The sequence below is a fragment of the Staurois parvus genome, unplaced genomic scaffold, assembly GCF_062004578.1.
Source record: "Staurois parvus isolate SC_StPar_1 unplaced genomic scaffold, SC_StPar_1.0 ptg000693l, whole genome shotgun sequence".
Taxonomy (NCBI): Eukaryota; Metazoa; Chordata; class Amphibia; order Anura; family Ranidae; genus Staurois; species Staurois parvus.
The window spans coordinates 100459-244637 of record NW_028318489.1 but is presented as its reverse complement, the minus strand read 5'-3'; the positions used below and the strand labels follow the sequence as shown (position 1 = coordinate 244637).

Genomic DNA, 144179 nt, shown 5'->3' with positions numbered 1-144179 from the left:
TGCTCATGTTCCTACATGTATGAGCACACGCGCCTGCACACATGCTCGAGCATGGACATACAAACATGCGTGTACTGCTGACACGCGGCCTTTTTAAACTTGGATCCTGCTCTGGCCCTTTCCTGTATAGTTTTCGGCCTTGTCCCCGTGATCCAGTCTTGATGTGCATCTGTAACCCTGTTACTTCCACTCTGACCTTGCCCTGGTATTATCCCTACCTGCTCATGTCTGTTGTTAGCCTCTGCTACCGACCCCAGCCTGGACTTCTGCCTCGTAATTCTGTACCTGATTGTTGCCGACCACGGAACTTTGTGCTATCACAGTGCATGACCAGCTGTATCTCTGCTCATCAGATACCAGCGCTCTCACGTTCCTGTGCTCACCTTGGCATTTGTGCCTTTCTTTCACCCCTGCAGTCCCTGTCTCAACATCCAGGGTCGGGAACTGTGCAAGAGGCCACCCTCGTCATCTCAGGCTCTGCATACAGGTACGCGACACTCTTCCTTCACCTCCCTACATAACCTTTTCTGTAGCTGCTGGAGAAAGAGAAAATGGAAATACTATAAAGCAGCCTTTCTCAACCTTTGAACTAATTTTCATGTCTCAGGGAACCCATGCTAAGATTAGTTTACCGGGGGTCCATTGGGAAAATGCCCCTTACATTGGTGGTGGTCATTGGGAAAAATGCCCCTTAAATTGGTGTTGGTCATTGGGAAAAATACCCCTTACATTGGTGTTGGTCATTGGGAAAAATACCCCTTACATTCATGGTGGTCACTGGGAAAAATTCCCCTTACATTGGTGGTGGTCATTGGGAAAATGCCCCTTACATTGGTGGTGGTCATTGGGAACAATGCCCCGTACATTGGTGGTGGTCATTGGGAAAAATGTCCCTTACATTGCTGGTGGTCACTAGGAAAATGCTCCTTACATTGGTGGTGGTCATTGGGAACAATGCCCCTTACATTGGTGGTGGTCATTGGGGAAAATGCCCCTTACATTGGTGGTGGTCATTAGGAAAAATGCCCCTTACATTGGTGGTGGTCATTGGGAACAATGCCCCTTACATTGGTGGTGGTCACTGGGAAAATGCTCCTTACATTGGTGGCGGTCATTGGGGAAAAATGCCCCTTACATTGGTGGTGGTCATTGGGAACAATGCCCCCTACATTGGTGGTGGTCATTGGGAAAAATGCCCCTTACATTAGTGGTGGTCATTGGGAAAATGCCCCTTACATTAGTAGTAGTCACTGGGAACAATGCCCCTTACATGGGGGGTGGTCATTGGAAAAAATGCCCCTTACATCAGTGGTGGTCATTGGGAAAAAGTTCCTTACATTGGTGGTGGTCACTGGGAACAATGCCCCTTACATAGGTGGTGGTCATTGAGAAAATTTCCCCTTAGATTGGTGGTGGTCATTGGAAAAATGCCCCTTGCATTGGTGGTGGTCATTGGCAAAATGCCCCTTACATTGGTGGTGGTCATTGGGAACAATGCCCCTGACATTGGTGGTGGTCATTGGGAAAAATGCCCCTTACATTGGCGGTGGTCATTGGGAACAATGCCCCTTACATTGGTGCTGGTCATTGGGAAAATGCCCCTTAAATTGGTGCTGGTCATTGGGAACAATGCCCCTTACATTGGTGGTGGTCACTGGGAACAATGCCCCTTACATTGGTGGTGGTCACTGGGAAAAATGCCCCTTACATTGGTGGTGGACTTTGGGAACAATGCCCCCTTACAGTGGTAGTCAGAATGCCACTCAATAGGAGTTGAGTCTGGAACTATGAAGGTACCACCAAGTGGGAGATCAGCTAGCTTCATCTTAAGGAACCCCTAGCTACCTCTGGAGGAACCCTCCATGGATCTCAGGTTGAGAATAACTGCTATAGAGTGTCATTTGAGTCTGCTGGGGCTGCTGACATCACATCCAAGATGGCTGTGCCCAGCAGCAGTCTTGGGGCTTTTTGGATATCTACAGAAGGTTTTCAAAGAGGAAAAAACATGTATAAAATATGTTAAAGCTGGACTCTGGGGAAAACAAAATCCCTACCTTGCAGTGGGGCTGCCCTTCTGCAGGGATTAAATTATAATTTAAGTCTAGGGGACCAGAAAAAAAGCACATTTACTTACCCGATCCCCCACTCTTGCAGGCCTTTTCAGTACTTACAGCAGGGTTTCCCAACTAGAGTTCCTCCAGAGGCTGCCCGGGGTTCCTTGAGCAATGAGCAATTTCTGCCTCTCAGATAAATACCCACTAACTCCATTGATCATTTTAGCTATCTGTAAGGGGGTAATTCTTCCTAATGACCAAGAGTGTAAGGAACATTCTTCCCACTGACCATCACACTAAGGTATCATGAGTTGTAGATATAATAATTCTTGACAGGGGTTCCCTTGGACTGGAAAGTTATTTCAAGGGTTGAAAAGGTGGAGAAAGGCTGACTTACAGCAAAGATTAAGCGCTTACTACGTTACGACCAGGGGTGGACTGACCATTTGGAAACTCGGCACTGTCCGAGGGCCCAGGGTCAGTAGGGGGCCCCATGAGATTCCCCTGGTACCTTTTCCATAGGCTTTTTTGAGCATGGGGAAGGAAACAGGGGCCCCATGATCCCCTATTGAGGGCCTGGGGTCAGTAGGGGGCTCCATGAGATGCCCCTGGTACCTTTTTCATAGGCTTTTTTGAGCTTGGGCAAGGACACAGAGGCCCCATGATCCCCTATTGAGGGCCTGGGGTCAGTAGGGGGCTCCATGAGATGCCCCTGGTACCTTTTTCATAGGCTTTTTTGAGTTTGGGCAAGGACACAGGGGCCCCATGATCCCCTATTGCCCGGGGGCCCCATGAGTTGTCAGCCCGCCCCTGGTTACGACTGAAGTCCACGCCAATGGAGCTGTTTGATGGAAGCTCATTTTTTACAGTATGGAGTCACGCTGTATTTTAAGGACGTTATTTTATGAAATATTATGTTTTTATGAATCTATCAATATTATCTTTTGGCCAATTAAGATATCGCACTAGTTCCATAAGTGGTATAGACATCTTATTTTCTTTTTGATTAAAGCCCATTTGTATAGAAAAGTCTGACCAATATCAGTCATATGATGAAACAATCATCTCATTCTAGGGCTTCATTCACATTATACATAGACAACGAAAACGAAAAAAAAAAAAAAAAAAAAATTCCATTTCAAATCGATTTGTTAAGTTACTGATTTCCTTTAGTTGCATTTGTAACGAAAGTTGTTTAGTTTTGGTTAGTTTTCGACCGGATTCAAATTTTTCCAGTGAATTCCCATTATTCGAATTGAAAATATCAAATCCATCCAAATTTATTTTGAAGAATAGCTGGTTCTATTCTACTCTAGTTTTGGAAGACAGTTATATTCTTTCTATTTTATTATATTCCTTTTTTTTCTATTCTATTTTATTCTTTTATCTATTTATTTCAAGTACTTATATAGTGCCATCAATTTTCACAGCGCTTTCCATATATATTGTACATTCACATCAGTTCCTAACCCTCAAGGGGCGTACAATCTAAGGTCCCTAACTCACATTTTCACATGCAAACTCCAGGCATGTGGTGCTGTGGTTGGGATTTGAACAAATGACGCTAGTGCTGCCAGGCATATGTGCTAACCATTTAGCCACTGTGCTTCTTTTATACGCTATTCTGTTGCATTTTTACTCTATTCTTTTCTATTATATTCACGTTTATTCTATTCTATTCTTTTTCGCTATTTGAATTTTGGAAGACCAATATAATTTTTTACTTTATTCTCTTTTATTCTATTCTTTTATTTTCTATTCTTCTCTATTCTATCCTTTGTTTTCTATTCTATATTATTCTCTTCTTTTATTTTCTATTCTGTTCTGTTTTACTTTATTCTTTTCTATCCTATTCTGTTCTATTATATTCTGTTTTATTCTATTCTTTTAGAAATTTGAATTTCGGAAAATGGCAATATTCTAACACTAATACACATAAAGGTTTATTTACTAAAGCTGGGGAGTGCAAAATGAGGTTCACTTCTGTATAGAAACCAATCAGCTTCCAGGTTTTATTGCCAAAGCTTAATTGTACAAGCTGAGGGTAGAAGCTGATTGGCTACCATGCACAGCTGCACCAGATCCTGTGTGAACTAGCTTTACTAAATCTCCTCCATAGTCTTTGAAGGAAATCAGCAATAGCAGTATTTTTATATTTCAAATTTGTTTCCTATTCTGTTCTTCTATTTTCTATTATTTTATTTTCTATTCTATCTTTTGTTTTCTATTCTATATTATTCTGTTCTTTTATTTTCTATTCTGTTCTGTTTTACTCTATTCATTTCTATCCTATTCCATTCTATGTTATTCTGTTTTTTTTTACTCTATTCTTTTAGAAATTCGAATTTCGGAAGATGGCAATATTCTAACACTACCACACATAGAGGTTTATTTACTAAAGCTGAGGAGTGCAAAATGAGGTTCACTTCTGCATAGAAACCAATCAGCTTCCAGGTTTTATTGCCAAAGCTTATTGTACAAGCTGAGGTTAGAAGCTGATTGGCTACCATGCACAGCTGCACCAAATTCTGAGTGAACCAGCTTTATTAAGGCTGGCCACACACTATACAATTTTCTTACAATTTTCTGCCCAATTTCCTTTAGATTTACCTTCAACTGTGTAGTGCAAGGGCCTACCTAATTGGATACAACTGAAAGTGTTGTTTGGGTTTGACCTCCTATTATATGTTTTTTTGGAAAATCCAAAGCAAAAATCTCAAGAAAATTGTATAATGTATGGCCAGTCTAAATCTCCTCCATAGTCTTTGAAGGAAATCAGCAATAGTCAGCAGCAATATTTTTATATTTCAGATTTGTTTTCTATTCTATTCTTTTATTTTCTCTTCTATCCAATTTCTTCTATTCTATTATTTAGTTTTCTGTTTTTTTTTCTATTCTATTCTTTTGTTTTCTATTCTATTCTTTTATTTTCCATTCTATTCTGTTCTGTTTTACTTTATTCTTTTCTATTCTATTTTATTCTATTCTTGTACAAATTGGAATTTCAGAAGATGGCAATATTCTAACACTACTACACATAGTCTTTGAAATAAATGAGCACTAGTCAGCGGCAATATTTTTATATTTCAAATTTGTTTTCTATTCTATTCTTTTATTTTCTCTTCTATCCAATTTCTTCTATTCTATTATTTAGTTTTCTGTTTTTTTTTCTGTTCTATCCTTTTGTTTTCTATTCTATTCTATTCTTTTATTTTCTATTCTATTCTGTTATGTTTTACTTTATTCTTTTCTATTCTATTTTATTCTATTCTTGTAGAAATTGGAATTTCAGAAGATGGCAATATTCTAACACTACTACACATAGTCTTTGAAATAAATGAGCACTAGTCAGCAGCAATATATTTATATTTCAAATTTGTTTTCTATTCTATTCTTTTATTTTCTCTTCTATCCAATTTCTTCTATTCTATTCTATTATTTAGTTTTCTGTTTTTTTTCTGTTCTACCCTTTTGTTTTCTATTCTATTCTATTCTTTTATTTTCTATTCTATTCTGTTCTGTTTTACTTTATTCTTTTCTATTCTATTTTATTCTATTCTTGTAGAAATTGGAATTTCAGAAGATGGCAATATTCTAACACTACTACACATAGTCTTTGAAATAAATGAGCACTAGTCAGCAGCAATATATTTATATTTCAAATTTGTTTTCAAATTCAATTCGAATTCCATTTGAATTTCAGACAAATTTTGTTTCATTATTTTGGATTCGTTTCAATTCTTTTCCAGTGTAATTCAGAAATTCTGACACATCCAGATCTCTAAATAACCAAAATTTCACTCGAATTTTGATTCGGAATGAAACGAACCGCACATGTCTAATCATAACCCCAAAGACACAGATGCTCAGGCTGAACAGGCTTTACATAGGAAGACAAGTAAAAAACCTACAGAAATGAAAAGTACAATGACCGCGGTTTTCTACTTCAGGATCCGGTGAAATCTGAGCTGTACAGTATATTGTATTTGTATATATCAGACATTTTCTGCTTGAAGTCTAACTCTACATTTGCATAAGAGATGACAGAAGCGACTTCTGCAAATATTGACTCTTTGTCTGACTTGAAACCTTTCTGTGAAATCCAGACAGAAATCTGGTCAGTGACACCCAGCTCAGCAATATGCAAGTGTCTAACTTTCTGACTGATAAGTGGTATACACACAGAGGCATTACCACCAAACAGGGGGCCCCATTGATAAATTTTGGTGGGGCCCCCTAAGCCACATCAATTTGTAGAATGTTCAGTGCCAAAGTAAACTCTGTGGAGGCCCCCAGGCGGTCTTGGGCCCTTGGGGCCCCCCTTGCAGGTTCCTGAAGGTTTCTCATGCATGTGCTCTAGTGAGATAACATTGAACTAAGCAGCATGCACATTGGCCGCTAGATCAGTGGTTCTCAACCTTCCTAATGCCGTGACCCTTTAATACAGTTCCTCATGTTGTGGTGACCCCCAACCATAAAATTATTTACCCAGTAATTATAATTCATGAGTGTCTTTTTACCTCCAATACAGCTGCTTTCAACACAGTAGCTGCTTTTAACAGAGTAGCTGCTTTCAACACAGCAGCTGCTTTCTACACAGTAGCTACTCTTTACACATTTTCTGATGGTCTTAGGGGACCCCTGTGAAAGGGTCGTTCGACCCCCAAAGGGGTCGCGACCCACAGGTTGAGAACCACTGCGCTAGATGGAGATGACCATCACTACTGTACATTACACATACATACAGTGGGGATCGAAAGTTTGGGCACCCCAGCTAAAAATTTGCATTAATGTGCATAAAGAAGCCAAGGAAAGATGGAAAAATCTCCAAAAGGCATCAAATTACAGATTAGACATTCTTATAATATGTCAACAAAAGTTAGATTTTATTTCCATCATTTGCACTTTCAAAATAACAGAAAACAAAAAATGGTGTCTGCAAAAGTTTGGGCACCCTGCAGAATTTATAGCATGCACTGCCCCCTTTGCAAAGCTGAGACCTGCCAGTGTCATGGATTGTTCTCAATCATCGTCTGGGAAGACCAGGTGATGTCAATCTCAAAGGTTTTAAATGCCCAGACTAATCTGACCTTGCCCCAACAATCAGCACCATGAGTTCTTCTAAGCAGTTGTCTAGAAAACTGAAAGTGAAAATAGTTGACGCTCACAAAGCTGGAGAAGGCTATAAGAAGATAGCAAAGCGTTTTCAGATGTCAATATCCTCTGTTCGGAATGTAATTAAGAAATGGCAGTCATCAGGAACAGTGGAAGTTAAAGCAACATCTGGAAGACCAAGAAAAATATCAGACAGAACAGCTCGCAGGATTGTGAGAAAAACAATTCAAAACCCACGTTTGACTGCACGATCCCTCCAGAAAGATCTGGCAGACACTGGAGTTGTGGTACACTATTCCACTATAAAGAGATACTTGTACAAATATGGTCTTCATGGAAGAGTCATCAGAAGAAAACCTCTTCTACGTCCTCACCACAAAAATCATCGTTTGAACTTTGCAAATGAACATATAGACAAGCCTGATGCATTTTGGAAACAAGTTCTGTGGACCGATGAGGTTAAAATTGAACTTTTTGGCCGGAATGAGCAAAGGTACGTTTGGAGAAGAAGGGGCACAGAATTTAATGAAAAGAACCTCTGTCCAACTGTTAAGCATGGGGTTGGATCAATCATGCTTTGGGGTTGTGTTGCAGCCAGTGGCACAGGGAACATCTCACGAGTAGAAGGAAAAATGGATTCAATAAAATTTCAGCTAATTTTGGATGGTAACTTGATGCCATCTGTGAAAAAGCTGAAGTTAAAGAGAGGATGGTTTCTACAAATGGATAATGATCCTAAACACACCTCGAAATCCACAGGGTTTACATCAAGAGGCGTAAACTGAAGGTTTTGCCATGGCCTTCACAATCTCCTGACCTCAACATAATTGAAAATCTATGGATAGACCTTAAAAGAGCAGTGCGTGACAGACAGCCCAGAAATCTCAAAGAACTGGAAGACTTTTGTAAGGAAGAATGGGCAAAGATACCTCAAACAAGAATTGAAAGACTCTTGGCTGCCTACAAAAAGCGTTTACAAGCTGTGATACTTGCCAAAGGGGGCAGTACAAGATATTAACTCTGCAGGGTGCCCAAACTTTTGCAGACGCCATTTTTTTGTTTTCTGTTATATTGAAAGTGTAAATGATGGAAATAAAATCTAACTTTTGTTGACATATTATAAGAATGTCTAATCTGTAATTTTATGCCTTTTGGAGATTTTTCCATCTTTCCTTGGCTTCTTTATGCACATTAATACAAATTTTTAGCTGGGGTGCCCAAACTTTCGATCCCCACTGTAGGTGGCACCTGAAGTGTTTACTAACTAAAAGAAGATGAGCTTATAAGAGACAGATTGTAATGAGAACCTAAAGTAAACAGGGTTCAGCGAGCGCTTACAAGAAAACAGCAGCTAGTACACTAAAAAGGGAACCATAAAACCTTCCAAGATAATCATAAAATATGTAGTGCAGCGCTATAGACAATCATAAAATTGAAAAACACCTCTACTAAAATGCATATAAATGGTCAAAGATATCTGAATAACCAATATTACGTATAATAAGGTGCATAAATGGTGACAAGTAGTGTCCTTAACGGCTGTAAGGTAATTAATTATACAAAACACATCCACTGAGTCCATGGTAAGCAGTCCTATTGAAAGTCCAATAAGTAATAAGGGTGATGGAGACACAAATCGACTGAGAGAAGGTGACTTGATTAATCCCAGTGACACATGCGATCTGGTGTCGTGCAGGAATAACGGATAAATTGCACACTCACCAGAGGCGCAATATAAATGCACATTTACATCATATGTATCAGAGGTTCCCTCAATCCTGGGTAGGGTGTAGCCTGGAATGGATAACTCCTCAGTAGATAATGGTGATGGAACTTCTAGAGGTCCCCTTTAAGGTCTGGCTACGGACGGGGTCTGCTGGATACAGCTTTCCTCTGGGCCCTGGGATGGTCACCTGGGGGTCCTGGGGGGTTAAATGCTCGATGTGGAGCAGAAAATAGTACCCATGGTGTAGTAGTTTGATCAAAAATTGGATTAGTTTATTAGGTAGTATAAAATCCAGGTAATATGAAAAAAACTCACATGTGTTGGTAAATTGGATCAAACAACGTGCGGGTGCACAAAACGCATCGGGACAGAGTCCACCGGAGTGATGTCACACCGCGCGCGGCCACGAGGAAGGCCGGCGGCCATATTTGTTTTTCATTTAACCATCACATGTGAGTTTTTTTCATATTACCTGGATTTTATACTACCTAATAAACGTACTACACTATTGGCACATACCTACCTTTTTTCTAATTTTACTATTTATTACAAAGCGCTGCATAATATTATTCTATATACTTTCTTTTTGAGGTGCAGAGGTTTGCCTTTTTTATGCTAGCTGCTTATTATCCCGTGTGCGCTCGCAACTACCTCCATTTACATGTTACTTGCAACAGAGCCGGTACACAGATCTGTCATTGGCTGTGTCCGAGATACACAGCCGGTGACAGATCGCGCTACAGCATGGCCCTTCGGGCATGTGCAATGCATGCTCCGGAAAGGACGCCATATGTCGTCCACCCGGAGGGACAAGCTGTTCGCCTGGCCACCATTTGGCTATAGGCCAGCCCCTGACTCTCTGTCTGGACAGTGCTGATTGGCCCTGTGCTGATCACATGCACTCTCCCAAGAAAGAAAAAAAAACCTCTCTAGCAATAGACACCAAACTGAGCATGTGCAAAGTGACTCCACATGATATGTCTTATCAGAAGATAATAGGAAGACACTGGAAGAAATGGAAGATCAGAGAAGACAGAATCAAACAGTATTTTTACAAAATGCAGAGGTTTAACCCCTTAGGTTCCACAGTGAGTATAACAAGCATGCTTTACCGCATATACAGACTGATTTCACTGTTGTGGGTTTAGTAACACTTTAATACAGTATTTTTTCTATAGAGCCTTTATTGTAAAGTTTTAATTTCTTTGAGTTGATTCCTTTTTCTATCGTTTTGTAAAGAATCTTCACTGTAATTTTCTTTCAAAACCAAATCAATATTATTTTGATCTATTTTTTCGGGTGCCTAAGCTGCCTATTTGGTAATCGGCACTGAGCAAGTGGCAGGGTCAACTATGACATGTATAGGGCTACCCTCTTGAGAGCCGTTTGGTTTCTAGATCCCCCTAAGCTCTGCACAGCCAGGCAACATGCATTTTCCACACCTGCATCCACAGTCAGTGAACAGTCCATGAGCTTGGTTTTTGTTATTTTATTAGGGGAAATAACTTGGATAGGGCAGGGGATTATGGGATGCCCAGCTTGACTGAATCAATGCATGGGGGCAACTTTCTTCCTATTTGCATGTATCACCCCCTAGTGTACATAGGATTTTTTGTGTTTAGTTACAGGCTTGCTAGAAGTTTGGGTATGAGTCAGCCTGGGAGTGAGTCAGCAGCCTTCCACCTCATGGTACACTTGATACAGGGCTCTTACACGGCTTCCCTAGCGCTCTGGCTGTGTGGCTGCACCCTATCAAGTTTGGGTGCACGCAAGCACAGGCTCCTTGAAACTCAGGAGGGCAGCCAGTAAGAGGACAGCCAAGATATGACGTCACTTATGTCATATCGACATATTCCTGCCACTCCTGCCGCCAGCATGAAGCCCATGATGCTCTTAATCCGGCCTCTGCACTGTCCATTGAAGTAAGCGTTCTCTAACGTGTGCTACATTTGTCCACTGCTTGATCTAGAAGTACAGGAGAGGATGGGCAAAAGCTGGTTGGTGATCTCAGTGAGACATCTGCCTACTCACGGTTGGCCTGAGACCAGGGGTGGACTGACAACTCATGGGGCCCCCTGGTAATAGGGGATTATGGGGCCCCTGTGTCCTCGCCCACACCCAAAAATGCCAATGAAATGTGCCAGGGGAATCTCATGGTTTTTTTAGGTTTTATTAAGGTGTATTGAACTTGGATGGGGTTGAGGGGTGTATGGGATACCCAAGGAACAGCAAACTCAGGATAACTTCTTAATAACTATATACAGGTCTAAAGACAGAAAATTCACTTCTTGGAGAGCACTCCAGCCTCTCCTGGTGTATCACCCCAGACCCCAGATGAATCCTCTTCTTTGCCTAGCTGCCTGAGGGAATCCCTGGGCAAGGGGATCCAGATGCTGCTACTTTACAGTTAAATGGCCCAGGGTAAGGAGCAAGTCAGGTTTCCCACCAGAATGCCCTCTCCCCTCATCTGGCCCATAGGGTGTAGGATTACTCACTCAGTCCTCTCCTGTAAGCTGGTGGGTTGGTGACTGCCTTCAGGCTTTCTGCTGGGCTGACTCCTTCCGTGGCTCCACAGGTGGTTCTCTTTCTGGGGATTGGTGAAGCTAAGTGATCCTGCCTTCCAGCCTGTAGATAGGCCCTTTTCCACTGGGCCCCCTCCCAGACTCATGCACCTCAGCCTCTCATTCCATTTTCCACCTGAATGCTCCTGCTGCTGAGCAGGCTCAATTACACTTAAGGGCTGCCAAGCCTCCTGCTTGGGGATTGGCCAGAGTCCCCTGAGTGTGCAGATCAGCCCCTCCTCATCCCCACCCACTGCCTTCTAGAAACTTCTCAAGTCTCTAGAGCAGGGGGAGGTATCAGGGAACTAATCTGCAGAGTCCGCAGCCATGACCTAAAGTGGCCTGGCTGACTCACACCCAGAATGACTCAAACCCCAGACTGCTGCTCAGCCTTCCTTTCTAAAAAAAACTATCTCACTCCCCCTAGCTAACTAGAGGAGCACTACACTAATACATCATTTTGAGTCAGTAGTGAATACTCTTCTGTGCTCCATATGCTCTTCTGCCGCTTATTTTTGTGATGGCAAAGAGGGGTATTAACCTGCACATATGAACAGCCAAGACTTTTGTGATGAGAATTCACTTACTGTGCGCTCCCAGGACAGCAACTGAGCTGTCATAGATAGCTCCCAGTCTCTTGTAACGATTGAGAGGTAGTGAGACCAGCTCCCAATCATGTGACAACAGGGGGTCAGGGGACAGGGGTCACATGATTGGGTAGTCCTTCCTGCCCCTGGGTCTAAAGACCCAATTAAAGCGGCACTCGGGTTGAGATTAGTGTAGCAAATGTAACTTTAATTGGTCATACCCGGTTAGATTTTTATTCAAACATTCGTAGAAAAATTGTCAACTACTTGAAGCTTCTAAACTCATGCAGAACAGCTATTTGAACGGAATTGCAGATATATTAAACAGAGTTCATTACAACATATTGTATGATTTTTCCCAAAAATAAATTCATGAAAATTGTTTGATTAAACAATTCCAACCTACTCCTTCAAATTTCTTTGGCACTATGGCTAAATAGGATTGCCAATTTGACCCTACTAACCATTACAAAATGTATAGAATATCTTGAAAAGGAACATTTTTGAACTAAAGTCCTCTGGCTTGTGGCCAGCGTAAGGGACTCTATTGGTGAGTTCCCACCTCTGCACACCTGCTATGAGGGGTTCTCATTCTCCATGTTAGAATGTTATTTTGTATTATGAAAAATGTAACAGGAGAAGATGGAATGCACAAAGGTGAATGGGAACACCAAAACCATCCAGATGGACAGAAACAGAGCTGGGAATTATGGCTGACAGATCTCACTGTTGGAGCATCCAAGATATATGAGAAGGCATGTGCTTACTCAACCCCCCCGGCATCACCCATAACCAAAATATCATTTTTTGAGCGGAATGGTCCTTTCAACTTCATCAACCTTGAAAATCTTTGTAGATCCATAAAACGACATTATTTTGTGTTGTCACTGACAGTAAAAGTTAAACGGTTACTTACAATGAAGATGTCATCATTGATTTTTCTCTAGAGCTGAGCACCCTGCCAATGTTTTTCTTTCCAGACATAGACAAGAGAATTCATATTGCAAATTTACACAGTGCTGACAAGTTGTGCAGTGCAAGCTCTACAGAATACATAGATGATTCCCATTAGTTGCTTCCCACCTATCAAGCATGCAGTGTAACTTTGGGGACACTAGAAACAATGCATAAGAAGTGTCTCAATAAGAAGTATGTGAAGGCAAAGCACATGGAGAGCAAAACAATGTGCAGGAGAGGAGTGTAGGGAGTATTACGGTGAGCAGTACCTGCAGGAGAGGAGTGTAGGCAGTATTACGGTGAGCAGCATGGACAGTGGAGGAGTGTAGGGAGTATTACGGTGAGCAGTATGTGCAGGAGAGGAGTGTAGGCAGTATTACGGTGAGCAGTATGTGCAGGAGAGGAGTGTAGGCAGTATTACGGTGAGCAGTACGTGCAGGAGAGGCGTGTAGGCAGTATTACGGTGAGCAGCATGGACAGTGGAGGAGTGTAGGGAGTATTACGGTGAGCACTATGTGCAGGAGAGGAGTGTAGGGAGTATTACGGTGAGCAGTATGTGCAGGAGAGGAGTGTAGGGAGTATTACGGTGAGCAGTATGTGCAGGAGAGGAGTGTAGGGAGTATTACGGTGAGCAGTATGTGCAGGAGAGGAGTGTAGTGAGTATTACGGTGAGCAGTATGTGCAGGAGAGGAGTGTAGGGAATATTATGGTGAGCAGCATGCACAGTGGAGGAGTGTAGGGAGTATTATGGTCAGGGGTGTATTTACCAAAAGGCAAACAAGGCAGTTGCCTAGGGCGGCATTTTTCAGGGGGGCAGTGCCGTCCCCTGAAAGAAGGGTTGGAAGAAGGGACACACGCAACACAGGGACCAGGTGGGATCTGAGAGAGGCTGCGGGCTGCTTAATGGGTGTATGGAGAGCCTGACTCTTGTTCCCGGGGAGCTGTGAAGGTGGGTGTCTTATCTCTTGCCAGGGCGGGGGGGTTTGCCAGTGTATGGGGGGAAGGTGGTAGTGGAAGGCTCTCTCCGGTGGGACTGGGGTGTTGGTGGTCAATGTCAGGCTCTCTTCATGAGAAAGGGGGGTGTCGGCTGGTGTCAGGGTCTCTCCATGGGGGGGAGCCCATTTTTGTGTTGCCTAGGGCAGCACAAAACCTAAATACACCACTGATTACGATGAGCAGCATGTGCAGTGGAGGAGTGTAGGGAGTATTACGGTGAGCAGCATGCACACTGGAGGAGTGTAGGGAGTATTGCAGTGAGCAGCATGCACAGTGGAGGAGTGGAGGGAGTATAACGGTGAGCAGCATGCACACTGGAGGAGTGTAGGGAGTATTACATTGAGCAGCATGCACATTGGTGGAGTGTAGGGAGTATTACATTGAGCAGCATGCACATTGGTGGAGTGTAGGGAGTATTACAGTGAGCAGCATGCACAGTAGAGGAGTGTAGAGAGTATTACAGTGAGCAGCATGTGCAGTAGGGGAGTGTAGGGAGTATTACGGTGAGCAGCACGCACAGTGGAGGAGTGTAGGGAGTATTACGGTGATCACCATGCACATTGAAGGAGTGTAGGGAGTATTACGGTGAGCAGCATGCACAGTGGAGGAGTGTAGGGAGTATTACAGTGAGCAGCATGCACAGTGGAGGAGTGTAGGGAGTATTACAGTGAGTAGCATGTGCAGTAGGGGAGTGTATGGAATATTATGGTGATCAGAATGTTCAGTGAAGGCTTGTAGGGGGTTCGATGGGGAGCAGCATGTGCAGGGGAAAAGAGTAGAGGATTTGATCGTGGACAGTACATTTAGGGGAAGGAAAGTACATGTGAACAAGCCCTCAATTACGTTTTTTCTGTTTTTTTTCAAATGTATTTTTTTCACATATTTTATCAGCCCTATTAAGGGGGGGTGGGGCTTTGGTGAAGTCTCAAGGGTCCAAACAGACCACACAGAGAAAGAGACTGAGACCCAGGGGCGGACTGACAACTCATGGGGCCCCCGGGCCATAGGGGATCATGGGGCCCCTGTGTCCTTGCCCAAACTCAAAAAGCCTATGAAAAAGGTACCAGGGGCATCTCATGGGGCCTCCTACTGACCCCGGGCCCGAGTTTCCAAATGGTCAGTCCGCCCCTGTTGAGAACACAGATTGTTCGGTCTCTTTCAAGCAGCCTCAGCTGTGTTGCAGATAAATGAACATCAAGCACTCTGTATGGAGGCCCCCCCCTCCCGGCACAGAGAGAGTCTCACATCGACCAACACCAGATCCCCCCACCATGGATAGAGCCTGACAGTGACCAACAACACCCATGCCCCACCCCCACCCCACCCTTACACTATCACCCCCCCCACACCCCCATGGTGACAGAGAGAGAGAAAGACACTCACCTTCTCAGCTCTGGACATCCCCAGGAGTGACAGTTAGGCTCTGCATGCACATCAGGCAGCCCCTCTCAGATTCCCCCTGGTCACCATGCCGCATATGTCCCTTCTTCCAGGGGCCAGTGCTGCCCCCCTAAAAAAAATGCTGCCCTAGGCAAATGCCTTGTTTGCCTCGTGGTAAATATGCCCCTGCTCTAGGGCCATAGTTCATGATTTTCTCTAAACTGATAACTTGCAAAGAATTTTAAAACATCACCTATTGAGAATTTGGGGTATCATAGTTTTTGCAGATTCAACGGGCATGCATGATTTTAACCACTTCCCATCCGGCCCATGTATATAAACGGCCGGACAGGAGCAGTGCAGGAGCAGGTTGCCGTTCATAAACGGTGCCCACATTTTCAGGCTGTGTGCGCTCCTCTGTGTGAGGTCCAGATCATGTGATCACTGATTGGCCAATCAGTGATCACATGAATAGTAGTACGCAAGATGTCACTTCTGATATCATTGCTTACTACTAGTGAAATCTGTGAATGATCACAGAGGTCACATGGTACAAGGCTATTGACAACAGCCTTGTACCATGTGACAAGCTGTGACCAATCACAGCTCTCACAGTATTTCTTAATGGCTGTAAGAATGCAGAGAGAGAAGGAGAAATGATTGCTTTTACAGCCTTTATGGGTGTAAGGCAGAGTTCACACTAGCTTTGTCAGCAGGCGTCAAACAGGTGTTTGGGAAGCGTTTTTAATGCTTCTCAAATGCCTATGAAAATTTGGCATTGGCAGCACACAGTGCTGTTCACACTGAAGCGTTAGCATCGTGGCAAAACTGACGCCTCGTGTCCAGTCAGGAGTAGCTGAAGCCTCCCGTTCAAGTCTATGGTGCCGCTCCGCAAACGCCTGGCGGTTGTGACGCGGTTGCGAGGCAGTTGCGGAGCGTTAATACCATTTAACTTCATTATAGACATTTATGGTGCGATTTTAACGCTTGGCAAATGCCTATCAACTGCCCCAAAACCACGCATACAGCGTTTGGGGAGTGTTCAAAATGCTTCCCAAACGCCTGTCTAACGCTATAGGGGCAATTGGCAAGAGTTAGAAGTAAAGTCAAGTGTGAACGAGCCCTAAAAGCAATCAGTGTAAAAAAAAGAAAAAAAAAGAAATCTTTATCACCCCCCACAAGTAGTACAGTGTCACTATGGTGACACTGTACTGCTAGGGTGACAGTATATTAAAAAAACATAAATAATTATATATATATATAAAAATTAGATTTAGAAAAATTATAATTTTTGGTTATAAACTAATTTGGGTAATTTTTTGTTTGGTAAAAAGATAACTGAATAAATTTTGGCCAAGATTTAAGATGAAATATTATTTATTTGCAAAATTTTATAAGAAAAACACTTTTTTTCAAAATTTGTGGACTTTTTTATAAAGCAAAAAAAAAAAAATACAAATCCCAGCGGTGAATAAATACCACCAAAATAAAGTTTTATCTCTCTAAAAAAAATGCTAAAAAACTCATATGGGTACAGTGTTGCATGACTGCGCAATTGTCATTCAAAGTGTGATAGCACTGAAAGCTGAAAATTGGCCTGGACTGGCAGGGGGTGAAAGTGTCCGGACATGAAGGGGTTAAGACACGTTTTGTATGTATTTACTTGACACAATCAGTGTTGGATTAAGCTCTGTGGAGGCTCCTAGGCAGTCCAAACCTTGGGACCCCCTTTACAGGTTTCTGGAGGTTCCTCATGTGCGCGCTGTAGTGGGATAACATTGAGCTAAGTAGTGTGCATGTCAGCTGCTAGATGAAGATGACCATCACTGCTGTACAATACACGGACATAGGCTGCACCAAAATTTTGTACAAACTGACAGCTGGAAAATGAACTTTTAGGAGACAAACTGTAATGTGAACCTGATGTCTATAGTTTATGTATTTTATGTTATTGGCAACAGTACACTAATCATTTCCCGACCGCCCTATAGCAGAAGTACTGCTACAGGGCAGCAGGGATGCGCAAAATCACATATATATATATACATGGTTTTGTAATTCTGAGTAGGGGGTCCATGACCACGTGCTTCCCTACCTGCGCTGCTATTGGCTCCATGGCATGTCAGTCACCAGGTCCTGGTCGACGATTCTTGGCCAGGACTCAGTGTTCATCGGCAAAGCTGACAGGGGAGAAGTCTGTTAGTAAACAATACAGATCTCCCCCCTGTCAGCACGAACAGCTTGTTTTGTAAAATACACACAGCACACAGCACAGTGTGTTTCAGTAAAACACACACAGCACACAGTAAACCCTGGTTCACACTGATGTGGTGCGTAATTTGCAGCGTTTTCTGTGTGGATTCCGCACCGCATCACAATCATACCCCATCCATGCGAACTGCTGCGGGTGTGTATGTTAACAACACCCCGAAAGCGGTACGCAAAACACGGTGCGATGTGCAGAATCAGATCGCTTAGATGTGAATACCCATGCGATCCGATTCTAGTATGGACCAAAAAAAGGGTCCTGCACCTTTATGGTGCGGGTGCAGTGCGATTAGAGTCATACAAAATGTATGGCTCTAATCGCACCGCACACAAATCACATGTGATTTGTACAGGAATGCGGTGAGGTTCCTGTGGGAATCACATGTGACATACCGCACCGCATATATGTGAACCCAGGCTAAAACACACACAGCACACAGTTAACTTTTTGATCGCCCCAGATGTTAACCCCTTCCTTCCTAGTGCCATTAATACAGTGTGAGTACTTTTTATTAGCACTGATCACTGTATTAGTGTCACTGGTGATGTCGTGGCAGTTATTCAGTTCCCCCCAGTGTCAGAATGCCTGCCACAGTCCCGTTATAAGTCGCTGATCGCCTCCATTGCTACTAAGAAAAAGAAAACATTCCAGTTTCTATACGGCCATTTCTGGACACTAAAACTTTCACATAAACCAATTAATTTACACATAGTGGAATTTTTTTTTTTGTAGCAAAGACATGTAGCAGAATACATTTTGGCCTAAATTTATGAAATTTAATTTTTAAAACTTTTTTATTGGACATGTTTAATAGCAAAAAAGTAAAAAATATTGTTTTTTTTTCACAATTGCAGGCTTTTTTTTGTTTATAGCGCAAAAAAAAAATGCACAGGTGATCAAATACCACCAAAAGAAAGCTCTATTTGTGGGAAAAAAAGGACATGTACAATGTTGCACGACCGTGGAATTTCCATTTGAAGTAACACAGCAGCGTATCGCACAAAACGGCCTGTTAAGGAAGGGGGGTAAATCCTCTGGAGGACAAGTGGTTAATAAGCTGGAAAGAGCAGGGCCCTCGAACCCCTCGTGTATTGTATTGTTACTGTCTTGTCTCATGTTCTGTCCCCCTTACTATTGTACAGCGCTGAGCAAACCCTTTGGCGCTATATAAACACTATAATAATAATAATACAGTATTTTCTGAATAGAATCTTTAATGTAAAGTTTTGTGTCTTTGAGTTGTTTCATTTTTATTATCTTTTGTAAACAATTTAAGAAAGCTTTATTGTAATTTTCTTTCAAGCTCAAATACAGCGTGGGGCAAATAGGCCAATGCCTACTCTGTCTATCTGGTAATTGGGCACTGGATTCAACCCACTCTTTTATAGGGGTATAATATTGTGTGTGTTTGCACTAAAATTCATTTAAGTGTATTTTTTTCCTTTAAAATATGCGTTTGATAAATAACTACGCAAATATCGTGCAACATAAAAAATTGCAACTTTTATAAATGTGATGCTTGTGAGCTGCTATGGTGTATTTAAATTTACTGATAATTTTTATTAGGTGAGTAAATAAATTAAATATAAATAATTAAGCGACTAAATTAATTAAGTAAATAAATATAAAAATTGAATAAGTGGGTCGCCTACACTACACACATACTCATACCAATGTGTCTATATCACTATGTCACTATCAATATACATACAAATCAATTAGTGCAAAACAATAAACTGAGTCCAGGTACATTTTCATAACGTGATATTATCAATTGCAACTGCTGCCATTTTATTCTCTAGCCTTTGCTTTTAGAAAACGTATACTTTTTTGGGGTGGGGGTTTACAATAATTTCTAGCAAAAAGTGCTGATATTAACATGGGTGCAAAAAATTTAAATAATTGTCCTGGTAGAAAAGTGGTTAAAAACATAAAAAAAAAGTGTAAAAAAAAAACTATATAGAATAAATATAATAAGAATAATCTTAAAAGTTTATAAAACCCCGGCAGGTTTTTAACCCTTTCACCTCCAAGTCCGTCGTACGGACCTGAGAGCAATGGGGGAGGGGGGGTTTATGCACAATCCGGTGGCCTCTGGAATTGTGTATAATATTGACAGGAGGACTCCTGCCTGTTCGGCTGTGCTGCCGCCTGATTGCTTCCACAGCCCCTAATACTGGCTCCACCCCGCGCATGCTTCCGCCACATATCCTGGGAGCGCCATGGCGGGTGTCGGCAAGTGGAGGGGAGAGTGGAGAGCAGACAAACGTCACGTTCCCCAGATAGAATAGCCAGAGATATATGTATTGCAATGCGGTCTGCAGTGCAATACATCTAGTGGAGACCAGAGAAGAAATGTCTCAATAAAGGGAACCTGTCACCTAAAAATCATCACTTCCCCTATGTGATGAAAAAAAAGTTAAGGAAAAAAGATTTTTTCTTTATTGCAATAAAATAAAGTTACACCCATGCACATAACATCCCCCCAGGGGCAGACTGACAACTCATGGGGCCCCGGGCAATAGGGGATCATGGGGCCCCTGTATCCTTGCCCAAACTCAAATAAGCCTATGAAAAAGGTACCAGGGGCATCTCATGGGGCCCCCTACTGACCCCGGGCCCTCGGGCAGTGCCCAAGTTTCCAAATGGTCAGTCCGCCCCTGCATCTCCCCCCAAAAATTTGAGCCCCCATCCTACTTTTGTATGTATGAATGTAAACACATGTCAAGGCGCCTACGCATGAAAACGCTGATTGCGATACACGTTACATATAAACGTGCTGCGCACACCAGAGTGAGAGCAATAATTCTAGCACCAGACCTCCTCCGTAATTCTAAACTGATGACCTGTAGGGGCTTTTGGAGCGTAGCCTATAGAAAATATAGGATGCTGAAGTTTGTTGCCATTTCATGGGCACACACAAATTTAAGGTTTGGCATGTTGGGTATCAATTTACTCAGCGCTACCTCATCTTTTATATTTACCAAAATGGGTTAATTTGTTGCATTTGTGTGCCCTAAAGTTCACTTTAATGTGTTTTTTACTGAAATTAGTTTCCTAGACCTTTGCGGTAACACCATGTGACATAAAAAATGGAAACTACCACTATTTTATTCTCTACGGTGTCTGCTTTTAGAAAATATATAATGTTTGGGGGGTTTGTGTAATCCTCAGGATCGTGTGCAAAAAATTCAAAAGGGCTCTGTCAGCAAAAAGGCTAAAGCGGCATCTATGGATAATTTTGGGTACTATAGTTTTTGGTGCAGTTTTAAGACATGGCACGTTTGGTATTTATTTTGCTCGATGCAACACACAAATTTAAGGTTTGGCATGTTGGGTATATATTTACTCGGTGCTACCTCATCTTTTATATTTTAAGATCAATAACACAATCATCAGTCCCTCCCCTCATGCCAGGGTACTAGGTGTAATCCTAGACTCCCATCTGTCCTTTCAGCCCCAAATCCAATCACTGTCCAAATCTTGTAGACTTCACCTCCGCAACATCTCCAAGATACGGCCGTTCCTAACCTCGGAAACCACTAAGTAACTTATTCATTCCCTTGTTATATCTCGCCTTGACTATCGTAACTCCCTCCTCATTGACCTACCTAATCGCAGACTATCCCCTCTTCAGTCTATCATGAATGCTGCTGCCAGACTCATCCACCTTACTAACTGTTCTGTATCTGCCACCCCTCTCTGCCAATCCCTCCACTGGCCTCCACTCAATGTCCTCCACCCCTCTCTGCCAATCCCTCCACTGGCTTCCCATTGCCTAACGGATAAAATTCAAAACATTAACAATAACATATAAAGCCATTTATAACTCCGCCCCAAATTACATCACAAATTTTGTCTCCAAATATTACCCAAACCGTACTCTCCGCTCCTTGCAGGACCTCCTACTCTCTAGCTCCCTTGTCGTCTCCTCCCATGCTTGTCTCCTGGACTTCTCCAGAGCTTCCCCCATCCTCTGGAACTCTCTACCCCAATTTATCAGACTATTGCCTACTCTGCCCACGTGTAGGCGATCTCTGAAAACCCATCTCTTCAGGGAAGCCTATCCTGCCCTCATCTAATAAAGGAATCTTCTATTCCTCCTACCAGTCCATCCCCCACAGTTACTACCTTTTGTACCACTAGCCCCTCCCTCTTACATTGTAAGCTCCCAGGATCAGGCCCTCCTAACCCTCTTGTATTGAACTGTATTGTTGCTGTATTGTCTCCCGTTATATTATAAAGTGCAGAGCAAACTGTTGACGCTATATAAATCCTGTATAATAATAATACTATTTTACTAAATTGAGTTAATTTATTGCGTTTGTTTGCCCTAAGATTTACTTTAGTGTGTTTTTTACTGAACCTTTTGCGTTTCTTAGATCTTTGCGGTAACATCATGTGACATAAAAAATTGGAACTACCACTCATTTATTCTACAGTGTGTCTTAGAAAATATATAATGTTTGGGGGTTTGTGTAATCTTCAGTCCTGTGTGCAAAAAATGCAAAAACGGTTCTGTCAGCGAAAGGGCTAAAGCAGCGGTTCTCAACCTGGGGGTCGCGACCCCTTTGGGGGTCGAACGACGCTTCCACAGGGGTCGCCTAAGACCATCGGAAAACACATATTTCCGATGGTCTTAGGAACCGAGACACCGCTCCTCGCCGCCGCCGCCGCCGCCACCGCCGTCTCCAGGTGTGGGCGGGATGACATGCCGCCCCTGTCATCTGGACACACCTCGAGATCAATCCTCGCCTGTGATTGGCCGCCGGCACTGTAGCTCAGGAGAGGCACACAGGCAGCCAATCACCGGCAAGGAGGTGGAGCTTGGAGAGGAGGAGCCGAGCGGCACCGCGAAGATCGAGCGAGTGAAGAGGAGGAGAGTGGCCGGAGAAGGAAGACATCTGACAGGTAAGTGTCGGTACCATGGGAGAGGGAGGGAGCGAGCGAGCCCAGGCTGGAGCACGGGTCTGCAAGGTAAGTATCATTGGTGTCAGTGGGAATAGTGCCCCATCATTGGTGTCACTAATACCAATGATGGGGCACTATTCCTCCCACTGACACCAACGATGGGACACTATTCCTCCCACTGACACCAATGATGGGGCACTATTCCTCCCACTGACACCAACGATGGGGCACTATTCCTCCCCCAAATGACACCAACGATGGGGCACTATTCCTCCCCCACTGACACCAAGGATGGGGCACGATTCCTCCCCCCACTGACACCAACGATGGGGCACAATTCCTCCCCCCACTGACACCAAGGATGGGGCACTATTCCTCCCCCCACTGACACCAAGGATGGGGCACTATTCCTCCCCCCACTGACACCAAGGATGGGGCACTATTCCTCCCCCCACTGACACCAAGGATGGGGCACTATTCCTCCCCCCACTGACACCTATGATGGGGCACTATTCCCCCCACTGACACCTATGATGGGGCACTATTCCCCCCACTGACACCTATGATGGGGCACTATTCCCCCCACTGACACCAATGATGGGGCACTATTCCTCCCACTGACACCTATGATGGGGCACTATTCCCCCCACTGACACCAATGATGGGGCACTATTCCTCCCCCCACTGACACCAATGATGGGGCACTATTCCTCCTCCCACTGACACCTATGATGGGGCACTATTCCTCCTCCCACTGACACCTATGATGGGGCACTATTCCTCCCACTGATACTGATGATGGGACACTATTCCTCCCACTGATACCGATGATGGGGCACTATTCCTCCCACTGACACCGATGATGGGGCACTATTCCTCCCACTGACACCGATGATGGGGCACTATTCCTCCCACTGACACCGATGATGGAGCACTATTCCTCCCACTGACACCAATGACGGGGCACTATTCCTCCCACTGACACCAATGACGGGGCACGATTCCTCCCACTGACACCAATGAAGGGGGCACTATTCCTCCCACTGACACCAATGACGGGGCACTATTCCTCCCACTGATACCAATGATGGGGCACTATTCCTCCCAATGACACCAATGACGTGGCACTATTCCTCCTACTGCAAAATTACAGTTATGAAGTAGCAACGAAAATAATTTTATGGTTGGGGGTCACCACAACATGAGGAACTGTATTAAGGGGTCGCGGCGCTAGAAAGGTTGAGAACCACTGGGCTAAAGCATCACCTATGGAGAATTTTGGGTACTATCGTTTTTGGCGATTCCATGGCTGTGCGTAGTTTTAAGACTTGACACGTTTGGTATTTATTTACTCGACGCAACCCAATTTTTTATATTTGACAAAAAATGGTCTACAGTATATTGTTACGTCTGTTTGCAGTAAAATTAATTTCAGTATAATTTTGTTCCTGAAGATATGCATTTGTCAAATAACTGCACAAATACCATGAGACATAAAAAAAAATAAGGAACTGCTGCCATTTTATTCTCGAGGGCCTCTGCTTTGAGAAAATACATACTTTTGGAGGGGTTTTTCAGTAATTTCTAGCAAAAAATGCAGATTAAAAAAAATGTCCTGGTAGACAAGGTTACATACATTTTATTTCTACCTAACTACTTTCCATAGAGTCTGTGCCACTTGCAGGTGCTGCCATCACCCAATCCCCTTCTCCTGACACCCAAGGCTCCCAGTCCATGTGGTATTCTAGGAAAGGCAGCAATTGCCGGCTCCCATAGACTTCCCATTGTCAGCCCTTCTGTAGTCCCAGCTGAGAAGAGGAGAGTCAGATCCCAGGCAGAGCAGAGGTGTCAGGACTCCCTCCACTGTTCTGGGTGGGAGGGGTCACGTGGAGCTCTGCTGCCTTTTCCCTGCACAACTTTCCCTGGAGTTGTCAGATCTGCACGGAGAGGGTTGGGGGACACCTGCACTGGGGGCTGCTGTATGGGGACTCCAATGCTGTGAAATCCCACCAGGGAGACATGATCCAGCCTGTCCTGCTGGGTTCCTCGCTCTGAGCTCCTTCTGCACACTTCTGGTAAGATCACATCTCCTGATTCATAGGTTCGGAACTCAGACATTTCTGCTCCAGGGATTCTGTGAATTAAAAAAAAATGGCAGTTGCAGCTCTTGTGCCATAGACACAGCATAAGCTGCTGGGGGACTACAAGTCTCAGGATATCCAGCCAGCTGTAACTGATGTGCAGTTTTTTATTGTTTAATCTATGTATAGCTTCTGGATGATAGAAGTTCTTGACATTCAATGACATCCTGTTGCTTAATATTAATGAATGACAGAGCTCATTTAAAGGGACTGTCCTTGTTTTGGGACCAAATCCTGCTGCTCCTTAGTTCACATCTATAAAAGTTTAATGCAGACTTTTTCTGCTCCGAGGATTCAATAAATTATTAAAAGTCAAGGTTACAGCTCTTTGTGTGCTATAGGCAGCCTTTATTTTTGAGGTACTACAAGTCCCAGGATGCCCTGACTTTAGCTTTAGTACCTGTTTTTTTTATTGTTTGTCCATGGATTTAATCTCATTAGACACTAAATTACTGAATTATGTAAATTCTGACATCTCGTTGACTAATATATTAATTAAGGACAGAGCTAATTTGGAAATATGGTCCCTTTTATGGGACAAAATCCCCTCTGTCCCTCAGTTCTGATGTATAGAAATCCAGAAAAGTTCATGATATGACCGTTTTTATTGATTGCCCCTGGATTTAATCTTGATGAGCACTATGTCTCCCTTCTGGATTACAGAGGTTTTGACATTTTATGACATCTCATTGACTAAAGGACAGAGCTCATTTAAAGGGATTGTCCTTTTTGGGGTGCCAACTCCCCTATGCTCCTGAGTTCTGATATACAGACATCTATAAAATTTTATTGCAGACTTTTTCTGCTCCAGGGATTCATTAAATTAAAAAAAAGTGATGGTTACAGCTCTTGTACTATAGGCAGCCTAAACTGTTGAGGAACTACAAGTCCCAGAATGTCCTGACAACTTTTGTAATTGTCAGGTGTACCTGATGTAAAGTTTTTTTTTTTTGTCTCTGGATTTAATTTTGGTGAGTCCTCTATATCCCTTCTGGACGATAAACATTCTTGGCATCTCTTTGGCCTCATATATTATACAGCTCATTTGGAGGGACTGTCCCTCTTTTGGGACAAAATCCCCTCTGTCCCTTAGTTCTGATGTATAAAGATCCAGAAAAATTGATGTGACAGTTTTAAATGATTGCCCCTGGATCAGGGGCGGACTGATCATTTGGAAACTCAGGCACTGCCCGAGGGCCCGGGGTCAGTAGGGGGCCCCATGAGATGTCCCTGGTACCTTTTTCATAGGCTTTTTTGAGTTTTGGCAAGGACACAGGGGCCCCATGATCCCCTATTGCCCGGGGGCCCCATGAGTTGCCAGTCCGCCTCTGCCCTGGATCAATCTTGATGAGCACTATGTATCCCTTCTGGATTATAGAAGTTTTGACATTTTATGACATCCCATTGACTAATATCTTAATAAAGGCAGAGCTCGCTTAAAGGGATTGTCCTTTTTTGAGGGCCAACTCCCCTCTGCTCCTCAGTTCCGATATACAGACATTTATAATCTTTTATTACAGACTTTTTCTGCTCCAGGGATTCAATAAATTTACAAAAATAGTCATGGTTACAGCTCTTGTTGTACTATAGACTGCATAAACTGCTGAGGAACTACAAGTCCCAGGAAATCCTGACAGCTTTTGTAATTGGCAGGTGTATCTGATGTAAAGTTTCTTTTTTTTATTGTTTATCTCTGGATTTCTTTTTGGTGAGTCCTCTATATCCCTTCTGGACTATAGAAATTCTTGGCGTCTCTTTGGTCTTATATATTACAGAGCTCATTTGAAGTTCCTTTTTTGGGGACAAATCCCCTCTGCCCCTTAGTTCTGATGTATGGAGATCTATAAATGTTCATTACAGAATTTTCTACTCCAAGGGTTCAATAAAAAAAAAAGGAAAGCATTTCTACTATAGGCAGTCCATACTAATCGGGGAACTACAAGTCCCAGGATATCCTGACAGCTTTTGATGTTGCCAGCTGTTCCGGATTTGAAGTTTTTTATTGTTTGCCTGTGGATTTAATCTTGTTGAACACTAAGTATCTGGATTATGTAAATTCGTAGCATTTACTGACGTCCCATTGACTAATATGTTAATAAAGGACAGAGCTTGTTTGGAGGTACAGTCCCTCCTTTGGGACAAAATCCCCTCTGTCCCTCAGTTCTGATGTATAGAAATCCAGAAATCCTTGATTGTTCCTGAATTTAATCTTGATTAACACTTGATTAATACTCTGTATCCCTAGATCATAGAAGCACTTGGCATTTAATGACATCTAATATGTTGCCTAATATATTAATAAAGGACAGGGCTCATTTGGAGGGACTGTCCTTATTTTGGGACACAATCCCGTTTGTCCCTCAGACCTGATGTATAGAGATCCAGAAAAGGTAATAATGTGAACTTTCTTAATCACCATCAGTGGATTTAATCTTGATGAGCACTATGTATCCCGTCTGGATTATAGAATTCTTGGAATTTATTGACATCACATTGACTAATATATTAAAAAGGACAGAGCTCATTTGGAGGGACTGTCCCACTTTTGGGACAAAAACCCCTCTGTCCCTCAATTCTGATGTATAGATATCTATAAAGGTGCATGATGTGACTTATACCTCATGTACGGTCTGATCGCTAGGCGATCAGAAACGGAAGGTGTCCTCCCTGTAGTCTTTTGGGACATGTGACAGGTCCCAGAAGACTACAGGACCATTCATGAAGCGCAGCGCTTCTCGCGCATGCAAAGTTGGTATTTGGCTGTGAAGCCGCAAGCAGTCTCAGCCAGGTCCCCACACTGAAGATGCCGGCCTCCTGGAATACAGGACGACCAGTGAAACGGGCTGAGGGGACACACCACGGGACCGAGGGGCAGGTAAGTGGCTGTTTTTTAAAAGTCAGCAGCTACAGTTTTTGTAGCTGCTGACTTTTGTTTTTTAACAGTGTGAGTGGAACTCCGCTTTAAGTGAATGGGGCCGCTCTGCAAGTGCTACGAGACCACGTGCAATGGATCAACGGGTTAAAGCAGATGGTGAGAAGGTGATATAAAACCTCCTCGCTGCCTGTCAAATGCTCTCTGAAGAGCGATGCTAACGCAGATTCTTCAGAGAGCAAAGCTGGTGTGAACGAGCCCTTAAAGGGGAGCTCCGGTCTCCTGTGAAAAAAATAAAAGTCAGGAGCTACAAAAACTGTAGCTGTTGACTTTTAAAAAATAGCTACTCACCTGTCCTATGATCGGATCCAGCGGTGTGCACACCCCAGCCGGGTACACCTGCCGTCTTCTGTCCCTGATGCCGGCATCTTAAGTGTGGGCACTCATCTGTGGCAACTTGCGGCTTCACAGTCGGGTGCCCACTGTGCATTGTGAATGATGTCACTTGTCCAGGGGCAGACTGACCATTTGGAAACTCGGGCATTGCCCGAGGGCCCAGGGTCAGTAGGGGGCCCCATGACATGCCCCTGGTACTTTTTTTTCATAGGCTTTTTTGAGTTTGGGCAAGGACACAGGGGCCCCATGATCCCCCTATTGCCCGGGGGCCCCATGAGTAGCCAGTCCGCCCCTGCACGTGTCCCAGAAGACTGTGGGGGGAGGGAACTAACGCTTCTGATTGCCTAGGCAGTCGGAAACAAAAGTGGGAGCGGGTACCTGTTAAAATCGGGTACACGCTCCCCAAAGGTGCCAATTCTTCATGGTAAGTGGTGGTCGAGTCCTTAAAGCGGAACTTCCCCTTTTGGGTGGAGCTCCGATTTAAAGTCCCAAATGGTTACTTTCTGCTTTGCGGTTGTTTGATTTATCATTTTTGCCTGGAATGACACTTTAAAACTGAACTCTGGGTAAAAACAATTCTTGCATTTACAGTGTAAGAATAGATTACCGCTGATAATGTGTGCCCTATGTGTGGCTGCTCCTGTGTTCCCTATAACTGTTCGTTGTATCACTCCCGTACTTCAGCATCTGATGCTGAAACTTAGAGGCTGGAGTATGTTTCTCATAGCGGGTCGCTCATTCCACACCTCACCCATTTTATTCAATCTTTTATATTCTTTCCACTGAATACAAGGTGCTCTGTGATTGGAGGAGGTGTGAATGAGCGTCATGACTTACCCTCCTCCAATCACAGAATGCCTTGTATATGTTGAAAGGAATGCAAGAGGTTTTATGAATGAAGGAGGCCTGGAGACTCACTAAGAGACCTGTACTCCAGATGGAAATGTACACTTTGGTGCTTAAAGTATTGTACAGCATTAATGAAACTAAAGCCTCATTTAGATGTGCGGTTGGAGGGCAGAAAAAATGCGCAGTTGCACGGTTGGGCCATAGTAGGCAGCAGGCGGAAATGTTTTCATGTGCTTCACACACATGGCAAAATTTGCCTGACATGTAGCGACCGTCATTTGTGAAGCTGACATGTAGGTAAATGAGGAAACACCACAAATACCCTGCAACTGTGTGCAATGCTAGCAGTTGCAGTAAATTTGTCAGCAAAAATGGGATCAAAACAGGTGATGAGGAGGCGTGACATCACCTTCTTACTGCCTGTCATTCACCTCTGAAAAGTGATCCAAACATGGATTGTGCTTTAGAGGAAAAGGTAGATTAAGATGCACATCTAAATCTACCCTAATAGTTTTCTGGAACTCAGCAGCTACCACACGAGACCCACTTTGTAAAACCTGTTCTTACATTGCAAGTGTTCAAAATAGGTGAAATTAAGGAATTATCTATTTTTGTAAACTAATATTGGGGCAGCTGGATTACAAGTAATTATCCATGTTAGATCCGGAGGGCTGCTGGGGATGCGCAACTTCACTATAACAGTCTGTGCTACATACAGCCATCGCTGGTCTCTTCCTGGTGCTGCAGGAGCGACTTCTCATCTGTACACTGAACACAGGGGGTTGCTTGCACCTATGCCTCCCCCATTCAGCAAATGTCTTGCATATTTTTTTAATGAATACAAGGTGCTTTCTGATTAGACAAGGTGGTTAACCATGAAATCATCTGCCTGGTGATTATGACAACTTTTCCCTTCGTCCAGGCAGAGAACGCCTTGTATTCATAGGTACCACAGCTAGCAATCCCCTGTGTTCATGTACCAGAGAAGACGAGATGACTCCCGGAGTTTAGCTTTAAAGCCCAACTCCGGGGAAAAGAATAGTCCCCCCTTCTATTGGGGCTTGAGCACTGCAAGGGTTAAAAGTGTGTTTAGGTCCAGGAGATGAGAAAGGTAGTTTAGGGCCCACACACCAGATGAAGTTGGATGCACTTTAGACTACATTCCAACTTCATAGACGTAAAACACAACTGCAAAAAAGCGCTCAAATTCATGTAAAGACATGCAAATGCACCGTGACGCATCGCAGTCCACATTAAAACCCAAAGAAAGAAAGAAGAAGGAAGTGACATCATATTTCCGTGTGGATGGAAAAATGCATGTAAACGTGCATAAAAATGTGCATCAAATGCCTGCAAATGTGCAAGAAAAAAACCGCACAGTAGATGGGCAGTTTCTGGTACCCAACTGATCCCTACTCCCCCAGCAGATGGCGCTCTGCTATGCATAGACAGTGGACTGTTCCTTGGCATCCTCATATTCATTGCGTGGCTAGGGGCTCTGCATTAGACTCAGTGATGTCAGAGGACTTGAGACCGTAGGAGCATAGGGGAGAAGAGGCTGCGAGGACCGGTCAAGTAGCATAAAGAAGCCTGAAGGGGCAGAGGATCGGGAAATGAAAGTGCTTTTTCCAGTCCCTTAAACCTAAGAGCCAGTTCACACTAGAACATGGTGCTGGAAACCAGCGTTCCATGCGCGTTTCCCTCACTGCGTTCAAAATGCACTGCCCTTGCGATCTGCAGTAGGTGTCAGTGCAATGCTAACAACATGGGGGGCAGGCTAACCACATGCATTTGCCTACACCAGATCCAGAAGTAGAGAAGTAGCTTGCCATCCAGTTGCTGTGCATACACTACTTTTGGTGCAGACCAGCACAATTTCAGCCCATTCAAGTGAATTGGCTGAAATGGAACTGCACGTGTATAGCATGTGAATCGCACAGGAACTCACTGCACGTTCCTGTGTGATTCATGGTGTGAACTGGCCCTAAATGGGCATCTAAACCTTGCAAAGGGGGACAGCACCTCTGCAAGGAATGACTTTTCATTTTCCCAAAGTTCAGTCTTAACTCTGCATTTATGTGGAGGCGGTGAGCATGAAACCACAGCTGAGAGAGTCTTAGAGGGGGAAGTCCCTCTCCGAATCAGGAATAAAGTTTTACAACTTATCATTTCACCTTTAGACTAAACAAACATTTATGCCCCATTCACACCTGTGCATTTTATGTACAGTTTAGGTGTGGTGTGCTAAAAAAAAGTCCTGCATGATGCGTCTTTAATGCACTTTCATCAAAAAATGTTCTATCGGGGTCTATAGTAATGCGCTTAAAATGCAAAAAAAGTGCCTAAAACACAACACACAGAAAACGCACCGCACAGATGCAAACCGGCTTTAGGGCTGGTTCTCTCCAGATGCAGTCTAGTGCGGTTTTTTTCTGCATCAAAAATGCATGCACAGCGTTTTCCATGTATTCCAATGGCCCTAGGTCACACTAGTGCAGTGTGACTGGAACTGACTTCCAGTCAGTTTCCGGTGCAGAAAAAAAAGTAGAACATGCTGCATTTGTCTGCGCAGAACTGTACTGGAACATAGCAAACTGCATCAAAACTGCACCCGAACGGAGTATGCTGTGAACCGTGAGCAAAAACATATCCGGAATGCATCTGGATGCGTTTTTGTGGTGTGAACTGGCCCTTTTGGTTGCTTCACACCAGAAGAAGTCCAGTGCGTTTTTTTCTGCATCAAAAACACATGGACAGTAGGTTATATGGGTTCCAATGGCATAGTTCACACCAGTGCAGTTAGTTCCAGTGCAGTTCCACTGCAGAAAAAGTAAGTAGATCATGCAGCATTTTTTATGCACAGCACTGCACTGGAATGTAGTGCAATGCATCAAAAATGCATCAGAATGTATCAAAAACGCTCTGGAACACACATGTCCCAATGTATGATAAAGAAAAAAAGAGGGGAAAAAATGCACCAGAGAGCACTAAAAATGCACTGGAATGCATCAATAATGCGCCAGAAACATACTTGCAGAAACGCATCTGAAATGCATCTGGACAAAATTTCTGTGGTCTGTGTGAACCAGCCCTTAACCGCTTCCCAACCGCCAGCATCCATGGATGTCATCCCAGAACGCACCCCCAGTGGCGCGCACTCGGACGCTGTCGGTGATAAGGTAAAAGACCAATCACAGCGGCCTTTTACTACGTGATCAGTTGTGTCCAATGACACAGCAGATCAAAATGTAAATACAGTTGCCGATTATCAGCTGCACTTTCCTCACTCTGTCACAGCGTGAGGAAAATACTGCTGATAACTGGCAAATTTGACGGGAAATCTGCAGTAATAATCAGGACACTGATTATTAGTGCCGCCCAGCAGTGCCCATCAATGCCGCTCATCAGTGCCCAGCAGTGTCGCCCATCAGTGCCCATCAGTGTCACCCATCAGTGCTGCCCAGCAGTGTTGCCCATCAGTGCCCAGCAGTGTCGCCCATCAGTGCCCAGCAGTGTCGCCCATCAGTGCTGCCCAGCAGTGTTGCCCATCAGTGCCCAGAAGTGTCGCGTATCAATGCCCAGAAGTGTCGCGTATCAGTGCTGCCCAGCAGTGTTGCCCATCAGTGCCCAGAAGTGTCGCGTATCAGTGCTGCCCAGAAGTGTTGCCCTTCAGTGCCCATCAGTGTCACCCATCAGTGCTGCCCAGCACTGCTGCCCGTCAGTGCTGTCTGTCAGTACCCATCAGTGCTGCCTATCTGTGCCCATCAGTGCCGCCTATCCGTTCCCATCATTTATGCATATCAATTCATCATCAGTGCCTGCTCATCAATGCCCAATAGTGCTGCCTCGTCAGTGCTGCCTCATCAGCGCCTCCTCACCAGTGCAGCCTATCAGTGCCCATCAGTGCTACCTATCAGTGCCACCTCATCAGTGCCCATCAGTGTGGCCTAGCAGTGCCATTCAGTGCTGCCTATCAGTGCAGCCACATCAATGCACATCAGTGAAGGAGAAAAATAATTATCTTTTTCCATTTACAGTGCAAAAAATAAAAACCACAGTGGCGATTAAATACCACCAAAAGAATGCTAAGAAAATAAATAAATAAAAAACCTGCAATCCCCCCCCCCTAAAAATTTAACATATTCTTTAACCCGCTTCCCCTCTGCCCTATAATAGAAATACTTCTACACAGAGGCAGGGGTGCGCAAAGTCACATGATTTTGCAGTTGTGGGTAGGGGGCGCGAGCGAGCCGTGTGCATGCCCTACCCGCGGCCTCAGCTAGCAATCACCGGGTCCCGAACAACCAGTGATCACCGAGTATTACCAACATGTATGTGAAAAAAATGCAAAAAATGTCATGTGGGTACAGTGTTGCATGACTGTGCAATTGTCATTCAAAGTGCGTCAGCGCTGAAAGCTGAAAATTGGTCTGGGCAGGAAGGGGGTAAAAGTGCCCGGTAGACAAGGGGTTAAACACTTCCAGTGCAGGATGAGTAGATTTTGGCAAATTTCTGGAGTTCAGCTTTAACTTCCTCTATTCTATCCATCAAAAAAAAATAGGGCTTTACATACATTTTATTTCTACCTAACTACTTTCCATAGAGTCTGTGCCACTTGCAGGTGCTGCCATCACCCAGTCCCCTTCTCCTGACACCCAAGGCTCCCAGTCCATGTGGTATTCTAGGAAAGGCAGCAATTGCCGGCTCCCATAGACTTCTCATTGTCAGTCCTTCTGTAGTCCCAGCTGAGAAGAGGAGAGTCAGATCCCAGGCAGAGCAGAGGTGTCAGGACTCCCTCCACTGTTCTGGGTGGGAGGGGTCACGTGGAGCTCTGCTGCCTTTTTCCTGCACAACTTTCCCTGGAGTTGTCAGATCTGCACGGAGAGGGTTGGGGGACACCTGCACTGGGGGCTGCTGTATGGGGACTCCAATGCTGTGAAATCCCACCAGGGAGACATGATCCAGCCTGTCCTGCTGGGATCCTCGCTCTGAGCTCCTTCTGCACACTTCTGGTAAGATCACATCTCCTGATTCATGGGTTCGGAACTCATTACAGACTTTTCTGCTCCAGGGATTCTGTGAATTAAAAAAATGGCAGTTGCAGCTTTTGTGCCATAGACACAGCCTAGGCTGCTGAGGAACTACAAGTCTCAGAATATTCTAACAGCCAGCTGTACCTGCCGGGAATTTGTTTTCATGTTTAATCTTTATGAGCACCTATGTATGCCTCCTGGACTACAGAAGTCCTTGACATTCAATGACATCCCCTTGCACTAATAATCAATGAAGGACAGAGCTCATTTAGAGGGACTTTCCTTCTTCTGGAACCAAATCCCTTCTGCTCCTCAGTTCTGATGTATAGACAGCTGTAAAATGTACTATTTTTTTGTCCAAAAGTGTTGCTTTAGACTAATCCTTTCATCCAGTTGCTATATTATTGCAGTTGTTGTTTTGAAAGTCCAGTATAAAGAAAAAGTTATGGTGGATAAAAGCGCATGAGGGGTTAGTCCAATGGATTGAGTACATATGAACCTTTCCAGATCCCTATAATTAGGGGGCATGGCGGGGGGGGGGGGGGGGGGTGCGTTGTCTGTATACTTTGTAGAAAGGTGTCCCTCTTGTGATCTTGGAGGGATTTCAGAAATGATTCATATTTTGCATTTTACATTTGCTATAATTATAGTGTATGTATAGCCAAACATTTCTCTTATGCAATTTTACATTGAGGAAGGAGGGGTTAAATTCAGGTTATTGTTTGCTGTGTCCTGCCGGGGAGATTTCCGTACTCTTTCTGTCTCGGAGATGCAGTGAGAAGCATTCTCCCCAAAGTGAGGGGAATTCCCATCTTAGACCATTTTCACTGGTATATTTGTCCCCACTGCATGGTTTCCCCCCACGTCTTGCTTTTTTTGACAACTCTAAAATGTAGGATTTCTCTTTACTCATCTTGTCATGAGAATGGTCACCAGGACAAATAGAGGGGTGAATCTTCTTGTGAAGATACAAGTTTGACAGAGGGTCTAACCCAGCCTTTCTCAAATAGGGTGTTGTGGAAGAGGGTACTGGGAGTTCCATGAGCAATCAGCAATTTTTACCTCTCTGATATGTAACCTCTGATACCAATTAGCATTTTAGCTATCTATAAGGGGGGATTCTTCCCAATGACCACACATGTAAGAAGTATCCTTCACACAAAATGACAGTGTAATGGGACCCTTCTGCTACTCAATACCAGTTTAAGTAGACCCTTCTCTCACTGACCACCAAAGTTAGAGGGTTCTTCTCCATTGTCCACCAAGCTAAGGACCCCCTCTTCACAGACCACAAGTGTAAGGGGGTAGCACGTTGACCACCAATGTTGGACCACCTTCTCCACCAAACACCAATCTAAGGACTCCTTCTCCACTGACCCCCAGTGTAAAGGAACACTATACTAACCAACAATGTAAGAAAGTCCTTCTCTACTGACTACCTATCTAATGAGCCTTTATCCACAGACCACCAGTGTAAGGGGGAACTACACTACCATCTATGTAGGAGGGTCCTTCTCCACTGACCAAAAATCAAAGGAGTCCTTCTCCACAGACCACCAGTGCTAGGGGGCACTACACTGACCATCAATGTAAGAGATTCATTCTCCACTGTCCACCAATCTAAGGGCCCCTTCTTCAAAGACCACATGTGCAAGGGTGCACTACACTGACCTCCAATGTAAAAAAGTCCTTCCCCACTGACCACCAATATAGGGACCCCTTATTCACAGAGCACCAGTGGAAGGGGGGCACTGCACTGACCACAAATGTAAGGGGGTCCTGCTCCACTGACCACCAATCTAAGGACCCCTTATCCACAGTGCACCAGTGTAAGGGGGGCACTGCACTGACCACAAATGTAAGGGGGTCCTGCTCCACTGACCACCAATCTAAGGATCCCTTATCAACAGACCACCAGCAAAAGGGACACTACACTGACCAACAAAGTAAAACAGTCCTTCGCTCACCACCAATCTAAGGGCCTCTTCTCCACCAACCACCAGTGTAAGGGAGCACTATACTAACAACTAGTGTAAGGGGGGTCCTTCTCCAGTGACTGCAATCTAAGGATACCTTATCCATAAACCACCAGTTTAAGGGGGCACTACACTGACCACCATTGTAAGAGGGTCCTTCTCCACTGACCACCAGTCTAAGGGTGGATCCGAATCCAATTACAAGTTACAAAAATACAAATTGATGGAAAATCAGTATATGTTTGGCCACTGGCCAGCATGACAGCTTTATGCCTTGGTTGTGGGAAGTGTCACATATAGATATTTCAGTGTGGTTTTATGTTAGTTTTTAGATGTTGGTATCACATTTGTTTTCATATATTAAAGGTTTTATTTATTTTTAATTTTTTTTTGGCAAACAAAACTAAATTTTTGTTGCAAAATAAATATTGATGCTAGGATTATAGTTTCTGATTAGAGATATGGTTAGGGAATAAGTCTTAGGCCTCGTTCACACTTTGCGTGTTGCCATGTGACACTAAATCAGGCATATTTGCAGATACTTGTTTTGCTGCGATTTTCATTCGGTTTTTCCATGCGACAATCATGGCAAAATTGCACCTCATTTAAGGTGCCATTAGGAAATAATGGCACTGCAAGAGCACATTTTGCCACAATTTTGGAATTGCGTTTTGGCCAAACCCCACCCCCCAAAAAAAACAGTGTGTACCGCGTTTACATGCGTCAATTGTTTGGGTGTTAATTAATGTCATTGGCCAAAATAAATATTTTTATTCTGGCCATTTAAATAAATTATCGCTCAAACGATAAACATGCCTAGCTTTAACATGCATTTAAACACTTTTAAGCGCGTCAAGCGTTTTTTACAGCCAAAACACTTCTGTTTCAGGATGCCCTGGCAGTGGGGTTTTTTCCTGCCACTAAAGTCTCCTGCTAAAATACTATGTGTGCATGAACACATAGGATAACAATCAAGGGGAGGACGTTAACAGAAAAACCGCCTGGAGCCTCTAGGAGCAGCTGTAAAAACACCCAGTGTGCAAAATCAAGTCTCAGGCCTGTACTTTGTGGCAGGGCTGTGTAGATCTTAGAACTGGATGAGCAAATATACACATCCTTGGGAAGGATATATTTTTTCATTTTTGTATTTAAAGTGATTGTAAAGTTAAAAATCTTTGTTTTCTTAAAATTACAAACATGGTATACTTAAAGTGGAGTTCCACCCAAAAGTGGAAGCTCTTTTTGTTTGCTTCCCCCCCCCCCTCCATTGGCGTATTTGGCACCTTTTGGTTGGGAGCAGATACTTGGTTCTAACAGGTACCCGCTTCCATTTCCGGCTCAGTTTGCCAGAAATGGAAGTTCGGCCACCCTCCTTCCTCCCGCACCCTTCTTCCTCCTTCACAGGTCCCAGAAGACTGCCAGACCAATCAGGATGTGCAGTGCGACTCGCACATGCGCAATGGGCACCCGGCTGTGAAACCACAAGCAGTTGAGATGCCGGCGCCAGGGAGAGAAGAAGGAGAGAAGGGACAGCGTGGGTGATCCCTGGACCCTGGGACAGGTGAGTGTGTGTTTATTAAAAGTCAGCAGCTACAGAATTTGGTTGAAGGATTAGGGGCCAAGTTCAGCTGAGGGTTTAAATTGAGAACTAGGTGTTAGTGATAGAGGTTATGTTGACATTTGGGGTTAGGCATTAAAGTTAAGACAAAACACTTGCAAGTGATTTACGTTAAAGCCTAACCCCAAGTGTCAACATAACCACTAACTTTAAAGCTGAAATGTAGTGCACACATATAATACCTTCTTTTCTTCCCCCCTTTCCAGAAATAAACATTAAAATAAAAATTTTCCATCAAATAATTTCATAATCAAGAAATTCCTTGTTTAAGACCCAGTGATGTCTTTAGTGGAAGGGGCCAGCAGATTCCTGTAAACATCTCAGTACTTATAGCACTTATACAGAAAAGCATTCTACGGAAGAACACATCCTTGACATCCCTTTACATGTGCATGCTTCTCTTTGCTTGACACTGGGTGTTGAAAACTTTAGCTATGCAATCTGTTAATCAGTTACTGCTTGATCATGCAGGTCTAAAGGGATGCTGGGGATGTGTTCTTTCATACAACACTTAGGAAAAAAAAAAATTGATGGCAGGGAAAGCTAATACCTGTGAGAAGGAGCCAGTGACAGTATAAATCAGGAGAAGAGGAGATTGATGAATGTTGGCAGTCATTCAGACAGGAAATAAAGGCGTGCTTAGGGTAGCTGCAGATTCACATGGTTTATGTTGTGTAAATGCAAATATGCAGGGAACTGAGAGAAATCAGTTTCTTTCAATTCTTTTTTATTAAGGTTTTTCAGGTCAATAACAGAAACATAAAGTAGTTGACTGTAACAGTAGCCATAGGAACATCACACATTGTCCAAATTATGCAGAGTACATTCAGCAGTTACAGAACATTATCTGATATATAAACCAGATCATAGCAGTACACACTTCCTTATTCAAGCGGGCACATGTGGGATGGGATAAAATGTTATCTATTACAGTCGAAAAAAAATAAAACAATGAAAAATAAAAAAAAAAATAAAGAAAAACAACAAAAGCAGGAGAAAGGAATAAAAAGAGGAAAATATCAAAAGATAAAGAGGTTCAACATATCCAACAAAATGCAACAAGAAGATTTCAAAATCTTTGTCCTGCGGACCCTTACTCTTATAAATCAGAGATTTTGAATAAAGCGTTCCAACGTTGCCATTTAACTTCCAATACCCATATAGTGTGATTTGAAAATGCGTAGGCTCTCTCATACAGATAGTAAGAGTGTGCTCTGTTAATCACCTCCCGAATAGGAAGGGATGTAGAAGATTTCCACGCTTTAGCAATAGTTAGCCAAGCAGCTACTAGAATATGAGCAATAAATGTCCGAAATTGAACAGAAAATAAATTCTTGTTCAAACTTTTTATTAACAGTAAAACCAATGTAACAGGGGCAGAGAGACATCATCAATATACAACAGAAATTGTACTGATAATGTTGGGAATAGACAACACAATGACAGTGTCATAATAATGAGAACGAAAAAATATATCGCAAAAACAATGCAAAGTTTCTAATGATAGTAAAAAGTTGGGGGTTGTCAATGATGGATTCATATTTTCGATCAGTTAGGATAATGACTCACTGGAATGTTGTGGAAGATTAAGGGGCTTTAGAGGAGGGTAGAAGAGGGGGTAGGTGAGGACAAGGGGGAGAAAGAGGATAACAGCAGTGACTCCATGAGCGGTTAGGAGGAGCATGGTAACAGACGGGCATCATATAGGGTGGGCCGATAACAATGTCCAAGGCACTCTGTACGAAAATCAAGGAAGAAGAAGGGATTCGTCAAAATTTGGTGGGAGAAAACATTCTACCCAGGGGCTCCAAACATTTAAGAATTTAGGGATCATGTCAAGAATCGTGGCTTCCACCTTTGCGTGTATCATAGCTTGCGTTATTCTAGATTTAACAGCTGTGATGTTTAAGGTGGGGGATTTCCAGGATTTCGCTATGACCTGCTTGGTCGCCGTAGTGACATGCAGAAGACGTTTGAATTCTGAATTGGTAATACCCAGAGGGCGTTGATTGAGTAGGGCTGTGGCTGGATTGGGTTGTAACTTGGTGGCACTGAGTGCGGATAATATATGGAAGATTTCAATCCAGAAAGCTTGAGTGACTGGACAATCCCACCAAATGTGGAAATGTGTACCTAGGTCTGTACAGCCTCTAAAACAATTGGGTAAGTAGTTAGGAGTATACTTTGCAATTCTCGCTGGGACCAAATATCATCGCGTTAAAACTTTATAATTGGTTTCCAGTGCAACAATGTTCTGAGATGACGATTTTGTATTGGCCCAAATGTTTTCCCACTCCAAAAGGTCTAATTGCCTACATAAGTCTGTTTCCCATCTATGGGTGTATGGAGGAAGGGGTGTTGTGACCGTAGTTGTGAGGTGGGAGTATAAGCACGAGATGAGGCCCCGTCTGTGTGGGTCTTTGCAACATGCCCGTTCGAAGGGAGACATGGTGTTGGGTTGGCTTATTGTAGGAACAGAAAAAAAATTCTATGTAATATTTAGTAATGCTAGATGAGGATTAGGATTGGTCTGTACTCCTGACCCCCGAGAGATCAAATCAAAAACATCACTCCAAAATTCCCGTATATTTGCACATTCCCACAAAACATGCAGTAAGTTTCCCACCTCACCACAAGCCCTCCAACAGACGGGTGATGCTTCGGGGTGTATTTTTGCGATTTTATATGGAGTGAGATAGCTGTGTTATAGGATCTTAAGAGAGCTATCCCAGTGGTTAGTACACTTTGAAAGACTGATATTGCAAGACCAAGCTGCTTGCCACTCTTCCGGAGTAAAGGTTCTCCCCAGCTCCCTTTCCCATTTCTCAACGCATGCTATCCCGGAAGTGTCAGAATCATACTGCAAAAATCTATAGAACCATGAGATGCCCTTTTTTAGTCCAGCAGGATTCGATAATGAATGCCAAATCTTAGCACCAACCTCTACATCCAAGTTAAAATTGGTGTCCCTGTAGGCCCTAATCTGAAGAAATGGGTATATATTGCGCAGCTTGAGCAGCATTGATGTCGGTAAACTTGAAATAGCCCGCATCTCTCAGGGATTTTACAGTAAGATTGGGAATAAGGTGTTCATAAATTGTTAACGGTATAGCTTCACCCTAGGGGTAGAAGGGGCAGATTTAGATAAGCCCATCACCCATGCACCCAGTGATGCAGAGATAGAAGGGAGATACGTATGAATCAATTTTGGAGAAATAATTTTTGCAAGTAATAGAGCTTGAAAATCTCCAGCCGGGACCAAACTTTTCTCTATTTGTACCCATAACTTATCCGATGGGGTCAACCAGCACTGAAGTTGATCTAGTAGTGCAGCATAATAGTAGGTAGATGCAACATGGAGACCTACCCCCCCCCCCCAGATTTATGCTTAATGAGAGCTGAAAACTGGGAGAGAAATCAGTTTCAATACAGGAGAAGATTTGCTACAAATGGGGGGGGAAAGGTAAGGCTGGAGTTCTCCTTTAAAGCTTAACTTCAAGCAGATATAAAAGATGCAAATGAAAGTTTTATTCATTGATATATTCTTAAATGCATTTTAAATGCTAGAAATTTAGGTACCTGAATTCGACTTGCTATTGGCCTCTTGCATTCCATGGATAGCAGGCGTCAGGAGAGAGCAGACCCACAGAGGAATGAGCTCATCAGTGCTCATCACTTTTCTCTTTTTACTGTCCTGTTTCAGGCAGGAAGGGGGGGGGGGTCTTCAAAGACCTATAAAATTTAGACTCCGTTCCTGCCACACAGGGTTGTGCTGTGTATTGGGGGCTGGATGGACTGAAATATAAATGGTTTTCCAGATTAAGCAGCTCCCTTATGTGTTGTATTAGCAGTATTAAAGTGGTTCTAACGGCTTAAGGTTTTTTTTTTACCCTTCAACATTCTCTGCATTAAGGTAAAGAACCTTCTGTGCCACTGAATCCCCCCCAACCCCCACCCCCTTTATACTTACCTGAGCCCAATATTGATCCAATGCTGTGATAGAGAGCAGTGTCTCTCTCCTTCCTTACAGGACAGATTAATAGCAGGAGGAGCCATTGGCTCCTGCTGCTGTCACTCAGAACCTGTGAGGATAGAGTGGGGGGCGGGGCCAAGCAGCACTCTTTGGGATTGATATATTAAAGACCAATAGACTGTGCATTCTGCAAGTGCAGTTGCTTCAGAGCTTAGTAAATGAGTTAAAGCTTCCCTTCACAAAGAATACCCAATTACCTGCAAGAAAAAAAACCCCAACATTTTGCTTGCACATGATTGGATGCTAAGATCTGGAGCAACTGCACTTGCAAAGGGCACAGTCTATTTGCCTTTAGCAAATCAACCCCTTTGTTTCTATAGATGCAGGCAGTACAGCTTGGGATCAAGCCAGCATGAGTGCTCCCATAGGAAGAAGCTTGCTATGGGGGCACTCACCAAAGAGGAGGAGCCAGGAGTGCCATTGGGGGACCCCAGAAGGGGAGGATCAGGGCTTCTCTGTGCAAAACCATTGCTCAGAGCATGTACTGTAAGTATAGCATGTTTGATATTTAAAAAAAAAAAGGGTTGCAATTACTTTAAGCTTTATTAGAACTATTTGATACATAGTAAAGTATATCCTGTTTATAGTAAAGTATAGAAAAAAATGTATTAATGGTACACACCTTTGCCTTAGTAGCACATTAGTACATATACAGGTGAAACTCGAAAAATTAGAATATCGTGCAAAAGTTCATTTATTTCAGTAATGCAACTTAAAAGGTGAAACTAATATATGAGATAGACTCATTACATGCAAAGAAAGATAGTTCAAGCCGTGTGTATATATATATACACACACAGAGGGACAATACTTTATATATATAAATATATATATATAAAGCAAAGTAGGAATGGCATATTTATGGAGTCATTATGGTGGATTATTTACAACTGGCCGTTGACATATGCACAGGGATGTTTACAAAAGGATGTGGGTAATACATAGCATAGTATGTATATAACAGGTATAATAAAGCTTAGGTATTTATATGGTAGATGTTGAAAGCTTACATGTGTACTTAAAGTGTTACTAAACCCATAACAGTAAAATCAGTCTGTATATGCAGTAAAACATGCTTGTTATACTCACTGCGGAACATAAGGGGTTAATCCTCTGCATTGTATGAAAAAAAGATGTTTGATCCTGACTTCTCTGATCCTCCAGTGCCCCCCTCTTAGCTCTTATATCGTGTGGGGACACTGCACATGCTCAGTTTGGTGTGTACTGCTAGAGATTTTTTTCTTTTTCTTGGGAGAGTGCATGTGCTCAGCACAGGACTATTCGGCACTGTCCAGACAGCGGGTCAGGGGTTATGCAATCTCATAGGACAGTGAGAGGAGAATTCCTCTTACAAGTGCACAGCTGGACACTGATAGAAACCACAAGACTGCTCTAACTGCTGATGAGAAAATGTATTTAGCAGTTTATATTTACTAAAATAATTGCATTTCCATGTTGTGTGTACTGTGGGAGATCAGATATAGTGAATGCAGGGTCCAGGGAGACCGGATATAGTGAATGCAGGGTCCTGGGAGACCAGATATAGTGAATGTGGGGTCCGGGGAGACCAGATATAGTGAATGCGGGGTCCTGGGAGACCGGATATAGTGAATGCAGGGTCCTGGGAGATCAGATATAGTGAATGCAGGGTCCGGGGGGAGACCGGATATAGTGAATGCAGGGTCCGGGGAGACCAGATATAGTGAATGCAGGGTCCTGGGAGATCAGATATAGTGAATGCAAGGTCCGGGGAGACCAGATATAGTGAATGTGGGGTCCGGGGAGACCAGATATAGTGAATGCGGGGTCCTGGGAGACCGGATATAGTGAATGCAGGGTCCGGGGAGACCGGATATAGTGAATGCAGGGTCCGGGGGGAGACCGGATATAGTGAATGCAGGGTCCGGGGGGAGACCGGATATAGTGAATGCAGGGTCCTGGGAGACTAGATATAGTGAATGCGGGGTCCTGGGAGACCGGATATAGTGAATGCGGGGTCCGGGGAGACCGGATATAGTGATTGTGGGGTCCGGGAAGACCGGATATAGTGAATGCGGGGTCCGGGGAGACCGGATATAGTGAATGCGGGGTCCGGGGAGACCGGATATAGTGAATGCGGGGTCCGGGAGACCAGATATAGTGAATGCAGGGTCTGGGGAGACCAGATATAGTGAATGCAGGGTCTGGGGAGACCGGATATAGTGAATGCGGGGTCCTGGGAGACCAGATATAGTGAATGCAGGGTCCTGGGAGACCAGATATAGTGAATGCAGGGTCCGGGGAGACCAGATATAGTGAATGCAGGGTCCTGGGAGACCAGATATAGTGAATGCAGGGTCTGGGGAGACCAGATATAGTGAATGCGGGGTCCTGGGAGACCAGATATAGTGAATGCGGGGTCCTGGGAGACCAGATATAGTGAATGCAGGGTCTGGGGAGACCAGATATAGTGAATGCGGGGTCCGGGGAGACCAGATATAGTGAATGCGGGGTCCGGGGAGACCAGATATAGTGAATGCAGGGTCTGGGGAGACCAGATATAGTGAATGCGGGGTCCTGGGTTTAGTAGCACTTTAAAGATATATGATGTACAGAGGCATGACAAAAACAAAACACAGATGCCTAGGTAGACCTCTTCCATTAGCATTTGACCTTGTTCATTATATAGTGTGGTTATTCATTATATAGTATGGTTATTTACAGCTTACTTATAAAGTTTCCCAGCAGTAGATGGAAGAGTGAGAATGGTAAAAATTACAAATGAAACTAAGGATATTTACATGGATTTTAGCCTACAGTCCTCATGTGCAATACCACAAATGTGGGCTGCAGCAAGGGAGCGGGACCAACAATGGCACATCTCCAGAAGAATTTGCGACCTTTAGCATTGATAATACCAACCCATTAGCAAATGATGACTGTGACGTAGATCCAGGGTGGATAAAAATCAATGATTTTTAAAAAAAAAAAATCAAAAAAATCGGATTTTTTTTTATTTAAATCAGATTCTTTTATTTTAAATCGGATTTTTTTTAAAAAAAAGCTTTTTGAGGAAAATATATTACCATCCAAAGGTTATTCCATCATGAAATAAAGATTAGTTTTTTAATTATGTCGAATGAGGCTGTATATGTTTATTTATTTGGTAAATAAATTCCATGAATCCATTCACAATGTCATGCTCTTCCAGAGGTTTTTGTAAGATTATTGGGCAGTTTCTCTGCCTACAAGATATTATCACAGATGCTCGGTTTACTTTTGCAGTTCTCAAAACTGAATTTGACTCAGCGGAGATCACATGCCTCTTCTTCACAGCAAAAATGTTATAACATGAACAGAGTTAAGAAAAAGACCTTCATCCTAACTTCTACAAACCTATGAATACAGAATCAACCCCTTCAGTGCGAAGTTTCAAGAAGTTCAGTGAATAGAATAGAAACAATATTTTTCTGATTGTTTGGAGTGGAATAGATCTGCACAAGAAGAAAGTGAAACTAAGTGTGAGGAGGAGGGGCTGACAGTCTAAGTTTCTTAAAATATATATATTTTGTTTAGCCAAATTAGTTAACAAACATGGATGTTTGTTTAAGCAAATAATATATGCTGGAATGTTATTGTTTCAGTTGAATAAATCTATTTAAATTGTTATTATTAAGGTAATGATTATTTTTCTCCTTCCTAAATACAACAGAAAAGTTGTCCAAATATGAACGATTAACCTATTAAACTGGGGATAAAAAAACTAATATGAAAAGTTGTTATTCTACATCTAAATCTTCATCTACTTGCATATTAAAGTTATACCAGCAAGAATTAGTCTTTATGTAGAAAACTAGGATTTAAATCAAGCCTTACTGACTAGTGATTTAAATCCTGATTTAAATCAGTTTGATTTAAATCAAATCCACCCTGCGTAGATCTACTAAAACTGGAGCACTTAGAATCTGGTGCAGCTGTACATGGTAGCTAATCAGCTTGTAACTTCAGTATATTCAATTAAGCTTTGACAATAAAACCTGGAAGCTGATTGGTTTCTATCCAGATTTTGCACTCTCCAGTTTTAGTAAATCAACCCCAATGACTTGTTGCAGATAAAACAAATTGGATGTTCCATTGAAGAATGGGAAAACATTTCAGGATGTTGAACAGGGCACTTTGGTGAATGCCAGTGAGCCTTTACATTTTACAAATATGCCCCTATGTTGAATTTACTGTGTTTGGTTTAATATTAGATAATAATAACTCTATCCACTAAAAACTGAATCTAAGTAGATATTGTGCAGAAAAGGATGCAGGTGGATTTATACTGTGTAACAAAGCAGAAGAAACATTATTTACAAAGTGCCCTAACCCATAGTTCCATGCAATTTTGTTGGGTGGATGTGAGTGATTTTACTTTGCCTGTTGAGAATCGGATATGTTGCTATCAGGATAATACATTAGCAGTATGCAGAGCAATGTTCATGAGCAGAGTGTTAGACAATAGAACATTTGCTGTTCCTATATATGTATGCTGACATGCGGGGGAGGGCACAGTGTCTGTGACGGAAGGGGTACTGTTCTCTATGTGAGATTCTGGTCAGAGTTGAGGAATTTTATGAACAGAATTCTGAATAGCCTGTATAATAGCTGACATTATGAAAGAATGTTCTTGGCAATGATGTTCTTTAACTGTTCTTCCCTGTTCATATAGTGAATGTCAGATGGGTGGCAGTTTGCTCTGAGATGAGGCTGGGTGCTGTGTGTGGGGGAGATGAGGCTGGGTGCTGTGTGTGGGGGAGATGAGGCTGGGTGCTGTGTGGGGTGGAGATGAGGCTGGGTGCTGTGTGTGGGGGGAGATGAAGCTGGGTGCTGTGTGTGGGGGAGATGAGGCTGGGTGCTGTGTGTGGGGGGAGATGAAGCTGGGTGCTGTGTGTGGGGGAGATGAGGCTGGGTGCTGTGTGTGGGGGAGATGAGGTTGGGTGCTGTGTGTGGGGAAGATGAGGCTGGGTGCTGTGTGTGGGGTGGAGATGAGGCCGGGTGCTGTGTGTGGGAGTAGATGAGGCTGGGTGCTGTGTGTGGGAGTAGATGAGGCTGGGTGCTGTGTGTGGGGTGAGGATGAGGCTGGGTGCTGTGTGTGGGGTGAGGATGAGGCTGGGTGCTGTGTGTGGGGGGAGATGAGGCTGGGTGCTGTGTGTGGGTGGAGATGAGGCTGGGTGCTGTGTGTGGGTGGAGATGAGGCTGGGTGCTGTGTGTGGGGTGAGGATGAGGCTGGGTGCTGTGTGTGGGAGTAGATGAGGCTGGGTGCTGTGTGTGGGTGGAGATGAGGCTGGGTGCTGTGTGTGGGGGGAGATGAGGCTGGGTGCTGTGTGTGGGTGGAGATGAGGCTGGGTGCTGTGTGTGGGGGGAGATGAGGCCGGGTGCTGTGTGTGGGTGGAGATGAGGCCGGGTGCTGTGTGTAGGTGGAGATGAGGCCGGGTGCTTTATGTGGGGGAGATGAGGCTGGGTGCTGTGTGTGGGGTGGAGATGAGGCTGGGTGCTGTGTGTGGGTGGAGATGAGGCTGGGTGCTGTGTGTGGGTGGAGATGAGGCTGAGTGCTGTGTGTGGGTGGAGATGAGGCTGAGTGCTGTGTGTGGGTGGAGATGAGGCTGAGTGCTGTGTGTGGGTGGAGATGAGGCTGGGTGCTGTATGTGGGGGGAGATTAGACTGTGTACTGTGTGTGGGCAAAGATGAGGCTGGGTGCTGTAACTGGCTAGAGATGAGGCTGTGTGCTGTAAGTGGGAAGAAATGAGGCTGTGCTGTAAGTGGGAGTAGATGAGGCTGTGTGCTGTAAGTGGGCGTAGCTGAGGCTGTGTGCTGTAAGTGGGTGTAGATGAAGCTGTGTAGATGAAGCTGTGTGCTGTAAGTGGACCTAGATGAGGCTGTGTGCTGTAAGTGGACCTAGATGAGGCTGTGTGCTGTAAGTGGGAGTAGATGAGGCTGTGTGCTGTAAGTGGGAGTAGATGAGGCTGTGTGCTGTAAGTGGGAGTAGATGAGGCTGTGTGCTGTAAGTGGGTGTAGATGAGGCTGTGTGTTGTAAGTGGGAGTAGATGAGGCTGTGTGCTGTAAGTGGGTGTAGATGAGGCTGTGTGCTGTAAGTGGGAGTAGATGAGGCTGTGTGCTGTAAGTGGGAGTAGATGAGGCTGTGTGCTGTAAGTGGGTGTAGATGAGGCTGTGTGCTGTAAGTGGACCTAGATGAGGCTGTGTGCTGTAAGTGGGAGTAGATGAGGCTGTGTGCTGTAAGTGGGAGTAGATGAGGCTGTGTGCTGTAAGTGGACCTAGATGAGGCTGTGTGCTGTAAGTGGGCGTAGATAAAGCTAGGTGTTGTGTGTGGGCAGAGATGAAGCTAGGTGTTGGATGTGGGCAGAGATGAAGCTAGGTGTTGTGTGTGGGCAGAGATGAAGCTAGGTGTTGGATGTGGGCAGAGATGAAGCTAGGTGTTGGATGTGGGCAGAGATGAAGCTAGGTGTTGTGTGTGGGCAGAGATGAAGCTAGGTGTTGGATGTGGGCAGAGATGAAGCTAGGTGTTGGATGTGGGCAGAGATGAAGCTAGGTGTTGGATGTGGGCAGAGATGAAGCTAGGTGTTGTGTGTGGGCAGAGATGAAGCTAGGTGTTGGATGTGGGCAGAGATGAAGCTAGGTGTTGGATGTGGGCAGAGATGAAGCTAGGTGTTGTGTGTGTGGGCAGAGTCACCTCACCTACACCACTGTTAACACAAGTAGATATTGTATGTTATGTCTTTAATTCAGTCCTCGTTCGCCATCATCGATTGGCTGCGCAATGTAAAAGGAGCCTTCTGTCTGCTCCATAGTTGACAGTGTTTAATCTGCCCTCCAGCAAACACCTCTTTATGACAACTGTTTGAAAACCTTTGACAAGTAATTTTGCCACAGATCTCCCTGCCTGCCTCTAAGGGGATCCCTTTCCCGTGGTGTCAGTTCGCTCGTCCTTCATGTACTGCAAGAAGAAGACCTTAATGGCTTCACGCACAATTAGAAGTGGCAGGTGCGCAAACCTGACACGCTATCTTCCCAACAAAGGTGGCTGGATTAGACGCCACAAGGCAGGGTGGTAGGAAACACACAAGTCACGGCTTACTCTACTCACATTTTTTGAGATCATTAAAGGAAAATTATACCGTTTTTATCAATCAGTACTCCTTTTGTAGAATGTTTTTTTCTTTTTTGGCCTGAAGCGTTTCGGCTTTTGGTCTCAAGGTGTTTCCAAAACCTAAAATGTGTCTCTAACCTGACCCCCCGACCCTTCACCTTGCTTAACTCTTGTGATTGTGTGGTGTTTTTTTGGATATATTTTCTTCAACTGTTATGGACAGGACTAAAAAAATTTATTCAGGTAGATATGAGGGCTGCATTAAAAGTAATGCAAAAGTGGGCAGAACCTTTTTATTAACTTACATAGGTCAATCAAATGTCACATGTTGTGTAACTCTTCTTCTGTAGTAACTTTTCTTGTTCTTTTTCATTGCTGGCAAAAGCTGGTTTCCATGCAGAAGCAACATGCCGTCATTGAGTTCTTGATGAAGGAGCATTATAGGTTTACGGAGGTTTACCGAATGTTTACAGAGGTGACACCATTGACAAGAGCAGTGTCTTTTCTTTGTTGACTGTTGTCAATGGTGTCATCTCTGTAAACATTCAGTAGCCTATTGTCAATACTGGAGAGCCTGCACCCCTCCTTCATCCAGGGGCGTCCCTAGAGTTGGTGTCACCTGGGGCGATAACACTTGGTGACACCCCCTCCGACGATCCCTGCAGAATGGATCAGATCTGTGGATTGCGCATAATGGTTCGGACTCCGATCCATTATGCTCCCCAATCCTCAGATCAGATCCATCCTGCGGGGATCGTCGGCTTTCTTTACAACTTACCTTTTCGTGGAGCCGGTCCGGTGTCACCCTGTATAAGTTGCATGCCAACGATCCCAACAGGATGGTCCGGATCTGCAGATTGAGCATAATGGATCGGAGTCCGATCCAATATGCTCCCCAATCCACAGATCCGATCCATCCTGCGGGGATCGTCAGTGTGCAACCTATACGGGGTGACACCGGACCCGCTCCACAAAAAGGTAAGTTGTAAAGAAAGCCGACGATCCATCCTGCGGGGATCGTCAGCTTGCTTTACAACGTACCTTTTCGTGGACTGGGTCTGGTGTCACCCCTTACGGTAGGTGTGACCCGGTGCGGCACACACCCCCCGCACCTGCCTCGGGATGCCACTGCCTTCATCGAGAACTCAACTATAGCAAGTTGCTTCTACTTGGACTCCATTATTTACCTGCCATAAAAAAGAAGAAGAGTTACTATAGAGGATGAGTTTCTCTATCAACATGTAGAATTTTTCACTGCTGTCACTTTTCTGATTTTCTAAGTGAAATTTCTGTTTGAAATTTGAACAACCAATGTAAGTTAATAAAAAAACATTATGCACACTTTTGCATTACTTTTGGTACTGACCTCATATAAAAAAAATACAGCGTTTTTTAATACATTCTTATTATCTACCAGCAGATGGAGGATTAACGTTTTTCTGTATCTTCCTCTTTCCTAGGTTGTACAAATAGCTCTACAAACAATTTTAGTTGATGGTCTTGCTGGTGGAGGGGCATTAATGGACATAAATTCTTCAACAATTGTTCGGGACACTCATTACTTGCACCTCACTACAGTTATGCAACAGAGGGGTACCACATGCTCCATGGCCACTCTTCGAGTACTTCACCCACAAGGATGCCTCCACTGTAATGGACACAACCTCACTGCAACCCTGACTTGTTACTGCTCTTATCTAGCAGGGCTGGAACTATGGGTTGCTGGGGTGGGCTCTTCTCCTCCAGATTTTGTGCCCCCCAAGACCAATAATGTTTTTATCAGAAAGTGGAGGGGCTGGAAGGCAGTGTACATTTTTTGTGATGCTGAGTTGGCATGACTACACAATACCCTGCCCCTCTCCAGTGCACTACGTCATTTTCTTCCTATGGTGCAGGGGAGCAGACTAGGACACAGGGGATGCATTAAGGTAAAAAAAAATTTCATCTTTAGAACTACTTGAACCCCTTCCTGCAGGTCATATACATATATGTGGAAGCACAGCACTGGGTACTGCCACATATATGCGTATGCGTACAACCAGCTTATGTTCCAAGGAGAGAGCTGGCAATTGGATGGTTTAGATTTTAGCTATGGAGCTTGTTCATTATTTGCAGCCTGCCCTAATAGACCTGCTTCTAGAACAGTAACCAACATCTGATAAGCACAGTGCAGTGTGCACCATCTAGTGGCCAGCAGGGAGGAACATGCTAATATAAAGGGATGCCAGGCACGTGTTCTTTCGCACAGGTTCATTACTCATCATCAATTGTCATCCCTTACATTTTCTGCTCTCACTACATCTTCATATGTGATTACACAAGGGAGATATTTAGAGCAGATGGAGATCTATTGAACAGGCATTTATGGGGATTAAATCTACACAGAATTTTAAAGAAACAGGATGAATCAATTTAGAATGTAAACTTTTACCATATATGTTATTTTTTTTTATTTCTTCAGTTATGCTTTAAGGTCTAGGATCAACATACTGCTGACCTCTGACATCTTTGAGACCTCATTGATGAGATGTTCGAAAGAATGTGTTTCTGGCCTGTTTTACAAGGCCACAACAAATATGTCACTCTCTTGCAGCATGGCTCTGCAGTCACTTGCTTAGATCAGGGGTCTCCAAACCTTCCAGTATGTGGGCCACATGGTTTATCTTACAAATATTCATGGATAAAAAAAAGTTTTACTTTTTTTACATCTTCATGATATGGTTCAGAAAGAGAGAATTTCAGTAAACCAAAGCAAAGTTCCCCTTACATCTGATTACCCCCCTTACATTAGGGTCTCCTTCAGAGCCTTCCTTACATCAAGGTTAACCTTAGGGGTCCCCCTTACACTAGAGTTCACCTTTGGAGTCCCCTCTTACATCAGAGTCCCCAGCAGAGCCCCTGTTACATCAGGGTCCACCCGAAGGGCCCTCCTTACATCCAAATCCCTATCGAAGCCCTTCTTAGGAGTCCTACCCTTGGAACCCCCCTTAGATCAGAATCCACTTTTCGCCTCTTACATCAGGGTCCTCAGCTGAAGCCCTTACTTCAAGGTCCACTTTAGGAGTCCCCTTTGCATAATATTTCCTATCAGTGGTGCGTCCTTACCTTGCTTGCTTGCTTGGCTGTAGTCAGTGTAGCAGCAGAGATGGAGCTGCAGCTGAAGCTGGAGCTGGTATGGATGGAGGAAATTCTATCCTAGTGCTTGGGCAAACATATCACTGGTTGCTAGGATGCCGGCGGTCCTATAAAACTGACTGTCTTGGACAGCGCAAAGGAGGGAACCTGACTGTAGCTGCAGTTCAGATGCAATCCTGTAGGGGGCTAGATTTGGCCATAGTTTGGAGATCCCTGCTCTAGAATGTAAGGAGTTCAGGGGGAAAATATGACGCTATAATTTGACTTTATAATGGATCAGTTTGGATGAATCCGGAGTTTGAAAGAGTTACAGTGGGGAAAAAAAGTATTTAGTCAGCCACCAATTGTGCAAGTTCTCCCACTTAAAAAGATGAGAGAGGCCTGTAATTGGCATCATAGGTAGACCTCAACTATGAGAGACAAAATGAGAAAAAAAATCCAGACAATCACATTGGCTGATTTGGAAAGAATTTATTTGCAAATTATGGTGGAAAATAAGCATTTGGTCACCTACAAACAAGCAAGATTTCTGGCTCTCACAGACCTGTACCTTCTTCTTTAAGAGTCTCCTCTGTCCTGCACTTATTACCTGTATCAATGGCACCTGTTTGAACTTGTTATCAGTATAAAAGACACCTGTCCACAACCTCAAACAGTCACACTCCAAACTCCACTATGGTGAAGACCGAAGAGCTGTCGAAGGACACCAGAAACAAAATTATAGACCTGCACCAGGCTGGGAAGACTGAATCTGCAATAGGCAAGCAGCTTGGTGTGAACAAATCAACTGTGGGAGCAATAATTAGAAAATGGAAGACATACAAAACCACTGATAATCTCCCTCGATCTGGGGCTCCACACAAGATCTCACCCTGTGGGGTCAAAATGATCACAAGAACGGTGTGCAAAAATCCCAGGACCACACGGGGGGACCTAGTGAATGACCTGCACAGAGCTGGGACCAACGTAACAAAGGCTACCATCAGTAACATACTACGTCGCCAGGGACTCAGATCCTGCAGTGCCAGACGTGTCCCCCTGCTTAAGCCAGTACATGTCCGGGCCCATCTGAAGTTTGCTAGAGAGCATTTGGATGATCCAGAAGAGGATTGGGAGAATGTCATATGGTCAGATGAAACCAAAATAGAACTGTTTGGTAGAAACACAACTCGTTGTGTTTGGAGGAGAGAGAATGCTGAGTTGCATCCAAAGAACACCATACCTAATGTGAAGCATGGGGGTGGCAACATCATGCTTTGGGGCTGTTTCTCCACAAAGGGACCAGGACGACTGATCCATGTACAGGACAGAATGAATGGGGCCATGTATCGTGAGATTTTGAGTGCAAACCTCCGTCCATCAGCAAGGGCATTGAAGATGAAACGTGACTGGGTCTTCCAACATGACAATGATCCCAAACATACCACCCGGGCAACGAAGGAGTGGCTTTGTAAGAAGCATTTCAAGGTCCTGGAGTGGCCTAGCCAGTCTCCAGATCTCAAGCCCATAGAAAACCTTTGGAGGGAGTTGAAAGTCCGTGTTGCCCAGCGACAGCCCCAAAATATCACTGCTCTAGAGGAGATCTGCATGGAGGAATGGGCCAACATACCAGCAACCGTGCGTGCCAACCTTGTGAAGACTTACAGGAAACGTTTGACCTCTGTCATTGCCAACAAAGGATACATAACAAAGTATTGAGATAACCTTTCGATATTGACCAAATACTTATTTTCCACCATAATTTGCAAATAAATTCTTTCCAAATCAGTCAATGTGATTGTCTGGATTTTTTTTCTCATTTTGTCTCTCATAGTTGAGGTCTACCTATGATGCCAATTACAGGCCTCTCTCATCTTTTGTGAGAGAACTTGCACAATTGGTGGCTGACTAAATACTTTTTTGCCCCACTGTATAAGAAGCCAGCGTGTGATTAACATTGTCAGCGACCATGCAAAACCAAGATATGAACTTTGATGGAGGTGACTTTCAATTAAACTGATGACATCCTCATATAACTATAGATTTGCTTCAATAATGATCTCGGTTTTCCACTTGCCCTTTTGTTCCTTTCAAACCCTGGACATGATGAAGGGTGCAACATGCGTCACTTCAAATCTGACAAAGTAAACCGATAAACTGCACCCCGTAGTTTCCATGGTATTGGGTTCTGTTATTAAAAAAATAAAAAGCCAAAGTTTTCTACAACTTTGATAAGTGACCTCTTTGAAATATTTTTTGAAACATAGGGCTATTGTTTCCCCTGTGTGACACCCACACAGTAGGAGTTTGCTTTTATTTGTTTCACGTTGAGAAATTTAATGATATCAGGCGTAGAGCTGTTGTAATGGAAACTCATGTTTGTGCTTTGATTAAAAGTCGTCTGATGGTTTTCTTGGTAATAATGAACAGTGCTGTTCTGGTCAAAGCTGGTTGAGATGTTTGTGAACCCTAACAATGAACTTCTCCTACTTGCTTCCCTTTGGTCTGTTGATATACCTTTGAAAGAATTTCGTTATATCTGTTCAATAAGTGGAAAACACTTGTTGAGAATTTCAAAAGTTCAGAGCTTTCCTATGCACACCTCTCTTGTTGTCTCAAGGAGTCTAATTAGCCCATCTAGGTCTTACCTGATCTACTGATTAATGACTAACTATGTAGTAGAGATGAGGATAGGAGTTGAAATAATTTAGCAAAAGACAACTGCGCAGGGCTGGCACCATTCAGTATATAAAAATGCTTTGTGTTACCACCCCCCCCTCCCCAACAGGATTTAGCAGATCAACAGGTATTTAATATTTTTTATTTATCTTGAAATGGATAAAACACAGGAAATGTATTACAGAGACGCACTGCATAATTTTTTTATATTTTGCCCTAACATACACATTACATCAGCCTTTCTTCACCAGAGTACCCAGGCACCCTGGTACCTTGGCAAAATGTTTAAGAAGTGCCCAAAACTTGTATATACGCCAGTGGGTCCAAAAAGCCTGTCTTTTGGTTACACAAAGCCACGGGTCTTCATTGTCCACCATTATAAACTTATAGCCGCCAGCGACCTGACAACCAATGGCATCAGTTGATAAGAAGGATGTCAGCTGCCTGCACAGCATCCTTGTTTGACCCTCCCCTGCCCCTCTCCATCAGTGCTGGGGTCACATTAGCTCAGTGATGGATAAAAACTGAGGGAGAAGAGAAACATTGAAATACTAGTCAGTGCCAGTGTGCAAAAGTGTATTTGCTTTGGAAGAATAAATCACCTCTAATGTTGGGTGTCCTACGTGTGTGGATGTTGCTGTGCAATATAAAATTATTAAAATAGTTTTTCACATTTTAGAATGGGGGGCTTCAAGACTGTCCATCATTTTAAAGGGTGCCTCGGGACTGTCCATAATTTTAAAGGGTGCCTTGGAACTGTCCATTACTTTAAAGGGTGCCTTGGGACTGTCCATAACTTTAAAGGGTGCCTTGGGACTGTCCATAACTTTAAAGGGTGCCTCGGGACTGTCCATAATTTTAAAGGGTGCCTCGGGACTGTCCATAACTTTAAAGGGTGCCTCGGGACTGTCCATAACTTTAAAGGGTGCCTCGGGACTGTCCATAACTTTAAAGGGTGCCTCGGGACTGTCCATAACTTTTAAAGGGTATCTTTGGGACTGTCCATAACTTTAAATGGTGCCTTGGGACTGTGTCCATAACTTTTAAAGGGTATCTTGGGACTGTCCATAACTTTAAAGGGTGCCTTGGGACTGTCCATAACTTTAGAGGTATCTTGGGACTGTCCATAACTTTAAAGGGTATCTTGGGACTGTCCATAACTTTAAAGGGTATCTTGGGACTGTCCATAACTTTAAAGGGTGCCTTGACTGAAAAAAGGTTGAGAAACACTGCTTTACATATTATTATTACATAAAGGGCCAAGGTAACCTTATAAATAAATTCTTCTTCCAAAAATTCACTTTTGGAAAAAAAAAGCTTTCTTCTTTGTTGGTCATTTAGCGTTCTCTAGCTCTTCTATAAATGTAAAAGTGTGTGTATAGCCAAAATGTATTTTTTGGTTTTGGATGGAACCAAGGATTAGTCATCCTTTGTATTTGTCCTGCTGACCATTGAAACCAAAACAGAAATGATGGTGATGATGAAACAACATTTTCACAAGAGTAAGATCTGAAGGTAAAACTTCCAATGGGGACACCTATTTTGGTGACAACTGCCTAAGAAGGGAGTTCCCCTCACTTTCTGGTGATCTCTCATTTCCTATCTTTCTTCTTCCTCTCCTCTATCGGGCAGAAAATAACAGAAAAGAGCCCTGAATGGACACAGACAGCAAAAAATAAATTGTCATGAGTTTTGACAATTCTCTATCTACTTTGTATAAAAATAAGTTTGGGTTACACATTCAGTTTAATCTCAGGGCTGTTGTGGACATCTAGTAGAGAGATTGAGTTGAGTAGAACGGTCAGTTACATGAGCTGCTATGACATCACTGCTGTAAGACAGCAGTTAATTATTCTGTGCCTACTCTACAAGAGAAGCTTCTTCCTAAGATGACAAAAACAAAGGAAAAAAGGAAGAGCGCCTCTAAGTGCAATATTAAAGAAACAATGTATTAAAAGGCTGATTAATAGCCACTCACATGTTACTAGAAAATAATAGGCCAATCATGGTGGTGGAAGTCCTATGTGGTGCTGAGGAGTCCGATGACACTCCCCAGCACCACACTAGACCTCCACCACCATGATGGGCCTTACTTTTCCTTTTTTTTTCGTTTGTTTTCTACATCCCTACACAGTCTGCTTCCACTGTAAGGATCAGCTGCCATTTATGGACTATCAACTCTGTTTTGGATTATATAATGGACTTTATTCATAAAATGTCAAAGCCAGTGATACTAACTCCCTTTTCCTCCTAAGATGACAACTGTTGCAAAGGGCCCAAGGCACTAAAGCTGCCCATATATATGGCAAGTTTATAGAGTGGTCAAAATTTCAACTCCTATTTTTTTAGTTGAAATTGCAAAGCATTCGAAGACATAAAATGGTGGTTTCCATTGATTGCATGAAGATGGAATAATAATTGTGGTGATCGAACTTGGTTGCAAAATCCAATTCAAAGGCATTGCCATAGTTTTCTTTTCATTTTTTTCTTTGATCTTTCAAAAAACTGTACTGAAGCTGTCAATTTATTGCTTAGTAATGACTTTTCTACTGATTGAATTTTGGTGATCGATCACATTCACAATAAATAATGGTAGATTACTTAATTTCAGGTGATTACTTACAATTCCAGTTGAATGGAAAGTAGTTGAAATCGACTAAAAATTAGCACCTGTGTGGACAGCTTAAAGCGGGTGTAAACTCTAACAATGAATTTCTGGGGGTAAAGTGATAGAAAAGGGATTTTGTAAAATAATAAGCACGGTATACTAATCTGTTCTGTGCAATGGTTTTGCACAGAGCACCCCTGATCCTCCTCTTCTGGGGTCCCCTGCCAGCGTTCCTGGCTCCTCTCCCCTTCTGAGTGCCCCCGGGGGGGAAGGGGGGGAGCTGAACACAGAAGGTTATTTACCTTAACCACTTGCCCTCCTGAGGATTTACCCCCCTTAATGACCAGGCCTCTTTCTGCTACTCGGCACTGCACTAATTCAACTGATAATTGCGCGGTCATGCAATGCTGCACCCAAACAAAATTTATGGCCTTTTTTTCACACAAATAGAGCTTTCTTTTGGTGGTATTTGATCACCTGTGCGCTTTTTATTTTTCACGCTATAAACAAAAAAAGACCAAACATTTTGAAGAAAAATTATATTTTTTACTTTCAGCTATAAAAAATATATAGTAAACTCAAAGTTTGTTATAAATTTAGGATAAAATGTATTCCGCTACATGTTTTTGGTAAAAAAAATCCCAATCAGAATATATTGATTGCTTTGTGTGAAAGTTATAATGTCTACAAATGTCTACAAGGTATAGATATTGAAATTTGCACCATTTTTTTGCTATACAGCGCTGTGCTAGTTTAACGGACAATTGCGCGGTCATGCAATACGGTACATAAATGAAATTTATGTCCTTTTTTTCACACAAATAGAGCTTTCTTTTGGTGGCATTTGATCACCTGTGCAATTTTTATTTTTGGCGCTATAAACAAAAAAATTTTGAAGAAAATTTTTTTTTTTTTTTTAAAAAAACAATATTTTCTCATTTCGGTCATAACAAATATCCAAAAAAACTAAGATTTTGTCATAAATTTAGGCCAAAATGTATTCTGCTACATGTTTTTGGTTTAAAAAATCCCAGTAAGTGTATATTGATTGCTTTGTGTGAAAGTTATAGCGTCTACAAACTATGGTATAGATAACGGAATTTACACAGCTTTTACTTTCTGACTGCTCATCACATTTCTTGAGGTGTTAAAATACCAGGTAAGTACAAACACCCCCAAATGACCCCTTTTCGAAAAGTAGACACCCTAAGCTATCTGCTCAGAGGCATATTGAGTCCATGTAAGATTTATTTTTTTTCCAAAAGTTTCTGGAAATTTACAAAAACTTTTTTTTTTTTTACACAAAGTTGTCAACTAATGATTTATTTCTCGCACAAGCCATGGGTATATGTGGAATTACACCCCAAAATATATTTTGCTACTTCTATCGAGTATGGGGATACCACATGTGTGGGACTTTTTGGGAGCCTAGCCACATACAGGAGCCTGAAATCCAATGACCACTTTGAAAGCCTGAAGGTGCGTAACTTCCTCATTTCACTTCCTCAATACCTATCACAGTTTTGAAGGCCCTGACATGTCAGGATAGCACCAACCCCCCCAAATGACCCCTTTCTGGAAAGTAGCCACCCCAAGGAATTTAAAAAGAGGCATGGTAAGTATTTTGAAGATCTAATTTTTTCTCACAAGGTTTTGAAATATAAAAAAAATTGAAAAAATATGTTTTTGTTATTTTCTTCATTTTCCAGAAACTTGTGGCAACAAATGAGATCTGCAAAATACCATGTTTCTTATCAAATTCCTTGGGGTGTCTACTTTCCAAAAAGGGGTCATTTTGGGGGGGGGGTTGGTGCTATCCTGGCATTTCAGGGCCTCCGCAACTGTGATAGGTAGTCAGGAAGTGTAATGAGGAAATAAAGCCCTTTAAAAGCCTGAAGGTGCTTATTGGATTTTGGGGTCCTGTACTTAGCTAGACTGCCAAAATGTCTCTCACATGTGGTACCCCCATACTCGGGAGAAGTAGCAGAATGTATTTTGGGGAGTAATTCCACATATACCCATGGCATGTGTGACCAATAAATCATTTAAGTGACAATTTTGTGTAAAAAAAAAAAAAAAAATAATTTTTTGTACCGTATTTGCCGGCGTATAAGACGACTGGGCGTATAAGACGACCCCCTACTTTTCCTGCTAAAATGTAGTGTTTGGGCTATACTCGCCGTATAAGACTACCCCTCTTCCAATGCACACCAGTGGGAGGAATAGTGCCCCATCATTGGTATCAGTGGCAGGAATAGTGCCCCATCATTGGTATCAGTGGCAGGAATAGTGCCCCATCATTGGTATCAGTGGCAGGAATAGTGCCCCATCATTGGGATTAGTGGCAGGATTAGTGCCCCATCATTAGTATCAGTGGGGGGAATAGTGCCCCATCATTGGTATCAGTGGCAGGAATAGTGCCCCATCATTAGTATCAGTGGGGGGAATAGTGCCCCATCATTGGTATCAGTGGCAGGAATAGTGCCCCATCATTAGTATCAGTGGGGGGAATAGTGCCCCATCATTGGTGTCAGTGGGAGGAATAGTGTGAATAGTGTCCCAACATTGGTGTCAGTGGGAGGAATGGTGTCCCATCATTGGTGTCAGTGGGGGGTGGAATAGTGCCCCATCATTGGTGTCAGTGGGGGTGGAATAGTGCCCCATCATTGGTGTCAGTGGGGTGGAATAGTGCCCCATCATTGGTGTCAGTGGGGGGTGGAATAGTGCCCCATCGTTGGTGTCAGTGGGGGGGGGAATAGTGCCCCATCGTTGATGTCAGTGGGGGGGAGGAATAGTGCCCCATCGTTGGTGTCAGTGGGGGGGAGGAATAGTGCCCCATCGTTGGTGTCAGTGGGAGGAATAGTGCCCCATCATAGGTATCAGTGGGAGGAATAGTACCCCATCGTTGGTGTCAGTGGGAGGAATAGTGCTCCATCATTAGTATCAGTGACACCAATGATGGGGCACTATTCCTCCCACTGACACTTGCTGACCCTGTTCTCGTATGGTGCTGCTGCAGCCAGCATATGTGGTTGCAGCAGCACCTCTACACTGACCACTTACCTGCTGGTCCTGCACTCGATTTTCGCAGGGCCGCTCGGCTCCACCCCCTCGCCGGTGATTGGCCGCCTGTGTGCCTTTCCTGAGCTACAGTTCTGGTGGCCAATCACTGGTGAGGAGGCGGAGCCGAGCAGCCGCGCGAACATCCAGTGGCCGAACTGAAGGCGCAGCCGCGCTTCCTGGACCGGATCGTCGTGGGACCGGAACCAGGTAAGAAACAGCCCCTGCCCACCCCTGTACTTAGTGTCCCTTCCGTTGGGGGAAGGGGGGGGCGGCAGCGGCACCGCGCCGCCCCCCTAAAAAGTGTCAGTATGCCGTATACCGGCGTATAAGACGACCCCCGACTTTTGAGAAGATTTTCAAGGGGTAAAAAGTCGTCTTATACGCCGGCAAATACGGTAATTTTCCAAAAACTTGTGGTAAAAAAATAAATTCTTCTATTGATTCATCATGCCTCTCAGCAAATAGTTTGGGGTGTCTACTTTCCAAAAAGGGGTCGTTTTGGTGGGTGGGGGCGTTTTATGCCCAGCATTAGAAGTTTAAGCCACACATCACTCACTCTTCTAACCACCTGAAGATCAAGCCTTCTCCGACGCTTTTTGTTCACATGAAAAAAATCAGTATTTTTTGCTAGGAAATTAATTTAAACCTCCAAACATTATATATTTTTTTAAAGCAGACGCCCTAGTGAATAAAATGGTGGGTACTACAATTTTTTATGGCACATAGTACTCGCGCAGCGATTTTTCAAAAGCAATTTTTAAAAAAAAATACACTTTTTTTACTTTTAATGCAAAAAAACACAATATATTGGCCAATTATTTAGTAAGATATAAAAGATGATGGTATGCCGAGTACATAGATACCAAGCATGACATGCTTTAAAACTGCGCATGCCCCGTGAAATGGCGACAAACTGCATACATTTTTAATATCCATAGGCAACACTTTAAAAGCCTTTAAAAGCTACCATTTTAGATTTACAGAGGAGGTCTAGTGTTAGAAATACTGCCCTTGATCTGACATTCACGGCGATACCTCACATGTATGGTGCAACCGCTGTTTACATACCGGCACAGGGTCAATGCTTGTGCACACAGGTGTGCGTGCATGGAAAGGGCAAGGTTTTTTTTTTTTTTTAAGTCATTTTGATTTTTTTATATATTTTTACACTGTACCTTTCATTTTTTTTTTTGATCACTTTTTAGTGCTATCACAGGGAATGCAAATATCCTCTATAACTTCAATGGGCATTGTCATATATTCTTTTTTGGGAAATCTGGGGTCTATCAGACTCTAGATATCTCTGCTGCCTTTACATTATCTAATCAAACCAAGATCGGTGTGATCAGATGCTTTCCCAATTTACAAATGGCTCTGTTTATATCCTGCGAAACTGAAGTGATGAAATGCTTGTAGCTTCCGAATTCTTAGACTATAGAGATGATTGGCACCACTCTGGTCTCCAATCAGCTGTATGGTCAGCTGGCAGAAACACTTCTCAGGTTCCCCCGATGGCACGGGACTGCCCGAGAAGGCCGTGGAAGGCAGCGGGGGAGGGGGGGCATCATCTCCCGCTGCTTGTAAAAGCAATCCTGCAGCTAATTACCCACTAGGATTGCTTTTACATGAAAGCCGATTGCTGGCTGAAAAAAACGATACCAGGATGATGCCTGCAGCTGTAGGCATCATCCTGGTATAACCATTCAAAGTCCAGTGATGTACCTGTACTTCGCTGATCCTTGTTGGTTATATATGCTATATTCTTTTTTTTGTATGCAGCCTGTGGGCTGAATGAAAAAAAGAGAAGAAATTTCTGCCAGAAAAAGTTTGTGGTATGCCCACCATTAGAATATACCACCCTGCATCCACCCACTTCTAATAGTGGGCACACATTAGGTCACACTTTGCCACATGCGCCAGTTCCAAGATTGTACAAATGTCTAAATAGTGGCACGCTTGAATAAAAATTGTCCATGTATAAGTGGTACCCCATATGAAAAAAGGATGACACCAAGTCCCAAACTATCTTGTCACTGCTCCCCATGTAGTCTGGGCATCCGGGGGGCTCCATGTGACTATCTTTTCCCTCAGATATCCGAAATTTATAAGTGTAGCCTGTTGTCCTCTCACAGGTCTTCTACATCTTCACCCCATATCTGGCACGCTTGCTGGGGAGAAATTGTTTGAATGCAAGGTTGCCAGAAAAATTAATGAGGGACTCATCAATGCAGATGTTTTGCTGGGGAGTATAGACATCTGCAAAATTTTGGCTAAGGTGATTTGCGAGGGGCTGAATTTTGTGGAGCCGGTCAAATTCAGGGTCACCCCGAGCATGACAGAGTGTGTTGTTGAAATGCATAAAACACATTACATTCTCATAGCTATGCCTGGCCATGGCAGCAGAGAACACGGCATTTGATGAATTGGGTCTGTGGACCAATACAACTGGAATTCATTTCTTTTAGTAATGCCCATGTTGAGGGTTAGGCCCCCAAAAATGTAAATTCGAAAACCGTAATGAGTTTCCATGCGACTGGTCTGGCAAGGTTTGAATTTGGGTTGGCGGCGATAAATTGTTGTGCATATAAATTGCTTTGATCCACAATCAACGCATACAGATATTCTGTGAAAAACAGCTTCAAAAATCAAGGGGAGTATTTAAATTTGCTATTTCCACCTGAATTCCAGGTTGGGCAGCGAATGCGGGAAGTACGCGTGCTGCAGAATTTGTGGGCTGCCAATCGGGATATGCAAGCACATCCAGAAGGATACTAGGAGCTCTACGGGCCTGTGTGCAAATTCTTGGTGGCTGCGGGACAATACTTGTGCTCGCCACCGCACCGGCTTGTACTGGACTTATGGGACTCGCCTCATTACCAGGTCATACTGCAGTACTGGTATTATTATTATTATTATACAGGATTTATATAGCGCCAGCAGTTTGCTCAGCACTTTACAATATAACGGGAGACAATACAGAACAATACAGTTCAATACAAGAGGGTTAGGAGGTCTCTGATTCTGGGAGCTTACAATCTAAGAGATATGTGAAAGACCAAGATGTACTAGACCGCTGGTGCTCGCTAGTTCACCAAAAGGTAGCATGGCACGAGTACTGGCACTCTGCTGCATATGAGTGTCATCAAAATTTACTGACAAGTGCTAACAGAGATCAGGCCTGATTCTGCCAACACTGCGGTTTTGTGTGCAATGTATCAAGTGACAGTGACCTACTGACACTGCACTTGCTGGGGGAGAAGGAGAGGGGTAAGCGTAGGGGCTAAACGCAGGTGCCAGGGCTGATCCCGCTAACGCTGCGTTTTTGGGGACGCTATACTAATGTGAACGCTGGTATAGTGCTGATCTGATCAAAGATATTGACCCGTTCAGACACTATACTAGCAATGGAGGTTTATTGTACATGAGCGTGCTCCTGGCAATCAAGGGGTTAAATGTGATGACTGGTGTACTGGCGGGCAATCTGACGCTATCTGGGAGGGGTGTGAAAACCATGGGAGTGCAAATCATGTATATATATATATATATATATATATATATATATATATGTGTGTGTGTGATTTTGCGCACCCATGCCGCCCTGTAGCAGTATTTCTGCTATAGGGTGGTCAGGAAGCGGTTACAGAAGAGGTTTGTGTTACGGCACTGCGTTACTTTAACTGACAATTGTGCGGTCATGCAACACTGCACCCAAATTAAATTTACGTCCTTTTTCCCCACAAATTGAGCTTTCGGTGGTATTTGATCGCCTGTGCACTTTTTATTTTTTGCGCTATAAAAAAAAAGGCTGACAATTTTGAGCAAAAAAAACAATATTTTGGACTTTTTGCTATAAAACACGTCCAGTAAAAAATTTAAAAAATCAAATTTCATCATAAATTTCAGCCAAAATGCATTCTGTGACATGTCTTTGCTAAAAAAAAACCCAATACGTGTAAATTAATTGGTTTACGTGAAAGTTATAGCATTTACAAATGGCGGGAAAGATACTGGGATTTTAAAAAATTTTTTATACTAATAATGGCGGCGATCAGCGACTTATGGCGGCGATCAGTGACTTATGGCGGCAATCAGCGACTTATGACAGGACTGCGGTACTGCGGCAGACATTCTGACACTGGGGGGGAACTGACTTAGGGTCACTGACATCCCCAGTGACACCAATACAGTGATCAGTGCAAAAAAAAAAAATACTTACACTATACTAATGGCACTGGGGAGGAAGGGGTTAACTTTTTTATTCAATGAAAGGGTTAACTGTGTGAGGGGAGTGTTTTACTAAGGGGCGGGGGTGTGTACTACACGGGAACATGCTGATCCGGAGAGATAAACTCTTCCCTCCGGATCAGCATGTCAGGAGCTGACAGGGAACTGACAGAAAGCAGAGGTGCAGTGTAAACACTGCAGCCGTGCTCTCTGTCAGTGATTGCCACTAATTGTTGGGACACAGCAGGTAATGACCGGCCGCAGGTAGGGCGGTGGCGCGCCTCCTACCTGTTTTGCAAAAGCACGTTTTAAACAGCCGTGCCGCCCTGCCACCGTATTTCTACAGTGGCTGGTCAGCAGTGGTTAAAGTGGTATTAAAGGTTCAGCTTTAAAAAAACAAAAAACAAACATGTCATACTTACCTGCCCTGTGCAGTGATTTGCACACAGCAGCACCGGTTCTTCTTGGAACCCCCGCTGGTGCTCCTGGCTCCTCAACCTTGACCAGTGCCCCCAATAGCAAGCTGCTTGCTGTGGGGGCACTGGTGTGTGCTCACTCCCGAGCCCTGCTCTATGCCTCAATAAGATGCAAAGAGCCTTAACTCAGCCCCATCCCCCTACTCTCTTCTCATTGGCCTCATTGTGATTGACAGCAGTGGGAGCTGCCTCAGACAATGATCCCATGCACATCGCTGGATTGAGAGTGGGCTCCGGTGAGTATTGGGGTGGGGGGAGGGCTGTCGAAGGAGCTGCACACAGAAGGTTTTTCACCTTCGTGCACAGAATGCTTGAAGGCAAAAAAACCTTCAGCCTTTACAACCATTTTAATGTAGATAATGCATTAAAGTGATACTAAACACAAACTGTTTCACTTGCTTTGTCCCTTCTATTTATGTATATAGATGATGGCACTGTAATTATTTTAATAAAAAACAAAAATCTACGTACCTTTTTCCTAATCGATATACAGCTGTCACAGGACCCAGCTCTTTCCTAGCTTGTCTACAGGGAAACATAATCAAGAGGAGCTTTTAGTCCTCTGTTGCTGGTCACATGTTCAAAATAGGTTGAGTTTAGAGCTCTGTGCAGGCCACTCCAGTTGCTCCACACCAAACTCATCAAACTATGGACATGGGTTTGTGTCGACCCGAGGGCACAGTCACGCTGGAACAGAAAAACAAACCTACCCAAACTGTTGCTACAAGGTTGGAAGTGCACAATTGCCTAAAATGTCTTTGTATTCTGTAGCATTATTGGTACCCTAAACTGGGGATGCCTGAACTCAATAGTTTGGAAAGGTGTCCAGAGTTGTATAGAGTAACTAAAATCTGCAATCTTCTTGATTACCTGCTTCAGTCTTCTGTCTCTTAATTATTAGTCACTGAGGCGTCACCTCATAGTACAGTGCCCCCTCCGCTGACTTCTCCATCAAGACCAATAATACAACCATCAGTCCCTCCCCTCATTCCAGGGTACTAGGAGTAATAATAGACTCCCATCTGTCCTTTCAACCCCAAATCCAATCGCTGTCCAAATCGAGTAGACTTCACCTCCGCAACATCTCCATGATATGGCGGTTTTTAACCTCGGAAACCAGTAAGAAACGTATTCACTCCCTTGTTATCTCTCGCCTTGACTATTGTAACTCCCTCCTCATTGGCTGACCTCATCGCAGGCTATCCCCTCTTCAGTCTATCATGAATGCTGCTGCCAGACTCATCCACCTTACTAACCGTTCTGTATCTGCCACCCCTCTCTGCCAATCCCTCCACTGGCTTCCCATTGCCCAACGGATAAAATTCAAAACACTAACAATAACATATAAAGTCATTTATAACTCTGCCCCAAATTAAATCACCAATTTTGTCTCCAAATATGACCCAAACCGTACCCTTCGCTCCTCTCACGACCTCCTGCTCTCTAGCTTCCTTGTCTCCTTCTCCCATGCTCCTCTCCAGGACTTCTCCAAAGCTTCCCCCAGCCTCTGGAAATCTCTGCCCCAATTTATCAGACTATTGCCTACTCTGCACACATTTAGGCGATCTGTGAAAACCTATCTCTTCAGGGAAGCCTATCCTGCCCTCAGGTAATAATGGAATCTTCTACTCCTCCCACCAGTCCATCCCCCACAGTTACTGCCTTTTGTACCACTAGCCCCTCCCTCTTAGATTGTAAGCTCCAAGGAGCAGGGCCCTCCTAACCATATTGTATTGAACTGTATTGTTGCTGTATTGTCTCCCGTTATATTGTAAAGCGCTGAGCAAACTGTTGGCGCTATGTAAATCCTGAATAATAATAATAATACATCAAAATATAATACATTGCAGATTCCCAGCCCTTGATGTGGTGGCTGCATTAGCTTTCTTTTTCAGACTAACTACATTTTCATCAACTGGAGAAAAATATCTGTTGATTTTGCCAGATCTTCTGTGTCCTTGTAACTTGCACTGAACTGTTATCTCAGACAGCTTTAAAGAAAACTCTCTTGTTGTGTTTTACCTTTCATCTACCACTGATTGTCAAAGTCAGACAAGGACTTCTGAGCAAAGCCTTTTATCCTACAAGTTGCATCTCTATAACTTTCATTCACTGTGGTTTTCATTTAAAAGTAGGGTTTTGTGTGACTTTCTTCTCTAATCCCGTATAGAAAAGGGTGCTGTTTTCTTGAATCTTTCACCTAATCTCAGATCAAGGACTTTCCTTATAGGTGTGACCTTAGAGTTATCAGTTCCACCTTGTCAGAAAACAGAGCTTGGAGCTCCATGCCTCTTTCGTTTACTGACTGAAAGGACGTCATTGTAATAGTGTAATAGATGTACTCTTAATATTCTATCCCCTACGGCTGAGTTTTCTATGCGGAAGTTATTTAAAGGAAGCTTAATCCTTTCATTTACAGTATACATAGACCAAATATTAAAAGACAACTTTACATTACCTAAAGAAAGTCAGTCAAAACATTGTGCGTTTTGTCTGGCTAGCTATCCTGCTAGTTAAATGTCTAATTAATAATATGTTCATATTGTGATTGGCTTTAAAAGTGCAGCTTGATATGCTCCCTGGTTTAAGGTCTTCCCTTCCTCAACCCCCTACACTTTCGCTCACAGACATTGAGATCAAATGCCTAAGCACTGATCTTGATCTAAACTGGAGAGAAAGAACAGACAATCTTAACTCTTTGAGCAGAAATCCTTGGTCATGTGATTGGTGACAGTGAAGTTCCGCAGCAACATTTTCCCTAGCCAAGAATGTCATGCTTCCTGATACTGTTTATTGGAATAAGGTAGGCATAGAGACAAGGAATCATGGGACTGTAAGTGAGGAGAAATCCAAAATTTTGAATTGCCACCAGAACAGGAATAGAAGGGAAATCTTCCAGTAGGAACACTTGTTTGGGTGACTGCTCACATTTGGGTTTCCTCACTTTGAAGTGATTTCCTCTTATTCCATGTTGTGCATCTGACATTGAGATGAAAACAGAATAAGCAACAGAAGTTTTTTTCCCATTTCCATTCTGGAAAAAGTGAGTTTTTGCTAACGTACCCCTCAACCCACTTATACAAGCTTTTGGCCTTTTAAATTCCCAACACTTCTTAGCATGGGAGACATGTGACCTCCTTCCAGGATGTAGTGCTCAGGCTTGGGTGGTGAACCACCAGATCTGGATGCTGTGACCTGAGGACGACATCATCAACTCTGTGTAAGCTTTGATGTAATGATTACGTAGGTTTTGACATCTTGAGGAACAGTGTAGGGGTGCTGAAAAGATGAGTAAAGTGAATTGTGGAGTTGGACCTAAGACACTCTTCCCAAAATGAGCAATTTGGCATTCACATTGCTTTTGCAGGACAAAACTGACAGTGGTGAAAATAATTATTTGATCCCCTGCTGATTTTGTAAGTTTGCCCACTTACAAAGAAATGAAGGGTCTATGATTTTTTATCATAGGTGCATTTTAAATGATAGAGACAGAATATAAACCAAAAATCCAGAAAAAACACTATACAAATGTTATAAACTGAGTTGCAGTTCAGTGAACTGAATAAGTATTTGATCCCCTACCAACCAACAATAATTTTGTCTCCCACAGTCTGGCTATGTGCTCATGTGGTACACAGATTAGTCCTGTCAATTTAAGAAGGTGCTCCTAATGACAACTCATTATGTGTCTGAAAGGCACCTGGCCACAGAATCTTTCTTCCATTCAAACCTCACCACCATGGACAAGACCAATGAGGACGTCAGGGGCAAGATTGTAGACCTGCACAAGGCTGAAATGGGCTACAAGACCATCAGCAGGCAGCTTGGTGAGAAGGAGACAACTGTTTGAGCGATTATTCACAAATGGAAGAAATACAAAATAACCATCAATCGCCCTTGTTCTCCATACAAGATTTTGCCTCATGGGGTAAGGATGATCATGAGAAAAGTGAGGGATCAGCCCAGAACTACATGGGAGGAGCTTGTGAAAGATCTCAAGGAAGTTGGGACCACAGTCACCAAACAAACCATTGGTAACACAATGCGCAGCCATAGATTGAAATCCTGAAGTGACCGCAAGGTTTCCCTCCTCAAGAAGGCACATGTAAAGGCCTGTCTGAAGTTTGCCAATGAACATCTAAATGATTTAGAGAAGGATTGAGAGAAAGTGCTGTGTTCAAATGAGACCACAATTGAGCTCTTTGGCATTAATTCGACTTGCTGTGTTTGGAGGAAGAAAAATGCTGACTATGACCCTAAGAACACCATCCCTACAGTCAAGCACGGAGGTGGAAACATTGTGCTTTGAGGCTGTTTCTCTGCTAAAGGTACATGCCTAATTTGCTGCATTGAGGGGCCAATGGATGGGGCCATGTCTTGTAAAATCTTGGATGAGAACCTTCTTCCCTCAACCAGAACACTGAAGATGGGTCATGAATGCATCTTCCAGCATAATAATGACCCAAAACAAACTGCCAAGGCAACAAAGTAGTGGCTCAAGAAGCACATTAAGGCCATGGAGTGGCCTAGCCAGTCTCCAGATCTTAATTGTATAGAAAATTTATGGGGGGAGCTGAACCTTAAGGATTTAGAGAAAATCTGTAAAGAAGAGTGGACTAAAATCCCTCCTGAGATGTGTGCAAACCTGGTAACCAACTACAAGAAACGTATTACCTCTGTGCTTGTCAACAAGGGTTTCTCCACCAAGTACTAAGTCAAGTTTTGCTTGGGGATCATATACTTATTTTACTCACTGAACTGCAACTCAATTTATAACATTTGTGTTTTTTCTGGATTTTTGGTTGATATTCTGTCTCCCTTGCCGCCTCTTCCTTTTCTGCACCTGGCACCAAAATTACTGGTATTGGCGACTCAGGAGATTGGTGACCTCAGTTATTGGACAGTGGTCAGACCTAGAAATTGGCTGCTAGATCTGACTATTGTTACAGGGAAGGAGCTCACATGCTTCATTCTTTTTGTCAGCTTCAGAGGAGAAATTAGCAGAGCGACGAGCATGCACTGGTAAGGTGAGTATAAGTCGTGGAGTGCCCTTTGCAGAGACACTGTCCCTTTGCCTTGCACCATCAAGGTAACACTTTCTCTTTAAAAAATATAATATTTAGGTTTAGCATGCCTTCAAAATACTCATTGGGATGTCCAACTCTGTGCCGGCTCGCTTTTCAACACCTGTAGTGGTGCACTTAAATACTTGCATCCAATGTGTGTGTTCAATGTCAGTCACAGACTAATGCACTAAAAGTTTATTTGGCCTGTGTTGGCAACTGATGATTGTTTTGGCTATTGTGCATTCCATTCTGCTACGCTCCAGCAGTCCTCCTACCAAGAAAGGGAAAAGAAAGCTTTAGCTACTCACCCTTTGTGTTTAAAGAGCTCTTTTGTCCATTTGTCTTGTTTTTGCAGCAGGCAGACTGTCAGTCAATTTTCCCTCTACCCTTCAACTTCTCCTTTTGTCGATGTGTATATCATTATCACGTCTCTTTTTGCTACTGTTGAAGGGAGTTTGGCAAGAATATGAGGAAGAATGGCTTGAAAAAAAAAATGTGCTTCTATTTTTTTCTCTTGAATTTCCTTTATTGAAGAGTCAATGTGAATGGCTCTCCAGCAATATGTATTGTGCCTAATTTTTCAAAGAGCTTTTTTAAAGAAAACTACTAATGCAAACAGAAAAATCATACCATTTTCTTTATATTAATCTGCATAATCTACTGCAGTCAAGATTTATCTGTAGCTAATCCAATAAAATTATAATTTTATATCTGATGTCCCATTTTGTAAAATGTATTTATTAGCTTTGGTTTGCAAGGCTTTTTATTTGCAGTCGCTAGCAGTTTCCCCTTTTGACAGACTATGTAGTGCTTCTGTCAGGGCAGGAGCTGAAGAACGAACAGGCAGGCCTAATAACAATGTAACACACTGGCTGACGACAACCACCACCCACAGACCGAAGTCCCTCAGGGCGCGGAGTCTAAGTCACAGGCTGCCCTTCACCAGGGCCCCTGATGGTGGGGATGGACTAGACACAGCCAGGAACCAGGTCGCGGCCCCCGAGACACCCCAGTTGCGGTAATGGCCGCCGCCAATGGCGTGTAGCTGCTGGAAAGGACAATAGAGTAGTCGGGCAGGCCGGGTCGACAACAACGAGACAAAACGGTACAGGACAGCAGACGAGAATCACAGGTCACGGGCCGGGTTCAGCAACGGAAGGTCAGATCAAAGGAGAACACAAAGAATGGTCGAGTCACAAGCCGAGTCAGATTCCAGGAGAGTAACGAGAGTCAGAACAGAGCTGTAGCAACACAAAGACACAAGACACAAGTGCAAAGAGCATGTGCGGGCCACAGGCTTATATGTAATCAGCCACACCCCTCTGGGGGATGGACCTCAGAGACCTGAAGGCATAAAAGATTCCCACCATGCTCTGTAGAAATCCAAGATGGATGCCAGCACATGGAGTAACATAACCTCTGGGAAAAGGTAGGACCTTGACAGCTTCCTTGGAAGGTCAGTGACCACTAGGTGCAGAAGCTTCTCTGCATTTGATCAGTATAGACACCCCCTCCCCCTCACCAATTTGCCATCCATAGAAATGTCTCATTTAGAGAGTATGTGGTACTGCGTGGGCGGAGCATGTTTTCCTGAATCCCTCCCCAGCCTAGTGCCTGTATCATCACCTTGTAACTACACAGCTTGGCAGGAGCACAAAATTAGCATGGGAAAGATATTTCAGGTAAAAAAAAATGCAAATCCATCCATGTTACATAACCTTTTCTGGGTGGATTTTTTTTTAAAGTAACTCTATTGTTGACTCAAGGAGTGACAATCTCTTGTATTCAGGGGCTCTTCCTGACACCTCCTATGTAACTACAGAAGTCACTAAAGGCAGGGGGAAAGATTGACACACCTGGTTGCAGTGATGTTTTTCGCTAGCTATGTAGAGTACCCTGCTGGCTTCTCCCACTGGCCTGCATTGCATAGATTAGCACAGGGACCTAGTGATGACATCACTAGGTCTATAATAAAGTATGTCGTTAAAAACAGGTTTGATTTAAAAACTTAATGACCATGTTGTTGGGGGTGAAAGCAGTAAAAAGAAAATGCATGTATAAGTAGATTAAACTTTAGCTTTGCCCTCCTCTGGATCAACTGTGGGTGTAGGATCATAATTTAATATTTTTTTTTTTAATGGTTGAACTGGATGGACTTTTGTCTTTTCTCAGCCAGACTAACTATGTAACTAAATATTAAAGGTACATTATTGTTTCCTTTTATCTTAATAAAATGGATAGGATGACTTTTTTTAATTACAAACATTTATGCTTGTCAGAAAAAAAATGGTTTGGTATTCAGTTCTGGGTAGGCAGGAGCTGTTCTTTTGGTACACACTGGTTCTCTATAGCTAGTCATACACCACTTGAATGTTTTCCAGTTGCCAAACATTCGAGTCGTGGGTGGTCCTGTCAGCACCACTCGGCTCAACTAATATCAACTAAAAATCTAAGGAGCTGCGTAGAAAATATTCAGACGAGCGGTGACATCTAGTCGTATACAGCTGCTGTTGGGGTATTCAGACAGCAGCGGGTACTAGCTGTCTAACTTCAATAATCGGCAGTGTAGATTCCTCCATCATGCTTTGTAGTGTGGATGGAAGAATCTATTGGCTTTCTTTGGTTCAGTTTGCAGACTGAACTAGAGAAATCGATGCAAGGAAACTGGAAAGTTCCATCTAGAAAGGAGGGGAAGCTTCCTATTCATTCATTAGGTTGCTGCTAAACATGTCAAAAATTCTTTTAATACTCTAATAGGAGAAATCAAAGGCGCGTGACATTTTTTTTTGCATATGACAGTGAAAGCAAAGTGTTCCTCTTTAAAGGTACTGTTCTGCCTCTGCTTTTGTTTATATCCAAAGTGCAATAGAAAGGAATCACGCCCTTGCACTCTCTGCATTCAGGTGTCACACACATTTCCTGCAGGAAAGACTTATCTATCCTCTGTTCGCACCCTGTGACACAATACAGTTCAGGGTTCACATTAACACTTTTGTTAGAAGAACCACAGGGATGCACAGATAGCAGATAGAACCGGTGAAGAGTGCACAGAGCAGCTGTCCATTGGGGTTTTACTAAAGACAAACAGACTGTGAACTTTGCAAATGCAATTGCACTCATTTTTCCAAGAGCTTAAAGTGTTACTAAACCCACAACAGTAAAATCAGTCTGTATATGCAGTAAAGAATGCTTGTTATACTCATTGCGGAACCTAAGGGGTTAATTCTCTGCATTGTGTAAAAAGGCTGTTTGATCCTGTCTTCTCTGATCCTCCCCTTCTTCCAGTGTCCCCAATCCATCTGCTAATAGTACAGAGCTCTAGGAGGCATTCTGCACATGCTCAGTTTAGTGTGTACGGCTAGAGAGTTTTTCTTTTCTTTGGGAGTGTGCATGTGATCAGCACAGGGCCAATCAGCACTGTTCAGACAGAGAGTCAGGGGTTATGCAGCCTCATAGGACAATCAGGAAAGAATGAAAATTCCTCCTAGAAGTTGTAACCAGTGCTTGGCTGGGCACTGATAGAAGTCACAAGACTGCTATACACTGCTGATGAGAAAAGGTATTTAGCAGTTTATATATACTAAAAAAAATCCATGTTCTGTGTTCTGTGGGAGACCAGATATAGTGAATGCGGGGTCTGGGGAGACCAGATATAGTGAATGCAGGGTCCTGGGAGACCCAATATAGTGAATACAGGGTCCTGGGAGATCAGATATAGTGAATGCAGGGTCTGGGGAGACCAGATATAGTGAGTGCAGGGTCCTGGGAGACCAGATATAGTGAATGCAGGGTCCTGGGAGACCAGATATAGTGAATGCAGGGTCTGGGGAGACCAGATATAGTGAGTGCAGGGTCCTGGGAGACCAGATATAGTGAATGCAGGGTCCTGGGAGACCAGATATAGTGAATGCAGGGTCCTGGGAGACCCGATATAGTGAATGCAGGGTCCTGGGAGACCCAATATAGTGAATACAGGGTGCTGGGAGACCAGATATAGTGAATGCAGGGTCCTGGGAGACCAGATAGAGTGAATGCAGGGTTCGGGGAGACCAGATAGAGTGAATGCAGGGTCCTGGGAGACCAGATATAGTGAATACAGGGTCCGGGGAGACCAGATAAAGTGAATGCGGGGTCCGGGGAGATCAGATATAGTGAATGCAGGGTCCTGGGAGACCAGATATAGTGAATGCAGGGTCCTGGGAGACCAGATATAGTGAATGCAGGGTCCAGGGAGACCAGTTATAGTGAATGCAGGGTCCTGGGAGACCAGATATAGTGAATGCAGGGTCCGGTGATACCAGATATAGTGAATGCAGGGTCCGGCGAGACCAGAGATAGTGAATGCAGGGTCCGGGGAGACCAGAGATAGTGAATGCAGGGTCCGGGGAGACCAGAGATAGTGAATGCAGGGTCCGGTGAGACCAGATATAGTGGATTTAGTAACACTTTGATGAATGTAGTGAAGCTCTGCTCTCTTGGATGCTGGATCATCCAATCATGTGCAAGCTAAGATGCTGTTTTTTAATTTTCCTTGCACCTGATTGTGTTTACAAAGTGAAGCTTCACCACATTCACTAAGCTCTGGGGTGTGAAACTGGACTTGCAAAGTGCACAGTCTGTTTGCCTTAAGTAAATCAACCCCTATGTTTTATTTTATGGTTGTAAGATTTGGCAAAAAAATTTAACAATACATATCAGACTTCATCCTACATTGAAAGCCTGCTCATGATGTGGTATGTGGGTGTCTATGTTTAGGAAAGCTGACCCCCCCCCCACACACACACCCAAAAACACACATGCTTGAATTTCTGCATTTTAAACTTGTTCTACTCATATAATAAATAAACATAATAAATAATAAATAAATAATATTAAATATAATAAATAAACATTATTTGGGCCAATCTAAACTTACTTTACTTTATTCCTGCTTTTGCAAGGCACAGGTGTCCCTTCCCTCTTAGATTGTAAGCTCCAAGGATCAGGCCCTCCTATCCCTCTTGTATTGAACTGTATTGTTGCTGTATTGTCTCCCATTATATTGTAAAGCGCTGAGCAAACTGTTGGCGCTATATAAATCCTGTATAATAATAATATCCTGGGCCTTCCACCTGCCTCCTTGGAAGGCTACAACGTCAGTGTATTATGAGGAATTCTTGTGGTCATACTCCAAGATTTATCCCATTTGTCCTGGTGACCATTCTCTAGGGCAGAGAAAGTGATGGGAATATCCTTAAAGTGGTTGTGAAGGCAGAAGGTTTTTTTTCACCTTACTGCCTACTGCTTGCAACTTCCTCCACAGCCCCCCCCCCCAAATACATAACAGCCCCCCTAAATACAGGCTCTCTTGACTATCTCCTTCCTCATTAGCTCAGGTACAGCTGTGGGAGCCATTAGCTCCTGCTGCAGTCAATCAGAGCTAGTGAGAGCGGGGGGCAGAAAACTCAGAGTGAGGCTCAGAAGCAAGCATGCACAAGTGCCCCCATAGCAAGCGGCTTGCTACGGGGGCACTCTGCAGGGGGGAGGAGCCATTAGCACCTAAGAAGAGGAGGGACCTAAGAAGAGGAGCACCAGGACTGCTCTGTGCAAAACCATTGCACAGAGCAGGTAACTATAACATGTTTGTTTTTTTAACAAAAAAATTAAACCAGAACCTTTATTATTACTTTAATCTATTTGAAACTAAAAAAAACAAACAAAAAAACCTTTGCTTTACATACACTTTATACATCATTAAAGGCATTTGTGGATCTTGCTTTTAAGGTGAACTCCAGCTTTTTGACTGTGAGCCCAGTCTGCCTGAAAAGACTCCCCTAGGGGGCAATTAACAAAATGACCGAGGATACAGAAAATAAGCAGAAGCACAAGTGTCATTGAGGCTGAAAACGAATACTTCCGTAAAACACAACAACTTATGATTATCTTCATAACAACTTTCATTAAAGAGAAGTTCAGGGTAGCTCTGCTAACACAGGTGAACAGATGGAGGGATCCAAAGTCTGAAGACAAAGTATGACCCCAGTGGAACTACAGAACTCTAGTAGCAATCCTTCTCCACAGTAACTTGGCTTTCAGGAAAATCTACATGCTATTAGGCTCTGAACCGCCTACCTGCACATCATTTCTGACAGTGGAGGGTCTATCACCTGGCTACAGATCCATTACCTCATCAGGCTTGGCCTCGCTAAGATGCTAATGGGGGAACTCAGAGAAACTTCAGCATGACCAGAAACCCAGGGAGTTGTGAGAAAAGGGCTTGTGCCTGTATCTCAGCATGGTGATTAAATAGGCACTCAGCCACAGAAACAGATGGGAAAGGCCCTTTTCAGTTCCAGAATGACTATAACTTTATGAGCCAAGTGTGCTCCAAAAGAATAGATCTTGAAGAAGGAAGGGAGAAATTCCAGATTACCGTAACTTGAATAGGACATTCAACAGTCTCATAAATGTGTTATGGTCAGGTGTCTGCAAATCTTTGGCTTTATAGTGTATTGCCTTAGATGGAGTAAGGATTTTAGTCTATGACTAGGACAATTGTTGGGTCTTTAAGAGGTTTAGATATAACAGTTATGGTTATGGCCAGAGTTTAAGGTGTCAAATGGCTACATGGCTCATCGGGAAGTTTGAGTTGTAGGCCTTGTGAAATGGAGAGACAGGATAGCATATGGGAGAACTCATCCTCCAATACTGGATCCTCCCACACTTCAGATAGCATATGGGAGAACTCATCCTCCAATACTGGATCCTCCCACACTTCAGATAGCATATGGGAGAACTCATCCTCCAATACTGGATCCTCCCACACTTCAGATAGCATATGGGAGAAATCATCCTCCAATACTGGATCCTTCCACACTTCAGATAGCATATGGGAGAACTCATCCTCCAACTGGATCCTCCAACACTTGCAAGGCTTCTGATGATAGCTTGGGCATCCAAGATGAATGTAAATATTCCTTAACAGGGATGTTGAATTCCTATCGCCCGACACCCAGGACATGTAGTTCTGGGCACCAGGCAGGTAGTTTTTTTCCTCCTTTAGCCCTGCTCACCTGTCAGGTGAAGCAATTGGTGGCAGTGCTGCAGGCAATTGCTTTCACACGCAACCCCCCCGTGAGGTTTCCCGGGCTCCACTTGCCCATCTGCGGGCCCAGCTCGCCGTCGGCTAGAGGGGAGGGAGAAGAGCGGACAAGCCTGCTCCCCTCCCTTTCTTGTGCTAACCCGTTAGTGACATTACGATGTGACTTCTGGGTCCCCGATGAGAGATTGCAATACAATCCCCAGGAAAGAATGTAATATGGTGCAGATGGTTCAGTGGAGCAGAGAGGTGACATGCAGGGTCTTTTAGACCTTGGATGTCTCAAAGAGAACCTGTCACCAAAAATCATCACATAGGGGACTAGGTGATGAAAAAAAATAAAGTTTGGTTTTTTTTTATTGCAAAAAATGAAAGTTATACTCAAGCACATACCCTCTCCCCCCCAAAAAAAAAATATTGAGGCTCCCACCCCCACATATACGCATGTACAAACATAAAAGCACACGTTGGGAGCCTATGCATGGAACCGTCGATTGCGATACTTATGTCACATATCACCGCACACTCCAGGATGAGAGCAATAATTCCAGCATCAGACCTCCTCCGTACACTATACCAGTGACCTATAAGGAGCTTTAAAAGTGTTAACCTATAGAAAATATAGGGTACTCAAGTTCATCGCCATTACACGAGTGCGCAAAAATTTAAGATTTGACAAGTTGGTTATCTATTTACTCGCTGTAACCTCATCTTTGATATTTTACAAAAAAATAGGGCAATGTATTGCTTTTTTGTGCCCTAAAATTAACCTAATTGTATTTTTTTACAAAAATTTTGTGGTAAAATCATGTGACATAAAAAATTTTAACTACCATTGTTTTATTCTCTAGGGTCTCTGCTTTCAGAAAATATATAATGTTTGGGGGTTTTATGTAATCTTCAGGCCTAAAATGTTTTAAACGTGTGCAAAAAAAAAAACAAAAGCAAAAATGACATTGGCAGCGAAAACACAAACCGACTCTGGCAGTGAAAGGGATAAAGTATAAGCCCAGACCCCCTTTCCTGACGAGCAGCCAATCGGTGCTCATTACACTGCAAGGTCTTCCCCCCTGCTAGTCCCTGTGTACGGTGCTGGAGACAGGCAGGGAGGGCAGGAGGAGATGAACAGCCCAATGTTAAAAATATTACACGTTTAAGTCACAATAAAGACGCTTTTGTTTTTAAAAGCCCCCGACATTTCGAAAATCACCTCCGATTTAAATACAGTTTTGATTAAAAAAAAACATTTTTTTCTATCAGGACAAGTAGATTGTCATGAGGGACAAGTAGATTGGGGCCCCGATTTAGTCCCTGGACAAGCAGTTTTTTCAAAAATTTCCACACCCCTGCTTAATTTTAGAGTGTGTTAGGTTGGGACTGGAAAGTGGAATACATTGGGGATATATTGTATGATTGTTCATAGTAGGATCTGAAACAATATTTTGTTTGAGTATCTATTATATGGGCAATATAGCGGGATGAATGTTGTACTGTAGGGATCGGACTAGGAGATTACTGCATTTATTCCCAAATTAGTAGTAAATTCTCCTGCATTTAGACGTTGCATGCTTAATTCTTCCCTTGTTGTGGAAAGGATTTGTATTGCATTAGACTGAGACCTCCAGAGACTTACATGAGACAAGATTCTCACCTCGTCCATCTCTTAGCTTCTGGTTATATGTGTTATAGGATTCAGCTCAAGTGTAGTCCCTTTCATGAACTTCAGTCCAGCCAGCAAAGTACGTTTCAGGGATTTTGCCCTACTTGTATTCAAAATAAAAATGTGAAAACTCACACAAAAGGTTAGGGTAGCTATTTGGACTGTGTAATCCCTGACCTTTTCACCGCACAGACTCACCACATTATCTAATTCAGCCTTGTGAGAAAGAAACTACACAAATTCCCAAATTGGGCTCCACAGGCTCTTGCCTAAATCCATACAGTCTCTTAATACCTCTGTCTGGCAATGGCCTGGTCAGATCACCTCTCCTCACCACTTACTCTCCTAGTATCTGTTCACACCCACTGCTTGTGCAGCAGCTTATTTCCCAGGAAGGAGCCCCAGACCATTGGCAGACCTTAAAAGGGCTGTGCACACCTGTGCAATCAGGATGCTGGTGTCTAGCAAAAAGGGGACCCAGGGTTAGAGGCTTCATCCCTCCCAAGTCTCTACAAAGCCTCTGGGCTCCAGAACTCAGTTCAGGAGCTAACAGTCCTGGAGATGACTGAAAAAAAAACGTTTCCTGACGTCCTGGAGCCTCTGAACCTGCATAGATGAAAACCCTGGGTAACACCTAATGCTTCTGACTCCATGACAAAGTGCAGCACTGTCACATAGTCAGTAGGTTGATGTTGCATTCTTCTTTACCTCATGCAGCATTCTGCGCTGTGCTCTTGCAGTCATTTTTACAGGACGATCACGCCTAGGGAGAGTAGCAACAGTGCTAAACTTTCTCCATTTGTAGACAGTCTGTCTTACCGTGGACACATGAACATCAAGGCTTTTGGAGATACTTTTGTAACCCTTTCCAGCTTCATGCAAGTCAACAATTCTTGATCGTAGGTCTTCTGAGAGCTCTTTTCTGCGAGGCATGGTTCACATCAGACAGTGCTTCTTGAAACCAGTAAACCCAAAACAGGTGTGTATTTTTTAAGGGCAGGACAGCTGTCAGCAACACATCCAATATCATCACACTGATTGCAGTCAAGGTTGGCTCACTCCTGGCTGCAATTAGCTCTGAGAGAAGTCATTAAGATAGGGCCTCACATACTTTTTCCTCCCTGCACTGTGAATGTTTACATGTTATGTGCAATTAAACCATGGCAACATCTAATGTTTGTGTAGTATTATGTTCAGCAGACTGTGTTCTTCAATTGTTGTGCCTTAGATGACGTTCAGAGCACATTTTATGCCCAAATCATGCAAAACTCCACGTAATCCCAAGGGGTTCACATACTTTTTCTTGCAACTGTACCTCCTGTGTATATGGAAGCTGGAATACAGGGCAGAGATGTAGAACCTATTAACAGTCTGTTCTGCTGCAGAGCATACTCCTCGTGCTTCTGGGAATATGGTATGGGCACTGGGAACCATGCTTGAAGTTTCAAGTTGTGGTTACACAGTTAATGCTGTAGCTTTTGACATATCCTTTCAAGTACAGAAAAGCAGTGAAGGAATTTTTATAGCTATATATAGATAGGTGACGTTAGCTATACAAAGAATGTCAGTGTTCTCTGAAGCATAATTAAAGTATATGTTCAATTTTAACTTTTTTTTTGTCCTAGATAAAGTTAGAGAGAATTAAAAATCCAGTTGGGCCTTTACTGCTCTGGGGCCCTGTTAGAGAGGCTTCCACGCACTTTCCTTGCTATCAGGGTAGCACCAGTTTCACCAAACAAGAAGTAAGGGCAAATCTACAACAGGGACGCAGAAGACAATAAAAAGCTGAACGAAGGTTAGACATGTTTATTTGACTCTTTCTGATAAAGATTATTCCTCATTCCTTGTCTGGTGAAATCGTAGTGACCATGACAGTAAAGCTGGCCATACACTAGTAGAATTTCATTTGAAAATTTTAGACTTAGGAAATGTTTGTTTGGTTTTCTAACAGTAGTGGTATCAAATCCATGTTCGTTGTTGATCACAAAGACTAGAAAATTCAAAGGAGTAGGATGAAAAATTTTTCTAACAGTGAATACGGTTTTTATCCAGGAAATTCCATTTATACCAAAATTGAATGTTAAAAAGTGAACAAAATTTCAAAGTACTTTCGAATGGCATTTGTCCAGTTGTCATTGAAGATGATGAGATTTTTGTTTCTTCATAAAATCTACCAATATATGTCCAGCTTAAAGTGATACTGAACTCATATTTGGAGAAAACCACTGACGGGTAGGGTTTTTATAACAGGAGAGACTGTACTGGTCTCTTCTGTCATAAATGTCTCCCTTTGCTTGTCAGTGGTAATGTGATCCATGCTGAACGTGCGCAGTTAAGACCCCATTTACGGCATCCGCTGCATGCCTTGGTGATGTGACTCCTGGGTGCATGCGCAGAAGTGACGCGATCTCTGCCCAACTGTTCAAGCGGCCAAAGAGATGGAACCCAGAAGAAGTACCCAAGACCAGCGACAACGCAGTGCTTGAAGGCTCTGTTTGGCAGGTAAGTTTGCCATAATGTGCTAGTATGTAGTGCGTACAAGCCCTTATTTATTTATTACAGGTATTTATACTGTATAGTACCATCAATTTACGCAGTGCTTTACACATACAGCATATTGCACATTCACTTTAGTCCCTGCCCTTAAGCGACCAAGGTCCCTAAGTCACATTCATATACATATTAGGGACAATTTAGGCAGGAGCCAATTAACTTACCAGCATGTCTTTGGAGTGTGGGAGGAAACCCACGCAGTTACAGGATGCAAACTCCAGCTAGGTAGTGTCATGTCTGGGATTCAAACCGATGACGCTAGTGCTGCCAGGCGGAAGTACTACTCACTTAGGAACGTTATGGTACAATACTTGAGGGTAAGGTAGGAAAGGCTCCATACGGCCATAGATTCTCTTTAGATGCTTACATTTATTTGAAAACCACAGAATAAAAATTGCAAATACAGGAAAGTTGACACGTATCAGCCAAATGGCCAAATGTAAGCATCTAAAGAATATCTATGGCCGTGCAGATCCTTACCTACCTTAATATTCCATAAAGTTGAGCAACTGTGGATCGGCACCTGTGGCTCTTCTCCATTCAAGATATTTGGGTAGTAGCACTTTTGTTGTGTGTGTTTTAACAATACTTGAGGGACTCATTTTTTTTTTTGCCAGAGTGTATTACTGATTTAAGGGTAGAGGAAGTGTATGTATTTATTTATTTATTACAGATACTTATATAGCGCCGTCAATTTACGCAGCGTGTGTGTATATATACATATAAATTGTACAGTCACATCAGTCCCTGACCCTCAAGGGGTGTACAATCTAAGGTCCCTAACTCACGTTCATGCATATTCATACTAGATAGATAATTTAGATAGGAGCCAGTTAACCTACCAGCATGTCTTTGGAATGTGGAAGTAAAACAGAGTACCCGGAGGAAATCAACAAAGGCACAGGGAGAACATGCATACTCCAGTCAGGTGGTGCCTTGGTTGGGAAATCTTTCCAAAAGGAGCTCTGGATAGCAGTAAAAACAAGGGATTCTAATCCTTCCTCACTCCATCCAAACTGAAAAAAATTGCAGATATTCATTGCTTTGCTGTACCCTCTGTAAAGTCACCCTCCAAGTTCTTATCTTGGACTATAGAATTATACATACTGTAAAACCTTTATCTTGCAGAGATCTGGGAGTGGTTGAATAGTTTAGCAGAAGACAGCTGGGAGGGCTGACACCACAAAAATGCTGCTTCTTGTCAGTCCACAACAGTTGAGTGCATTTCTGACAGATGAACAAGTATTTTTCTGTATGCTCAGGTTCTTTAAAGGGGTTAAACCTGGGAAAATGTGCATGTCTTTCATTTTGCCTTGACATACACTGTAATATATTGCATATCCAGGGGCCTGCTTTGGATAGTGCATAGAGGTGACATAAATCTATATATAATCTGTACACTGCATTCCCCTGTGCTAGAGACATTATAGCTAAGTAAACTTGCCAAGACTTTAATGTACATTCCTGCCAGTTAATGATCAGAGCAGAGTCAAAGTATATTACAGAAATCCATCTAACCTTTAGATTGCAACAAACAAATTGACAAGGTTCTCTCCCTATGGCAAACTATCACCATGATGTTGAATTACACTTCTATACTAACAAGTTACCACTAAGGTTGTCGGTTCAAATCCCAACCGTGACACTACCTGCCTGGAGTTTGCATGTTCTCAATGTGCCTGCGTGGGTTTCCACCGGGTACTCCAGCTTCCTCCCACACTCCAAAGCAGGGGCGGACTGACCATTTGGAAACTCGGGCACTGTCCGAGGGCCCGGGGTCAATAGGGGGCCCCATGAGATGCCCCTAGGTACCTTTTTCAGAGGCTTTTTTGAGTTTGGGCAAGGACACAGGGGCCCCATGATCCCCTATTGCCCGGGGGCCCCATGAGTTGTCAGTCCGCCCCTGCTCCAAAGACATGCTGGTAGGTTAATTGGAAGTTAGAGAGTACACCCCTTGAGGGTTAGGGACTGATGTGAATATACAATATATATGTAAAGCACTGCATAATTTGATGGCGCTATATAAGTACATGAAATAAATAAATAAATAAAATACATATAAAGCTTTTTTTAGTTTAGGGTAGGATAAGGAAGGCTTAATGGACAACTGTTTTTGTTTAATTAAAGCCGCTAAGTGCAGTCCATCAAGTCACCATTTTTTTTTTCGATCCAGTATGGATCTTCACTGTGCGGCCTTTCTTGGCGCTCTGCAGTCTTGGCTTCTGAGGACACCTTGCCAGGTCTTTCTAATCCTGCGTAGGAGTGCCGCGTTCTCATTCATCCCTATGGGGAGAGCCGTACTTTGCAGGATTGCCATAAAGCTGAACTTTGGGCAGAAAAATGTTAAAATATTTATAAATGTATTCCTCAATAGCCCCAATGTGTAAAAATCCCCTTTATGTGCACCAAATGCTTTTGCAAACTCATATCTTGCCATGTAAAGTAGTGGTGACATCAACACTGGGCTCTATATAGCCTGTGCAGAGAGCAGAGCTGTGGGAGGGATCCAGCAGGCCCCTCCCACCATAGGGTGGCTGTAGAAAACTACAGGAGGGGGCAGACACAAGACCAGTCATTTTGCACAAGGAGACAGAGCAGCAGTGAGCGGTCTTTATTGCAGGAAGGAGAGGTTTCACACTGGGTGGCTGATCTGGAAGAAATACTTAAAGCAGACCAAGATTCCAGTAAAAGTACACACGACTCTTGTATTTTGATAATATTTCCTTATTCTGAAGTTCAGCTTTAAGTACGGCTCTCTATAGGTATGAAAGGGGCAGTAGTGCACATACGCAGGTTGAAGAGAACCCATTTACAGAAGCCATGTAGTGCGGTGCCTGGTAGTGCCACATAGAAAAGGAGATGCACACTATCCATTTTGACACATAGCTTCCAACTGTCCCCAGTGCGGTCAAATGCTGACGCGTTTCAGGGACGAATCCCTTTCCTCAGAGCTGATGACCAACCTCTGATGCAGATGTATGATGAATGGAAAGTAGGAGCCTTGCTGTTGATTTGTTGTTATAAGTGTTTTCCTTATAACATTTTGCAAATAAATAATCTTTCTTCATAAATCTTGGCCAAAATTTATTCAGCTATCTTTTTAGTAAAAATAAATAACCCAAATTAGTTTATAACCAAAAATTATGTAATATAGTTTTTCAAAATATTTTTTTTACATTTTTACTTTATTTCTTTTATAGTATTATTTATGTTTTTTTTTAAACATACTGTCACCCTAGCAGTACAGTGTCATCATAGTGACACTGTACTACTTATGGGGGGTGATGAAGATTTTTTTTTTTATACTGATTGATTTTACACCCATAAAGCCTGTAAAAGCAATAATTTCTTCTTCTCTCTAGCTACATCCTTGCAGCCATTAAGAAATACTGTGTGAGCTGTGATTGGTCACAGCTTGTCACATGGGACAAGGCTCTTGTGAATGGCCTTGTACCATGTGATCTCTGTGATCATTCACAGACTTCACACGTAGTAAGCAATGATGTCAGAAGTGACATCTTGCTTACACCTATTCATGTGATCACTGATTGGCCAATCAGTGATCACATGATCGGGACCTCACACAGAGGTCCTGTACAGCAATTGGTGTTCCGCTGTGTCCTCTGCCGCGTGCTCCCAGGGAGCATGCACAATCCAAAATGGCGGGCGCCGTTTATGAACTGCCCTGTACTGCCACCATCTGGCTGTTTATATACAGCGGCCAGACGGGAAGTGGTTAAGGGGGCGGGGCATGGGTGTGTCCTATGCCTACATATTTTTGTTAGTAGGTGTCCCTCAATCCCATCACAAAAAGTTGGTAGGTATGTGAATGCAGGCTATTAGAAACAATGGATTTGGGCTTTTTATTGCATTGGGCCTGCTTTGAACAACGCAGCCGAATTCTCATTGTGTGGATAGGCTCTTAAAGCAGTAGTAGAATAAAAAAATCCCCTGCAAGGTAATGTCATAATGTGCTAGTATGCATCGCACATTATGAAGGACTTACCTTAGAACCAAGCTCTCCAGCGGCACACTATCAACGCTTCAGAGGCTTCCATCTTCACCTGGTCTTCCTTCCGGGTTCGTGAGCTCCGGCTGTCAGACTGGCCAAGCCGCAATGACGTCATCCCGCACATGCGCACGGGAGTCCTGGGCCAAGGCACAGTGTTCTGAAGGAACGGTGCGGGTATGCCTTTCCTTCAGAGCGCATGCGTCAGCTCTCAAAAAGAGCGAATATCTTCTAAACAGTGCACATTTAAGAGATTTTCATTTTACCTACAGGTTAGCTTTATTGTAGGTAAAAGAAAAGAGTTTACTACCACTTTAAAGGGAAAGCTCAGCTCTAATTGAGTCCTCATGCATACTGGACGTTTTTACAGCGGCTGTTTTTGGCTTTTGATAATTTTTTCTACAGCCAGTAAACCCCCCGTGTGCATGGAGCCTAAAAGTTTGTTAGTCTACCCCCCTAGCCCCCTAACCTAATCTAACCTGGAACCGCCACCCAGCTGTTTAGCCACTTCATGACCACTCTATAGGAGATATACTGCTACAGGGCGCCACGGGTGCGCAAAATCACATAGATATACTGCTACAGGGTGGCTGCGGCTGTCAATCACCGGGTCCTGGCCAGTGACTACTCACCGGCATACGGTGATTGCCGAGCATCTCCAACAGGGAGGAGAACTGTTTGTAACCAAAACAGTTCTCCCTGTCATGCTCGTGCACAGCACAGCCATCCAAAGCAGTGTGCTTACAGTGAAGCACAAACACATGGCCTCATACTTAAACGCACCCAGCACACAGTTAGCTCTTTGATCGCTCCTCATGTTAACCTCTTCCTGCCCAGTGCCTTTAGTACAATGTCAGTGCTATTAGTACAGTGTCAGTGCTTTTTTTTAGCACTGATCACTGTATTGGTGTCACTGAGGAAGTCGATTCCCCCCAGTGTCAGAATGCCCACTGCAGTCCCGCTATAAGTCTCTGATCGCCGCCTTTACTTGTAAAATAACAAATAAAATTCCAGTATATATACCGCCATTTGTAAACGCTATAACTTTCACGTAAACCAATTAATTTACACGTGTTGGGATTTTTTTTTTTAGCAAAGACATGTCACAGAATGCATTTTGGCCTAAATTTTTGGCGAAATTTGATTTTTAAAATTTTTTTACTGGACCTGTTTAATAGCAAAAAGTCAAAAATATTGTTTTTTTCTCACAATTGTTTTTTTTATAGCGCAAAAAATAAAAACCGCACAGGCGATCAAATACCACCAAAAGAAAGCTCAATTTGTGGGAAAAACAGCACGTAAATTTCATTGGGGTTCAGTGTTGCATGACCGTGCAATGGTCAGTTAAAGTAACCCAGCTCCATAATGCAAAAAATGGCCTGGTTAGGAAGGAGGGGGTAAATCCTCAGAAGGGCTAGTGGTTAGTTACCTGTTGTGTTTACAACCTCTGGCCTGAACTCTTTTCTGACGTCTTCTCTGGTGCTGGCTGCAAAATTCTCTCCAAATTTTTGCTCTGAGAGAAATTTTTGTTTGAAAGAACAAAGATCACCTACATTTTAATAGCATAGAAACTAACAGAAACAGAAACAAATACAGACATAGAGGAGACTGTACATAGTGAGGGCCCAGCCTGCAGAGGTAGAACAAGGCCTCAAAAAATCAAAATAAGGCCTCAATCACATGGGTGCTGAGGGCCCATAGACTGCAAATGGGTCGCTTGATCATGCAACTTCAGCCACCTGGTGCTGAGTGCAGGCAGCCCATGTAAGTGTATGGTGTGGTCGAGCCGCCACGAATGCGTACTGTCTATGTTTGGGGCTGCTCACCCGCACACCTGTTTAACTACTTCCGCACCGCCCTATAGCAGAAATACTGCTACAGGGTGGCACAGGTACGCACAATTACTTATATATATATGTGATTTTGTAGTTCTGGGTAGGAACTTGGTCTCAGCTGTCAATCACCAGGTCCCGGCCGATGATTCCCCGCCAGCACCTGGTGATCTCCAAGCATTACTGACAGGGGAGAGACCTGTATGTAAACAATACAGATCTCTCCCCTGTTAGCTCCTGTACACTGCTTTGTATGACTCTGCATAGCACAGCCATACAAAGCAGTGTTCTTACAGTGAAACACAGCACACAGCCCCCATAGTGAAACAGCACACAGTTAGCCCTTTGATCACCCCAGATGTTAACCCCTTCCTGCCCAGTGTCATTAGTACAGTGTCAGTGCTTTTTATTAGCACTGATCACTATATTGGTGTCACGCGGGATGTCAGTGACACCAAGTTAGTTCCCCCCCAGTGTCAGAATGCCCGCTGCAGTCCCGCTATAAGCCGCTGATTGCCGCCATTACTAGTTGAAAAACAAATTCGAGTATATATACCGCCATTTGTAGACACTATAACTTTCATGTAAACCAGTTAATTTACACGTATCTGGGTTTTTTTTTAGCAAAGGCGTGTAGCAGAATACATTTTGGCCTAAATTTATGATGAAATTTGATTTTTTTACATTTTTTTTACTGGACATGTTTAACCTCCCTGGAAGTATTCCAGAGTGTAGCTCGGGGTAAAGTTTCAGCACCACAAGCGGTAACCCTGAGCTACACTCGGGAATACACTGCAGCGTTGTTCCGGGATCCCTTCTGCACTTACCTTGTCCTGCGCTCCCAAGATGTCCCTCCTGCAGTGTCCTCAGCAATGTCCTCCGGCCGATGCCGGCATCTGTCTTCCGGGTTCCGTCCCCTGCGGCGTCGGGACGTACGGGGATGGAACTGGTGGGAAATTTGAAAATGTTAAAAGTGACATTCACTAAATACACTAAAATCACATAGTATAACATTACTGTAACAAACCATTTCACATACATTTTGTCCCGAATGCTTTGTCCTGTGCCCTGCCTGCATTTTTACTGTTCTTTCTGCCTGGAAACTGAGAAACGTCCATGGCGTCCAAAAAGCATCCCTTTAGGTCAAAAGCGGTTTTAGACCAGCTAGAGAACAGCGATAGTAAATCAGAACCACTTGCAGAATTGAGTGGTAATGATTTGTGGGGGAAATTCGTCATCAGACACTGAAAACGATTCTGCGACTTTGCTCAGCGATGTGCGAACCTGGCGCTCTATTTCAAATTGCAGTGTTTTTGGTTTGATTATATTATTGAATTAAATTTATTATATTATTATTTTTTATGATTATTTATTAAATTATAATTTATGATTTCGTGTTTCAAATTTTAACATACCCGGGATGTTTACTAGACTCAATGAGTTTGTCCTAAGGATTACAGGCGTACAATTAAAAAATTACATATTTCCATGCAAAAAAAATGTACCGTTTTGAGCACAGAAATATGGACATAATCAGACCGCTAGGGAGGTTAATAGCAAAAAGTCAAGCAAAAAAAATAAACGCAGAGGAGATCAAATAGCACTGAAAGAAAGCTCTATTTGTGGGAAAAAAGGACGTAAATTTAATTTGGGTTTAGGGTTGCATGACCGCACAATTGTCAGTTAACTAGTTGCCGACCGCAGATAGCCGAATGACGGCTGCACTGCGGCCGGCCAGTTCTGGGTGGACGTCATATGACGGCCTCCCAGAACGCGCTCTCCTGCGCGCCCCAGGGGGCGCGCACCCGGCGATCTCTGTGATCACTGTGTCCTACGGACACAGCTGATCACGTGATGTGGAAAAAGGCCGATCACAGCGGCCTTTTACCACGTGATCAGCGGTGTCCAATGACACGCTGATCACAGGGAAATGCAAGTGCCGGTTCTCGGCTGCACTTTCCTCACGCTGTCAGATCGTGAGGAAAGTACTGCCGAGAACCGGCAGTTGTCAGAGCGGGGATCGGCACCGATCATAAGGGCACTGATGATCAGTGCCCTGATGATCGGTGCCCAGCAGTGCCACCCGCAAGTTCCGCCCACCTGTGCCCAGCAGTGCGCCCACTAGCTCCGCCCACCTGTGCCTAGCAGATCACCCACCTGTGCCCAGCAGTGCACCCACCTGTGCCCAGCAGTGCACCCACCTGTGCCACTCTGCAGTGTCACACACCTGTGCCCAGAAGTGCCACCTACCTGTGCCCAGCAGTGCCACCCACCTGTGCCCACCAGTGCCACCCACCTGTGCCCACCAGTGCCACCCACCTGTGCCCACCTACCAGTGCTGCCCACCAGTGCCATCCACCAGTGCAGCCCAGCAGTGCTGCCAGTCAGTGCCACCAGTCAGTGCCCAGGGGTTGTGCCAGTCAGTGCCGCCAGTCAGTGCCCAGCAGTGATGCCAGTCAGTGCCGTCTATCAGTACCCATCATCAGTGTCACCTATCAGTGCCGCCTATCAGTGCTGCATATTAGTGCCGCCTATCCGTGACACCTCATTAGTGCTGTCTATCAGTGCCGCCTATCCGTGCCACCTCATTAGTACTGCCTATCAGTGCCCTTTAGTGCTGCCTATCAGTGCCCATCAGTGCCGCCTATCAGTGCCCATCAGTGCTGCCTCATCAACGTACATCAGTGAAGGAGAAAAAATACCTGTTTGAAAAATTTTATAATAGAAACAAAGAAACGTTTTTTTTTATTCAAATTTTTTGCACTTTTTTTATTTATAGAGCAAAAAGTAAAGTGCCCAGTGGCGATTAAATACCACCAAAAAAAATGAAAGCTGAAAATTGGCCTGGTAAATAAGGGGGTATAAGTGCCTGGTAGGCAAGTGGTTAAAGTAAAGCAGCGCAGTATCGCAAAAAATGACCCGGTCAGGAAGGGGGGTAAATCCTCAGGAGGGCAAGTGGTTAATTAAAACAAGCTTTTTGCCCCCATACACCTAGGCCTTGTTTACATTTGAGGTTGGGGGGCTGGGAGGGCTGTAAACCCCCCAACTGCTCCCCCATAAACCGCAGAGGACAAACCACAGGCACAATGCTTTGCTGTCATCTATCCCCCCCGTCGTGCTCAGCAGACAGTAGCGTCCACCAAACGTGACCCATTCAACTGAATAGGGCTGTGCTGCAACCACAAGCAATGCACAGCTATGGTTTTTTAGGGAATAAATCAGGCAGTTAGGAGGCTATGTAGTAGGGTTGATTTACTATAGGCAAATAGACTGTGCACTTTGCAAGTGCCGTTGCTCCAGAGCTTAGTCAATGAGGGGAAGCTTCACTTTGCAATGAATACCCAATAACATGAAAGGAAAATAAAAAAAAAACAGCATTTTTACTTGCACGTGATTGGATGATGAAAGTCAGCAGAGCTTCCCCTCATTTACTGAGCTGTGGATCAGCTTTACTTGCAGAGTGCACAGTCTATTTGTCTTTAGTAAATCAACCCCACTGCCTCCTCATTGCCTGCCAAACACCCCATGAAGAGCGATCCACAGTATATCTCAAGTGAAAAGGAGCCCCTACATTGGCTGCCTACTCACAGCACCACAGCGCCCATGTGAATGAGGTCTAAAGAAAGCGGAAATGAGGAAACAGCAGGATTCTTCTATAGATTTACACACAGCCTCTGAAGTGGCAATAAAACATACTGCCTTTTGGGGGTTCAGCTCATAGTCACCTCTGGACAGCTGCCAACTCCACACGCTACACACATGAATGCTCATGTTATTTCTGTTGCTTGTAATCCATCATCTCCTGTCTTCGGACTTGACAAATGGACCTGTCTCCCTAAAAGCAGCCTCTGAACTGTCATCTGCGTTGAGGTCAGTAGGAATCTGCTGATCTGCCTTTGACATGTATTTCAAACACAAGAAAACAACGCCCGTCTACATGAACCTGAGTTCAGTTAATATATGAACGTTCTTTTAGTTAGCTTTGTATTGTTCTCAGTACATTTCTGTATATCTTCTATTTTGTTTCTTGCATTGTCTCCTTTTGGTTCTAAGATTGCCAGCTGGGGATTTGGCAGCGATTCCCGGGGAGAGACTAGGAATGCATTACCTAAGCCTGTGCACCAAGCCACATACCTGCCTGGAGCATGTCCTTCCACCTTCTAGTTAACAATTTAACCTGTCTTCGCAGGAAACTTTGTTCCATATTAAAGCATTGTTCAGTTCTTTGGCTGCAATAAAAGAAAATTATGACAGGAATGCCAGCAAAATGTTATGAGGGTATTCTTGTGGAACTAAGCAAAAGGTTTTTGTTAGTTCAATGTTTCTTAACACTTTTGTTGACATAAGCTGTAATGTGCATTGGTTTCCATTCATAGATTGTAAAAAATGTATTGTATTATGGTCATGTCCAGTTGTTGGCCATCTTGGAGGCTTAGTGTTCTATGTATAGAGTATAGTAGAATTGTATTATGATCATGTCCAGTGGTCAGTCATCGTGGAGGTGTAGTGTTCTATGTATAGAGTATAGTAGAATTGTATTATGGTCATGTCCAGTGGTCCGTTATGTTGAAGGTGTAGTGTTCTATGTAAAGAGTATAGTAGAATTGTATTATGATCATGTCCAGTGGTCCTTCATCTTGGAAGTGTAGTGTTCTATGTATAAAGTGTAATAGAATTGTATTATGGTCATGCCCAGGGGTCCATCATGTTGGAGGTTTAGTGTTCTATGTATAGAGTGTAATAGAATTGTATTATGGTCATGCCCAGTGGTCCGTCATCTTGGAGGTGTAGTGTTCTATGAATAGAGTGTAATAGAATTGTATTATGATTATGTCCAGTGGTTGGTCATGTTGGAGGTGTAGTGTTCTATGTATAGAGTATAGTAGAATTGTGTTATGATCATGTCCAGTGGTCAGTCATCGTGGAGGTTTAGTGTTTTATGTATAAGTGTAATAAAATTGTATTTTGATCATGTCCAGTGGTCGGCCATCTTGGAAGTGTAGTGTTCTATGTATAGAGTATAATAGAATTGTATTATGGTCATGTCCAGTGGTCGGTCATCTTGGAGGTTTAGTGTTCTATGCATTGAGTATAGTAGAATTGTATTATGATCATGTCCAGTGGTCAGTCATCGTGGAGGTTTAGTGTTCTATGTATAAGTGTAATAAAATTGTATTTTGATCATGTCCAGTGGTCGGCCATTTTGGAAGTGTAGTGTTCTATGTATAGAGTATAATAGAATTGTATTATGATTATTTCCAATGGTTGGTCATGTTGGAGGTGTAGTGTTCTATGTATAGAGTATAGTAGAATTGTATTATGATCATGTCCAGTGGTCGGTCATCTTGGAGGTTTAGTGTTCTATGCATTGAGTATAGTAGAATTGTATTATGATCATGTCCAGTGGTCAGTCATCGTGGAGGTGTAGTGTTCTATGTATAGAGTATAGTAGAATTGTATTATGGTCATGTCCAGTGGTCCGTTATGTTGAAGGTGTAGTGTTCTATGTAAAGAGTATAGTAGAATTGTATTATGATCATGTCCAGTGGTCCTTCATCTTGGAAGTGTAGTGTTCTATGTATAAAGTGTAATAGAATTGTATTATGGTCATGCCCAGGGGTCCATCATGTTGGAGGTTTAGTGTTCTATGTATAGAGTGTAATAGAATTGTATTATGGTCATGCCCAGTGGTCCGTCATCTTGGAGGTGTAGTGTTCTATGAATAGAGTGTAATAGAATTGTATTATGATTATGTCCAGTGGTTGGTCATGTTGGAGGTGTAGTGTTCTATGTATAGAGTATAGTAGAATTGTGTTATGATCATGTCCAGTGGTCAGTCATCGTGGAGGTTTAGTGTTTTATGTATAAGTGTAATAAAATTGTATTTTGATCATGTCCAGTGGTCGGCCATCTTGGAAGTGTAGTGTTCTATGTATAGAGTATAATAGAATTGTATTATGGTCATGTCCAGTGGTCGGTCATCTTGGAGGTTTAGTGTTCTATGCATTGAGTATAGTAGAATTGTATTATGATCATGTCCAGTGGTCAGTCATCGTGGAGGTTTAGTGTTCTATGTATAAGTGTAATAAAATTGTATTTTGATCATGTCCAGTGGTCGGCCATTTTGGAAGTGTAGTGTTCTATGTATAGAGTATAATAGAATTGTATTATGATTATTTCCAATGGTTGGTCATGTTGGAGGTGTAGTGTTCTATGTATAGAGTATAGTAGAATTGTATTATGATCATGTCCAGTGGTCGGTCATCTTGGAGGTTTAGTGTTCTATGCATTGAGTATAGTAGAATTGTATTATGATCATGTCCAGTGGTCAGTCATCGTGGAGGTTTAGTGTTCTATGTATAAGTGTAATAGAATTGTATTATGGTCATGCCCAGTGGTCGTTCATCTTGGAGGTGTAGTGTTCTATGTATAGAGTATAGTAGAATTGTATTATGGTCATGCCCAGTGGTCGTTCATCTTGGAGGTGTAGTGTTCTATGTATAAAGTATAATAGAATTGTATTATGATCATGTCCAGTGGTCTGTCATGTTGGAGGTCTAATGTTCTATGTATAGAGTATAGTAGAATTGTATTATGGTCATGCCCAGTGGTCGGTCATCTTGGAGGTTTACTGTTCTATGCATTGAGTATAGTAGAATTGTATTATGATCATGTCCAGTGGTCAGTTATTGTGGAGGTTTAGTGTTCTATGTATAAGTGTAATAGAATTGTATTTTGATCATGTCCAGTGGTCGGTCATCTTGGAGGTGTAGTGTTCTATGTATAAAGTATAATAGAATTGTATTATGATCATGTCCAGTGGTCTGTCATGTTGGAGGTGTAGTGTTCTATGTATAAAGTATAATAGAATTGTATTATGGTCATGTCCAGTGGTCGGTCATATTGGGGGTGTAGGGTTCTATGTCTGTGTAGAGTGTAAAAGTATTGAATTATGGTCACATCCAGTGATCGGTCATGTTGGATGTGTAATGTTTTATGTCTGTGTAGAGTGTAATAGAATTGTATTATGATCATGTCCAGTGATCCATCATGTTGGAGGTGTAGTATTCTATGTATAGAGTATTATAGAATTGTATCATGATCATGTCTAGTGGTTGGACATGTTGGAGATGCTGGAGGGCCTATTGATGTTGGCTGCTGGGAGATCTGTTGTTTCTGCTGGGGTCTGTGGTTATTGGGGTGGTATTTTGTTGTGGGGGGTCCATTGTTACTGGGGGGTCCATTGTTACTGGGGGGTCTATTGTTGTGTGGGGGATAAATTGTTGCTGGCTGCAGGGGATCTACTGTATTTTACTGCTTTTCTTGTCATCATTACCACATTCCATACAAATTACTTAGCACCACAAAATTATACTTTGGTATTCTCTAAAAGGGGCTGTGCTGGGAGGTGGAAAGGGGTGTGGAACCAAGGGGTGACTCAAAAGGTGAGGAGTTCCTACACCTATTCTCTGAAACAAAAAAGCCCTGCATGCCATACTTTTATAAGGATTTCTTTATATGGCTCCGATATCAATGAAGAATGATTGAAGCGATGATATTTAAATATTCTCTGCACAAGGAGAGCTCTTCTGCTCTTCGCAGTGGATTTGTGGGGAGCTTTTTTGGCTTCCTTAAAGATGAATTCCAGGTCTGCAAATTATTACAAAGTACATTGATCCAGCTTGGACCAAAGCAAGTATGTACGTTCCATACCTGTGCAATCACCATGGGAGATGGAAATCAATGTAGTAGGCACTGCTACTCCAGTGATCTCCACCATATTCTGGGTCAACCAGCTTCCAGGGAGATTCCACAGGTATGGCACATACAGTACATACTTACATTGTCCATGCTGGAGCAATGTAACTAAATAAAATTGGCATACCTGGAATTTATCTTTAAGCCCTCTTCACTCTAAGCTGTCCTTTTTCAGTATATAATGATGAATACTTGCAGTGAGGTAACAGAAGGAAGAATCTGTGTAATCACTTCAGGTTACAGGAGAAAAACACAATTCCAATTAAATTTTTCTAAGGTAGTAAAATATTCCAGTTTCCTTCAATGCGTCTCGTTGGCCCCTCATAATAATGTGAATACATTTTCATTCTTTACTTGCAGCTGCTGATAACATACCTGACTATAGCAACTGACCTTGACACCATACATCAGTACTGTATTTTAACACAAAATTAAATAGCATCCTAATCTATTTCCTCTCCGGCTGAGCAAACATATATTCAGATATTTTGTGTAAAAACATCTATGTCTGTATATCAATGGATTTTTGTCTCCAAGAGAAGAAAGTTTATAGCAGGAATGAGTTCATACTGATCCTCGTATTAATGCTACTGTATAATGAAAACTCATTGTGTGCAGAATACAATACAAAACTCTCTGGCATTGAGCCCACTGGCTGATACAGAGGACCTACAACAGTTATGAATAATTATCAGTAGCATACAGGTTAGCATACATCGGTTAGCATAGCTTTAAGGATTAAAGGTGATTTTGATTTTGACTCTAATCTAAAATTTGGCTGATTAGCATTGTCACAAGAGAGTTCTGTGCCCTGGGTAAGCTATGTCTCATGTAGGACTACTTCCATGCTTGGAATGTGAATGGAGCAGTGTAGGAGCGAAAGGAAGGCAAATATATGAACCTGTAGAAATTCACATTGAAGTTCTGCATCTATCCCACAAGTGCTATAAGGTAGGGTATTTATGTAGTCCCCCAAGTGGCTTGTTGGAGTTTTTTGGCTGGCAATTAGTTGTCCCCATAGTTGAAGAGTGAACCTCAGTTTCTAGAGCTACTTTGATTAGGTGCCAGCGATGGCCGTGCCATTGGTAGGACACCTTGGGTACGGGGTATGTATATATATATATATATATATATATATATATATACATATAGTTGTGTTCAAAATAATAGTAGTGTGTTGAAAAAAGTGAATAAAGCTCAAAATCCTTCTAATAGCTTTTCTTTTCATGCACACAAATGCATTGGGAACACTACACATTCTATTCCAAATCAAAACATGAAGAAGAATATATCAAATTTCTGTTGTTCCTCTAAAAAAAATGAAGAAAAGTGAATATTAGACTGTTCAAAAAAATAGCAGTGTTTGTATTCTTCTTTACAAACTCAAACATTCACTATATAAACTGAAAAATGTTTGAAGATTTTGCTTTCCTTTGAATCACTTAATGAATATTTGGTTGTAGTCGCACTGTTTCTGAGAACTGCTGTACATCTGTGTTGCATGGAGTCACCCAACTTCTGGCCCCTGTGATCAGGTATTCCAGCCCAGGATGATTGGACTACATTCCACAGTTCTTCTCTATTTCTTGGTTTTGCCTCAGAAACTGCATTTTTGATGTCACCCCACAAGTTTTCTATTGGATTAAGATCCAGGGATTGGGCTGGCCACTCCATAACGTCAATCTTGTTGGTCTGGAACCAAGATGTTGCACGTTTACTGGTGTGTTTGGGGTCGTTGTCTTGTTGGAACACCCATTTCAAGGGCATTTCCTCTTCAGCATAAGGCAGCATGACCTCTTTAAGTATTCTGATGTATTCAAACTGATCCATGATCCCTGGTATGCGATAAATAGGCCCAACACCGTAGTATGAGAAACATCCCCATATCATGATGCTTGCACCACCATGCTTCACTGTCTTCACAATGTACTGTGGCTTGAATTCAGTGTTTGGGGTCGTCTGACAAACTGTCTCCGCCCACTAGACCCAAAAAGAACAATCTTACTTTCATCAGTCCACAAAATGTTGCGCCATTTCTCTTTAGGCCAGTCAATGTGCTCTTTGGCAAATTGTAACCTCTTCAGCACGTCTTTTTTTCAACAGTGGGACTTTGCGGGGGCTTCTTGCAGATAGCTTGGCTTCACATAGGCGTCTTCTAATTGTAACAGTACTCACAGGGAACTTTACACCTTCTTTCATCTTCCTGGAGCTGATTGTTGGCTGAGTCCGCGCCATTTTGGCTATTCTTCTATCCATTCAAATGGTAGTTTTTTGCTTTCTTCCACGTCTTTCAGGTTTTGGTTGCCATTTTAAAGCATTTGCGATCATTTTAGCTGAGCAGCCTATCATTTTCTGCACTTCTTTATATGTTTTCCCCTCTCCAATCAACTTTTTAATCAAGGTACGCTGTTCTTCTGAACAATCTCTGGAACGACCCATTTTCCTCAGAATTTCAGAGAGAAATGCACTGTAACCAGCATGTACAACATTTGCTGCCTTCCTTCCTTAAATAAGGGCAATAATTGCCACCTGTTTTTCAAAGAATGAATGACCTCACTAATAGAACTCCACACTGCTATTATTTTGAACATGCCCCTTTCAATTAGTGATTCAATTACACAGAATCAGCAGCATGCATGTCATGACTGTTGGGTCTGTTGGATTTCTATTACTCTACTACACCTGCTAGTAAATTATTTGCCATGTAGAAATGTCATTTCTACCAAAAACAGTGATTGATCAGGTTAGTGATGTCTGACTGCTATTATTTTGAACACAACTGTACATAGTTAGTCTGGCTGAAAAAAGACAAAAGTCCATCCAGTTCAACTATTGAAAAAAAAAAAAGTTATAATCCTGCACCCACAGTTGATACAGAGGAGGGCAAAAAACACAGCAAAGCATGATCCAACTTGCTCCTGAAGGGGAAAAAAAATTTCATTTTGCCCTAGGGGGATGCAGAACCCCTGACCTCTTTCTGGACAGTGCTGATTGGCCATGTGCTGATCACATGCACTCTCCAAAGAAAAAAAAACCTCTCTAGCAATACACACCAAACAGAGCATGTGCAGAGTGACTCCACATGATATTCTTTATCTGGAGATAAGAGGGGAGAAGGGGAGGATCAGATAAGACAGGGTCAAACAGCCTTTTTACACAATGCAGAGGAAATAATAGGTTCCACAGTGAGTATAACAAGCATGCTTTACTGCATATACTGACTGATTTTACTGTTGCGGGTTTAGTAACACTAACTCTAAAGGAGGTATGAGAAGAACTCCAGGGAGTATGGATTAGGCCAGGATAGGTTCCCCCTAAGTGAGGAGGCCCAATGCTAATAGTATTTTCCCAGATCACAGAAGTCACCCAAGGATCAGGCAGAAATGGGTTAAATAGTGAACATGACCCCGTTATACACCAGTGCCAAAAAAAAAGCCAGAAATCGTGTAGGTTTTTAGCTTTCTATGAACTATGCAGCTCCTCCTCGTATATTGCAGAGAGGTGGAGTGTTATGTAGTCCTGGGGTGACAGCACTGCTCATCCATAGGCACAGTCATGGGTGTATTTACCACAAGGCAAACAAGGCATTTGCCTAGGGTGGCATTTTTCAGGGGTCAGCAGCATTTTTCGGGGGGGGGGGGGGGGCAGCACTGTCCGCCGAAAGAAGGAAAGGAAGAAGGGACACACACAGCTCGGGACCAGGTGGGATCTGAGAGAGGTTGCAGGCTGCTTGATGGTGTATGCAGAGCCTGACTCTTGTTCCCAGGGATGTCCGGAGCTGTGAATGTGGGTGTCTTATCTCTTATCGGGGTGGGGGTTGGGGTTGCTAGTGTATGGGGGGGGGGGCGGTGGTAGTGGAAGGCTCTCTCGGGTGGCGGGGGGTTGCTGGGGTGTTTCTGGTCAATGGGGGAGGCAATTTTTGTGTTACCTAGGACAGCACGAAACCTAAATACACCACTGGGCACAGTACAGTGAGTAAAGTTGTTACCCTAGCCTAGGACAAGACACAAAATGAATTCAAGCACAGCATCTATGCACTGGTAAGCAGCATTATATTGCAGTTTTGTTCTGGGCTATAGAGATTCTTTATTCCTGACCTGTAGTATTAGTGCAAACCTTCTGTTGAGTCAGGGAAGCCTAGAAACTTGCTGTAACATTGTACTCATCTGGAAGAACAAGGCAATCATGCATAGCAGAATGTGAAAAGGAATCGGAGAAAAGATTGGCCATGGTCACATTCTACTGACATTCCTTCTAGGCGGCAGATTCCTGATGGCAGGTTATTGGTTTATTGGCCTCATTCAGAAAACTCATTAAGCCACACTTACTGCCTTTAATAAGCGTGCAGTTTATTTGTGAGCGGCCATAGCGGGTCCGCTATTTGGTATTTGTTAGGCAGCCAAACAATATAAAATGCTGCAGACTTCTAGGAGACGTGCTGATTGATATTGTTCAGACACAGAAACCATGACTGCAGCTGATGATTATTATCAGGGGTTCTTTTCCCTGGGGCACATTTAAAGGCAAAGTTCACCAAGGGGTAAATTAGGTTTGAAGGATAATAAGGGTACCTGTGCTTCAAAATGACCTCTGCCTCCCGCTATACTAATCTGAAAATCTAAGTAGTGCAGCGCTAAAAATAAAATATGAGAGTATACCAATGGTAATATGCAAAATAACAAATATGCAGCAAATATTAAAGCAACACAATATGTCCTTAGGAAATTGTAGCAATGGTGAAGCTATGTCAAATACCATCACTGATATTGTAATACAGTAGTATAACACACGGTGCAAATAATAGTCCAGAATAACTATGAATGGTAAACCACAATATAATTGAAAAATGGTGACTTGATAGAATCCCACTGGAACCTGTGATCCGGTGCAGTGCAGGAACAATAAGTAAATTGCACACTCACCAGAGGCACAATTTAACTGCGCAATTGTGTCATGAACACCAGAGGTCCCTTTGGTTGTGGATGGAGCGTGGCCTGGATTGGATAACTCCGCGATAGGTAATGGAACGTCTGGGGGTCCCCTAGATGAGTTTGGTTCACGATGGGTTCTGCCGATTACAGCTCTCTTCTAGGCCCTGGGATGGTCACCTGGTGGTCCTTTTCGTAGAGCGGGTCTTGTGTCACCCCATGTGGTAGGTGTTACCAGGTGCAGCGCGCACCCCCTGCATCTGCCTCGGGACGCCACTGGTTGGAGGTGAGAGTTCTGAGAGCACAGAAGTGGCACTGTAAAAAACAATGATTTTCTTACACCTCTCTACTGGAATTTTGGACCACTCTTCTTTCGCCAACTGCTCCAGGTTTCTCGGGTTGGAAGGGTTCCTTTTCCCAACTGCTGTTTTGAGATCTCTCCTCAGGTGCTCCTATGGGAGGAGGTCAACAGGCTCTTTTTCAATTATATTGTGGTTTACCATTCATAGTTATTCTGGACTATTATTTGCACCGTGTGTTATACTACTGTATTACAATATCAGTGAAGGTATTTGACATAGCTTCACCATCGCTACAATTTCCTAAGGACATAACCCCAGAAACCACTAAACAGCTCATCCACTCCCTCATCATATCACGACTCGACTACTGCAACTCCCTCCTCACTGGCCTGCCTCGCCGCTGGCTATCCCCGCTTCAGTCGATCCTGAATACGGCTGCCAGACTCATTCACCTTTCCAACCGCTTCGTTTCCGCCACCCCCCTCTGCCAATCCCTCCACTGGCTTCCGATTGCCCAACGGATCAAATTCAAAATCCTAACACTGACGTACAAATCTGTCCACCATACTGCCCCGTACTACATCACTGACCTAATATCCAAGTACCGCCCAGCACGCACACTCCGCTCCTCACAAGACCTCCTTCTCTCTAGTTCCCTGGTCTCCTCCTCCCATGCCCGCCTCCAGGACTTCTCCAGGGTGTCACCAATCCTCTGGAACTCCCTTCCCCAACCCATCAGATTATCACCTACTCTCCTCTCCTTTAGGCGCACCCTGAAAACCCATCTCTTCAGGGAAGCCTACCCCCTGCTAACTTGACCGACCTCCTCCACTCTTCCTACCACTCCATCCCCCACAGCTATCTCCTCCTGTACCACTATCCCGTCCCTTCTAGATTGTAAGCTCGAAAGAGCAGGGCCCTCGATCCCCTCATGTATTGTATTGTATTGGTATTGTTCTGTCACATGTTCTGTCCCCCTGCAAAAACTGTATCTGCTGACTTTTAAAATACAGACACTTATATGTCCCTCGGTCCAGCAGTGTCCTCACCACCGCTGGTTTCACTGGCGGTCTTCTCTCCATAGTGCCGGCATCTTTAGTATGGGCACCTGGCTGTGACAGCTTGCGGCTTCACAGCTGGGTGTTCATTGCGTATGCACGAGAAGCGCTGCACTTTGTGAATGGCCCCATAGTCTTCTGGGACCTGTCACATATTCCAGAAGACTACGGGGAGGGAGAACAAGAGGGTACCTGTCAAATTTGGGTACCCGCTCCGCAAAGGTGCCAATCGTTAATGGGGAGCGGGGGACAAAGCATTAAAGCGGAACTTCCCCTTTTGGGTGGAGCTCTGCTTTAAAGGGTAACTCCATTTTTGTTGAGAAAAAAACATTCCCCTCTGGGTGATCAATGTACATTGCAAGGCTTTTAACAGACGTTGTTACGGATTCCTACCTTTTTCTGCTCTGAAGAATAAGCTGTTTGTTTGTCCATGTGAAAAGTGAATGTGAATGGGAGGGATTTTTTTCCTGCTGATAAGCTGCACTCACAAGGTTCTAATGAGGAAAGTGGCAGTGGCTGAATCCCTGTTTGTACCTATCAAGGATTTACTGCTCTGCTCAGCTGCTGGGAAAAATTCCTGATTAAGGAGATACCTTGCCAATGGGCAAAGTGGTCCCCCTGACCGCCTTACCAGTGCCCCTCCACTGTTCTTTCCTGCAGCTGGTAACACTACTTGGGGAACTCTCCCCTCCTCTCCTTTGCAGCAAATCGATAGACAAGGTCAGGTTGGGCATTTTTGCTTGCATGGAATATCTCTTTAATTCAAGTCTTCATCAGCCTGATTGTTTTAGGTCAGAGACCAAGCCGAGCTGGACTGATGGAAGTATGGAAAAAAGATCATTCCTGGAATTCCACTTTAAACTTTCATGAAATAAGCAGTTCTTTCCCCGACAATTATGACTTCAAACCAATAATTTTTAATGTCTGTTTTTTTGTAGAAATGCGATGTGGGAATTTCCATTCATTTCTCACGCGTGAGTCATACAGGAATGAGGGGAGTACAGGATAAGACTGTTCCAACGCTACGGTTTTATAGTCAGGTCAGGGAAACACATCCATGAGAGACGGGATTGTCCTGTTTAATGTATTAACAATCTTGGCAATGGCATTCCTGCAAACTAATGCTTTATTTTAATGGGTATAATTGATATATCCGGCAGATAACTGGTAGGTTAGGTTCTTGATGGATATTTTATCTCAAATAGTCTTTCTAGCTGGTCTCAGCTTTTGAGATAAAGAACTATGGGGCCCACCAGTCTCAGGATTGACCATTTACAGGTCGTGAATTAAGAAACAGCAGTTCTAAGCAACTAGAAAAATCAACCAGCAAACAAATAATGCTGTACATGACCTGTCACAACTCTGCCAAAATCAAAAAGTCCATGGCGGTAACTGGAACCTGTCATTAAACACCACATTAATTGGAAGGTCACATTTCAGTAGTATAAAACTCATCATTTATGGATCCTAGCACCAAAGATAATGAAGCAAATGGCTATGTGAAGCAAATGTTCTGCTTGTTTTCAGTTCTTGTCTGCTGTCACAGTGCAGATCAAGACATGGTGAGTGTGAACAATGCATGCACTAGTCTGGGCCTGCACTCATAGTACATGGACCTTGAGCCCGGGTTCACACTGATGCGGTGCGGAATTCACAGCGTTTTCAGTTTGAATTTCGCACCGCATCAGGATCACACCCTGTTAAGTTAACAACACCCCGAAAGCGGTCCGCAAACGCGGTGCGATCTGCAGAATCGGATCGCAAAGGTGTGAATACCTATGTGATCCGGTTCTAGTGCGGACCCAAAAAAGGGTCCTGCACGTTTTTTGGTGCAGGTGCGGTGCGAATAGAGACATACAAAATTTGGGGCTCCAATCGCACCGCATACAAATTGCATGTGATTTGTACAGGAATGCGGTGCGGTTCCTGAGCAAATCGCATGCTATTGACTGCACCGCACTGATGTGAACCCAGGCGTAGAAACATTAGGCAGAGGTAAGAGGCTATAGTTACATGGAATACTTAACTTTTTTTCAAAGGGGCAATATATTTTAAACAGCTGGTATGCTTTAAAGTGGTAATAAACTCTTCTTTAACCACTTGCCCTCCTGAGGATTTACAGCCCTTCCTGAGCAGACCATTTTTTGCGTTATGGTGCTGCATTACTTTAACTGACAATTGCGCGATCACCTGGGTGCAACGCTGCACCCCAATGAGATTTATGTCCTTTTTTTTCCCACGAAAGACCGACAATTTTGAGAAAAAAAAACAATATTTTTGACTTTTTGCTATTAAACATGTCCAGGAAAAAAATTAAAAAATCAAATTTCGTCATAAATTTAGGCCAAAATGTATTCTGCTACATGTCTTTGCTAACAAAATCCCAATACATGTGCACGCCCCCTACCCAGAAATGCAAAATCACATGTGTATATATGTCAGAATACCAGGCCGGCCGCTCAGCTCTGCAGCGGGACCTTATGGAGATGAGTGCTGACCTTTGGGGAGGTGGGGAGCGGGTACCTGAATTTGACATGTACCCGCTCTTACTTCCGCGGAGTTGTTCTTTGACCTTACCTGTTCCTCTACGGTGCGGCGCACTGTCTTCCCAGCCGGGTGCCAAGTGCGCATGCGCAAGAAGAGGTGCTTTTTGTGAATGGTAAGGCGGTACCTGGGACACATGACAGATCCCAGAAGCCGCCGGACCAATCACAAAGCGCAAGTGCTTCTCGCTCATGCGCACTGGGCACCCGGCTGTCATGCCGAGCGACACTACAGAAGCCGGGAAGACAGCGCGTGGCTGGATAGAGGAACAGGTAAGATCAAAGAACAACTCCGCGGAAGTAAGAGTGGGTACATGTCAAATTCAGGTACCCGCTCCCCCCCCTCCCCAAAGGTCAGCAGTCATCTCCTGTACTGTGTCCCCAGTCTCTGGCCATCTCCTGTACTATGCCCGCAGTCCCTGGTCATCTCCTGTACTATGTCCGCAGTCTCTGGTCATCTCTTGTACTATGTCCGCAGTCTCTGGTCATCTCCTGTACTGTGTCCTCAGTCTCTGGTCATCTCCTGTACTATGTCCGCAGTCTCTGGTCATCTCCTGTACTGTGTCCTCAGTCTCTGGTCATCTCCTGTACTGTGTCCGTAGTATCTGGTCATCTCCTGTACTGTGTCCGTAGTATCTGGTCATCTCCTGTACTATGTCCGCAGTCTCTGGTCCTCCCCTCTACTGTGTCCGCAGTCTCTGGTCATCCCCTGTACTGTGTCTGCAGTCTCTGGTCATCTCCTGTACTGTGTCTGCAGTCTCTGGTCATCTCATGTACTATGTCCGCAGTCTCTGGTCATCTCCTGTACTGTCCGCAGTCTCTGGTCATCCCTGTGCTGTCCGCAGTCTCTGGTCATCCCTGTACTGTGTCCGCAGTCTCTGGTCATCCCTGTACTGTGTCCGCAGTCTCTGGTCATCCCTGTGCTGTCCGCAGTCTCTGGTCATCCCTGTGCTGTTCGTAGTCTCTGGTCATTCCTGTGCTGTCCGCAGTCTCTGGTCATCTCCTGTACTATGTCTGCAGTCTCTGGTCATCTCCTGTACTATGTCTGCAGTCCATTAGTTCAGAATTTTTTTTTCCTGTTTTCTGCCTCTAAAACCTAGGTGCGTCTTATGGTCAGGTGCGTCTTATGGAGCGAAAAATACAGTATATATATATATATATATATAAATATATATTTTAGTATTGCTGCTATAGGGCGGTCGGGTAGCGGTTAATACTTTTACCGACCTTATAATAAAGCTTACCTGTTGGTAAAATGAATATCTCCTAAACGTGCACCGTTTGGGAGATATTAACTCTTTTCGGTAGCCGGCGCATGCACTCTGATGGAACAGCATACCCGTGCCGTTGCTTCAGAGCACTGTACTGTGGCTCAGGATTCCCGCGGGCATGCACGTTAATGACATCATCATGGCTCGGCCAGTCAGACGGCCGGAGCTCGCGGACCCGGAAGGAACACCAGGTGGAGATGGAAGCCCTGTCAGCAGTGACAGCACGCTGCTGAAGGGCTTCGTTTTAAGGTAAGTCCTTCATAATGTGCTAGTATGTGATGTATACAACTGTAGCACATTATGACAATACCTTGCAGGGGATTTATTTATTTATTTTTAACCTGCGGTTTACTACCGCTTTAAAGCTTTAAAGCTCTAAGGGATAACTAAACCCAAGAACAAAAACATAAAATATTTCAGATTACATAGTTACATAGTTAGTCTGGCTGAATAAAGAGAAAAGTCCATCCAGTTCAACCATAGAAAAAAAAGGTTACAATCCTATACCCACAGTTGATTCAGAGGAAGGCAAGAAAAAATCCCAGCAAAGCCAATCCAATTTGCTCCTGCAGGGGAAAAATTCCTCCCTGATCCCCTGAGAGGCAATCGGATATTCCCTGGATCAACTTTACCTATAAATGTTATATCCAGGTATATTCTGTGTATCTAAGAAAGAATCCAGGACTTTTTTAAAGCAATCCACTGAGCTGGCCAGAACCAACTCTTGAGGGAGTCTATTCCACATTTTCACAGCTCTCACTGTGAAGAAACCTTTCCGTATTTGGAGATTAAATTTCTTTTCTCCAGACGTAAAGAGTGCCCCCTTGTCCTCTGTGATGACCTCAGGGTGAATAACTCTACACCGAGTTCACTATATGAACCACTGATGTATTTATACATGTTCATCATATCCCCCCTTAATCTCCTCTTCTCGATAGAAAATAAATTCAGTTCAGATCAGATTACCAGTCCTTGGGTGTGGTGGCTGCCTTAAAGTGATTGTAAAGCTTCTGCTAGTGCTCACGTAGGAGCCACTTCCTATGGGGGCACTCATGCAGGCTCGATCTCGAGCCTCCTTTTCTGTGTATATAGACACAGTCAATGTGGCTCAAGTCCCCCACTACCTCATCACAGGATTTAATTGACTACTATCAATCTACCTTGTGAAGAGGGAGAGACAGGAGTGGCACAGTACTGGATCGAGATTGGGCTCAGGTAAGTATAAGGGGACACTGGGGGGGATCATCAACACAGAAGGGTTTTTACCTATCTAACATCCTTCAGTTGAAACATCTACATTCTTCAATTGCAAAATCAAAAGAGTCGGGCGGAGAATCTGATTGTATACAGCCCCTGCTTGGATATTCTGATAGCCGATTGTGCTTGCAGAATACAATAGCTGGCAGTTCAGATTTGTCCATTTGCCGTGTACATGGCCTGCAGGCTGAATGAAAAACATCTATTAGTTTATGGCCAGCTTTGATTTTTAGCAAGTACTGAAAATACTTGTTGATTTTGCCAGAAATGTAGTGGCCTAGTGTCTTCCCATGAGCTGAACTGCAAGCACAAATAGTGTTATCTTTCTTCTGTAAAACCCTCCACATGTAAGGGATATGAAGAGAGAAAGACATGTTTGAATCCTAGCCTCAGAGACAACCATGGCTCGTTCCATGGATACAGTGGAGGCATGAGCGTAGCCAATCAGAGACAGAAAGTGTGAATTACCAGGTAAAAATAAAAGAGTTAGAAGCCTGAAAAAAAAGAAAAGAAATGCAGCCACCACATCTACAACTGGTAGGTTGCAATTAGTTTCATTTTGCTTTGGGATTTAGTTATGCTCTAATTTGCGTTTTAACCCAGCCCTCATTGCAACAGTCCTATTGATGCAAATCAAATCAAATCAAAATAAAATCTCTGTATAACCCCAAAGAAAAGTAAAACTTTCACCCAGGAAACTGCAAATATTATAAACCTTTTCTATGTGCCTTCCTCACACTTCAAATCCTACCCCACATTCCCAAAAACATATAAAACCAAAAACCAAAACTGTCCACAGTCCAAAGTATCCACACTATCCAATCTTCCAACTGTGATTGATGTCCAAATCGTCACTCCAATCCAAGGTACCTCAAACAAAATTTAAACTAAATATAGTGCATTACCTTTTAAACAATATAATATTCCGTGATTTCATGCACAAACACTAGTGAACAATGTAACCACACACAAAAAAAAAAATTTATTTATAATATATAATTATAATTCTATAATATTAAGACCAAATGTGAAGTTCAAAATCCACACACTTCAACTCATGATATAGAGAATTAATCACTCCAAGTGAAATTCAACAAACCAAACATATACAACCAGTGACATAGTGCACTAAACCAAATGGGTGGCACCACTCTGTGTTAGGATAAAATACTATTACCCTAATTCAATTTGTACAGGCGTTTCAAACTTTTCCACATGTCAGATGGCTTTCCTCTTTAGGGGAGAATACACTGGGATCTCCCCGTTCCTCACAAGACAGAGAAGCGAAAACTCAGTAGAGTAAATGCAAAAAGATTTAATCATTAAGTAACTGCTTACATATAAGGTAAAAACCGTCCATCCTATGCAAGACCACATCCAAGATGGCCGCGATGCTCCTTCCGGTTTGCGTCTGACGTCACGACCATGACGCGTTTTGTCACTTCCGACTTTTTTCTTTCTTTTTTTTTTGTGTGGTTACATTCTTCACTAGTGTTTGTGCATGACATCACGTAATATTATATTGTTTAAAAGGTAATGCACTATATTTAGTTTAAATTTTGTTTGAGGTACCTTGGATTGGAGTGACGATTTGGACATCAATCACAGTTGGAAGATTGGATAGTGTGGATACTTTGGACTTTGGACTGTGGACAGTTTTGGTTTTTGGTTTTATATGTTTTTGAGAATGTGGGGTAGGATTTGAAGTGTGAGGAAGGCACATAGAAAAAGTCCTATTGATGAACTCCCACAGAAAACTTATGGTGCTGCAAACCTTCAATTTTTTATTAGCTGTGAGATGAAGGTATAAAGTCTATGCCAGGACAACATTTTACATGCCGTAGAACAGTGTTTCTCAACCTTTTTTCATTCAAGGCACCCTTTAAAATTCTGCACAATCTCAATGCACCCTTTAAATTCTGCACAATCTCAAGGCACCCCAATCTAAAATGTAAAAAACTATTCTACACACATCCAGTACACCCAACGTTAGACATGATTTATTCTTCCAAAGCAAATACACCTTTGCACACTGGTACTGACCTGTATTCCAGTGTGTCTCATTTTCTCTCCATCACTCTGCTAATGTGACCCCAGTGCTGATGGAGAGGAGCACGGGAGGGCCAAACAAGGATGATGTGCATGCACCCGACATCCTCCATATCAACTGATGATGTCATTGGTTGGTAGGATGCTGGCAGCTAGAAGGTAAAAAAAAAAGTGCACAATGAAAAGCTGTGGCTTTGTGTACTAAAAGGCAGGATTGTTCCACGTGCTGGATTGTATACAATTTTTGGCCATTTTGCCTGAAGCAGCTTGAAGGCACCCCAGGGTGCCTGGGCGCCCTGGTTGAGAAAGGCTGCCGTAAAAAGCCATGAGATAAGTGAAAGTTCAGCACCAACATGGTATGACATAAAATAGCAATGCTGTATTCAATATCCATCGAGACATAAAAAAAAATCTATCCAGTGTAAAGATTGATGCAAACTTTGGGCTTAGTCATAATCAAAGTTTACACTTGAAACCCCCAAACACTTCCTGCAATCTTTTTTAATTTTATTTAGAAAACATTTTTTTTTGGGATATTTGGTTCAGTTACCGTGATGAGTTTTCTTTTGCTTGCAGCAGTGGCAGGTCCTGTATGCCACTTCTAACTTTATGTGGTGCTACTTTCATCTGCATTCTCTAGGGTATCAGATAATACGCCCTCAGGAGCCAGGTCCTTGATGCCCTGGGCTAACAGAAAGCTTGCTAAATGATACTGGGTGCTGGATCAGTGAACAGGACAAGTGGTGAAGTGTAAATCTTTCCTTATCTGCATGCTAGTTCCATGTCAGCATCCTAAAGCCTGGGCTACTTTTCTTAAGATGTCCTAGGTTGTAAAATAAAAATAAATAGCCCAGGCTGCATTACTCACCACCTTCCCAGCTCTGTCCCCCATAGTAATTCAATTCTGTCACTGAATGTCCTCGGTCAAAAGACTAAGGACATACTGTGAGTGCAGGACATCATGGAACTGGGGGAGGTGGGAGGGCCTCAAGGGGGGGGGGGGGGGGGGTTGAATGTTTCTCTGGTCAGGGCAGTAAGTTGGAGTTCAGCATATTAATTCCATAGACAACCAGGGAACTAGCATTTGCAGGTAAGGTATTGGTGTGGAGTGGTATGTTTTTGGTATCTGTTTGTAGGTAGTCATAGTTATAAGTATGACAACAATAGAAAGGCAAGGGATGGTCTTTGGTGTAAAACATTGGTGTTAAAAGGGTCCCTCATGGGAAGTTCAAAGGTGTACATTTATTGTATTTTTACAGATTGAAACAGCTTTCTTTTGGCTCTGAGCAGCTCGGGAGCTCTAGGGATATATAGAATTTTCCATGACCACATATAGAGCCAGGAATTCAGGCAGGCGAAGGAAAAAAACAACCACTCAAAGCAAAACTGTGATTGAGATCTTACTAGTGTAATATGGTCACATGGGTGGGATGTAGAAGCGTTTGCATGATTTACTCCATGAAATAAGGCCCTCTGCTGGCTAAAATTCTGTAGAGCAGTGTTCTCACAGTCAGTATTTCAGAAAAAAGTATTGCTTGCATGATGTGAAAAGCACCTTTTACATAAAATGAGATATACATAACTGTGGCGCTAAAGGATGATATTAGTTATGGTTTTATGGGATTACAGAACAGGATGTCCGCTGTGTGCTATGGCTTAGCCGGTATTCATAGCTGGGAGCGTGTCTGCATGGACTGATAACAACCTGACTTACCTGCCAACTTTGTTTCCTTATCAATACTTTATATGCCTGATCTCTGTGGTTGAAGCTCAGCTTGATTATATTGAAACAGTCTGTCCCTTGCTCACCATGAATGAGAACATATGAACAAGGTGTGTTATAAATTCAAGAGTTCCTTCCTTTCACCTCAAAACATAGCACAATTGTAACAAGTACACCCAAAAACATTATGCAATTTTTTTTGCATTCTTTAGTTATACATCTTTCATTACAAAAGCAATTGAAAAAAAAGGGAAGTGTGGGGCAGGTAATAGGGGTAGGTACATCAAGGAAGGCTAAGCCTTCTGTAAAGAACATGGGGGGCCTAACATTGTATCATCTACAAAAACAGGCCTGAAGATCTCATATAACGATAAAGTCCAAAGAACATGATAGAAATAGGTGGGAGGCCTGACATACGTCTGGCTTCGGATCAAGTATTTCAAGAGCAAAAAAATCCGGCCTTAGAAGATACAGGAGCTTGTTTCAAAGGGAAGTGAGTCTAAGCACTTGTTGGGAGCTTCTTCAGAGGTTTTCTAGACCCTACGATGCCCATAGAGCCATCTGATCACAGTGAGCATATACAAAGAAGGGGTAGAAAGAAGAGAAAGAAGAACAAAGAGAAAAAAATAAAAAGAAGGTGCCTCCGACAGGGGCATATCGTAACACTGGTGGGAAAAAGTTTTACAACTATAATCAGTTCGACACCAACAAATGAAAACTGACAGAGACTGGTGGTCCATACCCAGAGCAGCTGCGACATCAGTCCAGTGATTCAGCTAATAGATGTTTAAAGTCATCTGTACAGGAGAACTCATTCTAGCAGAGCCATGTATTTCAAAATGTTTTATGTGTATCTTTTATTGTGCTTGCGAAACTTTATAATGAAGCAAATTTTAACTCAAAGCCAAAAAAGCTGTTCTCTGGTATGTTCATAGCATGCAGTATAAGACAATAGTACACAGTATGTAAAAGAACTTCAACATTGAGGTGAGTGAGTGTTGTCACCCTTGGACAGGAAGTGGTCTTGGCAGAATCACTAATAGAAAATAAATGGAAAACAAGAAGCTGAAAAAAGAAAGCTAATGAAGCCACTTGATTCCAGGGCTGTCGCTATATACTGTATTGTTTTTGGATTTAGATATATTTTAATGTAAATGCAGGTTCATATAAATACATGTTAAAATAATTTTCCGTTTTTTTTATTTCTTGCAGTTTTAAAGAAATAAAGATGGCAAGTAAAGTGTCCGCAGTCTGGATCCTCTTGTTTGTAGTGCCATGTGTGCAACTTCAAGGCACAAGTACAAAACCGACTTGGCCAACCTATAAAGTTCCCGTCATTATTCCAGAGGCTACAAATGGCTTGGAAAAACCTCACTTTGATGCAGTACCAAGGCTAGATGTGCCATGCTCCTGTGGTCCCGATTGCCACAAACATTTCCCAACACCGACGGTTGAGGACCTGAAAGAGAACATGGCATATGAAACCCTCTATGCCAACGGGAGCCGCACACTGACTGAAGTAGGCATCTACATTGTTGCCAACAAACCTGGGATTAAAAATGGGGCCGGCAAGTCCCGTCGGAAGAGGCAGATCTATGGCCATGACACTAGATTTAGCATATATGGAAAGAACTTCTTACTTAATTATCCTTTCTCAACATCGGTAAAGTTATCCACAGGATGTACAGGCACTTTGGTAGCAGAAAGACATGTCCTCACAGCAGCCCATTGCATCCATGATGGTAAAAGCTACGTTAAAGGAGCACAGAAGCTCAGAGTGGGCTTCCTAAAGCCAAAAGTAAAAGACGGAAGCAAAGTTGTCAACCACACATATCCGGGAACAGGGGACAAAATGAAGTTCCAGTGGATTCGGGTGAAAAGGACACATGTCCCGAAAGGTTGGATTAAAGGTAATGCCAATGATATTGGCATGGATTATGACTATGCTTTATTGGAGCTCAAAAAGCCACATAAAAGGCAGTTCATGATGATCGGAGTAAGTCCTACAGGTCGCCAGTTGCCTAGCCACCGAATCCACTTCTCTGGCTTTGACAATGACAGACCAGGAGACCTAGTCTACAGGTTCTGTGAAGTTAAGGATGAAACGTATGACCTTCTATACCAACAATGTGACGCCCAACCTGGTGCCAGCGGATCTGGAGTCTACGTCAGAATGTGGCGGAGAGATAAGCAAAGGTGGGAGCGAAAAATTATTGGAATATTCTCCGGGCACCAGTGGGTTGACAAAAATGGTGACAAGCAGGATTTTAATGTGGCTGTGCGCATCACACCCCTTAAGTATGCCCAGATATGTTTCTGGATAAAGGGAAACTATATAGACTGTCAGGATGGCTGATTCCTAATCCAAATACTTTGGAGTGACTGTCTTATTATTTCAAGAAAGGCCAAATATGGACAAAACCAGACATTGCTAAAGCATTCCACCAAACGGTTCAATGAATCCATTGTTTAGGGTGTTGTTAAGGAAGACTGGAATGAAACACTGAGACACAATGCTCGCTTAGATCTTTATACTTCACAAATACTAATAAGCGCAACGGTTGCACAGGACAGCTGTTGATGAAAGGTGTTAATATATTTTACAGAACGATGGATTTTTGCTTTTGTCAATTAAGTTTGTTTTCTTGTTTCTTACTGGGCGTCGGCATAATCAACCAGCATTGTTACACAAATTTGCAATATTGATTGGTGGATTTCTTTTAGAATCTAAGACATTGAGGATACAGAATGTCATTTGACGGTGATAGCTTGCCACACACTATATAATCTGCACTTTTCAGCTCTAAAATAGAATTGAAAATACTTGTCTGTTTTAAATTACTATTTCCGTACTGATGTTTGATTACTGCTGTGGATGAGCAACTGTATTTTTCCCCTAAAGTAGTTTTTAATCTCAGGATGTACAGAATATGCAGATGGGAGCTAAAATGTATCATTATGATGTCAAACTAGAAAGTGTTTAGCGAAACACATTAAGAGAGCAACATTTTGTTTTTCACATTACATGTACAGGATGATAAAAGGGATAAGGTTGGCACTGTGTAACTAGTTTTAAAGAGTTTGTCTATAGAAATAAGATATTTTCAGGTTATATACAGTTTTAAGAAGATTGTTTACTAAGCCATCTCTTGAGACAGTTCCAAGCTGTCCGATAACAACCAGAGAACCACTCCACTACTGTTTTTTAGTTGTCTGAATTTAGACAGCTAGTAATGATTGTTAGAGTAAATTCATTTATCTTGGAAATGGTTTCAAGGGCAGTTACCTTTTAAGCTGCAGGGCAGAACAACAGGTTCACTTTAATGCAGGCCTCACCAGCAGCACATTCCTACTGTTTGCTTCCCCGCTACACATGCAGACACCAGGAATGCAAAGAAAGTCCTGTGCAAGCTACAAGTTTCAATGTAGATAGGGCTAAGGATTGGGGGGATTGGTCCAGTGCTGTCAAATGGAGTGAGTCACATGCTCCACCATACCCAAAAGTACCAGCTATTTCTTTGGACTGGAGCAGCAGGTAAGTAAAGAAAAGGTGACTATATGCTGGTGGAGAGAGGGTATTAAGGCAAACGTGTTGCTTTATCCTTATGTGAAAAGCACAGGATTTCTTTAAGGGTAGCCTAAAACAATATCTCAGGATATGTGGCTCCTGGCTGCGGTTGAACTATCAACAAGCTTCATCTACATTTTGGCGACTCCAGTTGCTAGATTTTCTAATCCTATATTCACAACTCTAGTTTATATTAGCAGGCAATATGTGAAGGTCTCCAACATGCTGTTGCGGCTTTTTGAAACTCAAATTATGCCAAGAAACTTGCCATAAAACTCGATTTCTGTGTGCTGGTGGGTGTAATGGGGTAGCTGGAGCCAGGACGTCTTGAAAGGAAATACAGTATTGCTGCATAAATCTCCAAAATAAAAAGCCAGGGTGTGATTCAAACCCAAACTACTCAAAATAAAAAATATTGTTGGACCTCCAGCCTTACTTTGGGTCTTGGTTGGCCAACATAGGTGTGGTCAAACGTATCCAGTTAAATATCTCACATAGGGAAAACCAGAAGGGATCAGTGTAATTCAGACACAGATATGATAATCATTAGTTGCATCCTAACTGTTAAATCTAGAACTGATAAGCTAATTTTTAAGATGGCTTCATGTAAAAATATATCTACACAACTTTTGTTGTTAGCCCCAGAAGATTGCATCAGCTGGTTGGTTTCGAAATTCCATGGTCCACCTATGTTGCAGCTCCCGCCACCCCAAATAAAAAAATGTCAATTAAATGCTATGAAATAATAAAACAATAAAAAAAGGAAATAATACCCCAGCTTCAAGCCACCGCCAGTTGGGGGTGATATCACTGGGCCTACTTATGGGATGTCAAGGATCCCAAATCCCATGGGAATGAGCTCCTGCATAATACTGGTGTACACAAGATCTGCGTCTACAGGTTTCCAAAGATCCGAAGAGAAGGTTCAGTAATGTTACTACAGGAAGGGCCCAGAAAGTGAATAATCCTTTTTGCAAATATGTTATTTCTTTGTAGCTTTCAGACTTTTTTTATTCATGGGATAGAGTGCTGCAACATACACAGATGACTTCTGATGTAATAGGTTATGCAGTCCTCTAGGTAAAGTACTGTAAAATGTGTTGGTCCTAAATATTTCTGCATTTAGTTAGAATGCGATAACAATTCCTATCTAAATAATTAACAAAGTGAACTTCTTTTGGTGAAAACCATACTGCATATGCAACTTTGTTGTGCATTTAAATGGTTCTAAAGGCTGAAGGTCCATGCATGATGGCGAAAAACCTTCAGTGTGCAGCTCCCCCCTCAGCGTCCCTAATACTTACCTGAGCCTGATCGTGATCCAGCACTGTGCGCAAGTTCCTCGCCTCCCTCTCTCCTCATTGGCTCAGACATAGCACCATTGGCTCTTACCGCTGTCAATCACAGCCAGTGAGGAGGGGGCGGGGCCGCTCCACGCTGTTTATGCCTTATGGACGTACATGGCCAGCTCGGGAGTGAGCACGCACAAGCTGCTTCCTCTGGGGGCACTTGGCAGGGGAGAGGGGCCTGGAGTGCTGGCAGGGAACCCAAAAAAAGGAGGAGGATTGGGCTGCTCTGTGCAAAACCATTGTACAAAGCAGGCAAGTATGACATGCTTGTTATTTTAATAAAAAAAACCAAAGCTTTACTTCCACTTTAAGCTAATAGATGATGTTAGGCTTATAATATAAATAGTTCTAATGTAAAGTTGCATGCAGACTTTAAAGAATGTTCCTTCCATCTAGCCATTTTCACAGAAGATCACTATTGTTCCCCCTCAAACAAGCCAGGGAATAGCACTGGCCCCCCACCCCCTTCCTTCTTGATACAAGCATGTAAGCTTACACAGTGCATTAGAAATTGTCTGTTGGTGTATGACCACAGAAGTGCAGCATTATGTTGCACATGGGCTTTGCTTTTTACAGGCTGAAATTTTCATATTTGTCTTCCAGAGCATCTAAGTTTTCCTTTAATGGTTTCCTGGACCCTAGTGCGGAACCCTCACCTCATCTCTGATTCACTATTCCAGTTTGATGTTGGTAACTCAGATTTGTGTTGACCAGAGTTGTCATTTACCATCTGCTGGATTCATTGTAAGATTTTATGGAAGGTCAAAGGCAAACATGGAGACATTGATAAACAAACTAAAACACAGCAAAGCCTGACTCATGGTCCTTGATTGGTCTTGGCGATACAGATCACCCATAAGAGCTCTGATTGCTAAGGTCCATCTAAATCTGAATAAATCTTAATAATGGCAACAACCAATCACTGATTGGCTCATCCTTTAAAGCTGAACTTCACCTAAAAATTGAAGTACTGATCCCCTCTTTCTCTCCCTCCTCCCAGGCTTCTAACTGTAGTTGCAGCTTTTTTTGGGGAGGAGGGCAAATACCCTTTTTTGTCAGTACCCGCTTCAACTTCCTCAGTCCACACCTAGGCAAGGATGCCCCGTCGCATTGGGGCTGTGAGACATCAGTTAGTCACAGCTTGCCTCCCAATTCTATGGATGAAAGCATCAGGGATCCACAGCAGTGAGAAGAATTGGCTGCAGGGAAGACGGCGTTGGACTCCATGGACTGGTAAGTACCAGTATTTGTACCTACTGACTTTTTTCACAACTGTGGTTGAAGTTTCTCTTTAAAGCAGAATTAAACCACCACAATAAATAAAGGATCCTAGGAGTGTTATGTATGAACAGCATAATAGCACATTTTGGTGGACTTATATGGCAAGCGATTGCCTCCAACTTTGCAGTGTCAGTGCTCCCATCCATCATGGGTGGTTCCATCTTCTCCAGGTCTTCCTTATGGGTTTGGACTCTTCAACGGCTAAATTGGCCATGCCACGATGAAGTTGTTCCCACATAGGCGCACAGGAATCACATCATCACATTGTCATGCCGTAAATATATAATAACCTACACATGCGTGACTCAGTGTGCACAAACACTGACAGGAGAGGAGAAGAGTTTATGATAAGAGAGACCTTAAGGCTCGGTTCACACTGCCTCGACTTGGGATCCGACTTGTGAGATCCCAAATCACTTGACATGTGAAATCCCATGTTAGTCAATGAAAGCTGTCTTTATTAGCATTACTGAAGTCACTCTGGACTTTAGAAAAGGTTCCTGTACTACTTCAAGGCAACTTTTATCTGACTTGTGCCTATTGACTTTAATGGAAGTCACCTCCAAGTCTGATGCTCATCTATACTGATGTGATTTGGATCCGACATTACAGGAAGATCACCCAGGCAAAGTCGTATGGCATGAAAGTCACGCATCAAGACGCATCAAAGTCGTACTCAAATCACATCAAGTGTCCAGCAAATCGACAGGAAGTCACCTGGCAAAGCCACACTGGAAGACTTTCAGGTCGCAGTAGTGTGAACCAAGCCTTAGGTTCTCCCATGTCATAAAAATCCTACCTGTCAGCTTTCTTCTAATTTTTAGGTTTAATTCCACTTTAAGTGTACAACATATTCTCCAGTGTTCTGTAGCAATTATTCATCCCTTTTGGGATTATGGTGCTTTTTTATGTGCTTCCAGTAGTTTACACCATTGTTGGTGTGATTTATTTACTATGTTTCTGTCCTACATAATAGCAAGCTGATGTTGTATTCCGGTGTACAGTTCTCCCATATGTTCCTCTTTGACTAGGACAATGGTGCTGAACCTTCTAAGAAGTTTGGTCCCCAAGTTCTGGGGTCCTTTTATTCTGGGGAACCCAAAAATGTGTAGATTCAGTAGAGAATCGTGCCAACTTGACAGTGAGGGACTATGAAAATCTTTTTTTAGATACTAGGGTGAAATCACAATTCACAGGTTTGGCTCCACTTCTTTTGGCCAGTAAATGTTTTGGCAGCTGCTTTAGATGCTAAAGAGTGTCTCTGTTTTTGGGCACAACCATCGTTCTTTTAGAAGCATTATATAAGAGGAAAAATAACTGAATTGCAATATTTATTTATATGCAGGTCTTAAAGAGAAATTAGATATTGCTTGGATGGAGAAGTAGTAGGCCCCGAAAGCTGGTCCTCAAAATGTAATTGTTGGTGCAAATAATACAAAGTATCACAAACCGTACTCAATTGTGTTGCTTAAAAGAAAGAAGTCCACAATCATTTTCTGAGATGTTTTTAACAATTGTGCAAGAAGGAATTTCAAACCAGAAGGCCAATATTACAGAGATTCAAACTTTGTTGAGCCTTGGAAATAGTATTTCTTTTCTGCTTTCCTTATTAATGATGTAAAGGATGATTTCAACTCTTCTGAATGTACATCACTGGAAAAAAAATGAACTGAGACTAAACAAGCGTGTTGTCTGTTTTCTGAGTATTTTGGTGTATTATCTATTTTTTATGTCATCAATTTTCCAAACATTGTGGTTTAAAATTAGTTCTTGAATTTTTATTCCAAGGTCAGCTTTTATTGTTTTTGCTGAAAAACAAACACAGAAGGATTTTGGAATTTAGAATAAAAAGAACAAATGCAATATATATTATTCTGTTCAACCTAAACCCCTTCATGCCTAAGAAAAAAAAACAAATCTAAATGCCTAGGCAGAATTATGCAATGTTGACATGTGTTAGTAAATCCATACAAATCATCACAACTACTTTGTACATCCAGGTGAATTATACTGCGTTTTTTTTCAGGACAAATTGGGCTTTCACTTGGTGGTAAATGGTAATGGATATCTCCTGATTTTTTTTTTATTATCAAAAAAAAAACTGGCCCAAAATAGTAAAAAAAAAATTTTTTTTTTTATTTAGCTGTGTGTTTCTTGTTACTACCATAACCTACCACCAAAGAACAACCCAAAATAAATTCTCCAGCTCTTGACGATTGCAGCGATATCATATATGTGTACGTTATTTGTTGTGTGTACCCGTAGTACAGCCCAGAAACAATAGTGCGCATTTTGTTTTTATCTTTTTTTTTTTTTACCTAAAACACACTGACACCAATCTTTTTTAAATCCTGACCTTTGACCCTGGCCTTGACCTTTGATCCTGACCTTGACCTTTGACCCTGACCTTGACACAAACAACAACCCTGGAACTGAACTAGATCAATAGAGGAAGATAAAAGAAAGAGCGCACAAACCTTGCGCATTACCTCAATAAATAGTGACTAATTTTATTAATAAGGAAATAAACTCACAAAGGTGATGGTATAACAGACATATGTAACCATAATCCAAACAGGGTTACAGGTAAATCGAAAGGGGGGGGTGAAGTCTAACGCGTTTCGAAGGGTGCTCCCTTCTTCATCAGAGCTGATAAAAAAAACAAATGCAAATACAAATACAGATTCCCCTCAAACTATTTACATGAATCATGATGGTATAACAGGTGGCGATACTGTTAGATGAGCATAGCAATACACATGAAAATACTCATGGTAATACGTATAGTGATAATAATAATAATGTCAAAAATTTTTATAATAACATACACTATTTTATACTACACATAATAAAATGAACGCATCCTGTCTTTAAATTTTAAATAGCAATTGTGCTTTTGCATTTACATATATATGTATACATGTTTATTCTATGGATTCTCTCTATATATAAAAAAATGTTTTTCTTTTTTTTTTTTTTGTACGTTTTTTATATATGCACCTTTTCTGTATGAGATTTTTGACATTATTATTATTATTATCACTATACGTATTAGCATGAGTATTTTCATGTGTATTGCTATGCTCATCTAACAGTATCGCCACCTGTTATACCATCATGATTCATGTAAATAGTTTGAGGGGAATCTGTATTTGTATTTGCATTTTGTTTTTTCTATCCGCTCTGATGAAGAAGGGAGCACCCTTTGAAATGCGTTAGCCCCTTTTGGATTTACCTGTAACCCTGTTTGGATTATGGTTACTTATGCCTGTTATACCATCACTTTGTGAGTATATTTCCTTATTAACAAAATAAGTCACTATTTATTGAGGTAATGCGCAAGGTTTGTGCGCTCTTTCTTTCATCTTCCTCTACAGTTTTATTAAGCTTCCCCAGCTTCATGATAGAGCTGCACAACCTCTGATCACCAGTGGATGAACACACAACACGCTGCTTGTTACTAACGCCTGTTTGATCTGAGTCTTTGAGCGCAGGAGATAATGGATCTTTGGTGACTGAACTAGATCAAACCTTGATCTAGCCTTGATCTAGATGTTTTTTCTTTATTTTTTAATATTTATTTATTTATCTTTTTTTTTTTTTTACAAACTTCTCTCTATACCAGCAGTTCAAGAGATACAATGTATCTCTCTTCTCCATTCATAGAGAGAGAAAAAAAAACAAGGGGGCCGGGCTGCACAGTGACTGATCACTGTGAAAGCCAATCAGAGGCTATCACAGCGATCATGTGACCCAGAATCGGGCCGTTAGAACGGGACCTGGGGCTCTCAGTGACACCGTGGTCTTTGTGCTGGGAGCATGCAGTGCGGCGCGCTCCCAGCACAAAGACAGGTACGCAAATATGCGGCCCCATGGAAAAAAGCCCAGTTCTGTGAGGCCGCATATGTGTGTGATGTCGGCGTCAAGGGGTTAATGTATATAATTATAAGTGTGGCACTGAAAGTGCATGTAAGAATCTGATGAAATTAAATAAAGCATAAGTGAAAACAAAAGTGACGACACTGACAGATGTGTAGAAAAAGTATTGCGAAAAACAGAGTGAGAAAAAATAAGTCCCAATGCCAAAAGAGCACTAAAAAGTATCTTGAAGTGCAATCATAGATCTTCATTTGCTAGATGATCAAACATATTCAAATGAACCACGTGTCACCCCACTCCATACTCAAAGAAGACTTACCAGATATATTTGACCATCATATTATAGAGCGGTCAAAATGGCCACAAGAACAATCATATGGCAACCGCTACAGCCTCCTTCATAACCTCCAATGATGGTTCAGATGGCTTTCACCCACTCCACATGGATCATCAGTGCATGCGTTGTCAGGCATATAGGTACCATGTGCATAGAATGAAAAAGCTTCCCATAGTGTAAAATCACTTAAAAATTTAGTTAAACCAAAAAAAATTACAGTTGTGTAAAATAATAGCAGTGTGTTGAAAAAAGTGAATAAAGCTATAAATCCTTCTAGTAGCTTTTATTTCCATACACACAAATGCATTGGGAACACTACATTCTATTCCAAATCAAAACATGAAAAAAAATATCAAATTTGTGTTGTTCCTCTAAAAAAAATTGAAGAAAAGTGAATATTAGACTGTTCAAAAAAATAGCAGTGTTTGTATTCTTCTTTACAAACTCAAACATTCACTATATAAACTGAAAAATGTTTGAAGATTGTGCTTTCCTTTGAATCACTTAATGAATATTTGGTTGTAGTCGCACTGTTTCTGAGAACTGCTGTACATCTGTGTTGCATGGAGTCAACCAACTTCTGGCACCTGTGATCAGGTATTCCAGCCCAGGATGATTAGACTACATTCCACAGTTCTTCTCTATTTCTTGGTTTTGCCTCAGAAACTGCATTTTTGATGTCACCCCACAAGTTTTCTATTGGATTAAGATCCGGGGATTGGGCTGGCCACTCCATAACGTCAATCTTGTTGGTCTGGAACCAAGATGTTGCATGTTTACTGGTGTGTTTGGGGTCGTTGTCTTGTTGGAACACCCATTTCAAGGGCATTTCCTCTTCAGCATAATGCAGCATGACCTCTTCAAGTATTCTGATGAATTCAAACTGATCCATGATCCCTGGTATGCGATAAATAGGCCCAACACCGTAGTATGAGAAACATCCCCATATCATGATGCTTGCACCACCATGCTTCACTGTCTTCACAATGTACTGTGGCTTGAATTTAGTGTTTGGGGGTCGTCTGACAAACTGTCTCCGGCCACTAGACCCAAAAAGAACAATCTTACTTTCATCAGTCCACAAAATGTTGCGCCATTTCTCTTTAGGCCAGTCAATGTGCTCTTTGGCAAATTGTAACCTCTTCAGCACATGTCTTTTTTTCAACAGTGGGACTTTGCAGGGGACTTCTTGCAGATAGCTTGGCTTCACATAGGCGTCTTCTAATTGTAACAGTACTCACAGGGAACTTTAGTCCTTCTTTCATCTTCCTGGAGCTGATTGTTGGCTGAGTCCTTGCCATTTTGGCTATTCTTCTATCCATTCGAATGGTAGTTTTTCGCTTTCTTCCACATCTTTCAGGTTTTGGTTGCCATTTGCGATCATTTTAGCTGAGCATCATTTTCTGCACTTCTTTATATGTTTTTCCCTCTCCAATCAACTTTTTAATCAAGGTCTGGAACGACCCATTTTCCTCAGAATTTCAGAGAGAAATGCACTGTAACCAGCATGTACAACATTTGCTGCCTTCCTTCCTTAAATAAGGGCAATAATTGCCACCTGTTCTTCAAAGAATGAATGACCTCACTAATAGAACTCCACACTGCTATTATTTTGAACATGCCCCTTTCAATTAGTGATTCAATTACACAGAATCAGCAGCATGCATGTCATGACTGTTGGGTCTGTTGGATTTCTATTACTCTACTACACCTGCTAGTAAATTATTTGCCACGTAGAAATATCATTTCTACCAAAAACAGTGATTGATCAGGTTAGTGATGTCTGACTGCTATTATTTTGAACACAAAACTTACATGATTTAAAATACTGTAAATTACAGCGCTGTGTTATCCAAAAAGTTCTGCGTGTTCCCACTTCCAAGATGGCCATGGACATGTGCATGGTGACATATGTCCAAGCTCCACCCACATGGACGTGCATGTCTGTGGCCATCTTGGAAGTGGGAACACGCAGAACTTTTTGGATAACACAGCGCTGTAATATACAGTATTTTAAATCATGTAAGTTTTGGTCCCTTGAAAAAGGGGGGATGGCTACTCTTAAAAGTTGTAATTCCTAAACTCTTCTTCCAAATTGGATGTACATACCCTCAAATTAAACCTGAGAGTGTGCCCTTTCAGCCCATGTCCATTACATAACTAGTGCTTGAAAATGTTTTGGTAAATACCTGAAAAAACTAAAATTGTGCCTGTGTCCAAATATATATATGGACCTAACTGGATGTCCTCCGGCTTTCAAATTGACTACCGGATCTACTGTTCACAGGTGCAATGCTTTCCAGGCTGCAGCAGAAAAAAAATTATAAATGTACATTATGTACATTATGTTTCTACAAAAATAATTAAATTACTTTTTTCTCTAAAGGTGAACTTAGCCTTTAACATATAACATAAAAAAAAATATTTTTAAAATGCCTCTTATTGTTTGTGCTTAAAAATCCCTACCTAGTTTTCCCCTTCTAACGTTACATTACGATACAGAGAGGGCTGAGAGTTATACTTACATAATAACAAACCAATTGCAGGGCTAACTATACATATACAGCCGTACCTCGGTTTACGAATGCCTTGGTTAACGTAATTTGCGGTTTACGAATAAAAATCCATTGAAAATAATGGCTCTGTTTACAAATTTTTTTGCAATACGAACACATTAATTGGTTTTCAATGCATTTATGATTTTTTTTTAATCATGTCCCTGTACAGTACTGTGCCTTTAAAGTGCACTTTAAAAAGAGTTTTGAACAGATAAAAATTTTTTTTGACTTTTTTCTGACCTCCGGAACGGATTAATTGGTTTTCAATGTATTTACAAATTTTTTTTTTAATCATGTCCCTGTATAGTATTTATGCCTTTAAAGTGCACTTTATAAAGAGTTTTGAACAGATAAAATACTTTTTTTTACTTTTTTCTGACCTCTGGAGCGGATTAATTGGTTTTCAATGCATTCTTATGGGAAACCGCGTTTCGGTTTACAAATTTTTCGCAATACGAAAAGTCCCGCAGAACGCATTAAATTTGTAAACTGAGGTACGCCTATATGTTAATGGTATAACAAAAATGGTTAATAATGAATGTACATAGGTGGCAGCAAAGTCCATATAGGATTCGCATCTGCAGCTAGAGGTTGGTGCATGAAGGAAAAAGCCCTATCCAGAGAGAAGACCATCACCTTCCACCCAAAAGAATGGGCCTCTTACCAGAAGGTTCGACCGCCCGAAGGATCGGCCAAAATAGGCAATATAGCAATATCAAACTGACACAGCAACAGGTCTTCAATGCAGACTGATCCCGGGATAATCACAAATACTTCTCCAAGTTATAAATATTCTGAGTAGCAAACTAGTCATGGCAAACTACGTCAGAGTACAGTTATCTCCATTGTTTCCTAAACAGGAAAAGTGAGTGCGTTCCTGAAAAGCCAGGTTATCAAGGTGAAGCAGACTCAGTTGCTGTCTAAATAAATAGAACAGCAGGAAATACTTTGTTAGAAAGTGAAGCTCTTCTCCAAGAAAAGGTGCTCCAAACAAATCAATCTCTCTCCACCACTCTTTTAGCCCATTGAGACCACAAAAGACAATATGTTTAGCCACCAATCTCAGGTGAGAATTTTGCTTACCATAATTAACACTGTACTGTGCTGGCAGATCTCACTGTCAGTTGTAAACTAGAATGAATTCCAGACATGGATATGTTTAAATAGTTACAGTTGTCCAGCTTGGACCAATGTAACTATGCATCTACCATACCTGCCGGATGCCTTGTAGGATCCTCCTGCTCTGCTGCATTGTGAACACTGGAGGGTGCTCGCTTGGCATGGATGCCATTCAGAGAATGCTTTGCTTTTTGTCAATAAATACAAAGCGTTCTCTGATTGGAAGAGGTGGAGAGGTGGGGCAGGAAGTTAGTGAAGATAACACAGCACAGCGGCTAAATGGTTAGCACTTCTGCCTGGCAGTACTAGGGGTCACTGGTTCAAATCCCGACCATGGCACCACCTGCCTGGAGTTTGCATGTTCTCCCTGTGCCTGCGTGAGTTTCCTCCGGTTTCCTCCCACTCTCCAAAGACATGCTGGTAGGTTAATTGGATCCTGTCTAAATTGGCCCTAATATGTGTATGTATGGATGTGAGTTAGGGACCTTAAATTTTACACCCCTTGAGGATTAGGGACTGATGTGAATGTACAATATATATGTAAAGTGCTGCGTAAATTGACAGCACTATATAAGTACCTGAAATAAATAACTCTAATAGTGATGCCTCTAAAAGGGATTTCCATCTTTCAGGTGGATCAGCAAGGTATGGTACATACATGATTACATTGGGCCAAGATATAAAATGATTCATTTCTGAAATGCAGCGTTAAGCTTTGGGTTCTGCATTGTATGTTAAAAGTGAAAGCCAAAGCTTATTTCTGCACTCTTGTGGTCCAGATTCAGCCAACTGCAGGCTAAAGCCCGCTTTTGGCTGACATCACAGAGCCTGTCCAGGCTATGGAGGGCTCCTGACTTTAAGGTAAGAAATATTTAAAAAAAATATTTTTTAGCTATGCTCTGTGATTGGAAACACATAACAAACATATAGTGAGGGGGAGTTCTCCTATTTTACACTAGACCTACCCCTAGTGACAGAAAGACAACTTACTTAAAGTGTTACTAAACCCACAACAGTAAAATCAGTCTGTATATGCAGGAATGCATGCCTGTAATACTGTGGAATCTAAGGGGTTAATCATCTGCATTGTTTTAAAAGGATGTTTGACCCTATCTTCTATGATCCGCCCCTTCTTCTACTGTCCACAATCCATTTGCTGATAGAACAGAGCTTGAGGACACGCTGCACATGCTCAGTTCAATGTGTATTGCTAGAGAGTTTTATTTTTCTTGAGAGAGTGCATGTGATCAGCACAGGGCCAATCAGCACTGTCCAGACAGAGGGTGAGGGGTCCTGCAGCCTCATAGGACAATCAGATAAAAAATGAAAACTCCTCCTACAAGCTTTAACCAGTGCTCGGCTGGACACTGATAGAAGTCACAAGCCTTTTCTAGCTGCTGATGAGAAAAGGTATTTAGCAGTTTATATTTACTAAAAAATTTACATTTCCATGTTCTGTGTACTGTGGGAGACCAGATATAGTGAATGCAGGGTCCTGGGCAGGGGCGGACTGACAACTCATGGGGCCCCCGGGCAATAGGGGATCATGGGGCCCGTGTCCTTTCCCAAACTCAAAAAAGCCTATGAAAAAGGTACCAGGGGCATCTCATGGGTCCTCCTACTGACCCCGGGCCCTCGGGCAGTGCCCGAGTTTCCAAATGGTCAGTCCGCCCCTGGTCCTGGGTTTAGTAACACTTTAAACTGGCCATAGGCAATGTGTTTTTCTTCCTGGAAAGAAAATCATTCTATTCTACCATCAACACAGTCAATGTTGACAAGGGAATCCCTCCCGCAGAGCTGTTGTGTTCTTCTGGCAGGGTGCATGGGGAGAAGCTTGCCCTGTTGGGAGAACACAGTGATTATTTCTAACAGCTTTAACCTCTGGCAATAATCACATGAAAAATCTGTTGGTGTCAGAGGGAGAAATACTGCTTCATATCAGTGAGAAGAATAGTGCTCCATCATTGGTATCTGTGGGAGGAATAGTGCCCCATCCAGGGGCAGACTGACCATTTGGAAACTCGGGCATTGCCCGAGGGCCTGGGGTCAGTAGGGGGCCCCTGAGATGCCCCTGGTACCTTTTTCATAGGCTTTTTTGAGTTTGGGCAAGGACACAGGGACCCCATGATCCCCTATTGCCCGGGGGCCCCATGAGTTGTCAGTCCACCCCTGGCCCCATCATTGGTGTCAGTGGGAGGAATAGTGCCCCATCATTAGTATCAGTGGGAGGAATAGTGCCCCATCATTGGAATTATTGGGAGGAATAGTGCCCCATCATTGGAATTATTGGGAGGAATAGTGCCCCATCATTGGAATTATTGGGAGGAATACTGCCCCATCCTTGGTGTCATTGGAAGAAATGGTCCCTCATCATTTGTATTAGTGGGAGGAATAGTGTCCCATTATTAGTATTAATGGGAGGAATAGTGCCCCATCATTGGTGTCAGTGGGAGGAATAGTGTCCCATCCTTTCTGTCAGTGGGTGGAATAGAGTCCCATCATTAGTATTAATGGAAGGAATAGCGCCCCATCATTGGTGTCAGTGGGAGGAATAGTGCCCCATCATTGGTATTAGTGGAAGGAATAGTGTCTCATCATTGTTGTCAGTGGGATGCATAGTGCCCCATAATTGGTGTTAGTGGGAGGAATTAGGCCCCACTGTTTGTGTAAGAGGGAGGAATACTGTCTCATATTAGTGGGTGTAATAGTGCCCCATCATCGGTATTAGTAGGAGGAATAGTGTCCCATCATTGGTGTCAGTGGGAGGACTAGTGCCCCATCATTGGTGTCAGTAGGAGGAATAATGTCCAATTAATGTTATTAGTAAAAGGAATAGTGCCCCATTATTGGTATCAGAGAGAGGAATACTGTCCCATATCAGTGGGTGGTATAGTGCCCCATCATTGATACCAATGGGAGGAATAGTGCCCCATCATTGGTGTCAGTGGGAGAAATAGTGCCCCATCATTGATATCAGTGGGAGAAATTGTGTCCCATCATTAATATCAGTGGAAGGAATAGTGCCCCATCATTGATGTCAGTGGGAGGAATAGTGCCCCATCATCGGTGTCAGTGGGAGGAATAGTGCCCCATCATCGGTATCAGTGGGAGGAATAGTGCCCCATTATTGGTATCAGTGGGAGGAATATTGCCCCATTATTGGTATCAGTGGGAGGAATAGTGCCCCATCATTGGTATCAGTGGGAGGAATAGTGCCCCATCATTGGTATCAGTGGGAGGAATATTGCCCCATCATTGGTATCAGTGGGAGGAATAGTGTCCCATCATTGGTATTAGTGGGAGGAATAGTGCCCCATCATTGGTATCAGTGGGAGGAATATTGCCCCATCATTGGTATCAGTGGGAGGAATAGTGCCCCATCGTTGGTATCAGTGGGAGGAATAGTGCCCCATCGTTGGTGTCAGTTGGAGGAATAGTGCCCCATCGTTGGTGTCAGTGGGTGGAATAGTGTCCAATCGTTGGTATAAGTGGGAGGAATATTGCCCCATCATTGGTATCAGTGGGAGGAACATTGCCCCATCATTGGTATCAGTGGGAGGAACATTGCCCCATCATTGGTGTCAGTGGGAGGAATAGTGCCCCATCATTGGTGTTAGTGGGAGGAATAGTGCCCCATCATTGGTGTCAGTGGGAGGAATAGTGCCCCATCATTGGTGTCAGTGGGAGTAATAGTGCCCCATCATTGGTGTCAGTGGGAGGAATAGTGTCCCATCCTTTCTGTCAGTGGCTGGAATAGAGTCCCATCATTAGTATTAATGGGAGGAATAGCGCCCCATCATTGGTATTAGTGGGAGGAATAATGCCCCATCATTGGTGTCAGTGGGAGGAATAGTGCCCCATCATTGGTATTAGTGGAAGGAATTAGGCCCCACTGTTTGTGTAAGAGGGAGGAATACTGTCTCATATCAGTGGGTGTAATAGTGGTCTATCATCGGTATTAGTAGGAGGAATAGTGTCCCATCATTGGTGTCAGTGGGAGGAATAGTGCCCCATCATTGGTGTCAGAGAGAGGAATACTGTCTCATATCAGTGGGTGGTATAGTGCCCCATCATTGATACCAATGGGAGGAATAGTGCCCCATCATTGGTGTCAGTGGGAGAAATAGTGCCCCATCATTGATATCAGTGGGAGAAATTGTGTCCCATCATTAATATCAGTGGAAGGAATAGTGCCCCATCATTGGTATCAGTGGGAGGAATAGTGCCCCATCATTGGTGTCAGAGAGAGGAATACTGTCTCATATCAGTGGGTGGTATAGTGCCCCATCATTGATACCAATGGGAGGAATAGTGCCCCATCATTGGTGTCAGTGGGAGAAATAGTGCCCCATCATTGATATCAGTGGGAGAAATTGTGTCCCATCATTAATATCAGTGGAAGGAATAGTGCCCCATCATTGATGTCAGTGGGAGGAATAGTGCCCCATCATCGGTTTCAGTGGGAGGAATAGTGCCCCATCATTGGTATCAGTGGGAGGAATAGTGCCCCATCATTGGTATTATTGGGAGGAATAGTGCCCCATCATTGGTGTCAGTGGGAGGAATAGTGCCAAATCATTGGTGTCAGTGGGAGGAATAGTGCCCCATTATTGGTATCAGTGGGAGGAAAAGTGCCCCATCATTGGTGTCAGTGGGAGGAATAGTGCCCCATCATTGGTGTCAGTGGGAGGAATAGTGCCCCATCATTGGTGTCAGTGGGAGAAATAGTGCCCCATCATTGGTGTCAGTGGGAGGAATAGTGCCCCATCATTGGTGTCAGTGGGAGGAATAGTGCCCCATCATTGGCGTCAGGAGGAATAGTACCCCATCATTGATATGAATAAGTGCCCCATCATTGGTATCAGTGAGAGGAATAGTGCCCCATCCTTGGTATCAGTGGGAGGAATAGTGCCCCATCATTGGTATCAGTGGGAGGAATAGTGCCCCATCATTATTATTATTGGGAGGAATAGTGCCCCGTCATTGATATCAGTGGGAGGAATAGTGCCCCGTCATTGGTGTCAGTGGGAGGAATAGTGCCCCGTCATTGGTGTCAGTTGGAGGAATAGTGCCCCGTCATTGGTGTCAGTGGGAGGAATAGTGCCCCGTCATTGGTGTCAGTGGGAGGAATAGTGCCCCGTCATTGGTGTCAGTGGGAGGAATAGTGCCCCATCATTGGTATTAGTGGAAGGAATAGTGTCTCATCATTGGTGTTAGTGGGAGGAATTAGGCCCCACTGTTTGTGTAAGAGGGAGGAATACTGTCTCATATCAGTGGGTGTAATAGTGGCCTATCATCGGTATTAGTAGGAGGAATAGTGTCCCATCATTGGTGTCAGTGGGAGGAATAGTGCCCCATCATTGGTGTCAGAGAGAGGAATACTGTCTCATATCAGTGGGTGGTATAGTGCCCCATCATTGATACCAATGGGAGGAATAGTGCCCCATCATTGGTGTCAGTGGGAGAAATAGTGCCCCATCATTGATATCAGTGGGAGAAATTGTGTCCCATCATTAATATCAGTGGAAGGAATAGTGCCCCATCATTGATGTCAGTGGGAGGAATAGTGCCCCATCATTGGTATCAGTGGGAGGAATAGCGCCCCATCATTGGTGTCAGAGAGAGGAATACTGTCTCATATCAGTGGGTGGTATAGTGCCCCATCATTGATACCAATGGGAGGAATAGTGCCCCATCATTGGTGTCAGTGGGAGAAATTGTGTCCCATCATTAATATCAGTGGAAGGAATAGTGCCCCATCATTGATGTCAGTGGGAGGAATAGTGCCCCATCATCGGTTTCAGTGGGAGGAATAGTGTCCCATCATTGGTATCAGTGGGAGGAATAGTGCCCCATTATTGGTATCAGTGGGAGGAATAGTGCCCCATCATTAGTATTATTGGGAGGAATAGTGCCCCATCATTGGTATCAGTGGGAGGAATATTGCCCCATCGTTGGTATCAGTGGGTGGAATATTGCCCCATCATTGGTGTCAGTTGGAGGAATAGTGCCCCATCGTTGGTATCAGTGGGTGGAATAGTGTCCAATCGTTGGTATAAGTGGGAGGAATATTGCCCCATCATTGGTATCAGTGGGAGGAATAGTGCCCCATCATTGGTATCAGTGGGAGAAATAGTGCCCCATCGTTGGTGTCAGTTGGAGGAATAGTGCCCCATCATTGGTATCAGTGGGTGGAATAGTGTCCAATCATTGGTATCAGTAGGAGGAATAGTGCCCCATCATTGGTATCAGTGGGAGGAATAGTGCCCCATCATTGGTGTCAGTGGGAGGAATAGTGCCCCATCATTGGTATCAGTGGGAGGAATAGTGCCCCATCATTGGTATCAGTGGGAGGAATAGTGCCCCATCATTGGTGTCAGTGGGAGGAATAGTGCCCCATCATTGGTGTCAGTGGGAGGAATAGTGCCCCATCATTGGTGTCAGTGGGAGGAATAGTGCCAAATCATTGGTGTCAGTGGGAGGAATAGTGCCCCATTATTGGTATCAGTGGGAGGAAAAGTGCCCCATCATTGGTGTCAGTGGGAGGAATAGTGCCCCATCATTGGTGTCAGTGGGAGGAATAGTGCCCCATCATTGGTGTCAGTGGGAGGAATAGTGCCCCATCATTGGTGTCAGTGGGAGGAATAGTGCCCCATCATTGGCGTCAGGAGGAATAGTACCCCATCATTGATATGAATAAGTGCCCCATCATTGGTATCAGTGAGAGGAATAGTGCCCCATCATTGGTATCAGTGGGAGGAATAGTGCCCCATCATTGGTATCAGTGGGAGGAATAGTGCCCCATCATTATTATTATTGGGAGGAATAGTGCCCCGTCATTGATATCAGTGGGAGGAATAGTGCCCCGTCATTGGTGTCAGTGGGAGGAATAGTGCCCCGTCATTGGTGTCAGTTGGAGGAATAGTGCCCCGTCATTGGTGTCAGTGGGAGGAATAGTGCCCCGTCATTGGTGTCAGTGGGAGGAATAGTGCCCCGTCATTGGTGTCAGTGGGAGGAATAGTGCCCCGTCATTGGTATCAGTCATGTGTGAAAGTAGGCTTAGAGGTTTCATAGTTAATTCTAAGTATTTCTGGACAGTCTCACGGTGTCTTTGTCCGCACACAAACTGAGCTATCCCCTATGAGCATACAACTCATGAGAGTGATTTCTAAATGTTTAATTTCTTGTGACTGTGTTCACATCTAGTTTACAGCTGATAATAAAGAATACACAGTACAGACTGGGTAAATCAGTTCAATAATATTCCACAGTCCTCTCCTAAATATTACAAAAAAGGGAGAGCATGGAAGGATTTTTAAGGAGGTAAAAAGTACCTAAAAAGGTAACCAGTATGTTTTAATTATGATTTTTTTAATGGAAACGTATAACAATTATTAAATAGCTGTTGTCACAATTTTTTTGCAAAAGTGGCAATACACTTGAAGTCAGGGGTGCTCAACCTGTGGCCCGCATCAGTGTGAAAGCAGCCTTATTGGAGGCTCAGGACAGTAAGGGCTTGTTTATATTTGAGGTTTGGGGGCAGTAAAACTCCATAGTTGAAATGTGTTTTTAATAGCCCCCATCCAATGTTGTAGCATCAAAGGTTGCAATGGCAACCTCACCCCCTGCTCCAGAGGGCCCTTGCGGCCTCCCTGTCACATTCTGTATTACACATGGACAGGAGGGGTGGCATATATAGAAACTGTAAATAACATAGGAGTACGGCGCTCAAGATATCTATAACATATGAAAATAAAAGTCCAATTAATATATAATAAGAATGCAATAAGCCCCTCTTCATAGGGACATCAATAACATCATATTTGCTTCAATCTGGTCAAGGAAATATAGGGGATCCACTGTCACCAACACCAAAAAACGCTGCCTCCTACCAGAAGAAGTTGACCCCCAATTACGAATGGGTCAAAATGCGCAATGTGAATTCCCAGGAGAATGGCGTGAACCTGGATATATGTTAGCTTGGAAGGAACAAAGATGGACCCCCGTTGTGCAAGGATGAGCACCCTTAGACCTAATTCCAACAGCAAACCGTGCTCAGGATATTGATAGCTGCCCAAAACTGGAACTTCAGAGGTTAGATGGAAGAAATAAACCTGTAAAAAATGAATTCTGTGATCTCAGCCCAGCAGTGAGCACATGTCACCCCCCTGTACAGATCAGGGCCATGCTGGGGGCGCTGGCAGAGTCCAGGATCCAGGAGCACCCTACTATGTTATTTATATTTTATGTATTGATACCTGCAATGCTGAGGTGGCTGCTTTATTGATTCATCCTACATTATAGCGCAGTATTTTTTTTTAAATATATAGGAACTGATCCTCACCATTTTCCTCCTGCAACCACTGAAAGCTGGCTTCTTCTCTTCTCCCTCCCACGGGCACTTAGAGGTTGCAGAATTAAAATGTTCATTATGCTATTCAAAATTTAAAATGTGAAATTCTGAACCATTTAATTTCATTGTGGCCCACAGCTGGTTACCAAATCACCTAAGTGGCCCTCACTCTTCAAAACATTGAGCACCCCTACTTTAAGTAACCAATCTAGATATAAATAATGCTTTTTGGGTCTCCTCTTGGAAGTCCATGGACAGCTTTAGTGTTGTTTGGGGAGGTTTTTTAGTAAATATAATGGAACTATACAGCAGTCACAAGTCAGACTTTAGTATTCCTGGTATGTGCTAGAAATGCCGGAGTAATCAAATTGGCATTTCATGGAGAATGGCGTGGAGATTAGGCTCCTTTTGTCATCGCCCCATGAAGTGTGCTGCATGCCTGGCATTCCTGCCCCATTCTTCACCTAAGCTCTTCTTTCTTATGTCCCCGGATGGAATGCCGATCACATCTGCATGGAACCTTTGTCAGAGGGTAAGGACCGGGGAGACGGAGTTCCAACAAGGCGCTCATTGCTAGGCATGGCCCCTGCTATAATATTCTGGTAAAATGTAGCACCTTGGCCCAAACATTTTAAGTGACCGGAAGCCTGGACCTCTCCTTTAAATGTGCTGTAATTTTATGATCCTACTGTACAGAGTGATGTCCCATAGATCATCCCGGGGTGCAATACTCTGCAGGACAAAAGCAAATCAAAACACAGCAAGGCTATTAGGGAACACATCGCTATAGACACAGACATCTTGATCTTTTAATTCTTTGTTGCTTCTCAGTGCTGCTGATATCCTGCAGCCTCTTTGCAGCCATTTCCTGACTACATGCACTCTAACACGGCGTTTCTCAGGTCGGGATTCCTAATGGTAAACCGTGCACTATGTGTGCTGGAACGACCACTTCCATTTCTCTCCATTTGAAGTTCATGTGACAGGGGGACTATAAACTGGGAGACAGAAGCAGAGCGTTGTCACCTTCTAACCAGATGTGGCTGGACTAGGACCTTCATGGTAGGATCAACGGGAAATATTTGAATGAAAACTGCGGATTTAAAAAAAAAAAAATTACATTTGAAATGACATTGACCTTAGATAATGACCTTAGAAGGTATTATATTGCAGAAAGAGTAGTTGATGTCTGGAGCAGATTTCCAGCAGAAGCAATGAGTCAGTCTACAGTGAATTTAGACATGCATGGGAGAAGCATGCATCTATACGGAGGGGGCTCCAAATATTTTTGTACCGGGGCCACATTCTATTTTTAAATATTCACAGACTAAACAAAATCCCCGTTGTAATATCAGGGTCCCCATTAGTGTCCCACTTACATCAGGGTCCCCATTAGTGTCCCACTTACATCAGGGTCCCCATTAGTGTCCCACTTACATCAGGGTCCCCATTAGTGTCCCACTTACATCAGGGTCCCCATTAGTGTCCCACTTACATCAGGGTCCCCATCAGAGTACCTGGTTAAATAGAGAGTGGGTGGAAGTGGAGACCAGAGGCATCAGAATCCCCCTTACATCAGAGTCCCCATCAGAGCACCCCCTGTACATCAGGCTCCCTATCGGAGTACACCCTACATCACAGTCCCCATCAGGGGCGGACTGACCATTTGGAAACTTGGGCACTGCCCGAGGGCCCGGAGTCAGTAGGGGGCCCCATGAGATGCCCCTGGTACCTTTTTCATGGGCTTTTTTGAGTTTGGGCAAGGACACAGGGGCCCCATGATCCCCTATTGCCCAGGGGCCCCATGCGTTGTCAGTCCGCCCCTGGTCCCCATCATAGTCCACTGCTACATAGGGATGGAGTTGAAGCAGAGACAATAGGCATCAGAATCCCCTTACATCAGAGTCTGCATTAGAGACTCCTGCCCCACACAGCAGGTTCCTCTTCAGAGTGCACCATAGATCAGAATCCCCTTTATATCAAGAGCCCCAGTCAGTGTCCACCTTGTATTGGCATTCCCATCAGAGATCCCCTTACATCAGTGTCCTCATCAGAGTGTCCCTTACATTAGATCCCATCCTTACATCTGAGTCCCCATCATATTCCCCCTTACATCAGAGACCCCATAAGAGTCTCCTGTTACATAGGGATTGGGTTGAAGCAGAAAGCATAGGCATCAAAATCCCCTTTACATGGGAGTCCTTATCAGAGTCCCCCCTTACATCAAAATAACCCTAAAATCAGAGACTCCATCAGAGCCCCCCCTTACATTAACCCCCCCTTACATCAGAGTCTCCAGTAGAGTCTCCTTTACATCAGAGTCCCCCTTACATCAAAATCCCCCTTACATCAGAGTCCCCAGTTACATAGGGATTGGGTTGAAGCAGAGACAATAGGTATCAACATTCCCCTTACATCAGACTTCCCATCAGGGTCCCCCCTTACATCATAGTCCCCAAAAAAACCTCCCTTTCATCAAAGTTCCCAGTTACATAGGGAGGGGGATTGAAGTGGAGACCATAGGTAGCCTCTGCTGACCTTAATCCTCAATATGTTCACCTTGAGGATACACCACTGACTCTAGCTACGAGCCTGATAACATCTTGTAGGTTGCTGGACGTGGCCTGTAGTTTGGAGACCCTTGATCTGTGCTCAAAGAAAAAGTTTAAAAAAAAAGAGGGCAGAAATGTTGGCCCACTTGGTATTTTTCTGCCATCACTGTTCTCTGTTTTAATAATGCTAAAGCATATACTGCTTGAGGTTTTAGTGATTTTATATATATATACACAGGGCTTTTTTTCAGCTGGAACCCCAGGGAAAGCTGTTCCAGCACCTCCAGCACTGAATGAATGTAATGGCAAGGGGTGCTGGGATATGCTGGAGGGTCTATTGATGAGAGTTGTTGGGGGATCTATTGTTGCATGGGGGTCTGTTATTGCTGTACAAGTCTATTGATGGTCGATTGATGCTGGAGCGGATCTATTGTTGATGGGGGGGTCTTATGTTGCTGGGAGGGATCTACTGTTGAGGGAGAAGTCTATATTATGCAGACTGATGAGAGATCTGTTGCTGCTTGAGGGTCTATTGTTGCTGGCTGCAAGGGATCTATTTAACTGCTTCAGTCCTGGGAGGTGGGTAGGGGGTGGAGACAAGGGGTGACTCAGAAGTTTTCCTGCACCTAACCTATGCAAAAAAAAGCCACACTGTATGTATATCAATATCTCAAGGAACACAAGAACAATTTCCAAAATTTTGACAAAACTGAGTTTTCTAGAACATTTGTTTAGTTCATTACATGAAAGTAAGGTTAATAATATAACTTAGATTACTAAATCTTCAGTTTTACTCAGATTAGTTGATGCAAAAATGAATACACCCCACAACAAAAACTACAACATCTAGTGTTTTGTATGACCTCCATGATTTGTAAGGACAGCACCAAGTCTTCTAGGCATGGAATGACCAAGGAAGTTGGCAACATATTGCAACATCGATCTTTTTCTATTCTTCAAGCACAACCTCTTTTAGAGCCTGGATGCTGGATGGAGAGTGATGCTCAATTTGTCTCTTCAGAATTCCCCATAGGTGTTGGATTATGTTCAGATCAAGAGACATACTTGGCCACTGAATCACTTTCACCCTGTTCTTTTTCAGAAATACAACAGTGGCCTTAGATGTGTGTCTTGGATGATTGTCATGTAGGAAAGTGCACACCAAGGGCAAGGAGTGATGGAAGCATCTTCTCTTTCAATATAAAGCAATAAATCTGTGAATTCATGATACCATCAATGAAATGCAGATCCCCGATACCAGCAGCAATCATGCAGCCCCACAGAAGGACACTGCCACCACCTTGTTTCACTGTAGGCACCATGCATTTTACTTTGTACTCCTCACCTTTGCGATGACTTACAGTTTTGAAGCCATCAGTTCAAAAAAAAAATATCTTGGTCCCAATAGTTGTATTCTTTTTCAGCATGGGCCCTGGAAAATTCTAGGTGGGCTTTTGTGTGCATGGTCTTTAGGAGAGGCTTCCTTTGTGGATGACACCCATGCATGCCATTCCTTTGCAGTGTATGCCAAAGTGTGTCACGGGAAACTTTCACCCCAGTTTGGCTTTCTACTTTAGCTAACTGCAGTAAACTTGCATGGGGATTTTCTTCAACCCTTCTTATCACAAGATGCTCTTGTCGAGGTGTTAACTTCCATGGACGGCCTGGACGTCTCTGTGAGATGGTTGCAGTTCCATATTTATTACATTTTTGTATCACTTTTGCTACAGTATTCTGATTGATAACTAAAACTTTGTTGATCTTCTTGTAGCCTTTACCTTTCTTGTGTAAAGAAATTATTTTCTTTCTCAGGCCTTGTGACATTTCTCTTCCATGTGGTGCCATTGCTGACAGCATGAAATGGAAGGAGTTTTCTTTGTTAAGTAACAACCTTTTATAATCAACTGTCTGCTGGACACCTGTTAATGAATAATTATACTCACCTGTAGTTGAATTCCTGTTAATTAGGATTTTATTGTCTAAAATTTAGCTTTGCTCCTAAGACTTCCATTGGGGTGTATTCATTTTTGCAACATGGTCTTGGATGAATTTGTTTGGAAATATGCTTTTTTTGTGTGTGCAAATTAACAAATCTTGTTTGCAATCAATGGCCCAGTATAGCATCCGAAGGAAAATGTTGATTCTGAAAGGAAAGGTTTTCTGACAAATCTGTTGGGGTGTGATCATTTATGCTGAGCACTGTATGTATATGTATGATGGAGTGCGGCTTTGAATGAGTGCGGAGCAGTTAAACACAGCAGTTGAACTAAAGCAGGAGAACTTAAGCAGCAGGAAGACACAACAACAGCAAGAAACTCAACTGCATGCTGGACAGACTGCAAGGAAACATCTTTTACATACCTGAGTCCCACTCCATGTACCTTTTATATAATACACCCCTCTTCTCCTCTTCATATTACTATCCTCTGTTCCCAAATCTCATTTCTTTACCCCTCTGCTCCACCCCAAAACTTGTACATCTACCCCTCATTGCTATCATCTCCCTACTATTGCTTTCATCACCTCCCCAAAATGCCTCTTCCACTCCTCCTCATTTTCCTCTCCTCTGTTCCCAAAATCCATTCACTATATCCCTCTGCTCCTCCCAAACACTTATATATTGTGTCCTCACTGCTTCCCTCACCCCTCTATGGCACCCACCACCTCCTCCTATTACTCCACTCTCCCACTGACCCGGACACCTCCACTAGTAGTTTCTCACGCTCCTGCACATCCCGCTCCCATGCCACCTTTCTCACCCTTCTCCTCCTCATAACCGCGGGGGACATCTCCCCGAATCCTGGCCCTCCACCACCTCCCTCACCCGCACAAAACCCTCCCGCCTCCACGTCCTGCCGCAACCCCCGCAACTTAGTATCTGTCCCCCTGCTCCCTAAAATCTCCCCCCCCGTTTTCATGTGCACTCCTAAACGCCCGATCGGTGTGCAACAAGCTTACCGCCATCCACGACCTCTTTGTTTCCCGCTCCTTCAACCTCCTGGCGATTACGGAAACCTGGATCCAGCCCACTGACTCTACCTCCCCTGCTGCACTCTCCTACGGAGGTCTCACCTGGACTCACTCACCCAGGCCCAACGATCGTAAAGGTGGTGGGGTTGGCCTGCTCCTGTCACCGCTGAGCACCTTCCAAGTCCTCCCAAAGCCCCCCTCCCTATCCTTCTCCTCCTTCGAGGCCCACTGCGTCCGACTATTCTCCCCAACCCCCCTGAAGATTGCTGTGATATACCGGCCTCCTGGATCCATACCCCGCTTCCTGGAAGACTTCTCCTCCTGGCTACCCTTCTTCCTCTCCTCTGAGCTACCCACTATCATCCTTGGGGATTTTAACATCCCTGTCAACCTCGACAACCCGGACACAGCCCGTCTCCTCCACTTAACTTCCTCCTTTGCACTTGCACAGTGCATACAATCCACCACCCACTCCGACGGTAATATCCTTGATCTTGTCTTCTCCAACCGCTGCGCTCCTCACAACCTCACTAACACCCCCTTCCCTCTCTCTGACCACAACCTGATTACCTTCTCTATCTCCTCATCCTCCAATGCCTACCCCTCCAAATGTCACATTTCTACCAGCCGTAACCTCCGCAACCTTAACCCTGCCTCCCTCCACTCCGCAGCTGATCAACTCCACGACCGCATCCTCCCCCTGTCCTGCCCCGACTTGGCTATGACCGCCTACAACAATGCGCTGTCAACAGCCCTTGACTCACTAGCGCCTTTAACCACACGCAACATCAGACCCCGACCGCTCCAGCCCTGGCAGACTGATCACACCAAAACCCTCAAACGACACAGTCGTGCCCTGGAGCGACTATGGCACAAAACAAAATCCCAACAAGCCTTCACCTGATACAAATCTGCCTTCCACACCTACACCTCCTCCCTCCATACTGCCAAACAAGCCTACTTCCTGACCCTCATCAAGGCCCTCTCCTCCAATCCTTGCCGACTCTTCTCCACCTTCAACTCTCTACTCTCGCCACCCCCACCTCCACCCAGCACCTCACTCACTGCCCTTGAGATTGCCAATCACTTCAAAAACAAGATTGACTCAATTCGCAAGGACATTGCCGCAACTCACACACCCTCTCAACCCATCCCCTCTCACACAGCTACCCCCTCATCCCCCTTCCCCCTCGACATAACCCGCAGGTCTGCTCAAACTCCCTCCAACCCCCTTCCCCCTCACTCAGCTACCCCCTCTTCACCCCTCTCCCACGGCCCCACCACTGCTCTGACCTCCTCTCCCACCCCACCCTACATTCCTCATACTGAAGCTCCCCCAACACTCCGCACCTTTGACCTTACTACCATCGAAGAAGTCTCCAAGATCCTCTCTGATGCCCGCCTCACCACCTGCCCCCTCGACCATATCCCCTCACAACTCCTACGACCTCCCTCCCCCTCCATCCTACGCTCCCTCACCCACATCTTCAATATCTCCCTCTCCTCCGGCACTTTCCTTTCTCCTCTGAAACATGCACACATCACCCCCATACTTAAAAAGCCCTCCCTGGACCCCAATGACCCGAACAACCTCAGACCCATCTCCCTGCTCCCATTTACATCTAAACTCCTCGAGCGCCTAGTCTACGCCCGCCTATGCTCTCACCTCAACGACAACAAACTCCTCGATCCCCTACAGTCCGGCTTCCGTCCCCTACACTCCACCGAAACTGCCTTACTCAAACTCTCCAATGACCTGCTAACCGCCAAAGCTAATGGCCACTATTCAGTGCTCCTACTCCTTGACCTCTCTGCGGCCTTTGACACAGTCGACCACCCCCTCCTCCTCAAAAAACTACACTCCCTCGGCCTCAGAGATTCTGCTCTCTCCTGGCTGTCATCCTACCTGTCACAACACTCTTTCAGCGTTACCTATAATGCCACCACCTCCCTCTCACTCCCCCTCTCTGTTGGGTCCCTCAAGGCTCTGTCCTCGGGCCCCTTCTCTTCTCCATCTACACCTCCTCCCTTGGCCAACTCATACACTCTCACGGCTTCAACTACCATCTCTATGCCGATGACACACAAATCTATCTCTCAACCCCCCACCTCACCCCCTCGGTCTCCGTCCGAATCACACACCTGTTGAGTGACATATCAGACTGGATGTCGCTCCACTTCCTTAAACTGAACCTCTCCAAAACCGAGTTTCTTGTCTTCCCTCCAGCCCGGTCACCACCCCCCATTGACTTCTCCATCATGTCCAACAACGCCACCATCAAACCAGCCCCACAGGCCAGAGTACTTGGTGTCATTTTGGACTCCAACCTATCCTTCCAGCCCCAAGTCCAATCTTTAACAAACTCGTGCAGACTCCACCTCCGCAACATCGCCAAAATCCGCACGTTCCTAACCCCAGAAACCACTAAACAGCTCATCCACTCCCTCATCATATCACGACTCGACTACTGCAACTCCCTCCTCACTGGCGTGCCTCGCCGCTGGCTATCCCCGTTTCAGTCCATCCTGAATATGGCTGCCAGACTCATTCACCTTTCCAACCGCTCCGTTTCTGCCACCCCCCTCGGCCAATCCCTCCACTGGCTTCCGATTGCACAATGGATCAAATTCAAAATCCTAATGCTGACGTACAAAGCTGTCCACCATACTGCCCCGAACTACATCACTGACCTAATATCCAAGTACCGCCCAGCACGCACACTCCGCTCCTCACAAGACCTCCTTCTCTCTAGTTCCCTGGTCTCCTCCTCCCATGCCCGCCTCCAGGACTTCTCCAGGGTGTCACCCATCCTCTGGAACTCCCTGCCCCAACCCATCAGATTATCACCTACTCTCCTCTCCTTTAGGCGCACCCTGAAAACCCATCTCTTCAGGGAAGCCTACCCCGCCCCCTGCTAACTTGCCGACCTCCTCCACTCTTCCTACCACTCAATCCCCCACAGCTATCTCCTCCTGTGCCACCATCCCCTCCCTCCTAGATTGTAAGCTCGAAAGAGCAGGGCCCTCAATCCCCTCATGTTTTGCATTGTATTGTTATTGTTCTGTCACATGTTCTGTCCCCCTTTGTAATGTACAGCGCTGAGCGAACTATTGGCGCTTTAAAAACTGTATAATAATAATAATATATATATATATATACACACATACACACACACACAGTATATATTTTTTTTTCTTTTTAAAGCATAATAAAAATACCTTTTTTTTAGCACTGGTGTGAGAACTGGAGCTTAGCTGTAGTCTAGTACACTGTGTGCCTATTTTAGATAAATATCATGTTTGATGGAGTTTTTCTGAAAATGAGGGCACATGCTACGTATAGGGAAATCAATGACATGAGATAATCCTTCAAGTGCTTTCCAAGTGTGCGCTGGGTTGCTGTGGAGGAGTCTGGGAACGCGGCCATATCTGCTGACCTTGCGAAAATAAGACAACATTCAGTTTTTCGGCCAGCGCACAAAAGTTCTCCTCAAGGCTGGACGACGGTGGGAGGAAAATGTCACTATTAAGGAATAAAATATTGTCGCCAAATGCCAGAAGTCACATTAGCACATTCAGTGTTGAAGAGCTGCGCGGGGCTCAGAAGTGCCCATTGTTTCCAGTACACAAGGACAGGAGAGTATTTTTCTGGCACCACAAAAATGAGAAAAGGGGAAGCTGTAAGACAAGGACCCTGCTGAGCGCTATTTGCGTCTAGGCTGAAAAAATGCAGACGGGTCTCAGAAAAACAAGCCTTTCTGTAACAAAAACATTATTCCTATTGGGGTCAATAACAGTCATATGTGTGCACTCATTTTCCTCAGCATGTCATAACTAACCAGGGCTGAACAAAGAGTTCTGGGCCCTATAAGATTTGTTTCCTATGTTCTGTCCCACTTACATGTATTTTATATGTGTCATATTGAACTGCATCAGGTTATTATTGTTCATTATTATGCTGACATCTAGTGGCGGTTTTGGACCACTTCAACTTACTATGTGATTTGGTTTTTCCCTCTGTCTCCCCCACTCTTGTCCAGTGCTAGTTAGTTCTTTCCTAGCTAGATCCTCTTTCTTTCTTTCATGTTCCTTCAGTCAGTGTTAAAAGGAATTTTTAAAAAAATAAAAATGATAAGCATGTTATTCTAATCTGCTCTGTACAATGGTATTACACAGAGCAGCCCCAAACCTCCTCTTATGGGGTACTCTGTTGGTGATCTTGGGTCCTCCTCTCCTTCGTGTACCCCCATAGCAAGCCACTTGCTATAGGGGCACAGAGTGCATTCATGCTCACAAGCCGTATGTGTCTATGGAACTGCACTCCATAGACACACACAGAATGGCTTATCCCCACCCCCTGCTTCCTCCTCACAGCATTTAATTGACAGCAGCAGGAGCCAATTGCTTCTTCTGCTGCTGCCTGAGCCCCTGTGCAAAGAAGAAGAGTGGGGGGGGGGGGTTGGGGGAGATGCAGCCATGCACAGCACTGTATTGATGGAGGACAATTAGATAAGGAGATGGGGGAGGAGAGTAAAAACATTTTTTATCTTAATACAGGGAATGCATTATGGTGAAAAAAAGTTTTGGCTTTAGAACCACTTTAATGATATGCAGAGACAGGGCTTAGGAAAGTTATTGTGTTCTTAAAGTGATACTAAGCCTGGATTCACATATATGTGGTGCAGTACGTCGCATGTGATTTGCACAGGAACCACAACGTATTCCTGTGCAAATCACATGTAATTTGTTTGTGGTGTGGTTGAATTTTGTATGGCTCTAATCGCACCCGCACCCTTTTTTTGGTCCGCACTAGAATTGGATCGCATTTTGCGGACCACTTTCAGGGTGTTGTTAACTTAACATGCACACCCGCAGCGGTTCTCATGAATAGGGTGCGATTCTGATGCGGTGCAGAATTCGCACAGAAAACGCAGTGAATTCCGCACCAGTGTGAACCAGGGCTAAAGGTTCTTTTTTTTTTTTGTAAAATACCAAACATGTTATACTTACCTGCTGTGGGCAGTGGTTTTGCACAGATCAGCCTGGATCCTCCTCTTCTTGGGTCCCCCACAGGCTCTCCTGTCTCCTCTCTTCTGTTGGGTGCCCCCACAGCAAGCAGCTTCCTATGGGGGCACCCGCTGCTCCGCGTGTCCATTCACACATAGCTTGGCCCCATCCCCTCTCTCATTGGCTGACTGGCTGTGATTGACAGCAGGCAATGGCTCTTGCTTGCTGTCTTAGCCAATGAGGAGGCAGAGACCCGAAACAGCCAAGGCTGTCGTGTGCATTGCTGCATCTCGATGGGCTCAGGCAGGGGCATACTGACAACTCATGGGGCCCCCGGGCAATAGGGGATCATGGGACCCCTGTGTCCTGCCCAAACTCAAAAAATCCTATGAAAAGGGTACCAGGGGCATCTCATGGGGCCCCCTACTGACCCCGGGCCCTTGGGTGGTGCCTGAGTTTCCAAATGGTCAGTCCGCCCCTGGGTTCAGGTAGGTATTGAAGGGGCTGGGGGCACTGCTGCACACAGAAGGTTTTTTACCTTCCTGCATAGAATGCTTGTAGGTAAAAAACCTTAAGCCTTATGAAAGCACGTTAACTCTGATCTAACAGAACTCCCACTTTGGGACATATATAGCAATGAATATATTAGGAGCAGGTCTGCCTTGGAGGCAGGGGCGTCCCTGGGGGTTGGTGTCACCCGGCGCGATAAATCTTGGTGACACCACCTCCGATGATCCCCGCAGAATGGATCGGATCTGCGGATTGAGCATAATAGATCAGAGTCCGATCCATTATGCTCCCCAATCCGCAGATCCGATCCATCCTGCGGAGATCGTCAGCATGCAACCTATATTAAACACAGGAGAACATGCAATAATGTTTTGTTTACATTCTACAACTTTTGACATTTTGTTCCGGAAACAAAATTTTGTACGCGAGAAACTTCTTTTCTTTCCAGGTCACTGCACATGTGCATTAAATTTTCGTAAAAATGATTGTACAGTTTGACCATCAATGAGGAGAAAATCGGTCGTTTTCCGCAAATTTCCCAACATGACCGATAATCCAAAAAAGAAAAAAACTCGAAAAACGGGCGACAAACTAACCCACACACGGTATGAAAATCAGACGATTTTTCTTTTGACCGATAAAATGGACGGTTTTTGACCCATCTATGGCCTGCATTACAAACAGGTGATCCCAGCACTGGGAGATAAATTATACAAATAAAGTGAACAGTGCTTCAAAAAAAAAAAAATCACATATAAAATATATACTAGTGTCAAAATCTCATCCCAAAAGATAATAAGTAACTAACACAGTGTTCAGAGGTCAGTAGAAAAACAGGTAGA

General features: G+C 43.4%; 1 protein-coding gene across 2 annotated transcripts; it reads left to right on the top strand.

Annotated features, from left to right (window-relative positions):
• The first annotated feature begins 24487 nt into the window (after nt 1-24487).
• PRSS23 (serine protease 23) lies at nt 24488-117735 on the top strand. Of its 2 annotated transcripts, XR_016306226.1 has the most exons (3): nt 33662-33826; nt 111067-113183; nt 113315-117735. XR_016306226.1 is itself a non-coding variant. In XM_089652761.1 (2 exons), exon 2 carries the CDS (start codon nt 111083-111085, stop codon nt 112208-112210), a length of 1128 nt encoding a protein of 375 aa, XP_089508887.1. In that variant the 5' UTR covers nt 24488-24631; nt 111067-111082; the 3' UTR covers nt 112211-117735. The 2 variants fall into 2 exon arrangements, 1 of the variants encoding a protein (XP_089508887.1); XM_089652761.1 differs by lacking the exon at nt 33662-33826 and adding an exon at nt 24488-24631 and having other exon boundaries at nt 111067-117735.
• The last annotated feature ends 26444 nt before the right edge of the window (nt 117736-144179 follow it).

Bases quoted from the DNA above. Each gene is read 5' to 3' on its own strand.
- PRSS23 (XM_089652761.1), top strand. From the start codon at position 111,083: ATGGCAAGTAAAGTGTCCGCAGTCTGGATCCTCTTGTTTGTAGTGCCA.